The 139,287-nt window shown below is 43.0% G+C and overlaps 10 protein-coding genes and 1 long non-coding RNA gene across 19 annotated transcripts in view; 5 read left to right on the top strand and 6 right to left on the bottom strand.

Moving 5' to 3' along the window:
- Window positions 1–9,657, bottom strand: part of LOC117756655 (glycogenin-1-like) — a 24,036-nt gene extending 14,379 nt beyond the window's left edge. Inside the window, exons 1-8 of one of the 4 annotated variants that reach the window (XR_004612829.1) lie at window positions 9,514–9,657; window positions 6,487–6,625; window positions 6,219–6,393; window positions 5,838–6,000; window positions 5,222–5,348; window positions 4,889–5,126; window positions 2,547–2,719; window positions 2,263–2,413 (exon numbers count right to left, since the gene is read on the bottom strand). Coding sequence is in view for 3 of the 4 variants with exons in the window: in XM_034577281.1 (XP_034433172.1) it covers window positions 2,552–2,719; window positions 4,889–5,126; window positions 5,222–5,348; window positions 5,838–6,000; window positions 6,219–6,393; window positions 6,487–6,625; window positions 9,514–9,655 (1,152 nt within the window). In the remaining variant the exon portion in view is untranslated. Of the gene's footprint in view, window positions 1–2,262; window positions 2,414–2,481; window positions 2,720–4,888; window positions 5,127–5,221; window positions 5,349–5,837; window positions 6,001–6,218; window positions 6,394–6,486; window positions 6,626–9,513 lie in introns of those variants that run through there. The other 3 variants (XM_034577281.1, XM_034577284.1, XM_034577283.1) reach the window with 3 other exon arrangements.
- A 1,788-nt stretch (window positions 9,658–11,445) lies between these two features.
- Window positions 11,446–22,019, top strand: LOC117756653 (plastin-1-like). 3 transcript variants are annotated; one of them, XM_034577273.1, is made up of 17 exons: window positions 11,446–11,756; window positions 13,697–13,845; window positions 14,059–14,149; window positions 15,352–15,512; window positions 15,604–15,733; window positions 17,220–17,352; window positions 17,799–17,880; window positions 18,108–18,273; window positions 18,558–18,700; window positions 18,795–18,890; window positions 19,423–19,624; window positions 19,831–19,909; window positions 20,454–20,568; window positions 20,659–20,792; window positions 20,918–21,041; window positions 21,124–21,257; window positions 21,354–22,019. In XM_034577273.1, the coding sequence occupies exons 3-17, from the start codon at window positions 14,080–14,082 to the stop codon at window positions 21,490–21,492; spliced, it is 1,908 nt and encodes a 635-aa protein (XP_034433164.1). In that variant the 5' UTR covers window positions 11,446–11,756; window positions 13,697–13,845; window positions 14,059–14,079; the 3' UTR covers window positions 21,493–22,019. The 3 variants fall into 3 exon arrangements, with proteins under 3 accessions (XP_034433164.1, XP_034433162.1, XP_034433163.1); XM_034577271.1 differs by having other exon boundaries at window positions 13,583–13,845; XM_034577272.1 differs by having other exon boundaries at window positions 13,571–13,845.
- Window positions 22,020–23,017: 998 nt separating this feature from the next.
- atr (ATR serine/threonine kinase) lies at window positions 23,018–39,939 on the top strand. Of its 2 annotated transcripts, none has more exons than XM_034577265.1 (48): window positions 23,018–23,221; window positions 23,340–23,431; window positions 24,126–24,278; window positions 24,390–25,294; window positions 25,396–25,538; window positions 25,996–26,172; window positions 26,303–26,466; window positions 26,616–26,768; window positions 26,930–27,128; window positions 27,207–27,463; window positions 27,582–27,778; window positions 27,949–28,049; window positions 28,146–28,317; window positions 28,461–28,616; window positions 28,695–28,889; window positions 29,041–29,136; window positions 29,263–29,352; window positions 29,719–29,814; window positions 29,978–30,108; window positions 30,316–30,459; window positions 30,755–30,848; window positions 30,927–31,052; window positions 31,214–31,420; window positions 31,545–31,658; window positions 31,758–31,873; window positions 32,139–32,259; window positions 32,375–32,512; window positions 32,594–32,765; window positions 32,923–33,089; window positions 33,177–33,341; window positions 33,566–33,657; window positions 33,783–33,886; window positions 33,970–34,147; window positions 34,241–34,426; window positions 34,788–34,947; window positions 35,135–35,314; window positions 35,503–35,645; window positions 35,755–35,852; window positions 35,946–36,175; window positions 36,287–36,421; window positions 36,736–36,936; window positions 37,048–37,191; window positions 37,617–37,767; window positions 37,847–38,003; window positions 38,154–38,307; window positions 38,979–39,130; window positions 39,302–39,407; window positions 39,538–39,939. In XM_034577265.1, exons 1-48 carry the CDS (start codon window positions 23,169–23,171, stop codon window positions 39,709–39,711), a joined length of 7,839 nt encoding a protein of 2,612 aa, XP_034433156.1. In that variant the 5' UTR covers window positions 23,018–23,168; the 3' UTR covers window positions 39,712–39,939. The 2 variants fall into 2 exon arrangements, with proteins under 2 accessions (XP_034433156.1, XP_034433157.1); XM_034577266.1 differs by having other exon boundaries at window positions 23,169–23,221; window positions 33,783–33,874; window positions 39,538–39,711.
- A 1,107-nt stretch (window positions 39,940–41,046) lies between these two features.
- Window positions 41,047–61,581, top strand: LOC117756101 (endophilin-B1-like). 2 transcript variants are annotated; one of them, XM_034576437.1, is made up of 12 exons: window positions 41,047–41,507; window positions 42,348–42,489; window positions 43,665–43,793; window positions 43,906–44,039; window positions 44,149–44,241; window positions 44,330–44,413; window positions 44,507–44,530; window positions 44,800–44,889; window positions 45,089–45,189; window positions 45,498–46,181; window positions 58,478–58,484; window positions 61,571–61,581. In XM_034576437.1, exons 1-10 carry the CDS (start codon window positions 41,451–41,453, stop codon window positions 46,144–46,146), a joined length of 1,503 nt encoding a protein of 500 aa, XP_034432328.1. In that variant the 5' UTR covers window positions 41,047–41,450; the 3' UTR covers window positions 46,147–46,181; window positions 58,478–58,484; window positions 61,571–61,581. The 2 variants fall into 2 exon arrangements, with proteins under 2 accessions (XP_034432328.1, XP_034432327.1); XM_034576436.1 differs by lacking the exons at window positions 58,478–58,484; window positions 61,571–61,581 and having other exon boundaries at window positions 41,048–41,507; window positions 45,498–46,544.
- On the bottom strand, window positions 56,541–61,555 carry slc35g2a (solute carrier family 35 member G2a). The gene is made up of 2 exons (XM_034576438.1): window positions 61,134–61,555; window positions 56,541–58,143 (listed from the first exon to the last, which is right to left on the bottom strand). Exon 2 carries the CDS (start codon window positions 58,115–58,117, stop codon window positions 56,756–56,758), a length of 1,362 nt encoding a protein of 453 aa, XP_034432329.1. The 5' UTR covers window positions 58,118–58,143; window positions 61,134–61,555; the 3' UTR covers window positions 56,541–56,755.
- Window positions 61,582–70,374: 8,793 nt separating the features above from the next.
- stag1a (stromal antigen 1a) lies at window positions 70,375–110,818 on the top strand. Its single transcript, XM_034575543.1, has 32 exons — window positions 70,375–70,672; window positions 95,930–96,159; window positions 96,639–96,759; window positions 96,977–97,132; window positions 97,339–97,435; window positions 97,552–97,628; window positions 98,867–99,071; window positions 99,482–99,633; window positions 99,913–99,986; window positions 100,195–100,318; window positions 100,420–100,518; window positions 100,662–100,741; window positions 100,925–101,032; window positions 101,222–101,336; window positions 101,459–101,576; window positions 101,840–101,943; window positions 102,465–102,557; window positions 102,872–103,165; window positions 103,649–103,719; window positions 104,104–104,272; window positions 105,151–105,243; window positions 105,848–106,022; window positions 106,130–106,269; window positions 106,479–106,580; window positions 106,681–106,829; window positions 107,279–107,407; window positions 107,528–107,730; window positions 107,866–108,040; window positions 108,183–108,299; window positions 108,443–108,557; window positions 108,698–108,778; window positions 109,101–110,818. The coding sequence occupies exons 2-32, from the start codon at window positions 96,131–96,133 to the stop codon at window positions 109,122–109,124; spliced, it is 3,789 nt and encodes a 1,262-aa protein (XP_034431434.1). The 5' UTR covers window positions 70,375–70,672; window positions 95,930–96,130; the 3' UTR covers window positions 109,125–110,818.
- LOC117755615 lies at window positions 76,698–92,914 on the bottom strand. Of its 2 annotated transcripts, none has more exons than XR_004612630.1 (4): window positions 92,581–92,889; window positions 91,170–91,292; window positions 90,961–91,065; window positions 76,698–76,710 (listed from the first exon to the last, which is right to left on the bottom strand). It is a non-coding gene; the product is annotated as an uncharacterized LOC117755615 (long non-coding RNA). The 2 variants fall into 2 exon arrangements; XR_004612629.1 differs by lacking the exon at window positions 76,698–76,710 and adding an exon at window positions 88,299–88,448 and having other exon boundaries at window positions 90,865–90,985; window positions 92,581–92,914.
- A 1,288-nt stretch (window positions 110,819–112,106) lies between the features above and the next one.
- pccb (propionyl-CoA carboxylase subunit beta) lies at window positions 112,107–117,446 on the bottom strand. Its single transcript, XM_034575546.1, has 15 exons — window positions 117,172–117,446; window positions 116,353–116,472; window positions 116,191–116,259; window positions 116,042–116,098; window positions 115,771–115,884; window positions 115,478–115,588; window positions 115,096–115,204; window positions 114,685–114,805; window positions 114,500–114,581; window positions 114,280–114,403; window positions 114,027–114,134; window positions 113,611–113,711; window positions 113,311–113,409; window positions 113,119–113,218; window positions 112,107–113,042 (listed from the first exon to the last, which is right to left on the bottom strand). Exons 1-15 carry the CDS (start codon window positions 117,412–117,414, stop codon window positions 112,921–112,923), a joined length of 1,680 nt encoding a protein of 559 aa, XP_034431437.1. The 5' UTR covers window positions 117,415–117,446; the 3' UTR covers window positions 112,107–112,920.
- A 1,333-nt stretch (window positions 117,447–118,779) lies between these two features.
- msl2a (MSL complex subunit 2a) lies at window positions 118,780–124,748 on the top strand. Its single transcript, XM_034575545.1, has 3 exons — window positions 118,780–119,823; window positions 120,897–122,308; window positions 122,741–124,748. Exons 1-3 carry the CDS (start codon window positions 119,682–119,684, stop codon window positions 123,041–123,043), a joined length of 1,857 nt encoding a protein of 618 aa, XP_034431436.1. The 5' UTR covers window positions 118,780–119,681; the 3' UTR covers window positions 123,044–124,748.
- Window positions 124,749–125,563: 815 nt separating this feature from the next.
- LOC117756449 (tumor necrosis factor ligand superfamily member 10-like) lies at window positions 125,564–132,452 on the bottom strand. The gene is made up of 6 exons (XM_034576975.1): window positions 132,277–132,452; window positions 130,503–130,646; window positions 129,984–130,029; window positions 129,766–129,873; window positions 127,609–127,862; window positions 125,564–126,373 (listed from the first exon to the last, which is right to left on the bottom strand). The coding sequence occupies exons 1-6, from the start codon at window positions 132,388–132,390 to the stop codon at window positions 126,164–126,166; spliced, it is 876 nt and encodes a 291-aa protein (XP_034432866.1). The 5' UTR covers window positions 132,391–132,452; the 3' UTR covers window positions 125,564–126,163.
- Window positions 132,453–138,999: 6,547 nt separating this feature from the next.
- Window positions 139,000–139,287, bottom strand: part of nceh1a (neutral cholesterol ester hydrolase 1a) — a 3,103-nt gene continuing 2,815 nt past the window's right edge. Inside the window, exon 5 of the mRNA XM_034577109.1 lies at window positions 139,000–139,287. This exon is cut by the window's right edge and continues 601 nt beyond it. Coding sequence (XP_034433000.1) covers window positions 139,268–139,287 — 20 coding nt within the window. The 3' untranslated portion in view covers window positions 139,000–139,267.

Raw genomic sequence — 139,287 nt, 5'->3', positions numbered from 1 at the left:
CTTCCAGCAACAAAATCGGTTTATCTTTGAGTCCAAGTGAAAATTTCCCTCAGGGTTTCTTTAGCGTTCACAAGACCAAGAGTGTTTTTTAAAGTAGCTTTGACCTTGACCTTTGACCCACAAATTCTTATCAGTTCATCTGTGAGTCAAACTGAACGGTTCTATCCAAATTGTGAAGGATTCTCTGGAGGGTGTTCCTGAGATGTCGCGTTCACAAGATCAAAAAATGTTTGCACTGTCAGTGACTTTGACCACATTTAATTAGTTCATCCTCGAGTCCGAGTGAACGTTTGTACCAAACTTGAAATCGTGATGCTTAAAATGAAACATGACAGGAAGCGTGGAGTCAAGGTTTTTAACATTTCTTTATTAGCGCTTTAACAGGGATGGTCAGTAAACAGCTGGGGAACAGGACTACATCATGTTATACTTCCACCAGTGTGCTGGCCAGGATTTATCAAACAAGATAAATATGATCACATACGGACTTTAAATCTTGTCTGCATCGTGAAGGAAGGTGTATACAGAGGAGAAATGAGTGAATTTTCTTTATTGTTGGAGCAGATTTGTGAACGAGGACACGTGGAGTAAAGGAGGTGACAGGAAAGCCGGGCCTCAACAAAGTCCGTCTGTTGTGCTACTAGCAGCAGTAACAGTGAATGAGTACATGTAAACAGTGAGAGGCAATAAGGCAGCTGGTTATACGACACACAGGAAGTGATGAAACCCTGGTGATGGCACAAAGACACACGGAGGTGGGGGATGTAACATGCAGGAGACACAAACGCATAAATAAAACAACTGACGACATCACCGACCACGCTTTAAACACTGTGCCATGCAAACGCAACACAACAGGCCTAGAGAACCTAACACGATACCGGACGTTACGAAGCCGAGGTCACGGGGAGCTGGTGAGCGTCGAGAGGCACAGACGGGGATCTGTAACCTGGGGAGGTGAACGCTGTCGGACTGAAGTGAGATCTTTGTAACTGGCTGAGAAAAGAGGAGGGTGAGCCAGTTGCTGCATATTTCCTCCAAAGTGGTTCAGGTAGAGATTTATTACAGGAGTTGTGGTAAAAATCCAGAAACAAACTTATTGACAGACTTGGACCATTGCTGTTGTTCTGTTGTTGCTGGAAGTTTCCACAGGTTTGGAAGACTCGGGACTATGATTCCATCGGATGCACAAGAACACTTTAAAGGAAGAGTTTGACATTTTGGGGACTCTTTGATCGAGAGGATAAATTAAGTGACTGGAAACCGCTCTGTCCAAAGGCGACAAAATCCACCAACCAGCAACTATGAAGCTCACTTACAAGTTGTGTGTCGTTGGTTAAACCAAATTAAGTGTATCAATGAAAATTTGCCATTTAACAAGTGCTTATGTTGCATCTTATGGCCTCCGTCAGTTGTTATCAGTCACAGGAAGTTGCTGTGTACAGCCAAGAAACAGTTTAGTGCATAACCACACAGGAAACAGCAACTTGTCTTTTACACACTTTCAGTTTTTATACAAATTAAACCAAAAAATACAACAGCAGTTGTATCAGGGGTGTTTAGAAGAGCTGGTGGGTGTTACCTTTGCACAGAATCTGGATGTTTCCTTAATACCCAACTTTGTAATCTGGTCACGTGGCGTTTCCACAGGTTTTTACCTCCCTCAGCAGTAAAGTGCATCAACAAACGTATCGCCACGATCTCATAAATGTTTAATTTGCGCCTGGAGTTGCAACGAATGTCAGCCAGGGTCAAGAGCAACGTTCAAATTGAAAACTTGCTGCAGCTTCGGTCGATCGCAGCTCAGCAGAGAAGACGCACAGAGCCGAGATGTGCGGGGGATAGAAATATGTACTGGGTTTAATCATCGGTTTGGCCCCGTGGGAAAATGTTTGTCATTCTGAGCAGACAATAAACATCTGTGATTAGAAAACATGTGAGTACAGGAGGATGTCACCCACAGTCAGTTAATGTTAGAAATATGAAATTTGATTTGTTAAATTCAGGCTCACATATTGACCAAATCATAGAGTAATGCACAGTGCTGAGGTTTTCCTGGTTTCTGTCTTTATTCTAAGCTTCTTTCATATTTAACATGAAGAAATGTGGGTGGCATCATCTTTTTAAATTCATCTCTGTGCAAGAGCGCAAATTGAATAAGCGTGTTCTCCAAAATGTCAAACGTGTCTTTAAAGAGAAATAAATGAATGTTACAGAGTGCACGAGAAACTGTGTCACAGGTCAACTCTGTCATTCACACACACACACTGACAGGATGCAGAGAGTGAGGCCGAAAGTTCGTTCAGTCACTTGCTAGTCAAGCCTCTGCGACTGAGCTGAGCAGTGGTTATACCTCCGCCCCCCACAGAGCTTCTCTCTCTCTCTCTCTCTCTCTCTCTCTCTCTCTCTCTCTCTCTCTCTCTCTCTCTCTCTCTCTCTCTCTCTCTCTCTCTCTCTCTCTCTCTCTCTCTCTCTCTCTCTCTCTCTCTCTCTCTCTCTCTCTCTCTCTCTCTCTCTCTCTCTCTCTCTCTCTCTCTCTCACCCACGGCCGCTACTTCAAGAAGGAGTCCAGCTTCCGCTCTATGTTGGCGAAGGAGTCGTCGCCCATGTAGTCGATCTGGCCGGCTTCCCAGCGCTGCTTCCTCACCTCTGAGGAAACCTTCTGTGGAGGAGGAGCGGAGGCCACCGGCTGTGCGCTCACATCCTCCTGAAGCTTACCCTGTGTGACAGACAGACGGAAAGAGAGAGAGAGAGAGAATGAATGAATCCTTAAATAAAGCCAGAGCAATACTTTATAAGGACTGGTTTTTCCCCAGGTTCAGCCATGCTCGGCTTTCACTCAGCCACAGGTTCCTCACTGGGGGAATTTGCTCTTTTCTTCCCCTCGAGACACAAATGTTGTGTGCAGGTGTTTCATCAGAAGGGTCAAAGTGCAACCAGACTTTTTATGACACTCGCAGATGAGAGACGGTGAAGAGGACACGGACTCTGCAGGTGGCTCTCGAGAGCAAGAGAACAACAGTCGACTATAAAAGTTAAAATCCCCTCCTGACACATTATAAAAAGGTTCTGCTTGGAGTTTTAATTTACAATTACATCTACACTTTCTCCCTAACTGACAAATCCAGAATATATGAATTAAAAACCCATCTCAAAATGGTTAATATTAACTACTGGACATGTTGTCTCCAAATCCCATATATAGTCTATTCTCAGTGGATGTGAACAGAGGCTTCAAGCATCCAAATTACACTTGTGGTTTGTATTTTTGAACCATGGCTTTACAAGGACTTTAAACCTCAGTGACGTAAATTCTGCATAGACTCTAATTCTTCCCATTGAGAAAAGTGAAGCCACAATATTCTAAATACTTCATTTGGAGGAGCCTTCGAAGTGGGACAGTCTAGTCGCGCAGCTGTGACGCATTCGGTCTTCAAACGCAGCCTCTGAGGGACGTGACCCCTGAACTGAGACACAGCTAATGAAATTCTGAGGGGCTTTGGTGCATTTGCAGAACCTGGTCTGATTTGATAAATGTTACCTCCTGTCAGTAAACTTCAGACAGATGCTGCTGTGTAACTTCACCGACTTCCGGTTGCATCAGAGAGACGTCTTTGAACCAACCGACCCGAGAGAAATTTGGGGAAATTCGGTGTGTCATCGTTGTGTAACCGCCACAGTGATCACACAGTGATAACTCCACCTAGGCGGTTATGTTTTCAACTCTGTGGACCGGTTTGTCTGATTGTCAGGAGGATTACGCAAAAGAAACGGCTAAAGTTATTTCCAGGAAACGTGACGGGACCGGGAAAGAAACCGTTACATTTTGGCACGAGATTCAAACAAAGGGTGGATCCAGATTTCTCTAGTACTGCAAGCATTTACAGACAATTTCCCAGAAGAATCATTCGTGAGTAATCCTGATGAAACAAATGTTAAGGGAACTGCTATTTTGAGCGTAATTTGGTGCAGATCCAAATGTGGTTTGAAACTGTCGGGCCTTGGCAGAGGTATACACACCACCGAGTGCCATTCTACTTGGCACAGTGTCACAAGGGCCAGGTTGCACGTCTTCATCAACCAGTCAAGTCACAGTTTACAACCACACATCAGCTTTTCTATTTGACATTTGCTGTAGATTGTGATTGAGTGAGTGTTTTTTTTTAATTGTGTCCAAAACGGTGTTTTATGGAGGTCACAGTGACCTTTTACCAAAAATAAGTGAATGTTTGTGCCAAAGATGTTCCTGAGATGTCCTGTTCAGGAGAGTGGGACAGACGCACAACCTGAAAACACAACGTCACCTGTGTGGAGGCAGAAAAAGTCTCTCCACAAACACAGGGCGTCTGTATAAACATGTCAGTGTGACACAATGAGACACGGCCTTCAGGCAAATGCAGGTTTTGGGGACACAATCAATCTCTGTGTTTGACTCACTCGCAACTATTTCACCACAGTGTTGTTACCACAGTCAACATGGCAACTGCCCGCTACTGCGTTAAGTTCTGAACGGCTGTTGCCAGCCTGGCGTCCTTTGTGTTCCAGCGACGACAGGACTGCCGCGACTCTTTGGCAACCGACCGGTGCAGTGGAATGTGGAACCAATCAACTCTTACTTGTCGCTGTGACGACTGGAGCTCACCAGCATTTTAATCTGGAGCTCGAAAACGCTTAAAGCTTCAATATGTGGCACTGTCACAGCTCGGTAACCCCACACACCATGACAGATTCATGGTGAGATACCTGCCAGAGACAGGAGAGTTCACCGAGTGATTAGAGATTTCCACACACTCAGGACGATTACGCAATAAACACACACATTCGCTGGAATCCCTCATCACGCCTAAAACCGAACACTCTTCTTTTCACACCAGGAGCGACAACATACGTTCCCGCTCTCCTCTGTGAAGCCGCTGTTGAAGGGCGTGTCCCCGTAGGCCTGCTGCAGCACAGGCAGCACAGACTTGGAGTACAGCTGCCACCACAGGAGCAGGTAGTCAGGGTGCAGCTGGCACTGGTCAGCCGATAGGGCGTGGCCTCGGACCTCGCCCTTCTGAGCGTCAAAGGAGTAGTTCCACGGCTTCACCTTGCCCAGGAAGTGCACCACCTTCGCGTTACGCCCGTATCTGTCCAAAACAAAAAAAAGGTGGCAAGACTGTGAGATGACGAGAAGAGTGTGAGAAAGAAAAGAGAGAGGGAGCCCCAGTGTGTGTTTACTGACTCTTTAAAAGCTGGCAGGTAGGAGTAGATGGAGACACTGCTGAGGTTGTAGATGAAGGGGAGGTGTTTAGAAATATCTGCCGTCGCCCAGGTGTTAAAGAAACTGTTGAGAACCCCCTGATCTCCACCTGCGGACACACACACGGTAATCACGGTTCATTTAGAGCAAAACAATGCTGCAAGGAGTTGTGATTGTTTGGCTGTTTGAATCCAATGTGGCTCACTACATTACAAATCCAAATGTTCAACACACACACACCATTGTGTCGTTATCCGTGATCAGTGCTTCCTTTCACACACTGACAATCAGCATTGCTACGAGAGGCTGCAGCTTAAAGTAACTGATCAGTGGGTTGGTGGCTGCCATGTTTCAAAAGGTTCCTCCACAGACCGACTGTATGTTTGAGGTCCGACACACACACACACACACACACACACACACACACACACACACACACACACACACACACACACACACACACACACACACACACACACACACACACACACACACACACACACACACACACACACACACACACACACACACGTCCTTTCTTCTAATCCTCTGAAGACCTGTTAAAGAGAGAGAAAAAGAAAGATGTTCCGGGTCTCACCGTCGAAGCTGCCGTTTTCACCACAGAACGCGAGCAGCTTCTCGTGCGTCTCATTGGACGGTCTGAAGACAAAAACCCCGGAGTTGAAACAGTCCGGCCAACCGGGATCGGGTGCAGCAGAGAGCTCCTCCCTCTCGAAGAGTTCATCTATATTTGACAGCACCTGAACACATTCAAAGAACGATACTCACTTTCTGACATGAAGTTTCACTTGACAGTTTTTCCACTACAGTAATTTTCTGAGCATAAATTTGAGGCAGAAACATGTATCTAACACATTGAATCTAAACGTGGAGCTGAAATATCATGTCCCCGCACAGAGAGAGGACTTCTGGTCTAAAACCTGGAATCTTTTTCTCCTTTTCCAGGTTTGTGTCTCACCAGTGTGTCTGCGTCCATGAACACACACTTGCTGTAGTGTGTGAGAGTCCAGCAGTGCAGTTTGGTGAATGTCACTCCCAGGTCCGGACGCTTCATCAGGGCCAGGTGAGCCACATCACCCGAGTCCACGACGTCCACCACACACACCTCATCGAAAATGGAGCCAAGTGCGTCTCTACAACACAAAAACACACAAACACGCACACGGTTTACACGACTTTAAAAGTTGGATAAATGCGTCACTGGCGGCGTCACGGATGTGCGTTACCTGCAGGGTTCTGCAATGTGAGGCCCGATGAGTGCAACCAGTTTCTTGGTTGTGTTGTGCTTTCGTAACGACTGCCCGAGAACCATCGCTCCCTTGGCATAGCTGTCGTTCGTGGCTAATGTCACAAAAGCTTGGTCTGCTGGACACACACAGACACACGAGCATTAGCCATGACCTGATTGGGTAACATGCACCAATTGACATGTTAAAGTAAAGAAAGAAGCTATAAAAATGTTAAAATCGGTTAAAAATATAAAAATGTATTAACATACGAGGAATAGAGATAGTGTAGACAGCACTAAATGAAAGGGACAAATCCAAATAAAGGGGACACTGCACAGAACAAGTTACTGCACATATAAATAGAATATATATTGCACTTTTGAGTGGTGCAAATATATGATAAAAATATATTTAAATGGAGCAGTAACAATGATAAATCCAGTCCAGTACAGTCATTGTGATGCAGCCATGAGAGATTTTACATACATGTAAAATTTCGTCCAGAAAAACAATGTCACAAAATGCATTTCTTTACGAGTCCGAAGGCGCCAAATCATCATTAAACAGAAACAAACAATCAGTTACATTTCTGAGGTTTTTGGTGAAACTATGGGCTCGATCATGAAGGACAAAAAAACATTTACTCATTTATTTATTTCTACATTTATTTATTGTCCTTCATACTTGACACCAGACAAATTTACCCAAAATAACTTTTACTGAGTCAAACAGTGTCGGGGCCCGGTCGCCCACAATGAGAGTAGTTTACGAATAGCCAGATAACCCATAATTAGACTCTTAAGTTTGTACAGCCTCCTCCACAGATAAGGACGGTAACACAAAACCAAAGTTTGATGCACACTGCTGCTTGAATCATGAAACAACACACAAGCGTCAGACTCACTTCCTGTACTCCAGTGTAATAACGTCCGGTGATAACGTCAACAACAGTTAAATAAATACAACAGGTTCTTGTCATTTTCTCAAAAACCACAATGGTCCGTGCTCCTCACATGTGGCTGTGGCAGCTTTTTGAGCATTTTCATTTTACAGGGTTTGCTGTTAAAGTGAATAAACGTTAAGAAAAAGCTGAATATAGTGAACGTTCCAACATTAACGTCTCAATGTCTCTGGGGATTTTTTTCTTCTTTTCCTCTACAAAACAACAGATTCAAATCCTCACGTTTCCTTCCCGTCTACTGTAGAACCCACTGCACTTGACCCAGTTCATCGGCGAGGCCTTTTGTGTGGACTTCAGTGTCTGACGGGTCCCCATGCATATATTAACAGCAGGGGACACACACTGTGAAAAGTAGGCCCAGAGCCAGCAGATAGCATTCACCAGGCTGAATGCGTGTGTTGTCAGGGGGGGCTTCTGGGAAACCTACCCGGGAGTGGGAGTGTCGTACGGTCGCTGGGGTTCAATTGAAGGAAACTGGTTTATCAAAAGCTAGGTCTGCGTCGTGGTACAGGAAGCATGTGATGTGTTCTGTGGCTGCATGAAACCTAATGACTCCTGCACGTCTGGGTCTGACACGTTTCAATATTATGAGCAAAGATATCATTGAATAAAATATTTAAGTTTAAAATCAATCTCTGGAGCAAGTTTCATGATTTTGAAATAAAATGAAGTAAATCTTGAGCTACCTATACAGGCATTTTTATATATTCTAATTGAGTGTATATAAAATAAAATAACTTAAAGCTACACCATCACATATAAGCATAGTTTCCCAAAATACTTTTATGCTGTGACGCAAAGAGCCCTTTATGGCATGAGAAAAAAAAGGCCTCACACTGAAGTGCACGTCCACCACAGAGAAACTGTCAATTTGCTTCAACGACTCCACATTAACCCAGGAAGTCCATGATGAATTCTTTAAAAAATAAAAGCGCATGTGGGTCGGTCAAAATGGCCAAACAACAGGATCGACAAGCTTTTTTTGGGGTGGAGTTTGATTTCTGGAGCATTTTAAAATTTCGGCTGAATTCGCATTTTCTCTTTAACAAATGTGCCCCAAAACCATTACAGATGAAAAAGAGGCAGGTTTAAAAATGATAAATTAGAATTTAAAGCTGTATTTTGAACAGGCATCTTTTAAAAAATAATGTTTTTAAGATATAATCAGTCAATTTATTCTTATCACGTTTAAACTAACAAATATTGAAGTAAACGGCCTCAGAAATCCAGAAACATGTAAGTGCAGTAGCAGAGTGGGACAAACTGTGGAGGCAAAAATCCCTTTAAACCACCACTTTAGAAAGTAGAGCTACAACCATTGGTCATTTAATCAATGAGTCAACTGACAAGGAAACTCTATTTCGCAACAAATTTAACATTTTTAATTATTTTTAAGCAAATAAACCAAACGTTTGCTGGTTTCCGCCTCTAAAATGTGATGATTTGATGCTGTTCTTTGTTTTGAATGAAGTTAAACTGAGTTTTCTTTTTTTTTTTAGGGGGTTTTGGACACATCACAATTTTCTTAAATTTTTCAAACAAACCGAATCATAGTTTAACGTAGAACAAATGTTGGGGATAATCAATAAAGCTTGATTGTTGTCTGAATGTTATTTTATATTTATTTATATATATATATTAGTTATTTCTTACTGTATTTTAATCCGGTTCTTACACCTAGTGTGTTTCTCAGGAGTAATTGCATAGGAAACGGTTTAACTCTGAAAATGACAACCGGATGTGCTTTATTTTGTATTTATCACCCACTTTACTTTGGTCCAAACCGCTGCAGCGATTCATCAACTCACGCACATCGGACCCGAACCTGATTAAACCTGTAAATCCAGCACAGCAGGAAGTGGACCGTGTGAACGGGTCATCTGGTGTCAGACCACATGCAGCAGCAGCAGCAGCGGCACCAGGTTTCTGCGGCGTTCAGGAAATTCAGCTATATTTCCTGAGATGAGGACAGTTCGTGCAGCGCCGGTTCGCTCCGTGCAGCCTGGCCGTGTTCCGGTGTCGGTGCGGCTGTGAGTGTCGGCGGAGGCCCCGGTGTGTCTTACCCGACATGGTGCGCTGCGGAGAGTTCTCCCGGGGGTCGGGGGTCGCGATGCGGACGACGGAGGGTCTGGACTGCGAAGGACAGAAGCTCAGCAGCTGAGAGCAGTTCAACACGGGAATGAAGCCCCACATCTTCCGGGTCATGTGACCACTGACAGCTGACACGCCCCCTCCGATACGCCCCCTCGCCGAGTTCTCTCACTCACACACGCGCAGATGGATGGATGGATGGATAGATAGATAGATAGATAGATAGATAGATAGAAAGACGGATAGACAGATGGATAGATAGATAGATAGATAGATAGATAGATAGATAGATAGATAGATAGATAGATAGATAGATAGATATATGGATAGTCTTTCTTAATTCAGGCTTTTCACTGTAACACTGACAACAAGTACTTTTAACTAAACTTTTCCATCTATGTACATTTTGACAAAAAGTCAAGTTTCTTCTAACTAAGTATTTCACGACTTTTACTTTGAATGAAGTTACTGGGATCTGAAAACCACTGTTAGCGAGTACTTCCCAGACACGACCTGTTCTCTCCATCTTTGCGTCAGAGGATGAGCTTGTTTGAATGTGTCTGATTGTAGTCTGGGCTGTGTTCAGTTATTCAGGGATTTCCTCTGTTCTCCAGCAGCTGAGCAGCTTTGTGTCACACTCCAACTTGAGGCAGCTCTGCCTCTGAGTGGCCACGTCTTCACATTACAGCTGAGTCAAAAAGTACAGGGGAGTGTCGGGTGGAACCAGATGGATGTTACTACAATTACTATAAAGAGATAATGTACTGTATATATATATATATATGAGAACAATTTTTGTGTTTTTATTTAAAGGTTTAAGTTCAGATGAGGTGTTTAAGTTGATTTTAATTCTGCACTTGTACACTGGAAGAGTCCTGTAGCTCTTCCTCCTGTCCAAACTGTCTGTAAAGTCCTATATGTCCAAATGACAACATTGTCCCCAACTTAAAATAAACATGTCCCCTCCTACCAGGCCGCAGTCAGAGGAGTGAAAGTGGTGAATGCTGAAAATGTAGTTCAACCGTGGCACAAGTAGATAAGAGTCATAAAAGCATTACGTTTGTGAACCGGAGCAGGTAAAGCTGCCAAATCCCTCAGGGGTATTAAAATGGAGCAATGGTGCATTTTATTACCCATAATATGCTCTCAGCGTTTCTTTCATGAGAGGAACAGTGTGTCGTTCCAACGTTTAGAGGTCACAGACTCTCACTTTAGAGTTTAACACTGGAGTCACTCTTGGAAAAGGTTTTACATCCCGTCTGACCAAGAGGAACATTTACAGTAACCTACAACTCTTTCAACGTACCTGTAGAGATGTGAGTAGTGGTTAGACATTGTTATGAAAAATATTCTTTATTAATATCACATATGCAGGCGGTATGAATGGGAGGATTGACTATTGTGATCAAAAGCTGTTTCAGTTTGTGTATAATGTCTTTAAAAACCTCTATAATTGTAATATTTTGTCTATATCAGTAATATTTGTTGGATATAAGATTTCAAAAATACACAGTGAATTTGAATGTGTAGTTTATTTGTGTGCTTGTCTATTTTTGTCGGTGTTTTCACGTTGCTGCCCGTGAACAATGAAGGAGGCTTATGGGAAAGTTGCACTTTTACACTAACCACTGATCCCGGCTCAGGGTTCGGCAGCTAAAACTGTGGCCTCTACCATCAGCGGCTGGAGGTGGAGCGCTCTCTCCTGAGGCCGGTCGATTAGCAGGAGGGAGAAACCGGAGAGCACAGAGTCACAGAGTGAAACTGGGCTGATCAGGTATCTGAGAAAGAAAAGAGGTGACGTTGAAACAGGGGCTTGGAGTCTCCGGCCTGTGTGGAAGCTAACATGTAGATAGGTGACTTTGACTTTGCTGTGATGAGGTACGAAAATGTCTTCGGCGTGTTTTTTCTGAGCCAAGAAGGAAACGTATTGCATATTGTCTTGGACATTTGGTTTCACCTGATGATTTGGGGACTGTGCGTGTCTTTTTCAGCAGTGGAAGAGGTGATTGGAGAAGTTGACAGGTAGAAAAGGAGATCAGGGTTTAAAAAGGTGTGGAAGTAGAGAAAGAGAAGACGGGGGTTAATAATAAAACAGGGATATATAACGTAGAGGTTGGAAGAGGAGATAGAGGAAGAAAGGGACCCAAAGCTGATTCTCTCCTCTGGACTGGCCCTGCTTGGGACTCTAAGCCCTTCAGCCTGCCTGGGACTCAATGTAAGCTCCTTTTGTTCTTTTCCTCACATTATAGTTTTACTGTGTTATCAAAAGCAGGTGAACTTTTCTGTTTAATGCACAACTGATGTGACTCCAGAAAAAAAAAAAAATTCTCTAAATTTCTTGAACTAAAGAAGAAGTAGAGCACTGCGAGGGATGTTTTGGAGTTTTTAAGGAGATAAGGAAAGTGGAGAGAAAGAAGGAAACAACAGACGAGGCAGAGAAACGGAAAATGAACGGTCGCACAAGCTTTGTTGTGTGTTGGAGTAAAGAGCGAGCGCTGCAGTAAAGTGTCAGTGTTGTTGTGAAGCGAGGCAGTTTAATCCAAGCGATGAGGTTGGCTTGCTGCCTCGGGTTACAGGGCATTGTGTGGCACTGAGGCAACTGTGCAGGCAAACACGGGCCCTCATGTTTTAAACATGTCGGACAGAGATGCAGAGACGGTCAGTTTGAAATAAAAAAGTGCCAAAAAGCATCATGACCCCAGATATTATAAAGACAGTGCAGGGTTTGGAATTTAGTTTAATTATTAAGTTAATATTTATTCATTTAAATGCAAAACTTAACTGGTGAATATAGTCCGAACTGCAATGAGACGGACGGATCAAAATAGTATTTAACCAGCTTGTCACCTAGCAACAGAGCTGAAGTTGGACACAACAGGAAACTTTTAATGCCCCTTGGTTTTCTGTAACATGATTGTTAGCTGTTCCGTTGAATTGAAGCCTGATGCTTAAGCTTCAGACGTCTCGTCGCCTACCTCTTTGAAAAATGGTGAGTGACGGCAGCGCAATGAATCCTGGGATAGGTTGGCTTCACCCATTGGAGCCTTCATTTCTCCGGGATGTAAGAACGCATTTTTGGAGGGGTCTTCAAAATGGCACAGTCTAGTCGTGACGGTGTAACGCAGTCGGTCTTCAAATGCAGCCTCAGAAGGAGGCCCCCTCTGAATTTAGACACAGCTTAAGTCTGTGTACAGTCGCTAAATAAATATACCACCAATCTTACAGTTTATGAATAATTGATAATAATTGTCATTTTTTTTGCTTTTCAGTTCAGATAAACTGTGGTTGGTTTTAAAGGTCATTCATTGACGTGCTCAGCGGGTAGAGCGGTCATCCCTATTCCGCATGCCGAAGTGTCCTTGGGCAAGATACTGAACCCTAAGTTGTCCCTTCTCATAGAGAAAGTGCTGCACATAGATGCACTGTATGAATGTGTGTGTGAATGGGGTTTGAGTGGTTATCAAGACCGGAAAAGCTCCATATAAATACAAACCATTTATAATTGTGTAGTCAGATCTAAAATCTGTTTAATCTATAATTACTGATGGTGAGAGGTTGATGGTTGTTAGTTTGACCTTTGACCATTTGGTTGAGTTTGTATGAATTATATTTTTTGTTGCAGAAGGTTTTTAGTTTTGCACGACACGGATGTGAAACCATTAGTGTTAAACTATATCCGCATGACTGAGAGGATTCGTTAGTAAGCAGGTTCTCTCCTGAGGTAATAAGCTCAACAATTGACATGTTCTGTTTAATTGGTACAAAAACCAAAGTAAAAACAGGAAATTAAATGTTTTTGGTTTGTGCAGTGACTTTGGCAAACCAGAGACTCCGGTAAATCACTGCCTGAATAGACCGCGGCTAACTGTTTATCTCTAAAGCTAAACTAACCATCACCAGCTTCATATTTAACAAACAGATATGTGTTCGATCTTCTCGTCTAACTCACATTAAAAGAAGCGAATAAATATTTCTCCTGCCGGGTCAAACTATTGCTCTACAAGGTTTACATCTATTTTCATGGTTCAGTCTTGCACACAGCATGAGAGACAGTGTGTCTACCTGTGAGGAGAAGAAGCTTCCTGGAAAATAACATGATGAAACAGCTGAGGTGTTAAATGTTAACTGTCTGACTACGCCTGCCCCATGGTACAGGCAGGCCAAAGGTCCCCTCCATGCCTCTCCTGAGTGACTCCTCCTAGGAGAGATAATCAGCTCTGCAGCCTCTGCGGGATCCAGCTTCCTCTCTGCCCCGGGTCTAGAGGCTCGCGGAGATCCGGACCACTTGACAGGGAAACACACAGGTATGTCTGTGTCCTGGCGGCGTCACACAGTTTCCTTTCCAAAGTTGTCGGGTTAGGTAAATAATTAAAATGATGCTTTATTGTGAAATGCAAAGACCTGAGGGCTTTTATGTGGGACCTCTAAGTTGTTAAAACCTGCATGTTTGTGTATGTGAACAAATTCTCAGTCCTGCAGAAGCCAAAACTGTGAACGTGCGTGTGTTCATGTTTCAGGTACACAAAGCAGAAGCCGCTATGGAGAATCACGTCACCCAGATCTCCAGAGACAACCTGGAGGATCTCAGAGACGCCTTTAATAAAATTGGTCAGTTTCACAGCCACACCCACACTGACACACCAAACCTGACCCCACAGCCGAGGACAACAGCCACGACTCAATATAAACGCGGATGTTTTAAATGACAGTGAAGGTCAATAGTCTTTTTTAGTCTGATCAGTATCATCTGCATTGACTTATTACTCCAATGTCAAAATGGCTGCTGTGGAAAAAGGGTCTATTGTGGTCAAAGAAATATTTTTACAGCTCGACCATAAAGCATTATCTTATGTAAGAGATTTTTATTGCTGGGGATGTTAAGTGTGTGTACTTTGTGTGTGTGTGTGTGTGTGAGGTAGTTTTCCGAGATGGTGCCAGATTTGATCAGATAATCATCATAGTTGTGTAATTGGAAAAAGGTGCGATAAATAAATAATAGTAGAGACTCTTCCCAGTGTGACATGTTATTTTGTGTTACCATGTTGTGGGCAGGGTAAGTATGACACAGTTTATTTGTGCTCACGTGACGTCAGTAGAGTCACCAGGGACATTTTATGATATGATGATGTAGAAAGTCCATTTCTGCCAGTGAGAGGGGACATTTTTTGAAATTACAAGTCAAACTTTTGGGATATTATGTCATCAATTTGAGTTAGTAAATCACTATTTTGAGAAACTAACTTGTTAATTTAAATAGTAGGTCATTATTTTTGAATTTGAAGTCTTCACTTTGTGTTACTAAGTTCTTATTTAGAGATTTTATGTCAATATTTTGAGACACTAACTCATTATCATTATTTTGATTACCTTAGTTGTTATGTTTAAATAGCGAGTCATTATTTTGGAATATTATCTCAATATTTTGAGATAGCAACTCATTATTTTGAGATACTAAGTTGTTGTTTTCAGATACTAACTCATAATCGTTATCATAAGTCAATTTTTTTAGAAGGTTTCTCATTATAGTGACTAACAGGATTTGTCTTTAACAAATATTTGTTCTCTTAATAACATTTCCATATTAAATATAGTACCTGACCTGTTGGCCCCTTCTTTGTTCCTACTTTTATCATCCATCATTTTTATAAATAGTTATTTGACTCTTTAGTTCCAGATGGATATTTGTGAAGCTTCATTAACCTGTGTGTGTGTGTGTGTGTGTGTGTGTGTGTGTGTGTGTGTTAGTGTGTGTGTGTGTGTGTGTGTGTGTGTGTGTGTGTGTGTGTGTGTCTCTGTCTATTAAAATTCAGATATTGATAAGAGTGGCTTCGTGAGTGACTTCGAGCTTCAGGAGCTGTTCAGAGAGGCGGGTTTCTCCCTGCCGGGCTACAAGGTGCGAGAGATCATGGAGACCTTCATCGCCGGAGACACCAACAAGGACGAGAAGATCAGCTTCGAGGAGTTTGTTTCAGTAAGTTCTGACGCTGCGTGATATGCGAGCAAATATATGGACGAGTGCATGCAACCCCACGCACGGAGTAACACGGGCTGTTCACGCTCAGATCTATCAGGAGCTGAAGAGCAAAACGTTGAGCGAGACGTTCAGGAAAACCATCACGAGGAGGGACGGGATCCGATCCTTTGGGGGATTGTCAAAGATCTCCAGTGAGGGAACGCAGCACTCCTACTCTGGTGAGTGAGAGGATGCTGTGTGTGTGTGTGTGTGTGTGTGTGTGTGTGTGTGTGTGTGTGTGTGTGTGTGTGTGTGTGTGTGTGTGTGTGTGTGTGTGTGTGTGTGTGTGTGTGTGTGTGTGTGTGTGTGTGTGTGTGTGTGTGAAAGATTACTTGAAAACAACAGGATGGATTTCCATGAAACTTGGTGAAAGGATGAAGTATGGGTCAGGAAAGAACCCATTAAAATTTGGTGGGAATCTGGACTTTTTCCTTTTAATTTCTTTCAAAATAGCGTTTTTCAATATTTTCACTGTTTATCCCACGGACTAATTCATGGATGTCAGTGAAATATTTGGTGCAGCTTGATTGAAAGTAAGGGAACTGTTTGGCCCTGGTGGAGGAACTGTGTGCTCTACTGAGTGCCATCCTAGTTTCTACATTAAAACCCCAGGAAACTCTCGCAGCTGTTCTGCAGGTATTTCTAGAAACCTTAAAGATAAAAAGATTTTGGACCACGTTTTCTAAGTTGTTTATCTTTCTCTTAACCCTGTGATAATTAAATAATCTGTGACCCATCACACTCTGACCTGAGTTTTCCAGCTTTACGACTACGGCAAACATTTTTATCATACTTTATAGCTTTATAGTGACAACTGCTACCAGACCTGGAGCCTTCGTGGTATTTAAACAAGGTTAAACATTTTTGATAGCTGTGATTTCACTGATCCAAATGACCTCGCGGGTGTGTTTTAAAGAACCCACTGTTTTATGTGAGATATAATGCTGAGCTGAAATTGTTCAACAGGCATAAAGGTGCATTTGTGATCAGGTGAATGTTTAACTGTGTGAAAAATGTTGTGCACAATTCATGAATTGGGGCCATAATGATTGGTCTCCCTGTTTAGCAGTAGTTGTAAAAAAGTAAGTGTTGATGAACAAATTTAGTAACAACTCTCTCTCCTCCCTTGGGGAAAACTATACGTGTCACAGGAGAAACAATAATTTACAATTATGGGAACAAAATGTACATTAAAAACACTTAAAATGTCTTTTAACTGCATACAAAAAATATTTGGTGTGTTATGAACCATTTTATAAATGTTAAATGACTGAGTAAAATATTATGTGTAAAAAGGGTTAGGGTTAGGGTTAGGTATTAGGTATTAGGTATTAGGTATTAGGCATTAGGTATTAGGTATAAGTATTTTCTTTATCAGAAAGTAATAAAAAAACGTGTATTACTCTTGCCCAATAACCACAGTGGACTCTACACACTGCTTGTTTTGACCTTGCAATATTTTTGATCAATAATCTATAACCCATACACACAAAGAAGAGCAGAAAAAATGTCTACAGTGGAGAAGCTGGAATCAGTAATTGTTTTTAATGAATGTTTTAAAAGCGGAAATCTAATCAACTAATGTGACTGTGTGTGTGTGTGTGTGTGTGTGTGTGTGTGTGTGTGTGTGTGTGTGTGTGTGTGTGTGTGTGTGTGTGTGTTCAGATGAGGAGAAGGTGGCTTTCGTCAACTGGATCAACAAAGCTTTGGACAGAGATGCAGACTGTGAATATCTGCTGCCCATGAACCCAAACGATGAAAGTCTCTTCAACTCCGTCCGTGATGGAATCCTGCTCTGGTAAAACACACACACACACACACACACACACACACACACACACACACCTACTAACATTGCCATGACACTCTCCATACACTACATACAGTTATACAGTTAAATGGTTTTTAAATGGCCACTGGAGTCATTAACTGATTTCATATGAAGATGAAATACGGCTTCTGATGCAACTTATCTGATGACAGAAATCACTTGAATGAACCTTAATCGTTTGTTACATATTATATCGTCAATGTCAACTCTGCTACTAGAAAGCAAGCATGGGCTTTGATAACAGAGGTTAAAGCAGGAATGGTGTGATCCTGGTTTTATTGTAGTTTTATGGCAATGGAGTCATTCCTCCCTCCCTTCCTCATATCACACAGGGATTGTTCACCTCTGGAATTTGATCCAACAATCATCTCTCTTTATTTCACACATGCTCACTCTCTCTGTTCCCTATTCAGCAAAATGATCAACCTGTCTCAGCCGGACACGATTGACGAAAGAGTCATCAACACAAAGAAACTCACCACCTTCAAAATGACCGTGAGTGGCGGCTTTTTCGTACATTCACAGTAACCGTGACACAAACACGGCTAATTACAAAACAAAGCTGCTCATGCATCACGACAAACACGTAAAGAGTAAGACGAAAAAACAGTAAAAGCCGGATTATCAATTAAATAAAAAGTCATAAAGTAGTTCAAACTAATTCATTTTGCTGCTGTAAAGTTGAATGAACATGTCCGTGTATGATTGGATGGATTTTGCAGGAAAACCTGGTCCTGGCTCTGAACTCCGCGTCAGCGATCGGCTGCATGGTGGTGAGCATAGACGCCCTTGATCTGATGGCTGGGAAACCCCATCTGGTGATGGGCCTGCTCTGGCAGATTATCAAAGTTGGTCTGTTTGCTGATATAGAAGTCAGCAAGAACGAAGGTCAGCACGCACTAATAACTTTAATTTTAATCATTGATCAAAATTGTTGCAGGATAAATCCTACTGATCAGCTACTCATTGATTTGACCTATTATTCAGCTGTAACAGTGCTCATGCTTGAATTTAACAAATAAAGACGAACTGGACAATAAATAAGCCATGAATAAATGTGCCATTGTGTCCAAAAAAACATAAAACTGTGATACTTTTACTGTTCACTATCAATTTCCACTGAAAGTCTTGTGCTTTAATTTGAAACTAACTTCACTTCTCTGTGTTTCCAGCTCTAATCGGACTTCTGAAAGAGGGAGAACAACTGGACGAACTACTGTCTCTGTCCCCCGAGGACCTGCTGCTTCACTGGGTCAACCATCACCTCCGCAACGCAGAGACGCAAACAATCAGCAACTTCAGTGAAGACATCACGGTGCCCTGCGGAACACACACACACAAACACACACACATGCAGTTACACAAAGGGAGACATGAGTGTGACCCTCTCTTGTACTGCGACCGTGCAGGACTCTCGGGCCTACTTCCACCTGTTGGACCAGATCGCTTCCTGTGGAAAGCACGACTCTAAGATGAGGGTCAGAATCGACATGAGCGGCCTAAATGTAAGTCTGACTGTTTTCAGGTAATGGGAAATGTGAAGATAAAAACTGAAGCACACGCCAACAAATGCAATAGGGTGAGTATTTAGTTTGAAAGTCTAATTTTGATGTTACTGGATGGATTTCCAGGAAACGTGGTGAAAGGCTGGGACAAGGGAATTCTAAGAAACCTTTACATTTTGGTGTGGATCTGCTCAAACGGGCAGATCCAGGCTGGGTTTTTTTTTACTTTGTGAGTTGAGTCCAGTTTTTTTGGGGACATTTTCCACTGTTTTCCCAGAGAATAATTCATGGATCTCGTTGAAAGTTTGGTGCAGCTTGATTGCAATATGCCTTGTCAGGGGGTATTTTTTGGGGGTATATGTCGGGGGTATTTTATCTGTTATTTGTCCTTGTATCCCTCTCTGTTTCATCATCCTGCAGATATAGTGAATGTTATTGACAGTTAATGACGTGACCTTCCTATTGGCCTCTAGTGTGGTTGCCTGTGTTGTCTGTGCATTGACAGACGTTTCTGTTTCCTGTGTCTGTGTAGGAGTTTGATTTGGAGCAGAGGGCCGAGCTGATGCTGCAGCAGGCGGACCGGCTGGACTGCAGACAGTTCGTTTCCGCCTACGACGTCACATCTGGAAACAGCAAACTCAACTTGGCCTTTGTGGCCTACCTGTACAACATGCATCCCACTCTGGAGAGAAGTCAGATTCAAATCAACGGCATAGAGACCGCACACATAGTGGGTAAGATACACAAAACCAAGATTAAATACTGACTCTCCAGTCACTCAGTTCATTAGCCAATAAATAGTTGAAAATAATGGAGGTTTCAGGGTGGGACGGGTTACAGCAGCCATAAATCTATATCAACTGTATGTAGGCGATAGCTGACCTCAGCTGTATGAGAACAGCAGGTCAGAAACTTGATTATAGTCATTATGTCTTTACAGGTGAGTCCAAAGAAGAGAAAACATTTCGCAACTGGATGAACTCTCTGGGCGTCTCTCCTTATGTGAACCACCTGTACTGGTATGTCATCAGTTACACATCAGTGTGATCCACTTCATCTGAAGAGATGATGATACTTAACATTCCTGTTTGTTTTTACACCTCGACTGACCAGTATGACAGACGTGTGTTGGGACATTTGTTGTCTGGATAGTTTATAAATCTGGTGAACAACATTATAATGTCCTCTTTAAACACTCTGATGAATATGTTTGAATACAAATTCTTTTTATATATATCTACATGTTTGTTGCTTTCTTTGTTATTGTTTTGTTCTTGATTTCTATTTCTGAATTAGTTTTGAATGGTGTCATGTAAACAAAGAATTATATACAAATTATTTAATTATTATTACAGCAGTAATAGTAAGATTAGCAGTAGCACATAATTCTATTCAGACTTTTAACAGTGAGTTCAGTATCTTGGTGAAAGGTTAAAGCTGAATGTACTTTTACAGCTACACTTATCAACATCCAGTTTGAAGTGGTTATTGTAAATCTCACAGAATGCCTTGAGGGAATTTCTTCAAATTTGGTACAAATGTTTATTTGTTTGTCTTTTGCAGTGACCTGTGTGATGGTTTGGTGATTCTGCAGCTTTATGAGAAAGTTAATGTCCCTGTGAACTGGAAGAAAGTCAACAACCCTCCTTATCCAATCCTGGGTGCAAAAATGAAGAAGGTACAACAACCTTCAAACACACAAGAGCAACAAAACACATTAAAACACTTTTGTTGTTAAATAAAAAAAAAATGTCATACATGTTTGTAGCTGGAGAACTGTAACTATGCCGTTGACCTGGGCCGGAACGTGGCTCATTTCTCTCTGGTTGGTATCGGAGGAGAAAACATAAACGCGGGCAGCAGCATGCACACCCTGGCACTGGTCTGGCAGCTGATGAGGAGGTACGTGTGTCGTACGGAGTCGTGGGACATTGCACTGGCTGTAGAACGGGTGTTTTGGAAAGACGGATTGTCCATTTTCATCCTTTGTACAGTGTCAGTCATCACTCCTGCTTGTGATCCTTCAGGTACACAGTGCTGGTGTTGTCAGATTTGGGCGATGGAGAAAAGGTTGGAGATCAGATCATCCTCAGCTGGGTCAACACCACGCTGAGCCAGAAACAGAAGGACACACAGATCAGCAGCTTCAAGGTGTGTGTGTGTGTGTGTGTGGGAGAGTTTTATTATGTAAAAAATATGGCTGCTTTTAACCTCATTTCCCTGTTCTCTGCAGGACAAACTGATCAGCACCAGTATGCCAGTGATTGACCTGATCGATGCCATCGCTCCCGGCACAGTCAAGTGGGACATGGTGAAGAGAGGAGAGGAGAGAGCGCTGAAGAATGACGATAAACTCAACAACGCCAAGTAAAACAAAAGAAGAGTTGTAATTGTTGCCTTTTCTCGTTGTATTTTTCACTCAATCATTGTCTCCTAACTCCTCCCTCTTCCTGCTCTTCTCAGGTACGCCATCTCACTGGCCCGTAAGATCGGAGCGCGTGTTTATGCGCTGCCTGATGATTTGGTGGAGGTCAATCCCAAGATGGTGCTGACGCTGTTCGCCTGCCTCATGGGCCACAGTTTGAAAAAGGCCAACCGCTGAAAAACAAACAAAGAAGAAAGCAGACATGAACAAACCTGGGAACCAAATATCAATATGAGTCATGACAGCATTTCGTTTCCATTCGCTAGCTTTATTTTCTTCAAATCTTTGTCACGTCCATGTAATCCCTTTTTCTTTGACCTTTGACCTTGTTGAGATCACTCAACAGTTTATATTCTGCTCAAATTTGAAAATAATTTCGCACCAGCAAAAAAAAAACACTGCATTTGTTTATCTGTGATTAGGCTGCTAATTGTTCTTGGCTGTATCATATTTAATATGACGTAACATCTTCTTACTGCTGCAATACACATACATGACCCTCTTCTTTAAGTCTGTAAATGTTGTGCATTGAATGTTGCTATTTAATTATTAAAAAACGTAAAATGTTATGAGTATCATTGTATATGTGTGTTACTTGAACTTGTAGAGGTTTATAACAAATGTTAGTACATACAAATAGAACTAATGCCATGTGTCTGTAAAATTAGCCTATACAAATAATCTTTAAAATAGGAACAGTTCACTTGAAAATCTATTAAACTTACTAAAGTAAAAATCAAAAAACTAAAAACAGTGAATTCATATTTTGTTCTGCATCTTGATTAAATAGTATTTGTACTATTTTGTGTGAAAGTTGCCTGTTGATTTGGTCTGAATTGTATTTATTGCTGTAACCATAATACACATTTCAAGTAAATGACACTTTTACCTGTTTGAATAAAGAAGAAAACATTTACTCATGTCAATAAAAACAAATACTCAACTGCTTTTGGAAAGGTAGCACAAGGTGTGATCTTTGGTGTGGTGTACAAATAATATACAATACAAAATATATAATATATATCTCAGCAAAACAAATCAAGGCAAAAATGTAGCACACAATATTTTCTTGGCCGCCCGTTGTTGTTGTTGTTGTTGATGTTACAATATTTATTATCCATTTAATACTCACTCCTATCTGTGGAATTCAATGGCTAATGTGAAATGCATTCCACTGTATATATTCTGTTTTAATTATCTATATAATTTATATTATATTTCTATTTTATACTTCCTTGCTCTTCTATTGCATGTTTACTTATTTATTACTTTTACCATTGTCTATTTTTTGACTTTCCCTATTATAACTGCACCACAGCAAATCCCCCCATTGTGGGATCATTTTATCTTTTCTTAGTAGCAGTAATTGATGATCAAAATCATTGTATATACACAGTATACACAGTATACACAGTATAAGTACTTCGAGCTCCTCTGAACCTCAGATTACCGTAATCGACCATCAATTGCGCACTCGAAAACGAGAGGCAGCCCCGCGGCCCCCGCCCTCAGTCAGTATCTCATTATAATTAGATAGTAAGTCATGATAATAAGATAGTAATTCATAATAATAAGATAGTAAGTCAATATTTTGAGAAAGTCTTTCGTTATAAAGATTTACAGGATTCTTTAATTTTTTTCATCACAGTGGCGGAAATGGGCTTCCATAGTTTTGACCCTCGGAGGCTGCCGTACCAAAAACGTCATTTTGGAGCGAAAAGTATTTTTGAAACACTTGACAGGATCATGTCCGGGTGCACATGGACCTGCGGCGTCAAAGTTACCGGACGAATACTCCGTAGAATGTCTCGAAGAAGTCGCTAAAGCACCGACGGCCCGAGCTGCTTGAGAACATGGAGGGACTCGAGATGTCCGCGATGATTCCGGCTCTGCAGGAGCTCGCGAGGTCAGTGCCCGGCTCCGCTCCGCTAAGCTAAGCTGCTAACGACATGTCAGAGGGCTAATGGACGTGTTGTTGTCATTGTTGTTGTTGTTGTTGTTGTCATTGTTGTTGTCATCTGCAGCTCCGGTGCCGCAGAGTACGAGCAGGCGGTGCAGAAACCTCGACAGATCCTGTGTCAGTTCATTGACAGGATACTGACGGATGTGGATGTCGGTGAGTCCCAGCAACAGCAACAGACAGGGGGGGGGGGGGGGGGACACAGTGACAGGGACAGCTGAGATCTACTGTCTCACACCACTTCTGGTTACAGATGTAAAAGCTTCGGGTGGAAAACTTTAAACAATGTACTTTTTTTAAATGTCCTCGTGGGTTTTGTTTACTAATTCACTTCTGCTCAGGACATGTTTATGTCTAGATTTGTCTTCAAGATTCTTCAAGAGTCAGATCTAGCCATGCTCAAAGCTAAAATTAAATATATACAATTAAACTTAAAGTAATGAAATAAAATATACACCTAAATATAAATTATGAACTAAAATAAAGTAGCTTACTGAGTAGAATGAATGAATGAGAATCTAATACTGATTAGTGGTATAGTGCAAATGTTACGAGCTGCAATCTTATGGCAGTTTAGAGGAGTCTATAGTTAAATTGTGTGCTGTTTGTCCAGTTTAAATGTCCGGGGTTAGTTTTATTCATTTTATTTTATTTATTCATTTGATTGTTTTAGTCATGAATACCGTTGGTGGATAAATTACTTTGAGTGATTACCAGATATATATGTTTTTTTCTCTCATTCCAATTCTAATCTGGAAATCCAGCCTGTGACCCTTCAGATGTGTCTCGCAAACCATTGGGATTAGATCAACCAGTTTGATCATCTGATTGGATGTGTGTATTCTTCCAGTTGCTCTGGGGCTGAATAAAAAGTCCAGTTCGGAGCCAGCCTGTGTGATGCTTCTGGACTTTGTGCAGCATATAGTCAAATCCTCGTCTCTGATGTTCGCCAATCCTGCCTGCCAGCCTGCGGAGTATCCAGACACCACACAGAGCTGCAATGGTAGGACGTGGTTCTTAAAGAGCTGCAATGTTAAGATCAACATTTCTGAGGTCAAAATATATAAAAGTGTGGTTATTTGTGTTTTCTTTCTTTCTCTCCCCGTTGATTCAGACTTCAGTAAGTGGGTGGCCGTGCGTTTGCTTCGCGTGGCAGCAGCTCCCGACTGTGACGTCATCCACGGCCGCGTCTCTGCTGTGTTGTGCTCTTTGCTTCACACCCTGAGAGTCAGAGCACCGTTCATCTTCAGCCACATCACTCAGGAATTTGTCTATCTGGCCCAGGACCTCGGCAACATTCTGTACGCCCACGTCGTCACACTCGCCGGACAGGGACACTCTGTGGGTGTGCACACACAGAACCGATGGCCTGTCACACTCGAATGCTTCGGTATCTCCCCTGGTTGCGCCTCCTCGTACCTCACCCCTTCTCCTCTTGTGCTCTCCTCGCCTGCTGCGCTGGAGTCGCTGACTGCCGTCACGATCGGTATCATTACTGACGCCCTTAGGGGTGTGGTTTCCCGCCGTGACCTGAGTGCGGCCTGGGAGACGGCTTGCTCCGTCCTCGCCAACGGCAACACCAGGCTGAGAAAGCTCTCCATGGTGATGCTGAGGCGACTGGTGGAGCTGGGAGGGTTTCCTGAGAGGCAAGGCCCTGAGTTCTTCACAGCCTACCATCAGCTGCTGGAAACACACGCGACAGCAAACACCGGCTCAGATGAGAAACAACCCTATGACGGGGAGCTGCTACACCTGACTCGCCGTGTGTTTCAGTCGCCCGCTGCCTCTCACACACACTTTGAGCCCATCTATCTCTCGCAGATGTTTGAGTGTGTGTGCACTCTTGGAGGAACAGGCGTCCAGTTAGGGACAGAGGTGACTGAATCACTATGTCTGCTGTTCAGCTTCTTACTGTCTGTTGCCCCAGTTTATGAGGGTGCTGCGTCATTAAGGAGGCAGCGAGTCACGGAGGTCTGCAGGATGCTGGCACGCACCGTTGGGACAGAAAATCAAGCTGAGGCACGGTTTTGTTCTTTGAGTTTTATCTTTTGAAAATCTCTCACTGTTGTTTATTATCTGTCACAAGTCTTTACACGGTCTGTTTTTCACGTGCTCTGCAGTGCGCGGAGGGATTCCTCCGAGCCGCACTGAAGGCCGAGACAGCTCTGGTGATGCAGAAGTCAGGAGATGGAGAGTCCGCTGCCAAGAAATCCTGCAAATCAGCCATCAGCTCTGTCGGCAAAACACCGAAGACATCATCAGCGTAAGTTCAGGGGTCCAGCTTTTTATATAAGCTTGTTGCAAAAGATGCTATGGTGCACCATATCATATCGGACTATAAAATACAACACAGTGGATTATCCACAGGTGGTTTTGCCATCAGTTTCAATCATATGGGGAGTAAAAGAGGATGAGGCAAGACAACCTAACAAATTGTGCTCCTGTGTGGCATTTAGTTTTGTACTTAGAAAGAGGGATTTTCAATTAAACTTCTTTGATCATTTATCATCTCCTGATTCTTGTGATGAAGATGTGAAGAGGCCTGTTTGTGAACATAGTATATTACAGTTTTAACTATGGCATACATTTTAACCAATAAATATGTAATTAATAATTTTTTTCAGGCAAAAGCAAATGAAACGTGTATTTGCTCTCCTAGTGATTAGTCCGAATACACAAGTTCTCTTCATTTAAAACTTTATGTGTCTCCGTGTCCTAAGGGAGCTGGACATGCGTGTCCAGAGCGAGGTGTGGGCTGTGGTGAACAGTCGGCTGGAGGAGCTGCTGACGCTTCTGAACTCGGACTCTGCCGAACCTGAGACCCAGGAGACTCTCTGTGCTCTGGAGGGTCTCGCCCTCACCCTCCACCTGGCAGCCCTCTGCTCCTCGCCCACCAGGTAATGCACCAACGTTTACACACGCGGTCACTCTAGCGCACTTTTATTTTTATCTTTTGTCTCTTACACAGAAAATATCAACTTTCTCTTTTAAGTGGCTCATTCTTTCTGTCTCTTTCTCTGTCAACAGTTCCTCTCCTCCCCTCTGGGTGTCCTCTGAGACTCTGGGCAGAGCTCTGAAGAGCTGTCAGTCAGTGTTAGAAGGAGGCTCTCAACCCGTCACAAACCAGAACTACTTTCAGTCTGCTGTCCAGACGACTGTCGAGGTCCTGGACTCTATCGTGTTCCTTAAGAGTATGGACAAACACACATGCAAAACACATGTTGTTCTGGTTTTATGTCACAATAATAATAATAATTTCCGGTTATTTTTTACCAATAATATCCAATATTGATTTTACAAAGAAACTTTTCTCCACCCTCCTGTGTATGTGTGAGTATAGTGAGCGGTCAGAGTGAGGACGGACTCCAGCGGCGTGTGTGTGCTCTGTTGTCACTTCCCTGGGTGTGTGAGAACAAGTCGGTCTCCGCCTATAAGGGTTCAGGGTTCCCCTCCTGGCTTTCTGCCATGGCTCAGAGACTGAGCTTCTGTTACTGTGAGTATTTAACAATAAAACGTTTGATTAGTTTGTTGTCACCCGTAGCTGATGTCTCAAATCAATTTAACAATCACTCATTAACATCCAGATTTTAAATTATTTCAAAAAGCTATGATATCACTGTGAAAACCTGACGCCAAACTGGTTTGTCTCTCCAGCACCTGAGGTCCAGGTGGACTGTGTGTCGCTCCTGGCCGTCCTGCACCGTGGTGTGTGTGAGAAATGGCGCGTGTGTGTGTTTTCCAAGGCGCTGCAGAGTCCAGAGGAGGTGGTGAGAGCGGCGGCAGTCAGGGCCTTCCCGCTCCTGCTTCACCACCTGGGAAACACGCATCACAACCTCATCAGCAGTTCTCTGCTGTACGTAAACTCCCAAACTTTTCAGTGTGGAATTTACCTTTTGCAGTATGATTTATTTAATGTTATAAACTATTTCAGTTCCATGTTGGACGACAGTTCGGAGCAGGTGAGGACGGAGCTTGCCCGGATCATTGGTCAGCTGAGCTGCATCCAAACAGATCTCTCCCTGCTCAGTGACACTCAGGTGGCGTCCTCCTGTCTCCCCAAAAACCTTTGTCTTCGCCTCAGCCTCGCAGCAGAGCATGCTGGGAATGCTTGTCCATCCCTCAAAGCAACTTTTATCAGACCCTTTCTGCCATTGCTCAGAGAGCAAACTCCAAGTAGTGTCAAACAAGGTATTTCAAGTTTTTCCATTTGATATTTTTATGATTTGATTCAATATAATTATTCACAGCAGTACATAAGAAGCATCATAAGAAGCTTCATTTTTAATTATGCATTTCACTGTCCCAGCTTTCCTAGAAGCTCTGCCTCATCTCTGCCAACATGTGAATCTGATTGGTGGAGACAGCGACTCTGGTGCAGTTCTCTGTGCTCTGATTGGTCTGATGGAGGACAAGGATCCAGTGGTCAGAATACGCTTTAGCCAATCAGTGTGTTTCCTGCTGACAGAGAGCAGCAGAAACTCAGAGCAGAGCTCTCTGAATGAGGTGATTGACACTCAGTTGTTAACATTTAAAAACACATATTTCATTATAGATATATTATAATGAGAACAAAATATTCAGTATAATTTAACTTTTTGGGCTTTAACCTTGCTTTTTTTTATAATTAGCGAATGACAGTGAGGTTGATTGTTTGTATCTTCTGACGATCTCAGCTCCTGGTCGCTCGTCTTAAGGAAGCATTCAACAACGCGAAACTCAACAGAGATGATGACCTGCGCAACACTCTCATCCTGACCACTGGAGAGATTGGCAGGTAGAGATTTTATTATACAGTATTATCATCAAATACCACATTTCTGAAAAGACTGGTTAAATTGGTAGTTTTCCCGTCCCTCTCCTCTTCTGTCAGAGCCTCTCAGGGTAGTTTGGTGTCGTTCTCTCTGCTGCGGCTGCTTCACTGTCTGCTCTCCAAGTCGTCCCCGGTGTCTGTGGCCGCTTACGCTCAGATCAGAGCTCTGGCCACGGCCAAAGGCCTTAAACTGCAAACTCTCTTCAGTCAGTACAAGAACCCAATTTGCCAGGTATAAAATCAGCTCATATCCAAAGCAGAATTTACTATTGGAAAGATTTATAATACTACTGTGAATAATAAGTAAACAACAGCCAGAAGTCCAGAATGGAATCAACATCCTGCCATTAGTTGTCTGTTCTCCTCTGTTTGTAGTTCCTGGTGGAGTCGCTGCACTCGCGTCATGCAGCGGCCCTGCGGAGCACGCCTGACCAGGGCAGCGAGTCAGCCAATCAGAAAGAACTGGCCCTGGACATCCTGGCTCAGATCGCCCACGCTTTTGACTTCCCAGACCTCCACCGCTTCCTCACTGTATGTGCAGTCCACGCATATAAGCATTCCCACAGATACAGTTTGCCTGAATGTTTTTGTGCTTGTGTGTACTTGTAGCGGACGCTCCAGGTGCTGCTGCCCTACCTGGCAGCTAAGGCGAGCTCTACAGGCTCCGCCCTCATCCGTACATTGGCCAATGAGCTTAAGGCGAACAGGAGAGAGATCCTGATCAACAACTTCAAATACATCTTCAGTCATCTGGTGTGTTCCTGCACCAAGGAGGAGCTGGAGAGGGCCTTCCACTACCTAGAGGTATTAATAATACTCACTATTCTTCAATAAAGACTCAACTTCAAGCACCTCCAGGCTTATAAATAATGCAAATATTTTAGAATGGTTGTCCTCCATCGTAATTGATGTGATTGCCAGACTGATTTATATTTGTTTCCCAAATGTTCAACAGAGTGAGACAGAGATTGAACTGGGCTCTCTGCTCAGACAGGACTTCCAGGGTCTCCACAACGAGCTGCTGCTGCGTCTGGGAGAGCACTACCAGCAGGTCCATAAACGTTCCCCTACAAATTCAACATTTTTCAGTCTATATTCAAGCACATACATATCAGTGACAGGCTTTTAAAACTAAATATTGTTAACGCATATGTTTTGACATTTCTACGTACTGTAGGTATTCAATGGGCTGGCAATCCTGGCGTCCTTTGCAACCAACGAAGACCCGTACCAGGGTCCCCGAGACATCACTACCCCAGAACGCATGGTTGGTTCCCGCCTTATCTTTTGCTTTAACGTGAATATTTAATTTATTTTAATTCAATTTTAACAGACGTGGTCAAAATTAATTAAATTCTACTTTTCAACAAACAGCAGATTTTTAATGCATCATAGTAGTGTCACACAAAAAAAACACTCTAACATATTCACACTTTTGAAAAATCTCTCTGTTCTAACCTGTACATGCGCATAGTGTTTTATAGATAAGACAAATCTTTCGATAATCGATAGACACACAATTTGTTTACATTTCATTTTATTGTAAAAAGTAGGAAATGAATTACCAACTAATCAATAAATATACCTCAACTTTTTTACTATATTTTCCTCACTTGTCTGTTCTTTGTGGCAGGCGGATTACCTTCAGCCAAAGCTGCTGGGAATTCTTGCCTTTTTCAACATGCAGCTGCTCAGCTCCAGTGCAGGAGAGAAGGATCGCAAAAAGCTGGTGAGTCATCCGCTGCTGGGAACTAACTAAATAATGTAATGAGGCACTGATAGATTTGAATATATTTAGTGAAAATAAACCAAATCTTTGTATCCGAGAGGACAAACGTTTCTCTTTGAATGGTTCAAAAACAGCACTGACCTGTTTGCTGCTTTCTGTTCAGGCTTTGACGAGTGTGATGGCTCTAATGCGACTCATGGGCTCCAAACATATCAGCTCTGTCAGAGTGAAGATGATGACGACGCTCCGCACCAGCCTGCGATACAGAGAGGACTTCCCTCTGCTCTGCTGCCAGTCCGTGTACACACACACACACACACACACACACACACACACACACACACACACACACACACACACACACACACACACACACACACATTTACAGACAGACTTTTTAGAACTTATTACATAACAACTGACTCAATTGACCATATCTAAGCTGTGTTTTGTCACATGCTGTCCTTCATAAAACCTTGAACAAATCAACTATCTTCACAGGACGTGGGATTGTTTTGTGAGGAGTGTGGAGCCTGCACACCTGGGTCCTCTACTGAGTCATGTCATCGTTGCTCTCCTCCCACTGATTCCTCTGCAGCCCAAAGAAACGGCTGCTATTGTCCGCTTCCTCATCATGGAGCACAGGTAAGACGCACAAACATTTATTATCCCCTCTTTTAAAGGCTATTGATCACCATTTTATCAGTGCACACAGCTTTTGTCCGGAAATTATACAGTGACCTGTGTAGTGTGTCGTCCACTTTACAGAATAGTTCTGTATGAATGTGTGTATTAATGGGTGAATGTGACGTGTCCTGTAAAGTGTTGTGAGTGGTCAATAAGTCTGGGATAGTACTACATAAATACATTGCTTTAATATTCTAGAAAATACCTTACTTTTATCTAACAGCGGTGATTTAAGAGAGTCAATCTGTCACAGGGAAGAAGTCAACGACTACCTCCATGAGATTTACTTTCTACCAGATCACCCGGAGTTAAAGGACATCCACAGTGTGCTGCAGGATTACAAGAAGGTCAGCATGGACAGAAGGTCATGATAAATAGAATAAAGGCTGGTGCAACAAATGGTGAAATGTCATGTGTGCCTCCAGCTGACAGCCAGCAGCAGTGACCTGGTGGCAGCTCTGCAGCTCTCGATGAGAGCCGTCCAACATGAAAACGTTGACGTCAGGATTCATGCACTCACGAGTCTCCGGGATATGATGCACAGTGATCAGGTAAAAAAAAACTCACTGACGCACATCGTAAAACCATCTCAGCTCAGCAGCGTACGCTTGTTGGTTGTATACCACTTGCACGCCTATGTTGCCACAGTCCTGCAAACGTTAAATTAGCCGTACTGTGCAGTAAAAGCTTTTTGTGTGTGTGTGTGCTGCAGGAGTGGCTGCTGCGGCAGGTGTGTGCGAGTGAGGCGGTGGAGCCAGTCATCTCCAGCTTGGTGTCGGTGCTGCTGAAGGGCTGCCAGGACTCGTCCCCAGAGGCTCGGCTCCTCTGTGGGGAGTGTCTCGGGGAGCTGGGAGCGGTGGACCCGGGGCGTCTGGACCTGTCTCACACACACACTCATGGCGACCGCAACACATTTACGGTATTCTTCATTCTTCTCTACACCATAAATACACACACAAAGAGTTTATTTAAAGATTAGTAATTGCCTAAAAATGAAGTTCTTTAGGAAACCACACGTAAATATTTACTTTCCTCTGTTAAAGAGTGGAGTCGAGGATCTCAACTTTGCCCACGACCTGCTGACTGAACTCACCAGAACATTCCTGGCTTATGCTGATGATGTGAGAGCTCAGGACTCTGCTGCTTATGCAATTCAGGTACACACACACACACACGTGTACACTTACTTTAGAAATTCATTAGCTCTTATTTGTTTGTCAACTTTTCTGTCTCTTTTGCTTTCATGTGCACTTCAGGAGCTGCTGTCCATCTTTGAATGTCGTGAGGGACGGAGCGACTCTCCGGGTCGTCGCCTGTGGAGGAGATTCCCAGAGCAGATCCAAGAAATACTGGAGCCTCACCTCAACAGCAGGTATTCAAGTTTTCACACACACGGACGTCCAGTACATTTTCTCTGATCTTTTCTTCTAATGTTTCACATAATTCTGGAGATAAAATCCTTGAGTCAAAGTTATTGTTCTTCCTCTCGTATCTCCCCCCTCCCTGCCACCGTTTTACCTTCAATCCCTCCGTTAATCTCTATTGTAGTATATTTACACATCATTTATTATTCCACCGTCTCCTTTCCTCACTCCTTTCTTAATTTCCCACTCCATCTTGTCCCCCTCCACCTGCAGATATAAGAGCAGCCAGAAGGAAGTGAACTGGTCTAAACTGAAGAAACCAGTGTACTTAAGTAGCAGAGGCAGCAGGTTCTCTGATTGGTCGGCCACCTGGGCTGGATATCTCATCAGCAAGGTTAGCAGAGCTCGTTTTGCGCAGATCCAAACAAAATGGGTTCGTCTCAACAGCGACATGAACTGTTCCGTCAAGTCTGAGGTTTTAGGAGCTGGATTTGTGTGTTTTTTCCCAGGTGAGACATGAGCTGGCCGGAAAGGTGTTCACCTGCTGTAGCTTCATCATTAAGCACGACTACAAGGTCACAATCTACCTGCTGCCTCACGTTCTGCTCTACATGCTGCTGGGCTGCACACCTGCAGAGCAACTGGAGGTGAGCACACGTCACACACACACACACACACATGTACAAGAAATTAAGAAGTTGCCCCGACAATAACACCTCTTCATCCAGGTAACGGAGGAGATGCTGGCCGTACTGACGGAGGGTGATGGTCGAGGGAGGGTGTGTGTCCAGGAGACGGCCTCGAGCCTATCACAGCTCAGCATTCAGACTGTGTTCAGTATGTTGTCTCACCTCACTCAGTGGAGCCGCCACATCCTCTACTCCAAACCAAAACACAACGGTAAGACACACACTCGCACTGATCTCTAGTCTGTCAGGTTTTACTTTGAAATGATTAAACCCTTTTGTTTGTAGGACTGTTTTTACAACTGTATGTAAGTGAATCTCTCTGTTGTTCACTGAGCTCCTCCATCATTTGATAAAATGCATTTTCCCAGAGAGTGGGGATTATCAGCGTGTGGTGGCCTTCCTGAAGGGTATTCCACAGGACGTCCTGGCTAAGGCCTCTCTGCGATCCAAAGCATACACTCGTGCCCTCATGCACTTTGAAGCTTACATCCTGGAAAACAAAGAGAACATCCAGGACCATCTCACCTTCCTGCAGGTGAGTCACTAAAGATCTCACTTTTATTGTGAAAGTTTGAGCGAGTTCTGGTTGAAGTGAAGATGTTTTATTAATTTGCTGCTGCAGACGCTTTACGCTGCGATGCATGAGCCCGATGGAGTGAGGGGGGTCAACGCCCTGAGGAGGGAGGAGCCGTCGCTACGGGAACAGATACTGGAGCACGAGAGCATCGGGCTGCTCCGAGACGCCACCGCCTGCTACGACCGGGCTATACAACTGGAGTCGGATCAGGTATACACACACACACACACACACACACACACACACACACACACACACACACACACACACACACACACACACACACACACACACACACACACACACACACACACACACACACACACACACACACACACACACACACACACACACACACACACACACACACACACACGTTTGTATCTTTCTTGTCTTTCCCTGTTTGATCATTTTCATTCTGCCTCTGTGTAAAGATTGGTCACTATCACGGGGTGATGACCTCTATGCTCGGCCTGGGTCAGTTGTCCACAGTCATCACTCAGGTTAATGGAGTACTGGCCAACAAGTGAGGAACACACACACACACACACACACACACACACTTTAAAACAACCCAGCATATCAGTTATGGCCCAGATTCCATGTTTGTCATTAAACTCGCTGTGATGTAACTAACGTGTTCCCACTTAGGCACCAGTGGAAGTCGGAGCTGAACACTTACAGAGTGGAGGCAGCCTGGAAGCTCGGAAAATGGGACCTGCTGGAGGATTACTTACCTTCAAGTGAGAAAAAAGGTATTTGAGCTCTCATTGACTCTCATCTCGTTGACTTCTATTTGACACAAAGCAAGAAAAATGCCTACCTTTTGTGTCTGCAGACCGTCACTCCAGTACGTGGGGCGTCCGCCTCGGCCAGTTGCTGTTGTCGGCTAAGAAGCAGGACGCTGAGACTTTCTACGAGAAGCTGAAGGTTGTGAGGAAGGAACAGGTCGTCCCTCTGTCTGCAGCCAGCTATGAGTGTGGAACCTACCAGAGAGGATATGAGTATCTTGTCAGGTCTGTGTGTACATTTCTAGAATCCATAATATTAAATATTTAATTTGTCTTTGCAAAGATTTGTGTTTTTTTTAAACCTGTCTGTGTGTTTAGGCTCCACATGCTGAGCGAGTTGGAGCACAGTTTTACTGAGCTGCAGAAACAGAGGGAACACTCTGCCCCCAGTCTCAGCCAGCTGCCTCCCCATTGGTCAGATCGTCTGGAGATGACCCAGAATTCCTTTAGGGCCAAGGAGCCAATCCTGGCGTTCCGTCGTGCTTTGCTCAGCCTGGGATCAGAGTAAGGACACAGGAACCTCTGCAGGAACCCAGACACACATTATGACTTGAATCACATCTCTTACAGCTCGTGCAGCTCTGCCTGCTTTATGTGCCTCTGCACTTTTCTTTCTGAATTCAAGTTAAAAGATGTCTGAACAATGTGGCTCTCTATCTTGAACTTGTCCATTTATTTCATAAATAATTATTTAACTTGAAATATCTTTTTTCTTACCTGCAATGAAGTCAGCGAGACAAACACAACAATCATTTCCTTCTTGTGCATTATTTCAGACTCCTTTCTTTTTCTGTTGAGTTAAAGCTGCCAGCTATTCAAGTCCAGGCCACAAATCACAAACCCGGTCCTTGTGTTTGCTCTGCAGATCTGTGTGTAAGGAGCTGGTCGGCGAGTGCTGGCTTCAAAGTGCCCGAGTGGCCAGGAAGGCAGGACACCACCAGACGGCGTTCAACGCTCTTCTGAACGCAGAGAACACACATCTGGCCGAGCTGGTTACCGAGAAGGCCAAGTGGCTTTGGTCCAAGGTATTAACAACCTACAATATATATTCAACACCACATTTTGCATCTATCAGTATTTAGTGTGTCTAACTGACCCTGTTTTGCACCAGCGTTTAAACTTAAATGTCCATTTTCATCAGTTTAGTTGTTCTGTAAGTTGAATTACATTTCTACACACACAATAAACCATTCTGTGTTCGCCTGTCATCAGGGCGATGTGCACCAGGCTCTGATCGTCTTGCAAAAGGGTGTGGCCCAGTGTTTTCCCGAAGACGAGTCCCTCACAGACCCCCGCATCCTGCAGACCAAAGGCAAGGCCATGCTGCTGGTGGGACGCTTCATGGAGGAGACGGCCAACTTCGAGTCCAACGCCATCATGAAGGCGTATAAGGTAACAGTCCCACACAGGAAGTTGAAGGCTCTGCTATCGTGCATAAGAACAATTCATGTTCCGCTGAGTTTTGAGTCAAGCGTGAGTCGTACTTTACCCACAAACAGCCGAGGCAGTAAATATTACAGGCCATCGCTCATGTTAATTTTTTAACAAAAGATTTCAAGTTTGTCTTTTGTGTTTTTTAGGATGTGACAAACCTTCTGCCTGAGTGGGAGGATGGAAACTTCTACCTTGCCAAATACTACGACAAAGTGATGCCAATGGTGACTGACAATAAGCTGGAGAAACAGGGGAACCTGATCCGATACATTGTCACATACTTTGGAAAGTAGGGACAGATTCAATGTTAATTTATTGCGATAGAACCTGAGAAAATGCTGTTCTAACCTTATTCAACTCTTCATCACCCATTTCATTTGGATTATTCCCCTTTCCAGAGCTTTGCAGTTTGGAAACCAGTACATCTACCAGGCCATGCCCCGCATGTTGTCTCTCTGGTTGGACTTTGGAGCCAAAGTGTGTGAATGTGAGAAAGGTGGGTGTGATGCTTCCAGTCCTCGGCTAACTCACTTTAGCTTCTCTTTGGCTGTTAACGACGATATCCTCCCCACACATCTCTCCTCCTCAGCGGGCCGAGCAGACAGACAGATGCGCCAGGAGCTGAGTAAAATCAACGCAGCGGTGAGCGAGCACTGTGCCAACTTGGCGCCGTACCAATTCTTGACCGCCTTCTCCCAGCTCATTTCCCGGGTGTGTCACTCCAGTGACGAGGTCTTCACTGTCCTCATCGCGATCGTGGCCAAAGTCTTCCTGGCGTACCCCCAGCAGGCCATGTGGCTAATGACTGCTGTGTCCAAGGTGTGTGTGTGTGTGACATAAACTTACAAGACAACTAAATAGCTTTTCTGATAATTATTACATGAACACCTGACTGTGTGTGTGTGTGTTTGTATTTTTTTTTTCTTCCAGTCTTCCTACCCCATGCGTATGAACCGCTGTAATCAGATTCTTAAAAAAGCGATAAGTCTCAAGAAGTCGTTGGAGAAGTTCATTGGAGACGCCAACAGACTGACTGACAAGCTGTTGGAGCTCTGCAACAAGCCGGTATACACACACACACACACACACACACACACACACACACACACACACACACAAACACAAACACACACATGAGATATATGTTAAAATAACAGTTACAGTTACAAACTTAATCCTAACAAGAAAAACAGAAGTTTATTATAAAAGTATTGATATTTTCTACATTGCACATACTCAAGCCACAACAATATAAATATAGTTCACATAATTTGAAATCTCACTATAAAATCTATATGTGGAACAAAACATTTCATCGGTACAGACAATATTAGATCAGATTGGTTAAAAGTAGCTGGTTTTTGAACTGCGTCCTCCAGGTGGACGGTAACAGCACCACCCTCAGCATGGGCGTCCACTTCAAGCAGCTGAAACGTCTGGTGGAGGAGCCGACCTTCAGCCAGATTCTGATCCCACTGCAGTCGGTGCTCATCCCCACGCTGCCCTCGACGGGAGGAACCAACACGCAGCACGACGCCTTCCCCGGTCACTGGGCCTACCTGGACGGCTTTGAAGACACTGTAAGAGAAAGAGATGGCGACGGTGTTGGTTATTGTCATCGTGTATATATATATTTTGGTTGTAAATCCTCTTGACGTGGTATTTGCTGCATAACTCTGCTGTATGTGCAGGTGGAGATCTTGGCCTCCTTACAGAAGCCTAAGAAGATCAGCCTGAAGGGGTCGGACGGGCGCAGCTACACCATGATGTGTAAACCCAAAGACGATCTGAGGAAGGACTGCAGACTCATGGAGTTCAACTGCCTCATCAACAAGGTGCGTGTCAGATTTAGTATAAGTGTATACAAATAAATTAATCAAGAAAGAAAGAAAAACAAGAATTAACGAATAACTTCACCTGTAGTATTCAAGAAGAGATTCAATGGAAAAAAACTTTTCTGTCATATGTACTATTATATTTATTAGTATATCAATCTATACATACTTGAAAAAGAAAAATACAATAAACCAATAACATTTTCTGGTATTTAAAGAAGAAGAAAAGCTTCCCTGCTGCTTTTAAACATGATTATTCTGACAGAGGAACTCAGTGGTACAACTTTTAGTAGTTAACTTCACCTCCGGATTTGTATTTTGGAGTCAACACTTTTCTTGCGCGTTGAATAAAAACTGAACAATACTAGAGCGGTGTTTGTACAATGTGCACACGTTTTGTATTGAGTGTGTCCGTGTATGTGCAGTGCCTTCGCAAAGATGCTGAGTCGAGGCGGAGGGAGCTGCACATCTGTACCTACGCCGTGATTCCCCTCAATGAGGAGTGTGGCATCATCGAATGGGTCAACAACACCGCTGGACTTCGACACATTCTCACCAAACTGTATAAGGAGAGAGGTACATGGAGCCTAAAAGTCAGGGCACATGTAAACACACTGTCTGCTTTATAAATGTTGAATTCAATGTGTGTTTTTAGGTATCTACTTGTCAGGTAAAGAGCTCAGGAAGCTCATTCTGCCAAAGGCGGCTCCCTTTGAGGAGAAGCTCCGCATCCACAAGGAGGTACTGTGTGCTCGACACCCCCCTGTATTCCACGAGTGGTTTCTCAGGACCTTCCCGGACCCCACGTCATGGTACGACCCACTCAACATTTCGCCATTTTAAAAAAAAGCCATGTTTAAAATCTTGTGATGTCATGTTGCCGCTTTTGAGAGGGAGAGGTTTTAGTTGTGGAGCATTTGGATGTTTATAAATTTGATAAATCGCATTGCAATTGTTCACAGGTACAGCAGTCGCTCCGCGTACTGCCGCTCCACTGCTGTGATGTCAATGGTGGGATACATCCTGGGTCTGGGAGATCGCCACGGAGAAAATATCCTGTTTGACGCTTTCACTGGGGAATGTGTTCACGTCGACTTCAACTGCCTCTTTAACAAGGTTTGTCTTAGCTTCACTATTCCTTGAAGTGTTTGACTGAGTGTTTGCTGTTGTCTATATCTCCATTAGCACATACTTCTTTACAGTGAAAGCTTTGTAGTAGTTCTGGGGGGCGAGACTTTCATCTCACTGCAGATTATGTGTACTTATTCTTGACTTGTTATTCGTCTTATGCTCTTGTGGTTTGACTGTTTTGTGTGCTACTGGATGCCTAAATTTCCTTTGGGATCAATAAAGTATCTTTTTATTTATCTAGCTCTCTACCTTAACTATCTAACTGATATTTAGAAGTAATCTATGTTTCACATTTTGAATTATTCATTTCACTCCTCTTGGTTTGTTTGATTGTCAGCAAGATAACACAAAACCTATCTGACAGATAGGACCACAAAACCTGGTAGAAGAATGCGATATGGATCAGGGAAGAACCCATTAAAGTTTTGGAGCAGATCCGGCATTTTCCTTGATTTTTCATCGAATAATTCATGGATCTTGATGAAAAAAATCAGCCATATTTAGTTAACTGATATCTATGAGTGTGTGCAATTTGGTGCAGCTTGATTGATTTTAAGGCGACTGTTGGGCTTTTTATATATTATCATGTTCAACCATTCCCGTTGTCTCACCTCACTGCATTTCTCCATCATGCTCCTTCTCTCCCTCTCCACTAGGGGGAGACATTTGATGTGCCTGAGGTTGTTCCCTTCCGTCTGACCCAGAACATGGTCCACGCTATGGGACCCATGGGCACCGAAGGCCTCTTCAGACAAGCCTGCGAGGTCACACTGAGGCTGATGAGAGACCAGAGGGAGCCGCTCATGAGGTTTTCAGTCAAAGCATCAATTAGCAAACTAAATTTAGATTTAAGATCATATTGAAATCTGCGTTTTTCTCATTTACTTGACCCTTAATACTTGATTGTCTGTCACCCAGGTACTTATGTATCATCAAGATTTCTAAACTCCATATGTCTGTATTTATTTCTTCCTCTAAGTGTGCTCAAGACCTTCCTTCATGACCCGCTAGTGGAGTGGAGCAAACAAGCAAAAGGACTTTCCAAAGCTCAGGCCAACGAGACTGGAGAGATAGTTAATGAAAAGGTGTGCGCATCTGGAAGTGTATTTCTATGCATTCACAGCAGCACGCAGGTCCAACAGGATCCATAAATGTCAGGTTTTCGGTGTTATTCGCACTGAATTGGGTTTTATTTTCTCTCTCCTTCCGTGCCAGGCTAAAACCCACGTGTGTGACATCGAGCAGCGTCTGCAGGGGGTGATAAAGAGCAGGAACAAAGTGCTGGGTCTGCCTCTGTCCATAGAGGGACACGTCCACTACCTCATACAGGAAGCTACAGACGACAAACTGCTGTGTCAGATGTATCTGGGTTGGGGGCCCTACCTGTAAAACACACATCTACATTTACGAAATGTAAGAGCAGCATTTTGAAGACAGGCCGGGAGAATTAAGGATTCTTTTCTGTGACTAAATGCCTGCAAGTGCAAAGATGTATTTACACATATGTTTTGCAATAAGAGCTAAATATTCCCTACGTTAAAGTTTCCTGTTTTCTGGAAACACCATATTTTTGTTGCACTCCTGTACAGTCTCTTGTAATAAAATACATGTTTTCCTAATTTGGTTTTGGCAGACAACTGTGTGTTCTAATCTCTTAACCCTCCTTAGATTCACGGAAGCAGTCCGACTGTCAGACGAGTGTTTTAATCCCCTCTCTCTCTCTCTCTCTCTCTCTCTCTCTCTAAGTGTTGCTCTCTTGCACACTCACACTGGTCCAATCCGCTCACCTTTTTCACACAAGAACCAATTAGAGCCAAGTGTTTGCTCATGAAAGCCTTAAGAGGCTGAAGACGGCTGGACGCTGACACCAGTGTGAAGTAGAGGAAGTCTTAGCTACTTCGTGTGAGGGATGTTTTCGTCCTTCAGTCATGAGTTCAGACACTCAGAGGGTCGCTGTATTTTTCATCGTTATGTTTCTCCTTTTCGTCAACACTTGGCTTTTGTTGCAACTTGCTCTCGGATAGAGGCCTTCGACTCTGGTTTGAAATCAACCAGAGCGTTCCAGGCTAACACTGTGGACACTTGACTTTTTCTTGACTTCACATTCGGCTGCGGGATTGTCTTTTCGAGCTTCGCTATGGGGGGAAAACAACTGACCAGTGAACTCTACAAGGCTCTCTTTATTATCAGAATATCAACTCTATCGGCTGATAAATAAGATGCATTCAAATTCTACAACAGCTGTTATTACCACAGCAAATTGCACTGGACATTTAGTTTGGACTCTGCAGCTGATTTGCTTGTTTTTCCTGCACGTTTAGTCATTGAATTGCACAGGCATGTAGAGATTTTCCTTTTATTTGGAAAATGTTCTGGAAGTGAACGCTTACCTCCTCTGTCTCGAGGATTTGGGATTTTCTTTACAGTTTTCTATCTATCATGAGAGCTGACATTCATATTTATCCTTTTTAGATTGCTTCGGTTGACCTTCCTGACTGTTTTTTTTCTGCAGCAAGACCAAGAAGATGCAGTCAATGTTTTATTAGAGCTGTTATCCCCACACACAGTTTTCCTGAGTGATCAGTTGCATTCTGCCTCTGACTTGCTGTTTTTTTCTGCAGGTTTTAGTCGTTGAATTGCAGTGTGGAGATTATGCTTTTATTTTGAAAACCGGAAACGAAGGGGTTATCTTCTCTTTCCAGAGGGTTTTAGTTTGTTTTTGTTTTTTTTCACAGGATCTTATGAGCGCTGACGTCCATATTTAGCCTTTTATAGATTAATAACTAGCTGCAAAACATTTCTATTCTGGAAAACCAATCGTTTGAACCGGCAGTATATTATATTTCACATTATATTTAAGCTGTTCCCGCACCGGAAGAGAGAGGCTGTGAAGCAGTGAACACCGGGAGCTTGACGGAGGAAGCCGTCAGGAACATGGCTGCGGGATAAACCGTCAACAAGACGACAGAGCCGCGGTTGGAGAACCGTATCCCGGGCTGAGGGGTTGATGGAGGCTGGAGGGTTGAGGCCATGGTGACGCCTGTGGACCGTCGGACCGTCGGTGGTTGTTCACCGGGCTGTTGACGGCGCAGCACCGGGGAGGGACCGCGACCTTGGCGGACGTTGCCATGGATCTGACGCGGCTGGCGGCGGACGCTGGTCAGTTCATCAACAGAGCGATTCAGGTAAAGATCGAGTCCCGGTCAAGGGGATGTTGGTGTTTCTGTTGACTTTGAACTGAACTGTGATCTGTGGTTGTTTCACAGGGATGAAACGCGTTTGTATGAAGAATAACGATCGTGTTAATACATCAAAGCACTGTCAGTGTTTTATTAGGATCCTCGTTAGCTCATATAGTGATAAGAATAAGTCATAAACACTATTTATTTAGTATCTGTGTATACTTATTTAGTATATATCATCTATTGATACATCTATACTTATTGAGTAGCTATCCTTATTTAGTATCTATATATCTATCTATATATCTGTCTATCCTTATTTAGTATCTATATATCTATTTATCCTTATTTAGTATCTATCATCTATCTATCCTTATTTAGTATCTATCTATTTATCCTTATTTAGTATCATCTATCATCTATCTATCCTTATTTAGTATCTATCTATCTATCTATCTATCTATCTATCTATCCGAAATCAAACCCCAGCCTTCTGTGTATGTGTTTGTATTTATATGATATTTATGATATTTTGATATTTGTTTTTATTTAATTATTATTATTCATCCAGAGGTAAATTTTGTGTTAATAATGAATAATGTTAATAATGTAGGCTCTCATGTTTGAGGTAGGCTTGTATCATTAAGGGCCTTCCCTAAGGGCCACTAAAATGTATATATGTATTTATGCATCATGGGCTCTTAGGCAAGGCCCCAAATGCGGCCAGCCTACCTCAGACCTGAGAGAGTATATCAGTGTGTGTCTGACTGTTGCCTATTGCTCCACTCTCATCAATGAATAGGTTGGTTCAGGCTTTAATGTGGTTCTGTTGTTCCGCTCCAGTACACAGGGGAGACTATCGGCCAGGCGGACAAGACAGATCTGGACCCAGGTCTGGAGGAGCTGCTGTTACTGGCAGACGCCACCAAGACCTGCACGGACAAGATAATCTCCCAGACTGAGGTCGTGCTGCAGCCGAGCACCGGTGAGACGCCAGGGTTTATTTATATCGAGGTCGATCTTTGGGAGACGAAAAGAGACGCGCTGAAAATTCAACACTAAAAATTATTATTGCTGTTTTCTTCTATTTATTTAATACGAAGCACCCATTATTGCCTCTACACTGACCTATACAGAGTATTAGTTTTTTTTACATTGAGAAAATATTCTGGATAAACCTCTTATAATTAAAAATACTTTATACTAATCTTTCATAACTCTCTGCAGAGGAAAAACACAATAACTTGTATTTATGCAGAAGTAATTAAACGTGATTTTGGGTACTTTGATTTCAATAAGGATTCATATCATCTAATTAAAAACAAAATGAAACCTACTTATGATACTTGTGTACGAGATACTGTAAATATAGATAATCTCCTGCCCAATGTCACCTGTCACCGTCAAACCAGAGCCTGTCGTGGCCATCAAGTGAGCACTAGATCTGATGCTTCTCTCTCTGTGGTTAAACTGCTGACGCATGACCTTGAATCTTTTCATCTGGGACTCCATACTTCACATTTATTTGCTCTCCCACAATCCATCTCCCTCGTGCCCTTCTGTTTGCCATGACTGTTACTGTCCTGCTCAGATGAATAGGTCTGGTTTTTCTTTTGCCTCTTTGAATCCAATTACCTCAGCTAATGGAATTATGAGTGGACGTGACCTGTAATCTATCAAATGAGGAGAGTGTTCAGCTGCCAGAAAACAATAATCGTGCGCATGGTTTTGTTCTATCGACTGAGGGCTCTTAGTTCTTCTGCACAATCCTTTTTGTTTACTTTACATTTACCTATTATGCATGGGCTTATGGGAAGGACCGGCAATTTGCAGGCAGCTGTCTCCTGTTCTGCTCTTCATGTTCTGTCAGTTTGATTATAAAATAGGGGAAACTACTTTTAAATATTAAGTGTTAATTTGAGTATATTTAGATCAGTATAGAAAGGAATGTAAAAATAAAACCTGCTGGCTAAAATATAGGGCATTCCAGAGGTCATTGGACAGATAGAGTCAAACAAGTGAAACAAGTGTGGACTCTTAAAAGACTTGTTTACTTCTGAATTCTTTTAAAGAAATACAGAACACACAGAAGATACATTTGTTGGAGTTCAGAAATGAAAACCCTTAAACCTGAGTTGACCCCTGACCTCTGATGAACAGGAGCACGATTAGAGGACCGGCTCTATGAGCATCTTGAATGGAGCGCCCCACTTCGGCCTCGGGCCCTCGAGGTTCTGGGTAATGAAATGACCCAGGCCGGGCTGGAGATTGGGTCCAACACTCCCTATGGTGAGTGCAAATTCTTCTGAATATTGTTGTGGTGACAAATTGTGTCGTATTAGCAGTTTGTCTATGTACCTGAGTGTATTGCTTTTTAAACTGCAGTGTGTTGTGTATTTAGGAACGGCACTGCTGAGGTGTGGCGAGGTTCAGAAGCAGCTCAGTGAAGCAGAGAGAAAGTTTGTCCAAAGCACGAACATCCACTTTCTCACCCCTCTGAGGAGTTTCACTGAGGGGGAACACAGAACCATACAAGTAAATCACACTAGTGCACACACACCCATAGTCTGTACATCATGGCATTTATAAAAAATACTCTACATCTCTTTCCATGTTTGTTTCTGTTGTGTCTGTCTGGTGGTAGGATGAGCGCAGGATGTTGCTGAACAAGCGTCTGGACTTGGACATCGCTAAAAGTAGACTGAAGAAAGCCCACGAGGCCGATCAAGAGTCCCGAGTGAGTCTCAGCGGTTGATTTCAAAATGTAGCCTTCAAAGTACACATCAGTTTTCTTTAATACATTTTTTGCTCTTTCTTTTCCTCAGAACCTAAATGCAAACCCGCTGGACGATGCCTACATGTCTCACGTCTCCTACATGTTCAGCTTCCTGCGTGTTAAATGGCTGAAGGTCAGTGGCTGGATACAAGGAGACACAGACACGCCCTGAACTTGATGTTTGGTCACTGAGCACATTTCTCCTCTGTCTCTGTCCTCTACACAGGTGTGGGCACAGCAGATCACGCAGGTCAGTTCATGTTCATCTTTGTGTGCACACAGGATCCATAAATTGAATATGGGAGCGAAGGCATGGTGGTGCAGTGGCAAGTTAGGATGGAGAGCTGAATATGGTCCTGACGGCTGCAATAACATTTAGCTTTCTATTGTTTAGTTGATTGAGACCTTTTACGACTAATGGGAAATTTCCAGACACAAAGCTGCTAATATGTGGGTGTAATTGGAAAGATGATTAGTGTGTGTGTGTGTGTGTGTGTTTTTGTGTGTCTGTGTGTGTAGGCAGAGATGGAGCTGAAAATCTTTCAGAGTCTGTTCGATCGACAGTCAGAAATTACAAGGCAGCTTCTGGAAGGAATCAACAACACTCATGTACGTGCACACACACACACACACACACACACACACACACACACACACACACACACACACACACACCAGAGAGAGAGAGAGAGAGATAGATTGAAGATCTTTAAAATCGTTATTGTTTTTAAGTCCTTTTTCATTTTCGAGCTAAACTGACGTCGCACCATCTGCCTCGTGTTTTATGTGTCTTGCTTTGTTTTTTCAGACCAACCACATGCGGAGTCTGACGGACTTTGTGGAGGCTCAGGCCTGTTACTTCGACCAGTGCAACCAACATGCTCAGGGGCTGCAGAAACAGCTGGCGAGGTCTGTGTAGTCCGGTTTACTTCTCCTACAAATACATCTTCACACAACTCAAGTCTCTCGCAACTTATCACGGATTTCAATTAATGTTTTTTCCTCAATATGAAGATGTCAAACCAGGAAACAAGACTATTGGTTAATTATTTTAAAAACTAAATCAATAATGTTTATTTGTTTATTATTTAATTAACACGTGTGCTTAAGAACTTTAAAACAAAGCATGAAAATGAGTTAAATTTGGTAGAAAACATTTCAATCAACTAATAATTACTGACATTAACGACTAGTCATGATTTTGTTTCCTCTCGCAGCATCCCCGCGGTTCTCTGCTCCAATAACTGGGTCTCAGAAATAAGTAATCAGCCATCAACAAGTAACCATGTGGCCAACGAGCCCACTGGATCAAATCAGGTCACTCGGATTCCCGTAGTCCTCCAACAAATTCCAGACTTCGATCAGGACTCGTGGACTGAACGTCCTTCATCAGACACTGACAAAATGACAACAGGCTCATCTCTACACACTCAGCCACTGGACCCGAAAAATAACAACAAAAACAACAACAACAACAACCAGTCAAGTGACAGCCATGAGATCAGTAACCATGCAGCGGCCAATCAGGCATCTCTCAATGCCTGTGCTTCAGACTCAGACAATCACACAACAGCTCAGCTCTCAGCGGCCAACAGGACAGTCGGCGCCCACGCAACAACCGACGGGGCGACTGCTGAGTCTTCAGCTGCAGTGGCCGGTGGTGCAGGTCACGCAGCGACGACAACCTCCTCTCAACCTTCACAACCTCAGGCTGCAAATGCAGTGTCTCGTGAAACCATGACAACCAGCGCCGTGGCCGATGAGCCCCAAACAACTGATGAAATGGGTAATGATGAGCAGCCCGCCATTAATGGAGAAGACGTCCCGGAGTCGCCACCGTCTGCCAGTCAGGATGTGGTTGAGTAGAGGCTGAAGCTCGTCAGCTGGGAGTCACTGTAATGGAGGTTCAGCTGAATTTACACCAGTGGTTACTGACGTCGTAGAGCTGAGGATACAGACGGTATTAGAATGATGCAGATACTCGATTATTATCACGTGTGGTTGGAAAAAAGAAGCTTTAATTAATCCCATAGGGACGTTACTGCAAAGTGGTTGTAAAAGTGCTTATTCTCCTAGTGCCAGTAGGATCATTCATGTATTATTAATGTTGTACGAGCATAATGACTGTTGAGTGTCAGTCCTGTGTCGTCGTAGTAGAGGTAACTGGCCTCAGGCTGCAAGTCGAGGCCGGACTGAGTGTGTTACGTCTGCAGTGTGCGCCTGTAACACGCGGATTTCCGTCAATATCTAAAAATATGTTTCACACATTTAAATGAAGAAAGGAACAACTAATCTATCTCCGTGCCAAGTGTGTATATGTGTTTGTGTGAATACGTGAATTCATGTGTGTGTGTGTTCATGTCTGTCTGTGACCCGTGTGCAACCTGTCACTTGTGTTTACAGCTCAGCCCCAAACACGCAACACCTTTAGAAAGAAGTGTGTGTGACTTTGTACAAGTTGAAGTCATTTTCCATATGGAACGTGTGCCGTGTGTGTGTGTGTGTGTGTGTGTGTGTGTGTGTGTGTGTGTGTGTGTGTGTGTGTGTGTGTGTGTGTGTGTGTGTGTGTGTGTGTGTGTGTGTGTGTGTGTGTGTGTGTGTGTGTGTGTGTGTGTGTGTGTGTGTGTGTGTGTGTTGCGGAGCCCAGCGAGGCGACAAAACACCCGGAGTGAACAGGATCTTTATGCTTTTGCATGATGCAAAAATATTCCTCCTCGTTCCTACTCTGGGTGTGTCCCCCCACCCCATGCGCATGTCAAGTCACACTCTCACCTCCACCCCCCCTGTAAGCCCCCATTAGGTGAAATGGGTAGAAGTTTCCAAAACCAGATGTTGTTGATTTTCTCCGTGAGGGCAGCCCCTCTTTACCGTGGTGTGGATCCACTCTGGAGACCCTGGATGGAAACATGTTACTGTAGCATTGGCTCTTCTGACGTAATCACTGACTAAGCTCTGTGCTTTTTGTCCCAGTTTGCAAAGATGTGTGTGGGTTCCTGCGGAGCTTCAGTGCTGCTCTGTGCCAGTTTGAAACTGCGCGAACACGCAGTCGAAGTTTTGAATGTACGCATCTGAACATGTGCAAATAAATCTGCCAACTGTGACGTCAGGTCCATTGAAATCAAGTGTGGTATTTGTTTTCCAGCTGAGGTGTTTGTGTTATTTTTATCGTTTAAATCTCCTGCTTGTCGTTCCCTGATATATACACACACACACACACACACACACACACACACACACACACACACACAATATCCAGGTTCAGGCCAAGTGTTCACATATATCACATCTCAATAATTAACACCATCCCGACACTGTAAAGCTTGTGGTGAAGCTTGGCACGCTTCACTATTATAACCACACAACACTTTATGATGTCTGGTCGTGTACGATACACACCACAAGCCCTTCAGCTTATTCACACACATTGAAACACGACTCCGAAAACACTCGCAAAAAGTGTGTTTCTACCGTTTCCTGCTCCCACTTCCCCACCCCCCTCCAGTCCGAGGCTGTAAAGACTGATTAGATCGATAAAACCCAGGTTATGTGATATTGATCTCAGTAAAGTCCAGAGGCCCGTGCTTCAATAACATCATAAACTCTTATATTACAGCACTATATCAGCCCTACGTTCTCAGAGGGGGCCTCACAGGAGGTGCAGTCAGTGCTTAAAGACAGATTCAACTGGGTTTTTGTCCCCGCAGCTTTCCCCATGACTCAGCCAAACAAGAATAGATTCCCCTCGATGCTCATCGGGGTTCCTCTGCCACACTGATGGTTGCAAGTCCTCGACACAGTCCCAGCTTATTTTTTTGTATCATTTCCAGGAATCTGTCATCAAATGCAGCATCTCTCTCTGGTGCTCATGGGATCCAGGAAGGAAGGGCAAGCTGGAGTCGTGTTTTGCACACTGGTTGAGATGAGTGAGTTATGAGAGCTGATGAATGGAGCTGGGAGCCTTATAATTACATTTCTATACCTGAGGGGACACAGACAGATATTATATCTATACATAGATAGATGCAGTTTATTGTTTTATGTGATTATTTTAGTATTATTTGTTTCACGCCAAATCACAACATCAATTATCTCAAGACACAAGGTTGAGGAGACTTGCTCGAGACAGCAGAGTAAATTAAAACAATGACAATCACAGCTATAACTAACTTCTGTCTATAGGCTCATAAAACTTGTCTCGAATTCAAAATATCAGTTCACATTCCTTTTGCAAACTATTGCAAATGGCTGAAGGAGCAAATGTGGATGATTGTTGTTATCTCTACAAACTGTATATAGTCATAAATTAGGGTTAGACAGCAGATGTAGGCTAAGTATTGTGATCTTAGACTGATTGAAAGATAAAACAAAAATAAATGAACTCAAAGAGTAGTGTTAAAAGGCCCAGAATGGCTTTATAATAGCTTTATAAATAGTCTACATCAATGCTGGGGGTCTGTCACACTGCTCTCAAGCACAGCATACTATGTGCAAAGTACAGCTAAAGCCTGATGGGGCTGTCAATACATTTGAGGTATTTAGTCAAACAGTAAAGCAGTAGAGAAATAGAAATGCTGATCCCATGATGGCACGAGGCAAAAAGTTAGAAGATAAGTTAGTATTCGCTCCTTTTGCCTTAAAAATAAAAGCAGACCAAGCACAGAGCCTTGTGGAACTCCATTTAGTACAGTAATGCAGTTTAAGACGTGCGTACTGATTTCTACTGGTGACTACTGACCGTCAGCCTACTGATGAACCTTTGTATCAGCAAGCACCACACAATCAGAGGCCTTACTTAGCTGTTTTACCTAAGACATTGGTAATCGTTAAGAAAATCATCAGTTATACACCATTATGAATTCATATTTATAAATATATTTCTTACAATTATTTCATTGTTTGGCTGTTTGCTGTATTTTCATGTCTCCATAGTTTTTCTCTCCTATATTGGGGACAAAAAGGGAAACACCCTACAACACCACACAGCTCTGGTGAAGCTGGCCTGTGTCGGCTCACTTTATAGCATTAGTGTCAGTTTGGGGTTTGTTCATAAGTGAAGTGCTGTTGCTGTTTTAAAGCATCTGTTTTTTAGCCAGTGTAAAGTCGACTGACAACACCCACTGTCCCACTTTCCCCTAACATCTCTGGTTTCATCGGGACAACCCAGAATCCAGGAACTGTTCCCTCTCTGGACTGATTAAAATTAGTGGTGTACTTTCCATAACACCCAACTTTTATCACCTCTGTACCTCCGTCTTTTCCCTTCCTATCTTCTTTCTCTACTCGTTGTCTTCTTTTTCTGCTCTTCTCAAATCACTCCTCCCCCTCACTGTCAGCTGCGACTGGTTTTTTTGGGGGGACAGCCAAACTGTAGGTGTGGTGTGCAGGTTGGTTTGGTGAACAGCATCTGGCGGCTGCTGATAAATGTAGCTCCTCTGTCCTGCAGGAAATTGTGGATTTTGTTCCGTCTTCTTCAATTCCTTGAAAGATGCGATGGAAACTTGACTTCTAGGTTTGTGGGGAACCCAATTAAAGAGACGGGAGGTCATACAATTTAAATCAAATTTTATTTCTTGGGATATCAGAGAGATCAAATTTAACGTGTGAAGGGTACGCAGAATCAGAGATCTCATAATGGGGAGAATACCCGTGGCACACTGGGGCAGTTAGCATACGTGACTATACTAATTAATCCCAGTTCAGGGGCCATCACTTAGGAGGATGTGGTCTATCCAGCCCACAAAGGAGGCGGTCTTCATGGACCACATAGACTGTGAAGGTCAAACCGAAATGAGACGGTCTGGTCTACAAAGTATTTACCTGATCAGCATTACCAGTTCGTCCCGTGCTTATTGCTGTTGCTTAGCGACAAAGCTACAGTGGGACAAGACGAGAACGTTTTAATGCTCCTTGGTTTATTAACACGTGCACCTTATCCCATTACCTCTTTTTAAAAAATGGCTTGTCACTGAAACACAATGAATCCTGGGATAGGTTTGGCCTTGAAGGATCCACACGTTGGAGCCTTCATTTTATTTGTCCTGAATTGAGACACAATTTACTGCCTCCTCAACCAACCTTGAAAGATATCAGACCTTTAATGATCTGCAGGTCAGGATGTACCTCTGCTCTCTGATTAAAGGGATTATGTAACCAATAGGCCTTATTGAAAACATATTAGACCAGGTATTGATTACATGAACATCTTAGTTTCCTTCAACCAGTCACATATTGATCTAAATGTAAACAGAGAGAGAATAATAGGAGGAAAAATACGTGAGACGGACACCGAAGAGGAAAAGATGAGCTGTTTGTGACGTGCACCAGATTTTACACTCTATGCACCTTTAAGTTTTAACTCAAATGTACAGTTTTCCTGGAGGGATCCTAGTTACAGTCATTTTATGGAGCTAAGCCCTGGAGTTGCACACACACTCATGTCCACTGTGAGGTATTTTTAGTCCAGCGAGGAAAGGAAACTTTACGCAAATATCCTCTTTCCCTTGTGTATCCTTCAGTGTCAACAATCCACCTCCGTTTCCATCCGTTCTTCATCTCTTCCTCTGCAGGGTTCTCCCTTTTTTCCTGAGATAAACCTGCCAGCTCCTGCTTCAATTAGTCCCTGTGCTACGATTATAGGCCTGTCAGATGGACAACATCAGACATAGTTACTTGGCAGACATGCTGACATGTGCTGTTGGAGCTCAGTCTGGACGTCTGCAGAGAGAAGGAAGGTCAAGGCTTTTCCTCTGACCTTGACATGTCCTATTTCTGCTACTTAACCCCAACAACCTGTTCACCAGAGAAATGTTGTCTATGGAGAATGAGATCATTTGTCCTAAGTGAGACGAGGAAATCTGCTGAATCATCTCACTGAATGTCTAATCAACAGTGTAAACAGGCAGCAGAATACAAGGACAGCCAAAATTTGGCAACATTTTCCGTGTTGCTATAGCAACTGCATTTCATTTCAAGTGGTAAAAACATAGTCATTGCGAGTTTAAAATATGATCCTGACTCTGCAATGTTGCAACTTTTAGGTTGAGGGATTTGGTGTCGACCCCGCCGAGCAGGGAGTGACTCTGAGTCATCAGGGAAGAGGTTAAAAAAGGCCGCACTGAGCTAATAGTGCTGATTGAAATGTCCTGGAAACAATGTCAATATGAGTGGAGGTGACTCTGCATATAGAAAATGAAGGTCGGTACAATGGTATGTTTCCTGAAATGACAAAAGAAGTCCCATTTGTAGGGATTTCTAAAGAGAAGCTAGTTTTATAACACAACATTTGTGGTGGGCCTCTAAATATAGGCTTGTATCGTATATTAAATTTAATTGTTAATTCAAATTCTTTTCAGTGTTGCTTCTGCTGAAGAATTTGTACTTATTCTCATTCTCTATTTCTCATTTTCTTAATAGTTTTATTTATTTTTCTGGTATTTCTGCGTGTACAGCATGGGACTGCATTTTAATGTGTTATCCCGTCTTGTATCTAAAAAATTAAGCGAGCACCTTGAATTCATGGACAGCTCCGAAGCACAAAATCAAATTACATATAGAGTGAAAATACAAAAAAAGAGATTTAACTGAATAGAGATTTTTTTTCGTTTGTTCTGGTTGAGATTGCATGTCGTATATTTTGACCTCACACTGACAACTTGGCTACTTACAAGTCGAAGAATAATTCTGTGACCCTGAGTGAACGAGAGTGGAAAAGTAAAAGGTACGTATGTGCTCCTGTCGGTTTTTGTTAGTATTTAACATAAATTCAGAATTTCCTTTCGCCCCAGTTTCCCCCCCTACCCCTGTAATTCTCCCTCTTTCCTCACAATGCCCCTATTTCCCATTCAGCTTGACTTTTAACAAAGTGCCTCCACCGAAGCATTACTCACCCAACCTACACAACAGCCCCCCCACATCTGTCCCACCCTCCCTCCCTCACTCACCCTCCTTCTTCCCTCTTGCAGAGTTATAAGTCAGCACCCACACGTTGCTCAGTGTGAAGAGCTTTACATACAGTGAAGGAGGGTCAGAGAGGACTTTCCCGAAATTATTAACAGATTATTTTTGCGATATTCTTGCCAGCGACGCATTCAAAGCTTCGTCATGCATGTGTTCGGGATCTGTCACGTGCTGTGTGTGCTCGTGGCTGCGTCCTTATGTGTGAACGAGGTCGAGTATGAAGGGAACTACGCAGGACGACTATGACAATGAGGTCTCTCAGGACCAGCAGGGAGGGTGAGTTTCCTTTATTTCTCCTTTTGTCTGTTCTGTTTCCTGCTTGTTTGAACATATGCCTCATTGTGAAAAACAGCATCTCTGATTTCCCTGCCTGATTTAATCAAGCCGTATATTGTTTTCAATGTTTTGATTCAACATTCATTCAAAGTGCTTTGTTAGATTTGGATGGTAAACATTGGAGTCCCGCAAGGCTTTATTCTTGATCTACTTCCATTCTCTGTACAACAAAGATACAAACTCCCATTGTAATGTGCAATTTATTTGTGCAGATGAAACATCTTTAGAGCCCAGAAGGGGTTTACTTATATAAAAAAGATCTCTGCTCTCATATCAAACCAAACTACTAAAATTATACTGACTATTTGTGGGACATTAACGCAAAAAACAAAACAACCGAGGCTATGGGGAAAATTAGTTTTAAATAGTGTGTTTTTCCTAAATTGAATAAGTTACAAAAAGCTTTAAAATCACAAACCCTTTTTCTCTGTACAATTGAAGATTAAAATACTATCCTCAAGTATATTGAATGCAATATGTAATAGTTTTATTTAGTGTGAAACCACTGTATTGTGTATGTAAACTGTGTGTTGAGAGTTTCTGTCTTATTCCATGTGTATACTGCATGTTTATTCCAAAAATACTTAGATAAATACAGCTTGTGATTTACATTGTAACTGATGTATCAATCAACCAGCAATGAAATTATTTCCAGTTCTTATTTTTACTTACTTTATGTGTATAGACAGTGGAAGGAAACACGTCTATGGAGACTCTGCTGTTTTGTGTATTGAACCTTTTCCATCACTGTAAAGAATCTTCTTCATCTTGACTCATGCTGTCGTCAATCCATAAACGCTGGTGGGCTAAATCACTTCTAGTCACTGGGCCACCATTTAACTGGTCGTGTCAGTTTGTGGAGTCAATATTTGTACTCTATGAAGAAGTAGTGAGTAAATTAGTAAATAAGTAACGTACTATTCCAAGATTTGTGTACTTTGCTTTAATTTTCCATCACCAAAACTACTTTGCTGCTACTTTGAGTTCCGCTGTCTTTGCTTTGGAAATATTTGTTCTTTTATGACCTTATTGTAACCCCGGTTATGAAATACATTCGTACCATAATCTTTTATATCCCAATGCTGTATCCTTGGAAGATACATTTCTCATTTCCACTAAAATGTCACCCTATTATTCCGGTTGTCTTGCTTTCTTCCACTACATTTAAGTACCACAACCAGTAACTACACTGATAATATTTGGTTATAATTGGTTTATATAAATGTTAACAACCTTGTAGTCTATCCGACCTTTATAAGTGATGCGTCCCTGTGGTTGTTGTCTACAGCGAGTCTCAACCCGCACCATGCCCAGCCTGAAGGTTTCTCTCGCTGGGACAAGCTCTTCATCGCTCTGGAGGACTCACACATGAGGCAGCTCATGTTGCTGGCGTCTCTGGACCAGTGCCGTGGAGGAATGGTCTCTCTCGGGGCGCAGGTGGAGAAGATGGCCAGGGGGACGTGCCAGCAGTGTGTGCCCAGCGTGGAGTCGGCGTGCAGGGACCAAGCGGAGCAGGCGAGTCTCTGGGTCTCGTGCTTTTGCAGCGAGGTTTTGGTGGAGACTCAGGCAGGAGGAGGCAGCGAGGGAGATGGAGGTTGAACGCCACCATGCAGACGCTCCTGCACAGCAGACACGAGGAGAACGCCCGGCTGAGGCGGCCGGACGAGGGCAGAGGTCACAGAGCGGCGGTCATCAGGGCCGAACAGACACCAGGACCAGACACCAACCGACACCAAGACCCAGAGGTTTGGGGCAGTTCTCATCCCATCTGGCCTGAAGGAGCAGGAAGTAACTCCACCGCTGGACATGGCCACGATGGAACGGGCCCTGGTCGCCATAGCAACAGAGCTGCAGAGAGTTCACCTGCAGCTGATCACAGTGATAGAGCAAGCGGAAACGTCGAGGAAAAACAGAGGAGACACATGAATCCAGGAGAGGGGAAGAATAATGAAACCAAATTGACTGGGAAACACTGCAGTGATATCGATTTGCACATTCTCATTTTTACGTTGTTTTTTTTTTTGGCCTTTTTTAAGACAGTAAAATGAAATGTATTATAAATGTTGTGGGTTCATTACAATGAATAAAAACTGATTAAACCACCTAATCAGACGCATGGAAAGGTTTCCTCCCTCCTCCCACACACTCATCAACTGCATATTCTTACACGTGCTTGTCCACACTTTCGTTTGTGCTTCGCAGAGTTTACACCATCGCCTCAGTGTTTGTGGGGTTGTGTCTGCAAATAACTTCGACCACAAGTGAGTGTGTCAGGATTAGCACAGTGTTTAATTCTGGGCAGGTCTCACCCCCAACTCATTAGCTGTTTTAAGAGTCTGTATGTAAGAGACCACGACTCACAGGGCTCTGGGTGTTTATGATTTATGAAACCCTGCCAGAACTGCCGCCCGTCTCTCCTGTAGCTGTGCACGCACGCACACACACACACACACGTATACTGTAATAAACCACAACCTTGACCAGAATTACTTTCCATGTATTTTACAGTTTCTGTAAAACGTTGAGCTGGAGAGGAATGAAAAGACAGAGAGAGCATGAAAGAGAGAAAACAGAACGAAACCTGTGAAAGAATAAGAAGTAAACATGCTTTACTTAAAATAGAGTAAATATTCTCCATTACAAGTTTTATCAGTAAAAGTTACTTAAAGGTTTAAAGTCAAAATTCAGCAGGAAAAAAACCTGTCAATGACATGTTATATAATATTTTATATTTATTACTGGTCTCATACTGGGCACATAGGGGAGCTAATATCAAATGATTCATAAGTTTTTAGTTTACATAAATCATAACTCTATAAACTGGACCTAGTTTTTTTTATGTTAAATCTGTAGTGTGGGTCTAATAAGTTATTACAGCTGTTAAATAAATGTTGTAGTGTAAACTGTAAAAGTATAAATAATTTAAAACTCTAACCTTAAACCTATGAACAAGCTTCTTATATATCTGTATGTATGCCTGTATATGTTGGTGTGTGTGTGTGTCATACATACTATTAAAACATGGGCAGAATCCAATTACATGATAAAAAATACCTTAAAGATAAACATTTGCAGGTGAACTCTCTGTGTCAGCTGCACATGTACAAGAATCTTAAATCTGCACCGCAGTAAACTTACATTTCACCATTTTTAAACATATGTAGGTTTAATTGATTTTAATTGATTTTCTCCAGCGGATGACTCACATCTATGGTATTAATGTGTACTTGTTCCCATGCCAGTCAATACATGCACCTTTGGTTTTAAAACTACAGCTGGATGAAGATCTGAAGAGTTGTTTTTTATCCTCATCATAATATCATAGTATCCTCGGTGGAATGTCCAACTCGGGGGCATTTGTTTTCATTAGAAGTCTCCATCTGTGCAGCGTGCGAGAGAGGATTTTAATGAATGGGCGCTTTGTCGGGTGTTGCTCGTTCGTTTTAATGGAGAGACAAAGCAACAAAGGGTGAAAGCAGGAGGCAAATGATGAGGAGAATAGAGGAGGATAGAACCAGAAAGGAGAGTGTCAGAGCTGGTGTGTCAGACAGGTAGTTATTACACATAATGACAGCTCAGAGCATGGGTTTTTATCAGCCAGCTGCCCGGACACAGCACCACCCTCCCTTTCTGCTTCCCTTCCGTTCCGACCCCTCTCTTTCATCCCTGTTTCGTCATCGGCCATCACTCTCCTTCCCTCCCTGCTTCTTATCTGTATGCCAATGCCATCATCTGCTCGCTCTCTACCCCGATTTATCTGCCAACCAGCAGCCAAGCAGATAGCATCAATCCTCGGCCAAACCTCAGCTGGCTGCTAGACGTGACCCAACATCACAATCCGGTGAAATGTAGCCATGCACACACACACACACACACACACACCCACACACACACACACACACACACACACCCACACACACACACACACTCAGGATGAGATCTAGACTACAAGTGGCTTCAGGAATGCGTTGTGTTCATCAGAGAGATTTTAATGTCACATCACATCGTCACTATAACAGACAACACAATATTGGCACTTTCCCAAAAGCAAAAGAGGACGATACAAAATAGATAAAGCTCCGATCATGAGTTTAGCAGTCTCTTATGTACACTGGAAACGATCTGGTGAAGGATGGAATGAGCAGAGGAGAACGTGGACGTGTGAAGAGAAGAGAGATGGTGTTTATTTGATGGGCGAGTCCAGAATCTCTTCATATTCCTCCCGCTGGCGCCGCCCGCCCCCTCGGGAGGGGAGCAGCTTCATCACCACCAGCCAAACCACGCTGAGTATGATCATCACGCTCCCGACGACCTCAGGCGCAGTGGGAACCAATGGCAGCACGGCCAGATGCAGCAGCATGGCAACGGGTACCTCCAGGCTCTGAGAGGCGGACACCAGAGCCGGATGGAGGCGTGTGAGCGCGTGCGTCATCCCCAGGAAGGCTGCCACCGAGCAGGCTACCAGGCCCAGGACCAGGCCCCAGGCTGGGGCACTCACGGGCCAGGACCAGCCCTCCTGGAGCACAACCAAGCAGGCTGGGGCGAGCAGGCAGCCCGTCCAGCTTACTGTGAACAAGGCTGTGCCCACTCCCACCCTCTCCTTCAGGGAACGATACCCGACCAGCGCCAGCGCCATCCACAGTCCTGCGAGCGCAGAGAGAGACCAGCCAAAAGCACCTCTCCAGAACACGACCGGGTCAGTCGGTGAATCTGAGTTGCTCTCATCTACTGTGGGAAGTAACACAAGGCCCAAACCACACAGCCCTGCAGCTATGGTGATCCCATCAGGCAATCCCAGCCTCTCCTCCAGGAGCAGGAAGGCCAGCGTCGCCGACAGCGCCGTGGTCGCCAGGCGCCAGGTCGTCGTGGCATTTCCGGGAGAGACAAAGGTTAAGGATGAGTAGGCGCAGCAGAGGGAGAGCGAGTAGGCGATGCCGTAACAGAGCAGCCGTAGGCGGTAGCCCTCTGGTCCGAAGGGGTTCTCCCCCCTGTGCAGTGGTACAACCACAGCGAGGAGCTGGAAGATGGATCGAACTAAGAGCAGAAACAGGGGGCCGAGGCTGAAGCGTTCGGAGGCCAGGCGGGTCAGAACGATCAAACAGCCGTGAGCCAGCGCGGCGCAGAGCAGGCCCACCCAGGTGAGGCGAGACGCAGACACAGATGCCTCCCCAAAACTGGCCAGCTGTTCCCCTACCCCTTTCCCAGACCCCTTTGCTGCTTTGGCCACCACCTCGCTCCCATCTGCCCCCGCGGCAGCCTGAGGTTTGTGGGCCGTATCCTTGTCTTTGTCTCTGGAGCCAAACAGAGTCAGGGGCCACCTCTTGCTCTCCGTCAGCTGTTTCCTGTCTGACGTCTCCTCCAGGAAAGAGCCAAAGTCCTCAAAAGACGGGGCATCGTCGTAGCCTTCGTCCCCAGGTTGAGGGAAGTGTGTGTGCACCCCAGGCTGAGGGGAGTACGGGGCATGCGTGGCATATTTGGCTGTGACAGTGTGAGGGTGGATCTTTACTCTCTTCTTAGAGCTGCCCAGGAGGTGAGTGGACTCCATTTTGAAACGTCAGAGAAGACAGACACCTGCGAGGAAAAGAAAGAAACACTTTTTTAAGAGCGACATACGAGATATATTTGACTCATGCTCCCTCTGGCAGCGTGTCTCGCTGGAATGCTGCTTGGTATCTCATTCATCTTTAATATCCAAGATAAGAATAGCGGGAGCGGGAAATGTACACAAGCTCTGAGGAATCAAAACTGGTCTTTTCGGCTTAAAGTCAAATCAGGTCCACGTCAGCAGAAACATACGGAACCATTATTATAGATGAGCAACGCTATTATCCGGCCTTTCTGTCTTCTGGGATGCCAGAACCTTGGCGGGCGGCGTTAGAGACCGGCGTCAATGACAGTTACATAACCAGTGGCTTCCTGCCTAATTTGTCTTTTATCGCTCCCCGTCTCGTCTCGTCCCCTCCCCCTTTCTCGCTCCATACACTCAAGCAGGGAAAATAGAAAATACAAAGCCTCCGTGCACACGGGTCTGTCAAATTTAGATTTTCACGAAACAGGTACATCTCCCTCCTCCTTTCTCTCTCCAGCTCTCCAACTTTTGTCCTCAGGGTCGAGCCCCACGGATGAATAACTCATAACTGACGTAGTTTGAGCTCTGCAGCAGAACAATATGGCCGTGCAGGTGCTATAAGGCTTGTGCTGCATCAGAGGTTGTAAAACACTCAGCAGTTCACTGGTCACTGTGCAACTGGAGGATACTTTCACATGTCATGGAGTTCATTCACACTAAAGCACATGCAGCACAGTGCTCAGTTATTTCACTGGTGTTTCTAGGTATTACTCAACAGTCATTCACTTTTCCATCATTAATCTTATTGCGTTACGGAAGAATTATACATTTGGAACGGATATGCAAAAGACAATACTTTATTATCTTTTATCATAAGAAAATATATATTATTCTATGAATGAAAAATGTCCTCAAGTCTAGTTTATTAAGGATCTTGACTTTATTTATACATCACTCCTGCAGCTATTCGTTCAATTCGAGGCAACTCATTTAAAAATGTGATGTTTAGATAAATTATAAAGATCTAACAATAAATAAATACACCAAATAAAGTAGAAAACCGAGGCTGAAGATAAATCTATACCTACATTCGGCCCCAGCAATGCTTACACACATTTTAAATTGTGACAGCATCACATTTCAAAAATGACTGCTCCTTGGAAAATGCAAATTAATTTCCAATTCATACAAGATTTTCACATAATATTAAGCTTAAGATGTAACATGTGCAGGATAAACAGTTGAACATGGCTGAAAACATGTATTATTTCATGGTTTAGCTCATCACGTCACCTGCAGGCTTGACAATTATCCCACGTGTATGGAAAATGTGACTCATATCAGGTTATAAAAACATCATTTCAGTTTTGTAACAGTTTAAATGTCTGGGTGAACGATCTGACTGCGGCAGAATTAGCGGTGGACTGTGTCGCCTCTGCTCTCTCCAGAGATGTGAAGTATTCCCACTTTTAAAGCCTGAGTTGCGCCGTTGCAATTACAGCAGCGAGGAGGGTCACGGTGCGAGAGCTCTTTGCTGTGAGCTTCTCTCTGGTAAATGGCAGGTGCTCATAAATAATTTATCATCAAATGGGCTGTAAATACCTGGATTTAAAGATTTAGACTTTGAGGACATTATCTGTGGATGATTGAAATGCATGAGATGTGAGTCTGGATTGAATAAAATGATAAACTGCAGCTTTATGGTTTCACAACTTCACTTCACTCTCTCAAGGGAGCAGGGCAAAAGAGCCCGAGGCACAGGAAAACATTCGAGAGGATCTATTCATCTTCCTCTCACCAAAGATCAGACGAAATCTGACTGGCTCAAAACACAAAAGGGCAAAAAAATGGGATCAGGATGTTCCTGTCTGGCTCGTCTCGGTCGGTAAAATTTACTGTTGTGGCTGCCGCCTGCCTCTGCAATGCTGCTGCTGCCACTGCTGCTCCCCTCAAAAGCTTGTTTCCACACCTTGTGAGCCGTTAACACAGTGGACAACGTACATGACCATAAAGTATTTTATATTGACTATTAATATGAACGGTGCTGTTAATAATTGAACAGTCCGATCATTTTACAACTGTCAGCGATTGATCAGATGCTGCTGTGTTTTTATAGACGTGAAACCTGGGTGTTTATATTGCCAGAGTGATATTGCATGATATTATGTAAATTGAGATGTGTGTGTGTGTGTGTGTGTGTGTGTGTGTGTGTGTGTGTGTGATGTCATTCTCAAGGTTATCTAGGTTCCTCTGTGACGCCCCCCTGTGACGCAAAAGGGTTGCAAACACACACACACACACGTGCTGCATGTGCTGCCACATTTAGATTTAATCAAATAGTCGTTTTACATCATGGAACATCATATTGTATCATAAAGTATCGTATTGAATCATAACCTATTGTGTCATATTGTATCGAATATATCACATCGTATCAGGCTGTATGTTATCGTAAACTATTGTATCATATCGTGAACTATCCTAGTGTATCATATTGTATCGTATCATATCGTAACCTATCTCGCATTGTATCGTATTGTAACCTATCGTAACCAATCATATCATACAGTATGTCATCATATCTTCACCTCCTGAATCACATCGTATCGTATCGTATCGTATCGTATCGTATCGTATCGTATCGTATCGTATCGTATCGTATCGTAACCTACTGTATCGTATCTTATTGTATGTTATCGGAGGTTACATTAGCATCACTTAAGGGTGCGTGTATTATGTTGTAACCCGTGACCCGTGCCCGAGTCTTGAATGGAGGGAGGCGCGCACTCGCTCACCCTGGAGCCTTGCGCCAGGCATCTGAATCCAGACAGTTCCCCCAGTCAGTGCTGCGCGTAATGTCGTGTTTTTACATGTTATCCAATCAATAAACCACCAGCCGCGTTATTTATTGTACATGTTACACACACAGACACACACACGCACACACACACACGCGCACACACACACACACGCACACAGAGTCTCCTCTCACCTGCTTTACGCGCAGACCAGCCGATCCCACCGGGTTGAACCTCACTCTCTCCGTCAGCCTCAGTCATTTACCGAGCATCTCTCCGGCGCTCCATCGCCTCCTCTCGTCCATTTGTTCTCCTGCTCTCTCGTTCACCCTCTCCTCCTTTATTCCCCTCTCCTCCTCCTGCTGCTGCAGTCGGGAGTGTCCCTCCTCAAGGGCACGGCGGCGCGTCTCAGCCCGGCAAGTCAGACCCTCACCCTCTCTCAGCCTCTCTCAGCCTCTCTCAGCCTCTCTCTGCTGCTGCTGCTGCTGCTGCTGCTGCTGGAGGAGGAAGATGTGTTTCCACCGCCTCCTGTCACACTGAGCTCTGATACAGATGCTGAGCTGAGAGGGAGAGAGGGAGGGTGTGTGCGTGTGTGTGCGTCTGTGCGTGTGTGTGCGTAAGGGACTATAACTATAATAATAGGGTATGAGCATGCGTGGCAACCCCTGAACACCAGCACTTATCACTGCAGGTTACCTTCCTCTTATAGAATCAGCGCACATACACATTCCTACCTGACTGTCTGGACCACTATTCCTCAATTTGAAATAAAAACAAGACATAAATACTTATTACTTTTTGCAGCGTGTGCAAAATGTGCATCATAATTTTCTTTTAAGAGTGTGTCAAGAGGTGAGGTCTTGCACATTCTGCAGTGCCACACTGACGCACAAAGATTTCGTTAATGTCTTTTCACAAATGTACTGTTTAAATAGATACTGCGCTCTTAACTGTGTATTTCAAATTAAACGATATGACTGTTCTTTCATTGAAATACATTAACGGTGGTTTTAATGTTACATTTATTATCTCATAATGCCACCTATAGTGTTTCAAACTGTAAGGGCCAATTTTTACATCAACCTTTTGGGACGTCTCTACATCATGACATGTATATATACTGTATATATATATTTGAAAAGGTTAACATTGTCTAATCAAAGGTGGGTGGCCCACCAGCGACCGCTCGTGAGGTGGAATCTGGAAAGCTGCGTTCATTTTCCGGTCTGCGTTGAAATTAAATCCCTAAAACACAACTTTATGTCCCTAAACCACAACTTCATGTAGAGACGTCCCCCATCTTCTCCTGCCCCTCGGCTGTCACACGCCGTTTGAATCACCGGCCAAGACAGCCGTTTTAAGAGTTGTGCTTTGATTATATTCTATAAATAATCATGTGGTGTTGTACTCTTGGAGGAACGCAGATCTAGTTGGCGCAAAAGACCATTCTGAAGTTTAGTGGTTTGGGGTTTGCATCCCAATCAGTTCATTGTACTTTTAAGCGGCACATCCAAGGTGTGTTGGGGCGATAGTGATCAAAAGAGCAGGGGGTTATGCAATGGTTAATGAGCTGCATTTTTTATATATTATATATAATTCACGCAGCCATCAGGGGCAATCTAAGGTTGAGTGGTTGTCCGAACAACAGAGCTAGGATCCTGTAGGACTTCAAGTTCAAGTAAGCAGCTGCTGGATTACCAACCGAACAGAGCGGTGGTTGACGAGGAGATGAAGAGGAGAATATCGATAAGTACTAGAGGCTGAAAGAACACATGTGGAAGGCGAAATCCAAAATGGCTGTGACCCCCAAACTGCTGATTCCGGCTACAGCACGAGAAGTCTGTCCAGAGGAAGCAATCTGAGGAACACATATTTATATAGATGGTGAGAATGTCGAGAAGAGATGAACAATGCAGAGGCAGCTGTTCAAGAAGTTGCTCTCCCTCTTTGTCTCACAAACTCGGCACAAAACCTCACAAGCTTTCATCTCTCGACAGTAATTGCCTTGGCATTTCGCAGCCACCACGCCGGTGTGCTCTGCCCCATTTCCAGCTGTATTAACCTTTTGCCAGTTGCAGCTGCGTTCGCTGTTGTTCAGCTGGACCATCGCACCGTTTAATAACGCACATCCAGCTGCTGCTGCTGTGGTCGGGACAGGAGGCCGACTCCTCCGCTGGGACTCTGGGAGATGCACGGTGGTCAATAACAAGTACGAGCTCATGAGGATACGATGAAAAGCAAAAGATGTCTCTCCGTGTTCCCAAATCGCCCCACATATTTTGAATATATAAATAATACAGCCTATAAATATCCACAACACTCTCCTGGGTGATTTCCTTAATTGTCTTTTTTGTGAAGAGGATGTGCCAGACTAGATATCATCATAAACCAGGACATTAGACACTTGCAAACACTTTGTGTCCCTTTTTCACAGCAGATGTTTTGAGTGGTTAAATACAGGTGTTACTTACAACATAACAGATAACTCTATTCTCATCTAACAGCAGCAAGGACAATAACTGAGAGGAATATTTTTCTGAAAATAGAATCAAATTCAGTAACTTGCTCACCTCATTTATTTCAGAAAAATAAAACTGTGTGTTCACATGGGATTAAGCAACTTAAAAACGTTTAAACTCGCTCTCCTCTCATGTGTCACAGGAACTGAAGTCTTTGATTTAAGTGAAGAATAAAATTCACATTCATGGAACTTTTAGCTTTTTGTGGATTTAAAAGAATATCTTTGATACGGTCAGGAAAAGTATAGAATGTCTTTTTTTCAGTATTTGATGGTTTGGTAAGTTTGCAATAGTTTGTAATGGTAATTAAACAAAGCCATGAATTCAATAGGTTTGTGTGAGTTTTGCCATGAAACCATGTTGAAAACCATTGGTGCCCAGTTGAAACATGCTGGAATATATCAGGGACAGTTTGTGGGATGGAACTCAGTTTATTTCTCTCAGGAGATGTGTTCCACTTAAAAATCCTAATCAGCACTTTGATCATGTCAGACGTTGAACTTGTGCTGTTTAACACAACCAGGGTAATATTTACATGTAACTGTACCTGATATTTGGATGTTAAAGATGAGTTCAACATGAATGAATGGAGGACTGATAAGAAAAAGCTAGTTCATTCCTTCTATAATGGACCTGTCCCTGGGCTATTTTTGTGGTGGCCAGTTGTTCTTTCTTCTTTCTCTCCCCCCCCCCCCCCCCCCACCCCCCCCCCCCCCTCCATCTAATCCATATTTTTGCCAAGGGCCATTTCTCTAAAGATGAGGAGGAATATCTCGTGTTTCCATGGTTACAGCGAATACATCGGACCCAGCTATTTAGAACTCTGTTAAATTCCCATCCCCTGCTCTGCAGCCAGGTTTTGGGAGCACAGGTACATCTTATTTTTGGTGGAGTTGGTGCGTAGCTGTGATAAGAATATGCTGAGAGCAGCAGAGCTGAGCCGACTGCCGGGAGGACGAGAAGAAGAATGAGGGAGCCGACAGGAGTGTGAGGAGAGGCAGGGAGCGTTTTGATGAATTCAAGCACATGTGCGTCAGAATCAAGAAGCTTTCCGTACTTTCTGCCGCTCTCGCTCTCTCTCTGGTCGAGAAGAGATGAATTATAGAGTATGGTGAAGGACAGATTCGCAGCAGAGTCGACTTTGAGTGGAGTAAACTTGTGTTTCTTTCTTTCTCTACATTCTGCAGCCTCGTCTCTCTTGTCTTCCTCTGTCTCTCAAACACATCTTCTCTCAGTGTATTTCTCACTTATCCTCACATACACAAAGAAAATGCATTAGCACATGTGTGCGTCTGCCAATTTCACACTTGGATACATCACCATTTGCGGTCTGTCAGTTAGATATCACCATTCAGACACAGTGAATTCACAATTTTCACAGTTTATTTAACAGTTTATTGATTTACAGAGCAAATAATCAGGTCATATCCACTGATATTGGTTTCTTATCGGCATCAATCAATATTAGGGTCTGTGTACATGTGCCTGGTTTGGGGCGTTGGGTGTTTATGAAGTATTACTGGATGTCATTATTCAAAACTCTGGGTCCTCGGTTGTCTGAACGACTTGTTCTCATTACATTAGGAGCTGATGAGAGCAGAAATAAGTGAACCGCAGCTGCAGAGGGGACACATTCATCACCGGGTCTCCGTGGTGGAGGGGGGGTGAGGTGAGGGAGTCCAAAAAGGAAACATGGGGGAAAAACAACTCTACTGCTGAGATTAAGATGGGGTTCACGATGAAGGTCTTTAACAGGAAGTGGGAGCGTGGGCTGCATGGTGGTGTATGACACACACATGCACGTTGCGCTAAAAAAAACCTTGGCTGAGTGTCCACCTCCATCTCTGTGTGTGTGTGTGTGTGTGTGTGTGTGTGTGTGTGTGTGTGTGTGTGTGTGTGTGTGTGTGTGTGTGTGTGTGTTTTCCAGTGAGGGAGGCGGATGTGACGGACGATGACTGCTTCACATGTAAGCTTGCGATAGCCTCTAATAGGTTTCTTTTTTTCCAGCTAATAGGACCTCTCATACATTTTTCAATACCTCAGTGGTGGAGAGGAAGACAGGGGAGGGAGGAGGGAGAGCAGGAAGAGATGGGGGGGGGGGGGGGGGGGGGGGAGGCAAGAGAGAGATTGCAGAGAGGTGTCAGAGAGGTAGCCGGTTAAATCTAAAAGAGAAAGATCCTCTGGAGTGAAAACACAGCAAGCAAGGTCAGGGGAAATTAAAAATAGATCAGGCGCACAGACGTAAAACAGCCCCGTGAAGCCTCTGTGTTCGTCAACAGCCTCCGAGAGGAGAATGAATAAAAACATTTATTGCGTAACCGAGACGTCAAATGAGTGTGTTTCAGGCGAAATGAAAAAAAAAAAAAAAAGGTTTCATATGAGTCCATGTACCTGTCATCAAAGCTCCTGCGAAGCCCCCTGGGGCCGGTGTTTACCCACAGACTGAGACGTTTGACTGTAGCAGTGAAAACCTGTGATTACCTTGACTGTCTCAAAGTGTTCGCTCTGGCTGATGGCTTGCCAGACAGCCTCTGTTTCCATGGTTACAGCCCTGGGAAAAGTTGTTTTACACATTATGCTGGATGCTGCCGTCGAGCGGTGATGTGCGTGCAGCCAAGTGCGTCCTTGTCTGCGTATGTACGTACACAGTTTCACTGAAGGCCGCGTCAAACTCTAAATTGGGGCAATGGGAAAGCAAACAAGGATCCAGAAATTGTGATGCAGACGCCGTGGACGTCTGGTGGTTATGTAAGTCAGCACTGCACCACGCATACTTAAAGAGGAAGGTGTAGTCTCGGGGAAAACGCCTCTGTGAGCGTCAGTGCTGGGTAGAATTTAGAAGAGATTAACCTGGGCAAGTGTCTGCAGAAGGTGAGACTGTAACACCCTGAACGGACCTGTTTCAGGGCTCCATTGTGGAACAGCATAAATGTAAATGATGAGATGATGGAGCAATGTAAGAGGTTGGAAATGCAAAGTTATACAATTACATTATTCCCCCATATTATTTATCTACGGTGGCCTAGAGAGCTCAACGCACTGCAAATTAAGAAAACACATGCAAACAGAAAAGAACATGCTGGAAATAGCGACAACAACACAGGATATGTTTCCAGGGGACCTAAAAAAAGTGATGAACCTGGCCGTAGTTCAATGCTTTGTGAAGTTAATGAAGTTCGCTACCTGTCAGTGGTGATGGATCTATATGCAGCGTGTTTCTGTATTTGCATTTGTTGTGACTCTCTTGCAGCGTCCTAAATTTAGTTACATAAATAATTGAACGCACTCAAATCCCGAGAGGAGCCATGAAGTAAAATATACTTTTTATACATCTACAGTTTCATACAGGTCAGTAACCTGGGTATTGCTCTGGCTCAGCACAGACACGCTGTCACAGTAGTACATTTATTACTCTGATGTAAATAAATTATTGTTTGTGAAAGATTGCTGCAGAACACAGAGGATACAAAAACAACAAGATATTCTTCTATCCAATCAGTGATACTCTGACGTGCACCAGATCCTCCTATAGGAATATTATCTTTATATATATTCACTTTGTACGTGTTTTGAGGACAGAGACACAGACAAAGAGACACCTCTATATTCTTCATACTGCTCTGACCCAGTTCTTACATCTTTGACTAATGCAGGTGATCGACCTCAGCACACAATACCTTTCTGTTGTACTCACTGTAATTGGCTGATAAGCAAACTAAAAAGACCAGAAGATGGCACAGGCTTCTAATAAACACATCATCCAGGATGTTGACCTCTGACCTCCTGTATTGAGCTGTGTGAGAACGCTAAATTCCTGCTTTTTTTTTTTTCCAGAGTTGCTGTTCTGCGGCTGATCTCTGACCTCTCTGTGAAATAAAGGGTTTTCTTTGTGTGGATCACCAGTGAACCTCGAGTCGACAACACTATTCCTGGTGTTTGAATCTCCAGAGCAACTGATGCGGAGGTGTGGATGGGGACTGGAGTGCCACTATAGCAAGACACTTATGTACATGTATGACTCAAGAGGATTCTCATGTGAGAATGTGTCTTCTGTGTGTGTGTGTGTGTGTGTGTGTGTGTGTGTGTGTGTGTGTGTGTGTGTGTGCCTGTAGTGGTGTGTACACAGCAAAAACACAATAAGAACCAGGAACAACACAAAAATGATGATGATTATTATTCTCACGTTTTCTGAGTGTCACTTAAAGCATGTGTTGGGAAAAAAGACACAGGAAATGTGTTTGTTTTTTCAACAAAAAAATTTACCATAATATGTTGAAACATTTCCACATAATTAAAAATTTCACAAATAGTTTCTCTGAGGAACTATTTCAAAACAGTTATGAAACATTTGGGGTTCTTTATTGCTGTTTGGATTCAAATGGCACCTGCATCATTACACCAAACATTGGAGGATAATAACGTCTGAATGTGTGCGTGCGTTTGTGTGTTTGTGCATGTGTGTGTGTGTGTGTGTGTGTGTGCGTGCGTGCGTGTGTGTTTGTATGTGTGTGTGTGTTTGTGTGTTTGTGCAATAACCCTGAGGGGAGGATCTGGCAAATCTTTTATAGGCAACACGTGCTGTTGCTATGGCAAACAACAATGCGACCATCAGATAAAAACACCAACCGGTACATTCATGTGTGTGTGTGTGTGTGTGTGTGTGTGTGTGTGTGTGTGTGTGTGTGTGTGTGTGTGTGTGTGTGTGTGTGTGTGTGTGTGTGTGTGTGTGTGTGCATCGCTCTCGTATCTATTACAAAGATGCAGGAACCCACAAAATAATTTTTAATCATTCTTCTCACTCGTTCTCTCTCGCATACACACTCATGTCTAATGCAAGTATTTGATATCCACATAATGATGCTCAATCGGGACTAAAATAATTAACCAACGCTTCTCCTGCCCATCCCTCTCTCTCTTTCTGGCGTTATCAGGCCCCAGCGAGCAGGAGTAAGTAATCTGAGTACACATCCAGCCTCTATAATTGGGTTTATGCACCAACCCATTCCAGACCACGGCCTTCATGGAGATGAATGGCTCCGGAGTTCGTGCCCATGATGAGCACACACTCACTCTCTCTGTGTCTCGCTCTCTGTCTCAGGCAGAGGTGAAAAAAGAGGGGCTGATAGCTGGAGACAGCATCAAATAAAACCAGAAGGTCAAAGGTCATCACGTAGTTTCTTAGCTGATTTTGCTCAGTTGGCAGGTTTTGGAAATATGACTCGAAAATCCTGATTACAAAAACTTTAGTTATGACCAACATAAGCTTCATAAAAGTAGGATTTAATGCAGGATTGTTGTATTTGGTCAACATTACATCCTACACCACGTGGACCTATAGACTGGAAACTGAGTGTTAGCGTCATATTTATGCATCTTTCAATCTCCTGCTGTATTTTATAAGAACTTTGAGATGCATTTTAAATCATAAAGATTGCATTCGTGTGTTGTTTTGGAGATTTTTGCACAACAATAGATAGTCTCGCCAAAATAAGAGGTGATAAGGGATAAATATTAGGCCTGGACTGCTTTAGTTTTAGTTACATAGAAAACTTCAGAGTTATTCATCTTTAAATTTCCTGCAGCACAAATATAAGAACTTTATGATGCATTTTAACTGATAATGGTGGTAGTACTTTTGAATGCCTTGCTTTAAAGTGTGTATTAATCCAAAATGTAAGTATTCATGTACTATTTTGGAGATTTTACACCCTGCACAAATCTGTGAGAGCACTGTTTTTATACAGAATGAGATGGGGTAATGATTAAGTATTAGGCCTGGACTGCTTTAGTTATATCATATTTATACATCTTTTAATTTCCTGTGGTGTTATATGAGATTTGTGTGATGCATTTCAACTCATGCAGATTGCATTACTTTTGAATGTATTGCTGTAATATATATTTCCATCCAAAAGGTGAGTGTTTATGTGTTGTTTTAGGTAATTTACATCCTGCAAAAAGCTGTAAAATCACTGTTTAATCTCTTTAGTAATAGACAGTTAACTGACAGTATACCTATAGACTGGAATATGTCATATTAATGCATCTTTTCATTTCCTGTGGTGCTGTGTAATACGTTTTTGATGCATTTGAACTCATAATGGTTGAATTACATTTGAAAGTCTTACTGCAAAATGTGTATTGAATTAAAGGAAAGTATTGGCGTGTTGTTTTGGAGAATTTACATCCTGCACAATGCTGTAAAAGCTCTGTCTGTTGGACAGTTAATAGACAGTTAATAGACAGTTAACAGACAGTAAACCTATAGACAGCAATATGTCATATTAATGCATCTTTTAACTTCCTGAGGTGTTATATAATCCTGACATGCATTTCAACACAAAATGGATGCATTGCATTTGAAAGTGTTGCTGTAATGTGTGTATTGATCTAAAGGAAATTATTTGTGTGTTATTTTACAGAATTTACATCCTGCACATAGCTGTAAAAGTACTGTTCAGTCTATATAACAATGGACAGTTAATAGACAAGTACAGACAGGAATATGTCATATTTGTGTATATTGTAATTTCCTGAGGTGTTATATAATAAACTGTGATGCATTTGAACTCTTAATGGTTAACATTTGAATATCCTGCTGTAACATGTGTATAGATCTATATTATAGGAGTGTTATTGGAGGATTTACATCCTGCACGAAACTGTAAAAGTGCTGTTCAGTCTGTAGACAGCTAATAGACAATAAACCTATAGACAGGAATATGTCATATTAATTGATCTTTCAATTTCCTGAGGTGTTATATAATTCCCCTTCATAATGGAAGCATTGCATTTGAATCTCCTGCTGTAACATGTGTATTGATCCATATTATTGGTTTGTAATTGGAGGATTCACATCCTGCACGAAGCTGGGGTCTTGTCAAAATAAGAGGGGAGTCCCTCTGCTCTGGTGCGCGTCCCCGTGAGCGCTGTGCTGGCGGGCCCCTCCCCTTCCCCGTGCCCGAGGCGCGCGGCCGCCCGGGCCCGGTGTGTCCGCCAGGGGGCAGCTGTGTGTCGGTCTGAGGCTGCGCCGCTCCCGCTGCATCACAGAGACGGAAAAACCACCAGATGGCGGTTTAGGATTGCTGCTCTTCTCCGAAGGCGCGGTTCCGCTCGCTCGGCCAATTTTCAATATTAAAATACGCACGATATTATCACGAAAATCGATTAATCGTTGCGGAAGGCGCTAATCGATTCGGCGATGGTCGCTGAAGGTGAGTGTGTGGGGTTTTTGTCGTGTTTTGTGCGGCGGGCAGGGAGACGGGGCGCAGATTAAAGATGGTGGACGCAGACAGGGGAGGCTGGCTGGATGGGGGATGGGCGCTAGCGGCTAACGGGGGTGAATGTGCTTTCTCTCCCTTCGCTCAGTTACATTATAGCCTAGCCGGAGCCGTTAGCATGTAGCTAGCCCTCCTGGAAACAATCCGTGCGGGGCGACGCGCCGGAGGGGCGAGCGGCTGCCGCAGCGCCGGCCCCCGCGTTGCCCCGCACGTCCCCGCCCGGCGCCGGGAGTTGGGCTTGTCAACAAATAAAGAGCCATGCGGTGTGACGTGTTTTCTCGCTCTTTGCAGCCGAGGCATCCACAGCATCACCTTCCCTCTGCCCTGTTGTGATCAGCCCCGCTGATGGAGCTCTGTCACCTGCTCACACGATTATTTATTTTTTTGCCACGTTGCTGTTCCGACTTTTGTTGTTTTCTTCCAGCCTCTGGCACTTTCTCCTCTCCGAACATTGTTTGCTGCGATCGTGCCACTCTCTTCTTTTCTTTTTTTTTTTCTTTCTTTTTTTACTCCTCCCCCCCAATCATCCCATCTTCCCCTTCAAGTTTTTTGAACAGTGGTGGCGACTTTGCACGCGGCCAATGAGCCTGTTTGTGTAATGAACGACAGCACGTGGATGCATTTGTGAACGTGTTTGCAGGACGGACACCGTGCATGTTTTTCATAACATCATTATGGCGCTTCTCTCTCTCTCTATCCCCCCCCCCCTCTTTCCCGCCCCCTTCTGTGCGGGAAGCAGGCAACACTGAGCGGGGGAAACATGAGTCACATCGGTGGGTGGGGTGTGTGTGTGTGTGGGGGGGGATGGGCTCCACCAGCCAGCCAGCCAGCCCCACAGGTCCTGGCTCCCCTCCCGCCCTGACCTGTGTGTAGCTTGGGGGGGGGCAGCTGATTGTGGGTCAGTGCCTCCTGTCAGTGTGCAAATTGTTGCATAACTGCTTTGTTTACAGTCAGCCATGTGATTTCTCACCCGGGCTGTCTCTGGCGTGCTATCTGCAGCTCGCCTGCCTCCCATTACCATCCATCCTGCAGAACAAGTTGAGCAAGGCATGTTTAACATTGGGAGGATGAAGGAAAGCCCTGGTTCGGAGCTTCACACTGTGGAGGCTGTTCCTGCTCCTGTTGACATATATGGCTGCTGTAAATATAGTATGAACACATTTTATCTGCAAGTTCAAATCTTCGAGTAAAACGAACATCTCCACGAGCACGTGTGAAGTGTAGGTTGCATTGACGAGCTGCAGGTTTTTTTAAGGTGTCGATTTCTTGCAGCTGGATCTAACAGTCTCCTTCACATGTTCAAACCCAATCCTTAATCATTACGTCTTAACACGGTGCTGCTTTCTGTTTTTCTGTTGCTCCACACAAAGTGGCCTTGTGGGAACTCTTCATCTGCTCGAGTTTATTCGATCGCACCAATTAATCACGATTGTCTGTCTCTCTTGGTGAATCCAATAATTCAAAATCATTGATGGTTTGCACATTTACATTTTCTTGCACAATAAATCATCAAATTTACTCCCCTCCCCCCATTGCAACATATATTGAGTTTAAATTTCATGAAATGCCCGTCTGTCTTTATATTCTTATTCTACATGAAACATTTATATGGGAACAATCTCAAAAATGCTATCAATAATTACAGTTCTGCTACAGTCAGTCAAGTGCAGTGTGTCATCTACTATTGCATATGATGATGAACCAGTTGTCTTCATACCTAGAATCTTATTAAGGTACTTGAAACACAACCGGATGTGTGGTTTTATTGGGAAAAAATACCGGGATGGTGTAATCATGTATGTCTGTATAATCTCAAAAACTGTCATTGCCGATCAGATGTTAGATTTCAGTACATCTCCAAGAAATAAATTGCTAAAATGGAAAACAGATGAACAGAAAATATCTTCTCTTTTCTTTGCGTCATCGGGATCCTTTGGTTTGTAGTGTAGTGTAATTTGAGCTCCTCAGCCACTGCATGCAAAACACACACACACACACACACTATGACCTTTTGGCCCTCGTCCATGTGAAAAGTCACCACAGGCCTAATGTATTGATGCCAGGCTGCATAGTGGCCAGGTTGTACTGTAGAGGTTGGTCCAGTGAATAACCATATCCATTGCTATGGTGTTTTTAAAGTCACTAAAAACACATAATAACATTTCTAATCGGGGTTTCCACAGAGAAGTGTGCAGAGTTTTTACTTAAGCTTGTGGATGTTTCTGTAAACTGATGAATATTCATTCACACACCAGTCTGTCTTTGGTGTTTGAATCACACTCTTTAAAGCTGGTGACATTTCTTGCATAGCTTCTGTGTGGCTGGTGTGGAGAACATGTCACATTTCAAACCTTTAGTTGCCTGCTCCCTCCTCCTTCCTGCATCGTTACGATTGCTTGGCTCTCTGACCTTTCTCTCCCATATCAGCCTAGAGATCCACATAATGTTTCTCATTAGTGGTTTATACACGTAACATAGACTGCTGTCATTTTAAAGGTGTTCATTTGAAGCAATGAATATGTAATTATTTGTTTTGAGCTGAATTGGTTCAGTTAAGAAAAGCAAATGGCTTGTCAACATTTACTTCATAAATGCATCCTAATGATGCCGAGATGTTTGAATTATTCTAAAGTTCAAGGTTTAACTTGTAAAAGGCCGAGCAGACCTGCTTTCTGGATTATTAATTGTGCCATTTAATGGTTTCTAAGCCAGAGGCTCTAACCGCTCAATTGCTGTGTGCTTTGCCTTAGAGCCATATGCTTATAATGACACAGCTCAGGAGATTATGTAATGGCTTTGACATTTGTCATAGCCTATTACACGGTGACCTTGATTCAAGATGTGGGCTGTGGAGGGACCGTTTCCCGTGCATATTGTTGTCCAGCCTTTTCCGAGGGTTCAGCACAGCCGAAGGGAAGCCCAGAGAAAAAAAATATTACTGCAATCTGCCCTTATTAGTCTGTTTTGAATGTGAGAAAATAGAACGTCTTTAAGCATTAAAATACTCAGTATAAGATGAATCCACATGACAGTTTTCTCCATTATTGTGTCTATAAAAATGATAAAATCAGACAGAGGTGCATTTGCTCCAATGTGCTGAATGCATTTATCATACCAGAAATCCCAGGGGTATCCCATAATACATTATTAGTCCATATCCACGCATATAATTCATGTATGCTTAAATATGTTGTATTTCACACCTTGTTTTTCAAAGGAAATGATGGTGCTACTGTAGTGTTTAGTGTGTGTTTTTGTTTTGTTTTTTTTATAAGGAAAGCCCTCCAGTCTGTTCGTGTCTCTATGCAAACAAGACTGCATAACACTTTCTAGAAGAGTTTTGTCACCCCTGGCTGGTTTAAGGCTTTCATTGTAATGTGGTTTCCTGTTGTGTGAATCTGTTTACTCAACTGTAGACTCATGCCGGAGTAGATCTGAATGTTTCTGTGATGTACACTCACTGTGATTCTTCTAGAGAAGCAACCAGGGAAGGAAAATAATGAGGATAAAAGTGACATTAGAAGCATGATAAGCACATTAATAACTTAGAACGCCAACTTGACCTAAATAATCCTGTTACCCTGTTCTTTTTTTGGACTGGTTTGCTCTGACTTGTAGAAGCAAGTCAGTTCTTGCCATTTAAGGGATATCATGAAATGACAGGACTGTGGAGTCTCTGGTTGCTGTGGTTGGACCAGAGTTATTCGAGACAGTTTCGAAGCGTAGTGTTACCGCTCCGGGATGATATGTAGATTCACTGGTCATAAACTCACAACAGAAAATGAAAGTGCAGCCTTATTACAGACATTAAAGCTCTGTCAACTACCGGAATCAGGAACAACAGGAAACTTAAATGTTGGTTGTTTGGAAATGTCATGCAATAGGTAATGTTTAAGGAAGAGAAGCTGCTGGCCATATAGCAGTATCTGAAAATAATCATATGCAGTGCCAATAATGGTTCCACTGTAATTTCAGCAGCCAAACAGCTGTAAAGACAAAAGGCCCCATTCAGAATGAGTTGATATATGATGCAACATGCATGAGTTATTGTCACTCAGTTATCAGTGCTCAGCTCAGGAAGACAAGGTTACATATAACTGGCAAGTTTCCCCTTGTAGACCTTTACGCTCCTTTCAGACATACTTTATTACATTATCCAGCAGAGTTGTATGTGAGAAAGAAAATGTCCAAGTCAGAGGCTCTGGATAATCTCCCAAGTTTTTCCTGCCACCCCCCGAGTAAAAAACGTACATAATGTCCAAATGAGCCCATGTGGAAATACAGCATTAGATTATCTGGGGGATTCACTGCAAGTGGACGTGTTGATGATGTTTCATCATGCTATGGACACAAAATTGAAAAAACAAGCAATCTCAGGATGATAAAGAGATGCCCTACACACCAATGAAGATGTCAACTTGGAAAGAAGATGAGATTCGAGAGCTTTTGGATATTAATGGGCCAACGCTGGTGTCCATATGCTGTGAACAAAAACGTGATTTCTGCAGCGGAGTTTATACGTCACGTCCCGCCTCCTACATGCTCTACCTAGGTGCCACCCCCACCTGAACGCTATGGAGATTATCCTGTTGGTGTAAAGTGACTCTGACAATGTCCTGCTGTGTTCCTCATATGTGAAAGGCAAATTCCAGAAAATGTCAGGACCCAATTGTGCGGACGGACATTCATGACTGAAATTGAGTGAGCAAAATTGGATGTAATTATGCATGAGTTATCGTTAATCATGCACCAGTAAATATAAATTATCAAACTTTAGAATATTTGATCATTTATATTTACTTGAACTAAAATCCCAAAGCTCTATTTTCGCCTGGGAGAAGAGGTTATGTTGCACTGGAAAGTTTTCCCTTGTAGATATTTCTACACATTTGATTAATGAAACCGGATAAACCACATAGAGCCGGATGTTTTGTGTTTAAAACCACAATGCTAGCTTTGCTTTACAGTGATCATTAGCATGGCCTGTTTCATGTTTTACTTCATTTTGGAAAATCTCCAGACTAGTTGTAAAGGACAGTCTTGATTATCAAATAATGTGATGCCAACCAGTTCTAGTTGCAGCACCATGAGGGAGGTTTAATCTGCATTCAGAGGGTATTCGATAACGTGATGCTATTCAGCTGTCAGAGTGAGCGGTAATGAGACTAGGTGCGTCATGTCGTGCGTAGTGTGTGTTTTGGAGATGTGATTTCTCTCTGGTATTCCTACACGGCTCAGTGGTTGCTACGCTGAACAAGCAGCTTCTACCTGCAGCTGACGCACAAGTGTGTTTGCTGATGCAGGTTATTGACTGGCCGTGGCTATTACTAGTTCATTAGAGAGTCAAGAGTGTGAAGACGACACCAAGACTTTACTTTTCAAGACGCTTCTTTCTCATTGTCAGCCCTCTGCTGTAATGAAGAGTATCTTGGTCTCATCTTGGATCTGACAGGAACATACTTGAATTTTTATTACAAAAACAATTGATAATTTCTGTATCAAGAGCAGATCCTTTGTTTTCTTCCCTCCAGCATACAGTCATTGCTTTTTCATTAAATGGTGTTGTGAAAGACGGATTACTTGGCTTTATAGTGATCTCGCTGAAGAGGCTCTGTACTCAAGTAATTGTGTAAAATCAGAGATTTATTTCAGTGCATGTCAAGGGGAAATACTGTAGCTTTGACGTGACAGGATTTATTTGACAGCTGTAATAACTACTCCCATTGTACATGAAGGTTTTAGATTTGAAGCATGAGCTCATAAAATACGATGGAGTTTAAAGTAGCAGCAGTTTGTGGAACATGTAGATCTGCTACACCATAAACTTAACTGCCGACATCTTAAAACAAGTTAGAACTCTCCAAGGAACATTTTGTTACGTTATACCTAATACGCATTTTGCACACAAAGGGTTTCATCTGTTCCGACCTCTCATCCACACAAACGCCTTCCAAAGGGCAGATTTCCAAAAACTCTGGTTTCTGTGAATGCTTGTGTACACGTAAAAAGTGAGGATTTGGGAAACGATGTCACAGCTTACTTCGCACAATCTCACTGTTGTTCTTGGCATACGCTAGAAACGACAACAACAATGGCGGCTACATATTGGTTTCTCTACGTTTAGCACTGCTAGGTCTAACTACAGGTTTGCTGCTTAATCTTCTCTGATATTTGACAAATCGTTGATTTCGACTATCGCCACCTACTGGCCCGGATTGCTTGTTTGTGCTTTTTGTTGTTTTTTTGTTGTCGTCTTGAGATATTTTCTAAAGTAAATGTCATGTGGACAGGGTTTTTAAAAAAAAATTTAAATGGAGGGGAAAATATAGTGTAGATAAGGCCTTTTATGTTCAACCTTTGCTACTTCTTTCTCAGTAAATTACGTGAATACCTTGGCTACCATCGGCTGGATACATTTAGAACCCCATAATACATTATAAAATAATGTCTAACTCCAACTGTGGCATGTAAATCTAGGGAAACGCAACACACACAAAAGGAGTTGCCTTCATACTTGATGTTAACATAAGCTGTGATAATGAGTTAATTTGGTGTCTCTTCTCTTTGATCAGTCCAATTAAAATGCCAAACCTACAGTTTTGTTTGTATGGGCAAATGAGATCACTGCTACTACTGGCCCAGTTTATTATAGGATGTTTGGATGGATGTATTGGAGTGTGTCGTCTGCTTTCTACTGTGTGGACAGTGAGGAACTGCTGCTACCACCTGCTTTGGAATTGCCTGCTCTGTTGATACTGACAGCGGTTCATCTTTACACCCTTGCTGCAAAGCAGAGCGTTGTAGGCAGGAACACCTTATTAAAGACTGAGCCTCAGACAGACGGCTCAAAGAAAAGATCGCCACCAGCGCTTCACTCACGCTGAATCTAGGGCCAGAGTTTATGGTGGTATGAAGTAGCAGATGCATTAGGTCCCTGTGCATTCACATTTTTTTCAAGGATATTAAGCGGACATCAGAAAAACAGTTTTCAACCTCTCTTGTTTAGCACATATAAGATGATGGTTTTTACCACTGTACTGTAATGATAAACATACGTGTAACTCGTCCTGTGAGTAACCCTTAAGTGGATGCTGTTGTGAAAATAAATGCTGGATCGCAACATTAAAAAAATGGTGACAATATATAAAATATATCTCCCTATTACATTTTATAATTACAGAATATTAGTGTGCATTAGCAAATTATTAAACCTATATATGCTTACATCCAGATTATAGTGTGTTAAACCCATTACGTCAAATTTTGCATAGTGTTTGCATATTCTAAATGTTCGTTACCAAATTTAGATAAATACTTCACTTTTAAAACTGCATATTCAAACGATTAAACTTTTTTTCCACAGCACCTTACATAGATGTTAGTGTCTTTGCGCTGCTTTCAGAGTCCTGGGCAGCAATGACCTGGAGTAAGAAAACTAAAAGTTGTCTCACCAGATAGTGTACTTCTGTCGGTTTCTTGATTCTTAGGCGCAACGAATTTCTTTTGGGGGCATTGGCCAAGTTTATGGTAGTAAAGTAAAAGTCCTAGATTTGCATTCGCATTGATTGAGAGATTAATTTATATCCGTGTCCTGCAGGAGTGAAGACCGTCGTTTAGACAGGATATGATACATTATTGATCTCTTGGTGAGTTGCAAAGGCAGAGATGGATATCCTGCTCATAGAGGCTCCAAGGGTGGATGTTGGAGGGATAAGTTCAATTCCCGCCTTAGCTTGGGTGGGATTTGAGTGGTAATTTGGATTTTATGTATGTTCAGGGCTGCCAGATCTAAATTTGGCACGAGACCAGAACCGCAAATCCTTTAGGTGTCATTTATACAGGCGAGGTTAACAGCCTGCGCCGAGCAGCAGCAAGTAGCATCAGCTGTGGCAGCGGGTGTCTCAGCGGTCAGTGCTATTTGTACACACTCTTACTTAATATTGATTCGCTGCCCCGTGCCAAGTCAATTCTGTGGCTGCACAGAGCGGGAATGAAGTAGTATTAACTGGGTGGAAAGTTTGGCAAATGGGAGCTCACACACTTTGCCAAATCTTTATTAGCATTGGCAACAAATACCATGGAAATGTTTTTGCCATGAAATAAATTGATAGTCTCTCTGAACAGTCTCTAAAAGACGAGGTCTGGAAAAAATATTTTGTAGATCGTAAAAAAGTATTGGATTCGTGGTTAGATAGTTTAATGCTGGATATGGATACTTTCCATTTACATTTCCAGTTTGCATTGATCTCCTGGTGCGACAGGCGGGATTTACTGACGTTACATATGTTTAGGTCTTGTTCACTTCCCTGCATCGAGACATCAGTCGTTAATCCCATCTGCTCTCTTGGCCTGTGCACAGGGGATTAAAGGGTTTCCCTGCCCGCACCGCTTTACTGCGACAGATTATTTACCCATAATCCTCCCTCCTTATCTCCTACTGTCTGCACATTATCTTATCAGCATTATCCACAAAACCAAACAGCTCAACACAGTATCAGACAAACCCACTGCAATCTGCTTCCTTGAACTGTTCATTGTTGCAGTCGGTGTAAGAGGACAAAAGCCCTGTTTGAAATTTATAATTGGCTTGTTTACTACATTATCGTGAATTTATTTAAGTAGAGAAGACATGACCTCAATGTACCACAACCAATTTACCTGTTGAATGGAAGCTTCTATGGCCCTTTACATTTGAATGGTGGTACTTGTTGCCATTGTGTAGTTGTATTTAGTTTTAAATACAGTAGTTCAATATGACAATGTCCTGATTCTTAAGGAATTTATTTTGTAGTTTCTTAAATTTCATACAATATAATGCAAAGTTTAGTCATTATCATGGCACCAGGGGAAAAAAAGACAAATTCTGACAACACAAGGTGACATCGTGGAATGAGCAAAAGTCTGAAATTCAAAGTTATTTAATTTAAAACAAGAGAACAAACAAGAAATCATCACACCACAAAGATTTGGCACTTTTGCTTGATTAAACTGTCCATCTGTTAAGGGACTAATTGTTGATGGTAGCATTCGCATCTTTTGTCATTTATTTCCACGTGCCTTGCAGTAAATGTAAATTCCCCACTTTGGCTTTTTTGAATTACAATTACTGAGCGGTCATTCTCACAAACTGCCAAGAAGTTGTTTTCACAATGTAAATACCCCTAACTCTAGAGTGGGTCTTCAAATACTTACTTTCATTATCAATTAATCTGCTGATTATTTCTCAATTAATTGATTGAAGACTCTTCAAAAGTCTTTTTTCCATTCAACAGTCAACATAAATTCTTATTTTTTTTATTAATAACATAAATTACAAAGCTATTATCAAGTTGTAATCAATCACATGTTTCTGTAATTTGACTAATTGCTAAATGGAAATCGCCGCGTCACACTCAGAAGAAAGGCTCTGTTGTTGTGTCGTCTAAAGAACCGTAACCAGTCCCCAGTAGACAAAGCCATTGTGCATCCCTCAGCAGGATTGGTTCCTCTTGTGTAAACAGCTTTGAATGCCCCTCTCACTTTTTTTCTTTCTGATTCTTTGTCTTCTCTTTGTGGCGGACACCTTGCTGGGATCTGCATACAGCAGCTCTGTTTTAAATTAGCCATCTGCCTCAGTCAAAGCTCAACAGCCTCTTCTTCTGACTCCCTCAGCCTCAGTCTTTATCTGAGCAGTCGTTATTCCCCTCGGCGGCCTGTACTTTATGACTATAACGGCAGGCGCTTTTTTTTTTGCTTTGACATCTGCCTTCTCAGATTAGCAGGCCTCTCCCGCTCCACTAAAAATCTTCCACGTGCCACAAGATCATTAGGAAGTAATAATGGGTGTGAGGACTAATGGCCTCCGCGAGGGGTGTGTGTGTGTGTGTGTGTGTTTCTATGAGTGTGTGTGTGTGTGTGTGTGTGTGTGTGTGTGTGTGTGTGTCCTGCCCCGTCCTTCACCGTCCTCCCTCCCTCTGCTCCTCTATTAGAAGTGAATATGTGGCAGACTCAAGAATCTGGGCCAAGGTGAGAGAAGGAACACAGACAGATGAGAGAAGAACAAATGAGTCTTTTTCTCCTCCGCTCCCTCCCTCCCTCCCTCCCTCCCGCTCGCTCTCCTGCTGCCCTTTCCCCCCCACTCTGCTGCTGTCACACTTTCTCCCTCTCTCCCCCCTCCTCCTCCCATTTGCCCCTTGTTCCCACCTAAACACCCCCACCACCCCTCTCTTCTCCCCTCACTCTCGTCTCCATTTTGCGTCAGCTGCAGCCAAGCAGGCAGCCATTGCACAGAGAGGGGGGACATTGCCTACTCTCTGCTTTATCCTTTCCATAGCCTTGCCCTTTTCTTTTCTTATAATGTATTTATCCTGTATTCACAGAGGTAGTTCTCAGGAGATAGTGTAGAAAGAAATATATTTTTCAGCCGAGGTCTTATCAGATTGTGCAGTTCACACATCATCCTTCCCCGGTTCTCCTCTTTGCTGGGATCAGGCTTTGTGTGCTGACGAGAAGAAGTGTACAGTGGCAATAACAGATGGCTGTGCGTGTGTGTGTGTGTGTGTGTGTGTGTGTGTGTGTGCACAGGATACATGGCCGTGTCTGACTCCGACTTTTTTGTGTCGGATGGGTAATATCCCATGTGACATAATCATAATCTGTTTAAACCAGGCGGCCACAGTTGGCCTCAAGGCTGTTCCACATTACAAGGCTCTTTGGTCTCAGTATGTATGGAAGTTGGCAGCATGATAAAGTGCAATTATTGTAGTGGAGGCTCAGTTCGTTGCGGTGGCCCAGAGGAAGGGTTTGTGGTTCAAGTTCACAAGTCCTGCTCTGGTTGGTCTTCGACGTGGAGTCATTTTTAAAGGCCTCTTTTTGTTCTTTCTTTGTTGTCATTTCATTAAAGAAACAGTTTCATGAGATTCTTGCTGTTTTTTGACTGTGAGTTTAAGCCCCTCCCAGCTTTGCAGAGGTTTTTTTGCATCTTTCATCTGATTGTTTCAGTTTCACTGCTTCAAATTGAACTGTGCCAATAGGTTATTGACATTGATCAGAGCACTCGCCAAAAGCCCAGTAACAATAAGATATTTGCCTTGTTTTCTCATGAATGTTTTCAATAATTATTCATAGTTGTAGTATAAAATTATTATTATTAAACATTAAATCTGTATTCGAAACAACATGCCATACTGACACCTGCAAATGCATATGACATGACGCCACATACACAGGATATGACGTAGCTTTATAATATGCAGAATTTAAATGCAACTGTTGCAAAAACTACGAGGTCAGCAACTCTTGTATTTTGTTATATTTTGGTCTCACCAGTGATAGTCGAGGTTAATGCCGTTTGTTTCGCTTTTTTTATTATGGTCACAATACATTGTGATTTATAAAACCCAATCAAAAGCAAACGTAGACACCAGTGGCATTTTTTCCAAAAGTCTCAGTAGTGGCAAAAGTTAAAGATAGAGTTTTAAAACTAAACAGCAGACTGACACAGTTTAGTAGCTGAGGAGTTGGTGGAGGCCAAAACAGAGTTAAAATAACAGTATGTATATTCCTAATATAGTGATTCGGTGATAGTAAATCAATTTTTTCACTAGGTGTAGTTTCTCCAGACCTAAAAAATCTAACAAAACTAAAATATTGTTGCTAAAAATTTGACTTAGATGAATCGGGTACAATCCCTGCCAATGAATTTACTATTGATAAAACTGTCTAGTAGCAAACAGGTAAGGGCTAAAAATGCTTCTTTTACAGGAGGGTTCTTTTTCGCACCTTTTGTCAAGGGAGGAAAAACATGTGGAACTAATGACATTAACACGACAGCACTGTTGTCCCAGTGAGTCATGCATGTGAAGGTGAGCTCTAATGCACGACACCAGGAATCCAGGATATTATTTACAAACGTTATTTTTCCACTGGGGCATGTTGAAATCACTCTTCAGTCGGAATTCAGTGGTATCATGAGATCAGATCCAAAGGGTTTCAGAGAAATGCAGCTCTGCACATGTTTGTGGGGCTTTTAAGTGGTCACACATCTCTCATGAGAGCTCAGACACTTGAAGATAATGTAAGTAATGACACAGTTCCCACTTCAGGCTTCCAGCATCTGCTCATAAACAGATTCAGTGTTTCATTTTTGCTTGCGTTAAGAAGAGGAAGCAGTCGAGGCCACAGGATCATTGCAGGAGCAGAAAATACTGTTTTTATGTGTTAACTCTCTTGTCAACTGAGCTTAACATCTTTTAGTAATGTGGCTGAGGTCGGGATTGTGGTGATTAATGAAGTGTGCATAATAGAATGTAAAGGAATATAGACGATTAACCCATGGCTGACATAACACTACACCCCTGAACTTGCTTTGAGTCAGTTTGAACTATTCCTTTTTGAATTGTGCAGAACTGCAGGACATGCATTTCAATTATTTTTTGTCTCGGGTTGCAAAGGCATTGATGTCACTTTATTGCCATTTTCATTGGAGCTGGCAGGTGCAAGATTGAATACATTATCAGACCAAGTTGGAGCTGTACCTCCTCGGCCTTTCTGCACTTGCCAAGAGAGAGTGTCACGTATAACCCTATTTATAACCCCTAAATCACATCATGCACTTTGCGGTAAACCGCCAAACTGCAGTAGTATGTTGCTTAATTACTGCCTGAGGAAAGATACATATACAGCCCTAGCATACAGTATGCTTGACTTTCTTACCCCTCACAAAACAAAGATATATGGTTGGTGTTACCGGTGTTACATGGTGTTCAGGTACATCGCGATTACACAACTTGTTAACTGGCTCCATCCGCTGTTTAATTGTTTTATAGACATAAAGCTTGTGTATTTATGGTAGTACCCACGTTCATCAATTGAAAAACTCTTGTCCGATGCTGCAAAGTGAAAGTATCTGCACCATACAGCAGCAGAGTGACATCACAGTAGCAGGTTTTTATCACATGACAAGACGAGAGTTGATTGACAAGGAGAGGGTATTGGTGTCAAAGGACAGTAAAAACCCTGTTCACCGACTGACCAACAGAAGGGTCAATGGTTTTATGCACAGACATCTTTTATGTTATTATGAGAAAAAGCTTTAAGATCATTATGACACTGTGTCGGGACAAATTAGGCTCTTGCAGACCCCCTCAGTCTAATTGGGCTAATTATTGAGAAACTCTGCACACACCTTCAAGTAATCTGTTGCAGACCAAAGTAAGATACTGAGCAAACACACGTCTTGTCAAATATCTGGCGTCACAAGTTAACTACCCGATGGAAGCATTTCCGCACCATGGCATCCATACTCAAAGGTGAACACTTACCTTTCATTCAAAGGAAATGAGCTGCATTTTTCTACCTAACTTTAACACCCTGTGTGTTTCTCTGGTTTTCCTCCGAGTGTCAAAGCCTCTAAAACCACATCTGAAAGATACTCTTACTTTCCCCCTCTGCATTTGTCCCGCTTTATGATTTTTTTCCCCCCGCTTCATTTCTGATGTATTTTGCAGATCTGAACTGTGTCTGTTTCAATCAGATACCAGCGTGTAGCGTGAGCGCTGTTCTATCTGATGCAGCAGGACTCCTGGCTGAAGTGTTTTCAGCACAGATGTTGCAAGTGCTCAGTGTAACAAGGCAGAAAAGGTCCGAGATGACTGAAATATTTAAAGTTGACATGTTTTACTAATCATAGGATTGGCTGGACCTCACTGCCACTGCAGCTCAAGAATGTTAAAACCGAGCAGCTTGTTCAGAGTTGAGCTGTTGACTGGATGTTGGCCCCTCGCCAGAGAGTTTGAGAGAACAGCAACATCCTCTGATTTATTTTCTCCAGTGGTTTGTGATCACTGGCAGTGCTACTGTTATATTTGATCGTAGATGTAAATCATATGTAAGTTAGAACCAATCACCACAAGCCCGATCCATTCCTGTGAGTGCTTCTCTCAATTATTTTTGTGTATAATGTACTTACAGCTTCTCACTTAGTCTTACAGTCATAATGGATATGACTTTAATGAAACTCATTATATTTTTGTTCTTGCCGTGTACGGCATACTAAGATGTTAAAGCTTTTATGATGATAATCAAAGATTTTTCTTAGCAGAAAGTTGGTCATTATAATAACAATAAAAGTATAATCATTATTATTGTTGATTAATCTGATCATTATTTTCTCGGCTGGTCTGGTAAACCAAACATATCTAAGGTGACATCTAAAATCCAAAGAGAGGTTTGTTCTGCCTTGATCACAGCCTGTGTGTCTTACTTTCAGCTTCTGTGGTGAACTTTATTACACTTGTACTGTAGATGCCTGCAGCGCTGCATGAAATCTAACCAGGTGTTGCACACAATTACTCATATCCTGTTATATATTGTCAGCTCTCCGTTGTGTCATTTGTAGGAAACGACTAATTCCATTCTGACAGATATCATCAATCTTTTTTTATTTTAAAACACCTTTTTGTGCACATTTTGGTTAAGAATTGTTTTCCCTTAAAACTCAGCAACACTTTAACAATCATTACATATGCATTCCCTCATGGAGGCAAAGCACAGTCTCAGGTATCTGTTGAGTTGAGTCGGTGCATTCAGGATATTCTTGTCAGTTCGACCTGGCGTCTAGAGGATTGACCCCCTCATTTTCCATTCATGGGATGATCCCTCAAGTCAGCAGGTCCACCAAATTTTAAGTCTATCTATTTAAATTCATCTTGCTGAACCGGTCCACTGCCTTCGGGCGCCCTGTGTTCACCTCTGACATCTGAGCAGTACGATTCAGGAACAAACCACAGATTAGTGCAGAGAAGAGACACCTTTCTCTGCCTCTTCCTCCTTTACTTAAACAAGGTGAAGTGGTAAAAGTAAACTGTTGCCGTCAGTTTAGGAACACGCTAAAACTGTTAGAACCAATCCACTCATACTAAAGTTAACTTTTTGTTAAAACTGTGTTTAAAGATGTTCTGATTAAACTTATTGATCACTCAGCTTTATTCTTAGTTAAGCCTGATCCATATTATTACATCTTCATTTTAAAATAGTGTTTCAAAACTAAACCAATCTCTGTCCAAACGAGCGTTTCACTTCTGAATCAGTCATATCAGTAATTCACTGTGAATGTGTGTGTTACTTTGAAAAGAGGAAGTAATAAGTATGAAGAACAAGGAGAGAGTGAAAAAAGGAAGAGCCGAGATTTCTTTTCTTGGAATGATGACATGGTGGAACTGCTACCGACAGTAAGTGTTGACAGCGGTTCACCACTGGTAGTCAAGTCATGACTGATAAGAACCAGTCAGGGAGCCAGTGTGGGTGGCTGCGTCATCGTTACCAGTTTTTGCTTCTGTTCAAACAACAATGCAGCCCCAGAGATTTCTAACTAAAATGAGGCCAGCAGCATTTTCTCAACTTCTCTGTTTTAGGGCGCTCGAAAAAGGCATAAACATAACAGCAGTGATGCATTTTAAAACTAAGGCGTAGTAGTGTGGATGTCTTCTGGGTCTACTTATTAAATTGACAACTGAATGACCACAATCTGTTCGGGGAAGAGAGGAAATAAGCAGCATGGTTTACGCTAACGGATAACGACTGAGGCTGATGGAGTCAGATTCTTTACAAGCTAAAAACCTCATTGTGTATATATATATATATTTTTTTAAATATAATAATAATAGAGGTAAACATCCATTAAGCAGCAAATGGCTTTATTTGACATCTGTATGGGGTATGTTGCTAAGGAAACTAGCCTTGTAAAGACCGGTGTTCTCCAGGAGTTAACATCTGTTTGTGCAGACAGCACCTTTAATCACTTTTTGAATAACTGACCTTCCACTCATTAATATACAGACCAGTTGTGAATGCACAGATCAAGAAAAAAAAAAAAAGGTTGTTAAAAGTTAAGCCACTTCAGCCTGAACTCGATGTAACATCAGCTCAGCAAGTCGGCGGCTGTAGCCTGCAGAAACAAAGTTAAGCAGCTTTAGCTTGAGCCAGTGAGTTCGAGCTCTGCAATGGTTCATTTGCTGAGCCTGTGGCTGTAGTTTAAAGACAGAAGAATACGTCTGCAGTTTGTGCCAGTCGCCTCTACTATGCACTGCCTTATTGCCTTGCTTTAATTATGGACTTGTCAAGAGCTCATTAAGAGAGAGGGTCTTTTTCCCTTGAGTGGCTTTGCCAAACCTTTTATTTACTTCATAGCCAGCAATATAATTTTAATACTGAATATTAGTCTAGAGCTACGTCTAGAGTCTGCCTATGTAACTTATTAATGTCGGAGTGAGTACACCCTCTCATTTTAACAGTTAGGGAGAAATGCTTCTTAGCTGAACAGAAAATGTTTCATACTAAATTAAAAGTTTGCAGCTGGCAATAGTCTGCACTCATTCTCCCAGCCTCCTTCGAAGACTCTTGAAGTTACTTCTGTAGAACTAAATTGTTCTTAAATGGCTCAAGTAGGAATCATCTTCACGTAATTATTAGTTATAATTTTGGCTCTAAAAGCCATTGCGCATATTCCTGGGGGAACATTGGAGAGCACTCGCATCTGACCTCGCTTCCCTCAAGCTTTGGGAAGCTTTAAGATCATTTTTTGGAATTTAATCGAATATTCATGTTGAGCAAGCAGAGATTTAGTGATAACATTTGTCCAAAGAGCGTGAAGCAAGTCAGCTGGACAGAAACAAAACATGGCACTTGAGTCCTCTTGACGTTCCTTGTTGAGTTTGATTCTCTCCCAAGCTTTCGCCTCGGGCTGGGCCAAAAACACTATCAATAATTATCACAATATAATAGTTATGACATAACTGATCAACCTCTGATTTGTAAAATATTTAGCTGTTTATAGAGTTTTTGTGATTTTTCTGCCCATATAGACGAGGTTAAAACCAGAAATTAAACCCACCCAGGAAGAAATAATAATGTGGCATTAATCACATCGATTTTCCATATGAATTTTTTTATCTCAATATATTTTTTGTCCATATCGCCCAGACTTTCTTTCACCAGCAGCTCACTTTGATGCTCAGCTTTGTGCCAGACACCTACCTGCTAACTGGCTCCACAAACACTGGATAAACCGGCTCATTATGTACTGCAGCTCAATTAGCATCACAGTAAAGCTATTGACTTGCAAACAGCCGGTAACCGGTAGACAGAACGAGCCCTAAAACAGCTGTTTTGTTCAACCTCCACACACCAGCACAATCACAATGATTTATATTAATAATGCATAGTGGGCTTTAGAACATTGGGCAGTCGTTCATCTCTATCAGGTCTTAGAGAGCTGTTTGTATTTCGAAGCTTACAGGTAATTTCCATGTAGAAGAGCAATAAATATATGATTTTTTTTTTGTTTAGTTCCCAGATCTCATTCTTTCTGTTTTTCTGTCTTTTTTCTGCTTACTTTTTTCTGTCCCAATACCACTTCTACATTTACATATTCCTCTCATACGTGGCCACAGTGGGACGTGTTAAAACCCAGCGTTACCCACAAGCATCAGACCACCGACTCATATCATATAATATTGACTGCAGACACAAATAGCACGGAGATCTCGTCTGGATTCATTAAATGCAACACATAGGACATGTACAGTTCATGGGTAACCACCCCTTATTATATTCATTGCTTTTTCCCACCTGGTGTTATTAGTTGTGCATCCAGTCTTGTGTTGTTCTGTCTCGGAGGCTGAACAGTTGTAGCCCTCAGCGCTGGAAACGGGGGCCGACTACACTCGAGTCTCTGGAGATTGTGGCCAATTATAGCAGATGCATTACAGGTTACAGTTGTAAGAAGAATCAGAGAATCGGCCAGCAGGGACCGCGACAGCAGGGAAGGTGTGTGTGTGTGTGTGAGGGAGAGAAAGAAAGAAAGAGAGAGAGATTTAATATTTGCAGAGAAAAAGACTGAGCACAATGCAGGTGAAGGCAAATGTCAACTTTTTTTAATCAGCTGTTAAATCCTCTGTTGCTTTAAGCAAGTGAACGGAAAAAGTGTTGAGAACCAAGTGCAACTCTGCATTAGAGAGGTGCTTCAGATGTCGTTTGTTAGTGCTGCAAACCCCCATTTATTTTGTACATTTCACTAATATCTGCCATGTGGAGATGTTTCTCTGCTGAAGAACTGGTGACGCTGAATCATTACCAGCAGCAGGGACACGCTCTCATCTCCCTGAGGAAGAGGAAGAGGAAGAGGAGGGATTTGATGGTCGTAACATGTATGTGAGCATCTTCTATAGAGCGTAACATTGACCGGCCACTTTTAGAGCAGCTCTGGTTCCAGAAGTAAGTTTCCCATTCGTTCTCTCAGTTATTGATGTTCCAGAAAGTCCTTATAAAAACAGTTTTAAGGTTGGAACCAGGCCGACAAGAAGAATCATGACTATAAAACATTTGACTCGGATTTTGCAAACAGAAAATGGCAAAAACAAGACTGTACAGAAATATTTGAAAATTGAAGAAACTGGACATCCCAGAAATCATTGAGAATCATCCCTTTTAACGACTTCTGCCACTTCTGCTGTTAATATAGTGTTTCATTATATTGTAGTTTGGGTCATTTATGTATATATAGTTTCATACAGTGTGTAGTATAGTAACCTGGTGTAACGTTTCTATCACACCTGAGGGTTGTGGGTAGTGTAGTACTTCTTCACCATGCGAATAAAACACTGAGTAAATCAAAAGCAGTGGATATCATACAGACTTGTCTCTTCTACACTTTCACAATCTTGTGGTAACCTTTGGATATATATGTACAATATTGTGGCTGATAATCAGAATCTCTTTTCAGAAAATTAATGGGATTTTTCTCTATGCTGTTGAGCTCTGTTGTTCCCATTGATAGTTTGATGTAATCGTATTCTTTACAAAAGTGTCACTTTCAGAATTGACACATTTTCTAGCGGAAAATTTCTGTTTCTGCCTTGAGACGGGAGGAGTTTTTTTAAATGTCATATCTGTGAGAAATGAGAAAGAAAGAAGCTTAAAAAGATGATGATCTGTTATCTTTAGCCCTGAGATTCTCTCCTATAGTCGTACAGTACGAGGTGATCATGAAAGACATTAGTTTGGGTGAGAGGTGGTGATGGGAACTCGATTTATGATTTTCTATCAAGGTGTTTTGTCTGTGTCGCCACTAAAGCCTCTGGCATTGGAACTGATTTATTACTTTGCACACGATTGCATCCATTAACCGTTGCAGCACCACTGCATCACCTGGATACGTCACATTATCATGTTGTGTATGCATTCATTAATTATTACCAGTTCTGTTTATAGCACCGTGATGTAACCGTGTGATAGAGTTTAGACTTTGGAACTTGTTTCGCTCTCTAGAACACAAGTTATAAATGTGTATAAAAGGAGTCTTTCGTCATGCAGTTACTCTTTACGCCTTGTAATCACATTTCTGTCTGTAATGGTGAAGAGCACGTGCACTGGAAGTGACCATAAAATTGTGTTAATGAAATAAAAATTACTGAGCCTTTTTACTTGCTCCCTGTTTTCTCTATCAGTTACCGTTGCCAGGGCTGCACATTAGAGTAATGGATAATGAGTTTGAATACTTGTCTGATGCCAAAACACTGCACAAAAGGATTTTACAACTCCAGAAGATTTTATGTTTCACCGTTTTTCTGTTAGATATATAGATTGATTTAATTCTAATTAGGAATTTGTAAATGACAAATAAGAGATGTTTTGATATCGACACCAGAATCCATTTCTACCGAAAATGCCTGGTCGGGCATTAGCGAGTACGCAAATCAATGTACCGATTCGATACCGTGCCAAGTATATTAGTTTCACCCAAATAAAACAGCAAATCACTTCTTATTGGTCGCTACATGACGGCAGTTGCGCTTGTGTTGCTGTTTTTACAGCCTTGGAAGCAAAGAAGAGTTTTCCGAAGTGTAACGTTAGCCAGAGCTAGCTGGAATGCCAGCAAATGGTCAATATTTCAGTTTAAAGGGGTTTGTTGCCAGTTACAAAACAAAACATCGCAAAGCATTTGAGAATTCTGTTTATTTGTTTTTAAAAGGTTTAACCTGAGTCAGACCAGACAACAATGATGGCAATCATCACTTATAGGTTACTTTTTTTTTGTTACTGTTTATGAGCATGTTGATCTAAGTAGGCAGCATTGAGGGACTTTATACCTTCATGCTTGAGTGTTTGGCTCTATTGGTGAGGTTACAACATCTTTGTGAGGTCAGGATTTCTTGTAACATTTTTTCATTGCCATGGAAGGAAACCCCACAAAGCTCATCTGATGTACGTCTGTGAGGAGAATCCAGACGGATGGATTAGGGAGGATGATGATGCTGAATCTGAAAACTTTCCCCGGCGTTACAGGGGTCCTGTAAGAGTGTGCAAGTCAGATTTCATGATTAGATCTGTTACTGTCCCCCCCCCACCTCGTAGTCCCTCCTGTCTCCACTCAGCCAATCAAATATGCCGTCACCGCCGGGCTTATGACCCACACCAGTTGCTATAGCAACGTGGGCCTGCCTCCTAGAGAACATGTCATGCATGTTAAGTGGTTTTCAGATGCTCACTCGTTGTCTCTCGTCGTCTTGCGCTCTCTCTTAAGAAGACATACACACACACATACACTTGCACTCACACGCACACTGTGGATGAAGTGACGTGGCAGACCACTGATAGTTAACATGAGGGTTTGTCTCAATGCCTCTGATGCAGCACTCGTAACGACATGGCCTTGACTCTGGAGTGCCTGTCTCTTTAAATAGAGTGGCTACAGTTATATATTGAATGTCTTATCACTAAATACATTTTTTTTTTACCAGCTCGAAAATAAAGTTTTGTGGTTGTACCTTGGATTAAACTTAAACCCAGGCCATGTAACAGCTCAGACAACGATGTGTTGTCCTGTCTTTTAAATCGGTCCTGTTTCTTATTGTCGTACTCAAATATGCGTTTTCCTTCCCTGGTAATTATCTAAGATTGCTCCGCTGTACATGTCCGGCAGCCGTCATGACCTGTGTTTCCACCTTCAACCCCGTCATGCCCTCACTCGGCCTGAAATTTGATCTTGTGTTCAGTTTTTAAACTGTCTGGATGAAGTCACAAAGGTTAACAACCTGCACACAGCATCATGTGCTGCAAACAGAGAAGTTGGTACGTGTTACAACTTATATGCCTACTTATTCATAATGTTCCCCATGAATCAGACCGTTTCAGTTTGACAAGTTAGTCTGCGTAATTGGCCTAATTACATTTTTATTCTAACTAGGCTGTGAGTCAGTTTTATATATTTTTGAATTATTAGATTCGTTGTAAGCCCAGTTGAAGTTTTCAATCATTTGGATTAGAGATCGAGTTCTCCTGATACTGTTTGATGTCTTGTCAGAAGAAATATACACAGGTACAGAGTCTTGCGGCAACTTCTACAATGTCTGGCCCGATGTTTTGAAATGAAGTCGGGCAGCCACCCTCCAAGCAGCCACCAGATGGGGAAACACCAGAATTAAACCCCTCTGTTGACTGAGTTGATATGTGTTTGTAAAGCACACACAGAAGTCAGGACATTTTCCTGAAATTTGGAGGGGCAGGCTTTATGTGAGAAAGCAAAATCACCTGCTTCAGACTTTTCTCTGAATGTTTCCTGCTAGCTCCCAAAGTAAAATATCCAATTGAGCCAACGTGAGATTACAGGGGACGAAAACTAACGGGACGAAAACTAATATATATCTGGATTTAACGCGATTCTCCTCAATCACAATAAACTCAATAAATTTGGGATCTCCACACCACTGTATCAGCTCCTCGCCAGCTGCAGTGGCTGCTTTTCTCCTCTGCAATAATGAAAACTGGTCCACTTGCAAAAATGAAGAGCTGAAAAAGGCACTTACTGTTTGTAGTGGATCAGGAGTGAATCAGAAAACATGCAACTGTCATCTGTGAGATTAGAGTAACATGGTCTCAGCTCAACTTACTGGTTCTGGCATCTCCACTGTGAATCGCGTGCTTCTCTGATAGTAACTGCAATGCCTTTGGGTCTTTGGCAGCTAGGTAAACAAAGCATGATATTTGCATTAGCATTTCCTCTTAAACCTGCATGAGCACACATGCTCAGCGGTTTACAGTGACGACACAGCTCAGCTCTCATGCACAACCGTGCTATCATTGTACTCTGCTGAAATTCAGACGTTCACAGTTCATAAAACCAGTGTATCAAAGTGAGGGCAAACAAGAAAAGACGACATGTATAATTCATTGTTCTGCTGTTATAAAATTGATATTTATTTTATGGGGACAGTTTATTTTCATTCTTGCCGTTAGAGTAAATGGAAGTGGAGTGAGGAAGGGACGAGAGAGGTGCAAAGTAAATGCAGTTGGCAGCTTCTTTCCTCCAAAACTGAGGAAGAGTTCAGGAGAGTCGCTGCAAATTATTCATAGCCTCCTGTTTTGCGTGTGCGTGTGTGTGTGAGAGAGCCAGTGTGTTGAGAAAATGAGGAAAGTCAATGTGTGTTGGGGATAAATTTAGTTGTGGGTCAGTAATAGGTCAGGCAGGCCACACACACACACACCCTTTTCCTGTTCCTCTTCTGCCTAGTTCAAGACTGAGAAAAACATCACAATCTGTCAATGAACGGAACATAGATGCATGTTGGGTCGAAAATAAGTTGAGATATCACAATGTAGAAAGTCCAGAGGGACGATGGTGGTGGAGGTGGTGGACGTTGTGGAGATGGCGTCTCCAGAAGTGGTTGACCATACTTTCAGCGTTCAGTGGCCACTGAGAGTTGCACCAGCATCTTTGATCTTTGTCAACTTTAAACTACATTCACAGTTTTTCACGTCCCAACATCTCGTGTTTTCCTTGTGGTTTGTTTTTGACACTATTTCTGTTCAGACCCTCGGGCATTTCCCACGTGGCCCCGTCTCCACATTGTTTACCTTCACTGTCTTTAATTTTTTATTTTTTTTTGTCTGTTTGTTTATTTGTTCAGAGCACATCCCCGTGTCCCAGTTCAATTCCTCCACTTTTTATAGTACTGTGTCTTTGCCCCTGAGCTCAGTGGATAGGCTCTGTAGTGAGGATATTATTCTCCCTATGTACTTTATGAACTGCGAGAAAAAATAGTACTTCACAAAACCAAAAGTACTTCTTTTGTTTTACATTCTTAAAAAGTTTTTAAAAGTTACGTTACTATTGTCTTCTTTCATTTCAAGTCTTTCAACATCTTAAATCTCATTAAGTGCTGCTTAACAGCCGGCATGGAAGATGTTATTCACACACTCTTTATTTATAGCCTGCATTTGCATGTACTCGAACACATGGTATAATTATATAGCATTAAAATAGTTTACTTTTTCCCATATCCCAGCATCTAAAGTTGTTGTATATTAGATTTTTGACATTAGTTTTTACTCTTGTCTAAAGCGACTTACTAAAGCATCCATTAGGGGGGGTTCAGCATCTTGCCCAAGTATACTTCAGCATGGGCTGGGATTCGAGCCGCCAACCTTCTGGTTGGAGGACAACTGCTCTACCCCCTTAGCCACAGCTGCACAGTTTGTGCTGTTTTACCCAGTTTTTCAGATGACATCCCTGCTCCCATTGTATTTCTGACACCCACCTTATGCATGAAGAAAATCACCTTAAGGTTGAATGAAATTGCTTTGAGACGTAGGTGAAGCAATGGTCCACCTTTTTGCTGTTTTAAGCCTGGTCAGCATTTTATTTCCAAAACCATTCGTACAACATGTGCAGCTACGTCTGCAGAGTCCGGCCTCTCTGTGCTTTTGTAGGTTTTATGTCTGTGCATTGATATCAAGTGTCGATACTGATCAGAGGCTTAGCTGCGTGCAGGCAGGTGAAGTCCCTGCTGTTTACACCTGTTCAGCCCGTTCAGCCCGTTCTGTGGGCTCAGCTTTCTCACTGTGGAGCTTCGGAAAAGGGCAACTTCTGATTTGATCTAATATCACTACAATAACCTAAATATCACACAGGATTACAGACGTTGAAAAGAAACTCTGTGCTTGTAATGACTGAAAAGCCTGAGTTCACTTTTTTCCCCCCCAACAGTCCTTTCATGATTTCAAATGATGGGCTGGCTGTCTGAGAGCAGTGTGTGTATATGTATATGTGTGCGTGTGTGTGTGTGAGAGAGAGCATTGTGTGTGTATGCCCCTGCTACTCCTCAGTACAAACACTGTTGAAGACAGTATTTAAATACACACTCTCTTAGCCTGCCCCCTACTGTTGCCCAGACCTACTTTCAAACACACACGAATACACTCACACACACTCTTGGGAAAATAAAGCCCTGAAACACTCGTGAAGTGAACAGAACTGGACTGGAACTGAGCGGTGACTTTAATGAGTGTTAGTTAGATTTTTCTAATCCCACTCATCCCAGTTAAAACCCAATTAAGCAGTCTGGAGATAGACTTTGGGCAGAGGACTTTGTGGATCATACTGCCTCTTGTGGTCAAGAGCGGCATTGCTCCACCTCTGCTCTGCTCTCATTAGCACATGAGTGGCTCAATAAGTGTTATAATTATCTTTGCTGCCAGTTGTCTGAAAAATTAATTGTCCACATTTTCAGCTCTGGCAACAAGGCATTGTGGGATTTTTTCAAAATGTTTTTTTGCATCATTCCTTGCACCTGGGATTTGTTTCCACTTTGGGTCATATTTTGCCGGGAATCCTGTTTATGTCTATCGTCAAATAAATACTTTTTCTCTTTTTAACCAGTGGGCAATTTGATTAATTCACAGCACGTCTCAAAATTTGTATCTACATGTCTCTACTTTTGCAAAAATTCAAATTGTACAATGGACACTAGAAATAAAAATGTCACAATTTGAAGTTTTGAGTAAAAGTGCATGAACTTGATTTTGCTTACGATACATTTCTAAATTTGAGTGTTTTTGACATAATTTGTCAAACAACTCTCCAGTGAGCCAATCCTCTATATTTTAGCTGTTGTAGTTCTCCAAGCGACCAGTTGGTGTCCTCCTCTCCCCACTTTGACCCCCACAGACTGATCCATCACAGTGAAAGATTGAGCCTCCTCTCTCTGCTTTTTGAGACATTTTACGAATGTGACACTGATTTTAATACAAACTTTAAAGTGTGTATTAATGTGTAAAGCATGCAGAGCAATTATTTGTCTTTTTTAAATTGTGAAATCATCGGTTTTAAATATAATCTTCTTATGCTCTTTTTTTTTTTGTGTGTCTTTCCCTCAGGAGCTGAAGAGAGTTAAGTGCCAGTACGCTAAGTGTCGTCCGTCCTGGAGTCTCTCCTCCCTGCCATTCCAGACCTTCCCCCCCACCCCCCCTCAACTGATCTGCCATCTCGCACGTCCATCTTTGGACTGGAAACGCACTCAGTCCTGAGTACGCACACAACCACAGTAACACACCTCACCACCTCCCCGCCAGGCCAGGATGATCACCTCGGAGCTCCCCGTCCTACAGTGAGTGAAACACATGGTCTCGTACTGGGCAAGTGTCGACTGTAATTTGTCATTTTTCATTGGATAATCCCTGTATCCGTTTCCTGCCTCTGCCCATATGGTACTCATTTGATTAATCATATCATCATATGTTACAAATATATAATAAGTATAAACAGTTATAGGTGATGACTATGAATTAAAGTCCATGAGGTATTAGAAAGGTCTTAAGTTGTAGATTCATGGAGAATAAGTAGGAAAATCGTAACTTCTCTGTGGCCTTTATTGAAGCTTTTATTATAACCAAAACCTTTGCTTTAGCTTTTGAATGATTCTCAGATGTGTCAGTGGTCAAGTCTCAAAACAATATCTTTGGCACAATGTGTGACACATGTGTCTGAAGCTAATCATCGGCCAATTTGGAGCTGATTATCTCATTTGTTCTGTGGATGAATAAAAGCTTTGATCTCACATGAGTCGTTCGTGTTTTGCTCTTCCAGGGACTCGTCCAACGAGTCTGGGGCCACAGACACAGTGGGCTTGAGTATGAGCATGAGCGAGTTGGAGGATCCAGAGGTGAAAGGGAAGAAGAAAAGAGGGAGGCCTGGAAAACAAGCCGCGGTATGAGTCTGTGTCATAGGAGTGTGTGTTCGGAAAAAAGTGTGTGTTGCCATGTGTGTATTGGAAGAAGCAAGGAAACAAGCTCTTACAGCCCTAGTTTTTATGTCTGTATTTGTGTATACTGTTTGTTTTTGTATATTGTAATTTCATTGTGAACACAAGTGTTTTCGTTTTTCATTCCTTAGTGTGTAATTGGCATTTCTCCCCCCCCTAACAGACATCCAATAAGAAGCCTCGAAAGACGCCAGCGGACAAGACAGTTGGACCAGCGCGAGGGCGAGGGAAAGCCAATGGTGTGGCTCAACATAATGGAGACAGCGGAGACCCCATTACTCTGTTTGAAGTGGTCAAACTGGGAAAGAGTGCCATGCAGGTGGGTGAACGTGGTCCTGTTTTTATTTCCAGAAACGTCCAAACGCCAAAAGTTTGTCCTGACAGTGGATGTTTGTGTTCGTACCTGATTGAAGTCAGTTTTCTCTCCAGTGTAGCAGGTTAGAGTTTGTGAAAAAGTTTTCCAGCGGAGAAGGAAACCTTTAAAATTCTCACTGTGTGTGTGTGTGTGCGTGTGCGTGTGTGCAGTCTGTGGTGGACGAGTGGATCGAATCGTACAAACAGGACAGAGACCTCGCGCTGTTAGACCTCATCAATTTCTTCATCCAGTGTTCGGGGTGCAAAGGTACGACGACATCAACTTCTGTAAACTCCGTGTAACTACAACAGTACTTCGCTGTGAGCCATCTCTCTTTGTGCACGAATAACAAATCTGAGTCTGACGTGTTGCTGTGTAACCAGGCACTGTGAGGATCGAGATGTTCAGGAACATGCAGAACGCTGAGATCATCCGCAAGATGACTGAGGAGTTTGACGAGGTAAACGTCTGCCTCGGCCACAGAGAATCAGAAACATTCCAGTGGAACTAATGTCAGGTTTTGGAGGAGGTCTGAGGGAAGGACCACCTGCTCCGCTGACATCTCGGACCCACTACAGTTTCACAATCATTCAAACGTATTATTTCACTTCTCACTGCCCACCATCACAACGTCAACACTCAGCCCCACATAATGATATGAAATTATACTTTTCTTAAATAAAGTTAAGTATAAAGTAAAATCTCTCTTCACAGCAAAGCCGCACAAGATTTATTCATCTCCTCCTGACTCCTCTGTACGCTACCTTTCTCTCAGGCTCACGCACGCATGCACGCACACACAGTGACATCGGACACATCTGTAAACTCAAACTGAGTAAAAACAACATGAGTGACACACTTGTTTATTTGCATATAGAGCAAGGTAATTAGATCCTATTACAAGTCAGGACACATTTTAATACCAGGTCTGAGCCCACGTACTTAACGTTGTCCACTGGTGATCAGATGTCTCAGGGTGGATGTTAATAACAGGTCTGGACAGGCCTGTTCTGTCCTCAGGTTCTGCTCACAGCAAGAATAGATCCTCTCCAGGCTTCTTCAAATGAGTTCAATACTCCTCTGACTATTTCAGACATGCAGCTATAATCAGTTGGTTAATACATCCAAAGTCCGGACAGAAAACATGTGAAAAAAAAAAGGATATTCAATAATTAATTCAAATGACTCTCATATGAGTTTTGATTCTGCACGTTTTTTCACCAGCTTTCCACCACATGACACATTCCAGGCATTACGCTAATGTACAAAAAAAAAGCACAAAGAATACCAAACAACTAGCAGCGGTTGGGGAGATGAAAGGGGCTCTAGTCTCCTTCATTGGGAACAAATGTGATCTCAAGCCCAAATGGAAAATTGTAACAAGCGGCCACAATGAGCAACAGTGTCCATGTTACTGAAAACATTGTCCCTACTGGTGAGCATCTGTGCCTCTGAGAGGATCTTCATTTCATGGTTTAATGGCAGCAAATTATCAAACAGTCTGAAGACTAATCTGATTAGGTCACTTGTAAATCCGAATCTGAACCTTTTTAAAGTTTGAATTTCTTCATAGCAACTTTGACACTGAAGTAAACAATGGAAAAAACATTTTGTTTTGGCCCAAAACACTTCAGCAGGATGAGGAACCAGATGAAGGAATAAACTGTCTCTCTGACCCTTTCTGTTTTTCGTCAACAGGACAGTGGGGATTATCCTCTCACCATGCCCGGGCCTTTGTGGAAGAAGTTCCGCTACAATTTCTGCGAGTTTATCAGCGTTTTGATTCGTCAGTGTCAGTACAGCATCATCTACGACGAGTACATGATGGACACCGTGATCTCCCTCCTCACGGGGCTCTCTGACTCTCAAGTGCGAGCCTTCAGACACACCTCCACGTTAGCAGGTAACGACACCAGCTCTTATCAATCCACTCTTATCATCAACAACAAGACATTTATTGTTAGATGGTTTTATTTCACAATTGTTGGGGCGGTGGACAGCTCACCTGGCAGAGCCCCAATGAGGCAAGGCCTCACAGGCGAGGCCCGGGTTCGATTCCTACCCGCGGCCATGTATGCATGTTCCCCCCCCCCCCCCCCCCCCCCCCACTCTCTCTCTATCCCCCTTTCACAAGCTCACTCTGTCCTTTCCATTAAAGGTGATTTAAAAAACCTCAAAAACACATTTATTTCACAATTGTTAAAATGAAACCACTACATCTTATTATTATTATATTGTGATTTCACCAACACCTTATTTCCCATTTGTCCCCAAGTCTGAAGCGTGTGTGTGTTTCTTTTTTTTCTAATGTAGCGATGAAGCTGATGACAGCACTGGTGAATGTGGCGCTGAACCTCAGCATTCACCAAGACAACACGCAGAGACAGTACGAGGCGGAGAGGAACAAGATAGCCGGCAAACGAGCCAACGAGAAGCTGGAACTGCTGCTACAGAAGAGGAAAGAGGTCGGATAATGTTGGATGTGACTTTTCTTCAGATTTGATTATTTAACAAAGGGTGTTTTACAAGTGTGGTGAAGAAACTGCAGTATTCTCAAAGTAATCGTATGTAACCCCCCCATGAGTTTGGTGACAAACGCTTAAATTCCCCAACAAAATTAAATGCTAATATTGTGGTTTAACAGTTGTGATCATTTATTTAGCCTGAATCTTGTAGCTCTGCTTTGCTTTGTATCAAAAACTTTTTGCAAGATTTTCTGAAGCTTTTTTGTTTCCTCTTTTCAGCTTCAGGAAAACCAAGATGAAATAGAAAACATGATGAACTCCATCTTCAAGGGAATCTTTGTGCACCGCTACAGGTTCGTTCATTATTGATGTTGCACTTTCTGAAAGTTGTGCTCTTGCTTTGGATGGAGGTAGTGATGCTTCACAGCCGCCTGCTGTTTCACACTGTGCCAACTATTCTCTTTGATCTTGTATCTTATGGTGAATAAAATAAAAGCTAGTAGTCAAACATGGCTGAATGTTTCTAATGACGATGGTGGTTGCGCTTTTCTTTCTTCCCAGGGATGCGATTGCAGAGATCAGAGCCATCTGTATTGAAGAGATTGGAGTGTGGATGAAGATGTACAGCGACGCTTTTCTTAATGATAGTTACCTGAAATATGTTGGTTGGACACTACACGATAGGGTGAGTCACACAACCACACAATCTCAGAACACAAGGTCTCTTATCCCACCTGGGTCTGCTTCGGTTTGACATGTTTTTAAATGTGTCTCTGGCATTTACAGCAAGGAGAGGTGCGTCTCAAGTGCCTGAAGGCTCTGCAGAACCTGTACACAAACCGAGAGCTGTTCCCCAAGCTAGAGCTTTTCACCAACCGCTTCAAGGTAACACCTGCCGCAATGAAAATATGATTCATGATGCATTTGAGAAATTAAACAGAAGGACTGAGTTATTATTTGATTTAATCTTTTCTTATTAAGCCCATTACTCAGTTTCTTAGTCTGAACACTTGTGTCTGTTTTGACAGGATCGCATAGTTTCAATGACGCTGGATAAAGAGTATGATGTGGCTGTGGAGGCCATCCGACTGGTCACACTCATTCTGCAGTGAGTAACTCTTTTCACATGGAAACACATGGAGCTCTGGAGTATTACACTACTCGTATTGATTGAAGAGAGAAAGTGCACGTTTATGGTCAATCGTCGATATTTTGGTCATCAGACGGGTTCTGACCTTTTAATGATGCGCTGCCTCGGCTGCATGTAACTCGTATCGATCACCTGTTTCAGGGGCAGTGAAGACGCCTTGTCCAATGAGGACTGCGAGAACGTGTACCACCTGGTCTACTCTGCCCACCGGCCTGTGGCTGTGGCTGCCGGAGAGTTCCTGCACAGGAAGTGAGTCCAACAGGACGTCTCCTTGTCCTTGAAATGTTGAGAGCTTTACTTTGAGTTGAATCCATATTCATATTTATCGAGATGTTAAACAGACGAGGTTTCATGGTGAAACTATTCTCTGTTGTTTAATTCATGTGTCTCTCTCCTCCTTTCCGTCTCGCTCTTTCAACCTCTCCGTCCCTCTGTCAGGTTGTTCAGTCGTCACGACCCGCTGGCAGAAGAAGCGCTGGCGAAGCGCAGAGGGAGGAGCAGTCCCAACGGAAATCTCATCCGCATGCTGGTGCTCTTCTTTTTGGAGAGCGAGGTAACACTCACACTTTACTATCCACACGTGATCCAGACTGGCTCAGCTCTAACCTTTCTCACAATTCCCACAAAAACGCAAATAAACACAATATGGGTGTGTCTTTCTGTGTGTGCGTTTAGCTCCATGAGCACGCAGCCTACCTTGTGGACTCGCTGTGGGAAAGCTCTCAGGAGCTGCTGAAAGACTGGGAGTGTATGACTGAACTTCTGTTGGAGGAGCCGGTGCAGGGAGAGGAGTGTAAGACACACACACACACACACACACACACACACACACACACACACACACACACACACACACACACACACACACACACCCTGCGATCTTGGCTTTGGGCTTCCTTCATGTCAAAACACCACTTCACAGCTGAAACTCCAGCTATAAGAGATGATGTAATACAATCTTGTTTCTTGAAACTCTGCCGGCCTGTTTCTGACCTCTCGCTGTTCTCTTTGTATCCTTCTCACACTCTCCCGCCTCTCTTCTGTCCGTCCTCGCAGTGTTGTCGGACCGACAGGAGAGTGCGCTGATAGAGCTCACCGTGTGCACCATCCGACAAGCGGCAGAGGCACACCCACCTGTTGGCAGGGGCACCGGCAAACGGGTAGGTCAACCTAACACACATCATACACCGTAAACTGCAGTTATGTGTTTATAGAATATGAGACACTTGGTGAATATAAACCTGCCAGCAGAGGCCTGGAGCAATACCGCACACTTCCTGTTCACATGTCACTCACATGAGTGCCAAACCGGTTTATAGCACAACCATATTATTACCATTGATCCAGGTGAAGAAGGGGCCAAGATGTGAACGTGTGAATATGACATCCATGACTCTTTGCATGACTTTAACATCTGTTCTGACTTAAACACAAGCCAAGGAGATAAAAACGACATCCTGTTTATTCATGGCAAGGTGTCAAATCCCAAAATACATAAAAGACTCAAGGACAATCTTCAAGCTTTGTCTCTGATAAAATATCATAAGGAGAAATTTCTTAAACATGAATAAACTAAATGGACATTTTCCATTCACACAATCTGTTTTATGTCCTTCCCTCCTTCCTATTTCCTTACATCCCAGCAACATTTGACCTCAGCTGTTGTGTGTGTTTTGTCCAGGTGCTGACAGCAAAGGAGAGGAAGACCCAGATAGACGATAAGAACAAACTGACAGAGCACTTCATCATGGCTCTGCCCATGCTCTTGTCCAAGGTAAGACTTTCCCAATCTCCAGCCTGCAGCCGGCACGGGGCCAGAAACAGGCGCTGATAGATGAGTGCGACTGAGCTGTTTGTCGAAAATAATTGATCCAAGTATAACTTATGTAGTGTAATTGAATATCTGTCACTCTGGACAACTGTGTTGGCTAAATACTTAAAATGCAATTGACCATTTCACTAACTGAGAAACGGAAACAAAGCTTCTGGTGTTGATTGATGAGTCTCTTCTTCTCTTTACTGCCTCTGTTCGTCCGCTTGTGACTATTTTTCCTCATGTCTTCTTTGTCTCTGTCCCCTTGCCCACAGTATCAGGCAGACTCGGAGAAGGTAGCCAACCTGCTGCAGATCCCCCAGTTCTTCGACCTGGACGTGTACAGCGCCGGGCGCATGGAGAAGCACCTGGACGCTCTGCTGAAGCAGATCCGTCTGGTGGTGGAGAAGCACATCGAGGCCGACGTGCTCGAGGCCTGCAGTAAGACCTACAGCATCCTCTGCTCCGAAGAATACACCATCATGAACCGCGTGGACATCGCCCGCTCGCAGCTCATCGACGAGATGACTGACCGGTTTGCACACTCGGTGGAAGGGCTGCTGCAGGAGGTACGATGGTGTGGGAAAAGGGTTCGAGCCTTTTTGATGACGATAAAGGTGGCATGCTGAGGAGAATCCCACTCGAGCTAAATAATACAAATAAAAACACAAGACACTTACATTTAACCACAACATCCCAGGTTAGATTTCAAACAAAGCCATACTCCTTTATTTCCATTTGTCCTTTTTCACTACTTTTTATTTAAAAGAAGACAAAATACCCAAAAATATTATTATCATTTAAACAAGGTTTAAGCAACACACCTCCAGTTCTCCACATACTGTTAGACATCTGATAACCGCATGTGAAAGCTGTCAGGCCAAAAAATAGACATAAAAACATAAATTTATAAAGAAACCTCTAGAAATGGGTAAAATCTGGAAAATGGAATTGAACAGGTTGTGTGGCTGTGTTTGTTTTGGAGTTGTTGTTTATTGCACTTCAGTGTTGGTCCAGTCTTTATGCACTAACTGGTGTTTGTGACACTGCAGGCTGAGGAGGCAGATGACGATGACATCTACAACGTTTTATCTACTCTAAAGAGACTCACGGCTTTTCACAAGTAAGACTCACCTTACTTTTTGCTCTCCGTTTGTTCAGGGATGAAAATAAAGATTTAAATTTTGACCAGACATCTTATTTAGTCTTCGTCTGGCCCAAGGTGGTGTCCCTCCTGAACTCAAAGATCTTCAGACAAAGAAAATCAGCAAATGTCCACAGTTGTGAAGCTGAGACGACACAATGTCGATTCAGCTGTACTTCTCAAACAATATGCCAATAGAATAAAAGATATGATAAACATAAACCTATGTGTAGCACTTGAGTTACATCCTGTCTGAAGGTGCTATAAAGCTGAAAGCACTGGATATTCCACTAAATACGATGGATGGATGGTTTAACTAACTCCGTGAACTCTAATGTGTTTTCCACTTGTTTCCCGTCTCAGTGCCCATGACCTGACGCGGTGGGATTTATTCGGGAGCTGTTACCGGCTGCTGAAGGCGGGCATCGAGCAGGGCTCCATGCCAGAGCAGATCGCCGTCCAGGCCCTGCAGTGCTCCCACTACTCAATCCTGTGGCAGCTGGTCAAGATCACAGAGGGCGCCCCCGGCAAGGTGCGGTACTCCCTCACTGACGGAGCGTTTACTCTCAGACCCCAGGTTTATCTTTGGTCGGGGGCTCACAGTTAAGGCTGCCATGTCTGAGCATCAGTGGCCCAGAGGGACTGAAGCTTATCTGTATTTCTGCAGCTTAGGTGTAAAAAATCCACTCTGCTATCGGATGATGATGCCTACACCTGATCCGGGGGCTTAGCTCCAGTCTATCTCGTTCCACTGAGGCCTAAACGTCCAAGACCCATCAGAGTGTTTGCCCATTTCCCACAGTGAGGAGTTTTAAATCAAGAAGCTCAAGATCAGGGGTTCTGCATTCTGACCTACAATCTGCACCCACTGTATTTTCATTATCAATCGACTTACTAATATTTTCTAAATTGATCTATAAATGCTTTACTTTCCTATAAATGCTGGGTTTTATGTACGTATATGTAGAAATCCAGCTCATTACTTGTTTATATTATACAACAAATATTCCTATTTGAGAAGCTTAGACCTGTGAATCTTTTTTTGCTTTGGAAAGTGACTTCCATGAATGATCTGTTGTCAATTTTCAGCCACACTTTAACACAGATTCATGTTGTGATTACATCCTATGTAATGAAATCAATTAGTCCACTTGCTGGGAATCACATCAATCACATAGTAGCATTTGTAGGATATTGATGATTAATATTTCAAGTATGCAGATTGATTTGAAATACAATCCTCTGTCCTGACAACGTGAGAAGAATAAAATAAGAAACCAAACACAATCATCAATAGTTGATGAGTCTCAAATGTCTCGCTGTGCTCTCCGACCTGCTGCAACTCAAGAGTATTGATTCTTATGCTTCAATAAAGGTAGTAGATGATGTAATGTGTGTGTGTGTCTGCAGGATGACCTGGTGGCTCTCAGGAGAGTGGTGAAGTCTTTTCTGGCGGTGTGCCAGCAGTGCCTGTCCAACGTCAACACGCCAGTCAAAGAACAGGTAACAACACACACCTGATGTGACCTGCTCCCACCTTCACTGGCAAATACATTCGGCCGATTGTGTCGACTTTACATTACATTTAGCTGACGCTTTTATCCAGTTAGTGCATTCAGCATCTTGCCCAAGGACACTTCGGCATGGGCTAGGATTCGAGCCGCCGACCTTCTGGTTGGAGGACAGCTGCTCTACCCCCTCAGCCACATTTTTGCACATGTTTTGATGAAAAGTAGAAACTGTTTGATTTATTTCCTGAGCCACAGCTGCTGACATCTGTTGTTTAGAAGAGTAAGCTTCAGCTAAAGGGGGATTATGGACTTGTCAATTTGAGTTTATTTAAAAGGGGCAGTTTTTAATAATTAGCAGAAGAGAAAAATAACCGAAAACAGCCAGACCTAGGAGCACACTTTTGTTTGTTTTATCAGCATCCAAGAAATGGACTAAAACATCATTGATGTAAACATTTGCCAATAAACAACCAGTACAGTATTTCACTTTCAACACCAGCTAACTTCTCAGACCACAAGAGTTATCTTGACACCGTGCAGAGTTTATTAAAATGTCCTCTCGTCACTGAAAAGTTAAAACCTTCTGTCTCCTTCAGGCGTTCATGCTTCTTTGTGACCTGCTGATGATCTTCAGTCACCAGCTGGTTTCCGGCGGCAGGGAGGGCCTCCAGCCGCTGGTCTTCAACCCAGACAGCACTCTGCAGAACGAGCTTCTCAACTTCGTCCTGGACCATGTCTTCATCGACCAGGACGACGAGAGCCAGAGCATGGGTGAGACAGACGGACAGAGAATCAACTTTTGTTTTGCACATGGGATAAATGCCGCCATTTGTTAAATTGAATCCTACTCTTCTACACCTCTGCCCATGCACCTGCAGAGGGAGACGAGGAGGATGAAGCCAACAAGATTGAGGCTCTTCACAAGAGGAGAAATCTGCTCGCAGCTTTCTGCAAACTCATCATCTACGACATCGTGGACATGCCCGCTGCTGCCGACATCTTCAAACACTACATGAAGGTGTGTGACAAAAACACTGAACTGTCAGCGGGTAATGGGGTTAATGAGGATTTAAAAAGATCTTTTATGTTATGAGAAGTGTGGAAAATCTTGTAGAATCACTACGAAACTGCTGTAGGATAAATTGGACGATGGCAGGCTGCCACAGTCGAGGTAATTAATGAGATTGAATGTGCTGAACTGTGTCGTGTTTTCTTTCTCCGCCTCAGTATTATAATGATTACGGAGACATCATCAAGGAGACTCTCAGTAAAACCAGACAGACGGACAAGATTCTCTGTGCCAAGACACTCATCCTCAGTCTGCAGCAGGTGAGAGAGCAACACACGCCACATACCACAAGCCTTCTACATGTGCACGCCTACAAACACTCACTGTCCATGTGCGATCCCGTGTGTGTGTTTGTTTCAGTTGTTCAACGAGCTGCTGCAGGATCAGGGTCCCAACCTGGACCGAACATCGTCTCACGTGAGCGGCATCAAGGAGCTGGCCCGTCGCTTCGCTCTCACCTTCGGCCTGGACCAGATCAAGACCAGGGAGGCTGTGGCCACGCTGCACAAGTAAGAACCATGACGACTCTGATCTCTTAGTGAGGCCGAGCTAACAGCTGGAGTGAAGATAGCAAGGAGGTTAAAGACGCCGACTTATATCAGGTCAAATCCAATGTCTAGTATTATTATGTAGCAGTTGTACATGTATATCTTAGGATAGATTTTAACTTTACTTAATTGGTAACCTTTAAAAGGGTCAAGAAAGACTTTCACAAACAAAAACTTTATGTTGCTTTATATTTATTCAAGATTTAGTTCAGAGTAAAAAATAAACATTTTACAATTGTGACTACTCTGTGAAACACCATAAATGTAAATTACAATAAATGAATAAGGTTAGCAATGTAACCTTTGGTGTTTATTATACTCAAGGTTGATCTGTTTCTGTTTTATAATTTCCTTCTTCTCACTGTCATATATCTCTCTCTCTCTCTCTCTGTCTCTTCTTTGTGTATCAGGGACGGAATAGAGTTTGCATTTAAGTACCAGAATCCTCGAGGACCAGAGTTCCCTCCCAACAACTTGGCCTTCCTGGAAGTCCTGAGCGAATTCTCGTCCAAACTAATACGCCAAGACAAAAAGACGGTGTAAGTACCCGGTCATGTAATCCCACTGTATTGTTCACATTCATCTACTCCTCTCTTGTCATTGAAAGATGTTTATGAAAGAATGGAACAAGTATTTTTCGATGCTCGGTGCCTCCGCAGCCACAACTATCTGGAGAAGTTCATGTCGGAGTCCATGTCGGAGCGTCGGGAGGACGTGTGGCTGCCGCTGATCTCCTACAGGAACAGCCTGCTGACGGGAGGAGACGAGGACCACATGTCCGTCACGTCAGGCTCCAGCAGCAAGACCGGCTCAGTCCGCAGCAAGAAGGGACGGCTGCCAGTTCACAAGAAACGTATCGAGGGTGAGCGGACTGTACAGAAATAACAGAGACCCAGTACAGAGGGTTACTGGGTTTGTTTAGCTCTAATACTGAGAGAAGAGACGTGTACATGGTTACCTAACGTCATGTTGCTGAAAATGTGAATCTTCTCTGTAGGTCCAGAGGAGAGCAGTGTGGAGGGCTCGTGGCTGTTGCGTAATGACACTCTACAGACACCGGGGGCGCTGCAGACTCCTCAGCTCACCTCAACAGTCCTCAGAGAGAACAGACCGGCGGAACACATGCCAGACCCGGACTCAGAACCTGGATCAGAGAACGACTTCGTACACAAGTGAGTTCATTGACATTCTCACTGTACATATGCATCTACTGAAATACTTGTCTGTGGTAATTCTGTCTTTTTGTAATGCACAACAGAATAGTTGTATGTTGACATGGAGCACGTTGACCTCTGACCCTCTTTGTGTCTCCAGTCCTCAGATGCAGATGTCGTGGCTCGGACAGCAGAAGATGGAGGAGGTGAACAGGAAGGACCGGACGGGCATGAACTACATCAAGTCACGCAGCAATCAGGGCGTCCGGCAGACTGTGTAAGTGTGTTTCACTTTTCATCCTGCAGCAACAGGCCTGTGACGAAAACTGGCTCAGAAACGTAATCGCTCTTCGTTTTAACCTGAATTAGTAACCAACTAAAAGCACTAAACTTTATTTTGGTTGTCCCTCCTCTCTTTAGACGCGGGTTAATGGAGGATGACGCAGAGCCGATCTTTGAGGACGTGATGATGTCATCGCGAGGTCAGCTGGAGGACATGAATGAGGAGTTCGAGGACACTATGGTGATCGACCTGGTCAGTAATGTTACTTCCTGTTGAACTGTTCTTTTCCACAGGGGCACTGAAGGTTCAGGAGCCAGTTCATCGTGTGTGGTTTTTTAAATATTTTAAGATTCTTCTTTGTTAATCGTTTTTTATGTGGGGTTTCCTTCCAGCCGCCATCAAGGAACAGACGTGAAAGAGCAGAATTAAGACCAGACTTCTTTGACTCTGCAGCAATGATTGAGGACGAGTCGGTAAGTTAAATAGTCACTTAGTTGATTTATATAAGTAGAAGTAAAACCATGAGTTCACTTATTGGTGAGTCAGGTTACAAAATTTCAGTTTCTCATCAAATTTTAGGACGTTTTTTATATTTATTTTGTGCTTTACAATCTGCAGATTAATCTACAATCATCAGTTACAGCTTCGACAGTCAATCTCAGTACTGATGTTACTTGAAAGTGACTGAAACTAAACTTTCACCTGACATTTTAAACTTGGCTTTATGTGTCTAGTGTTAAACTCTTTGCAGCGGAGACATTTCTTCCTGACATTGTCTCCTCTCTGTCATTCCAGGGATTCACCATGCCCATGTTCTGATCGAGAAAGAGGCAAAGATCCTGAGACCAGGATCCAAATCAAGAGTAAACAGATGAGGGAGGGGGGGTGTTTGGACGTCTGATCACCTGCCAACCAAACTCTTTAAGAAGAAGAAGAAAAAAACACATTGTTGAAGTACTTTTCTCTTTCTGTAAGACGTGATGGAAGGACGTTTTGTCGACTGACGGATCCCACGTCGGCTGGATCTCACCTGGAAGCATTGAGCGAGCCGCCGCTCTGTTTTTATCAGACGGGCCGGAGGATCCAGAACCTCGTTGGCTCGTCGCCCTGCTCTTATTCTTCCTCCTCTTCCTCTCCATCCTGTCGGTCCAGCTCTTCTCAGCGGTCACTCTGGCCACGTAATCCTGCAGCCCGCCGATATGAGCACCTGCGGGTTTTTTTCCGGTTCTCTGTCAAACAGACGTACAGTTGTTTGTTTCGCGATCAGCGGCACAGAGCGACATAACACTCTGTACAGCCCCGCCCCCTTCTTTTGGCGTCCCAATTCAATTCGTCTGGTTAAATCTGACATGGGGAGGGTGTCAATACTAAATGTTCTGTATCTTTGCTCTTACTACCACCCAATGACCCCCCCCCCTCCTCTCTCTGTTCGCCATCTGAGTCCCGTGTGTGTGTGTGTGTGTGTGTGTGTGTGTGTGGTGGTGCTGGTGGTGTGGTGGTGACGTGCGTGCGCGTGTGTGTGTGTGTAGTGTTGGTGACGATGGTGACGAGAAGCCGCACGTGCACACGCAGAGGTCAACAGGCGTAGTCCGACCTGCAGGAAGTGATGTAACTTGTCCTTATGTGTGATGTCGAGGCGAGTGTTGTCATTTGACGGCGAAGCCACGCCCCGCTGACCGACCTCAGACAGAAGCCCCGCCCCCCCTCTCCGATCTCAGAAACGTTCACATGCACACACCTACTCACACATTCTGAATAATGGCTTTTTGAAGTAAAAAAAAGTTTTTAAAAAAAAGACAATAAACATATTTTGAATTCTGTAGCTTTAGTACTAAAGTTTTAAATCAAGTGTGTTTTTGTTTTTGTCCGATGTTTGTACAGCTTTTTCTTCGATATGTATCTTGTTCGTTGCCAAATTGTGGCCTACATATTTACAGTATATTCCAGCCCCTCCCCCCTCCACCTGTAAGTCATATCTAACGGTTACCAAGCGCTGAGTGTTGCCGTGGGACACCAGCTTTTAAAGCGCTGTATGGTCTGATTGTAGTTGTTTCACGGTTCAGTATTACAGCAGATTTATCTGTTCGTTCATCTTCCAGGTCAAATCGAGTTACTTCAAGTTGGTTGTTTTCACACCTGCACACAGCAGCGTTACCTGATTGAGATTGGTTGTTATCATTGTTCATATCCAGTGCAGTGATGGATCTTTTGTGTCTGACAGATTAGTTTGAATGTGTTTTTGAATGTGTCCAGCCATATTTTCATTCGCCGCCGCTGTCGAGTTAATCAATCATTCACGTTTCCTCATTGGCTCGTCAGTCGTTCATTGGTCGGCTCGTCAGTCGTTCATTGGTCGGCTCGTCAGTCCTCCTGTGAGTATCAGAGACAATTGGATCTTTTCTGCAGTGCAGTTGACGTCAGTTGCCCTAAAATGCTCTAAAAGCCCGTTTTTTTTTTTTTTCTGTGAACCTAAATTCTTTTTAATAAAATAAAATCTGTAATCGATTTATGGACCAGTGGTTTGTGTTGTGTTCCAAACAGCTGCATCTCTGTTGAGTACAAATTTCAACTTTGTCAGAGATTTCAAAGATTTGAACTTGGAGCTTGAATCGTTTATTCTTTCAGCTGGACTCAAAATCCACTTACTCCCACAGATGGACTAGTGAACAGAACGGCTGGGTACAGATCCAGGGGCCCAAGAGGACCAGGGGCCCCTTGTTTTCACCACCAATGCAACGACAGAGAATCAAAAATGACAAGAAGAAGACCCTGATCTCAAGTGGAAGCAAAACAAGAGACACGTTTTTGTTTTTATACTTTGAACAAATTTCTGAAACTACACTTCTTAATGAATGAACAGGTTCCTGCAGGGTCTAAAAAAGTCTTAAATACATTCAAATGTTATGTACTTATATACGTTAAGATAGCTCTGAATTTTGTTTAAGTTCTTTTAACGCTACTTCCATAGCACTTTAGTTTTTCTAAGAGGTTTATGTGACTTGCATAGTTTTTAATGTCTGTGTTTTCGTTTTAGTTCTTTCTCAATGATACAGATATTAGGAAGCTGTAATTAAACTAAAAACATGACCAATGTGAAACTGATAACCGAGACATCAAACTCCTCTGGCAGAGTTAAAAGTGTTGAATTTTACTTAGTGAAACCTGCAGGAACCCTGAATTAAATATAACATGTTGATTAACTTAAGGAGCTGGAAGGCAGATTTTAACTTTGTACAAAGTCGGGCTTCCTGTTCTCCAGTTTCCATATTTTATAAGGAAAATAGTTGCAGTTACCACAAGTGAAGTTTTAACAATGATGGCTTTAATTACATAATGTCATCTCTTGACGTCTTTGTCTTCTACATGTCACCACTTCATCAATCTGAGATATTTCTTTTTTTCAATATTTGTGTCTGTTGCCTATTAGAAGCTTCATCAACCCCCCCACTTGCTCACGTTGAGTCCAGCCTGGGATCTCCTGCTCTGTTCTCACGCTGAATTCTTACTTTCTACAGACTCTACTAGGAGGCCAGGCACAGCTCTGCGTGACAGAAAACAGCTCATCGTGCATAGAGTGACAGCAGCTTTATTTCTACTGCACCACATTTGCAATTCATTATAACTGCTTAAACATTTAAGACCGTGGCTACCTTCAAATCTTCACACACACACTGGAGAAAGCAGTCGTCCACTTTCAAACCATTTTATTTTAGTCTTAAAATCAATTTTCATTTATAGTTCGTTTTAAAACCTCGGCCGCCGACGTAAAATGCTGCGTTAGAGGTAAATAAAACGCACATGGTGGTGATTTCATGGTTTATTTTACACATGGCAGAACAAAGTCTGCCGGAGAGAAAAGGCACAGTTCCAGGGCGTGAGAGCGACTCTTTCTGGACCTAAACAGACGACGTCTAACACAAGGGATTGCAGCTGAAAGTGCAAACTACAGTTCAACCTAGAAGAAAAACTTAAAACGGCACATCAACAGGGTTTGGAAATACTATAAATGACAACGGACCATTTTCTGCTTAAACTCTCATGATGATAGTTGCCTGCATTTTCTCAGATGCTCAGCAACATGTAATCTGCTCTTTCATATGCAGCCTTCTTCTAATAATATCAGTTAACACCATCAATAGTGACCAATATGGTCACTACTGTCACGACAATCTTGTAAATCGTGTATTCGGGGTGCTGTAAAATGTGTTAATTGTCAATAACATCTTGAATATAGATGTTAATACACTGCACTCCTCCTGATTTTGTTCAAACTCCAAAAACATTTTCCCACAGCTCGAGGTTGATGCTTTTTACAAATAAGCGGTGGGCTTGGAGGAAATTGGATTAGGGAATCTGGAGCCACTTTTAAAGCATGAACAAAATCAGGGAGTGCGTCTCTGTGTGCTGCTTTTAGTGGAGTGGAAACTGACAGTTTTAAAATCAACAGCAATGGGAAACAGTCCGAAGTGACGACTAACATCTGCTTGGCGGGCCACCAGAGTCGTCATCACGGGGAATCGCTGCAGTTTATGTGCACATTGACTCGACACACAGGAAGAATCCCACAGCGAGTGCCTTTAATAGTGTCGATGTGGAAATGTGTCCGGGTGTGTTTTCACAGAGGAATGTTGGCGTGTTTCTTCCAGGGGTTGACTTGCTTCTTGCTGGCCAACACGTCCAGGTCTCTGCAGATCTTCCTGCGAGTGGTCGACGGCTCGATGATGTCATCGACGAACCCTAAAACAAACATTTTGGATGGTTGAAGCGTGAAATCAGATTTTTGGGAAAGCTGTGGAGACATCGGGAGGTTTACCTCTAACGGCAGCTGGGAAGGGGTTGGCGAACTTGTCCACGTATTCGGCCTCGGCCTCCGCCTGGTTCTCCTTCCCTCTGAAGATGATCTGAACGGCACCCTGGGAAAAAACACAACAGAGAAACGGTTCTCACACAGTGTCAGATCAAACAAAGGGAGAAAGACACCGACAAACAACAGAAGAGTTTGTACCTTTGCACCCATGACGGCAACCTCAGCTGTGGGCCAGGCGTAGTTCACGTCTCCTCTCAGGTGTTTGGAGCTCATCACATCATAGGCTCCTCCATACGCCTGATATACACACACACACACCAAAACCTTAACCACAACCAATTCATGCCAAACCCTAACAGTAACCACAGTTCATATCTTAACCAGGACCTCAGACCGTTTAGCCTCATTAGGACTGGGCTTTGGTCCACATGAGGTCTACTGGTCCTGACAAAAATGTTTTGTTTTTTTTTTAAAACCAGCATACACACAAAAACGCACCTTTCTGGTAATGATGGTTATCTTTGGGACGGTGGCCTCTGCAAAAGCAAAGAGCAGTTTGGCTCCGTGTCTAATGATGCCTCCGTACTCCTGAGCAGTTCCTGTTGACCATCATCAGAGGGAGATCATATCAGTCACATTGGACAGTGTGTTTCAATGGAAAGAATTTCTGCTCCACACACTGTAGAAATGATTATTTCTGTATGTAGGAGCATCTTGTTTATTTTCCCTGAGTTTACGGCTCAATCTTTTCCTACTTTTTGTGCAGGTGCATCGATCCTGCTGTTTATTAATAAGTGCACAGAGAGAGTCAGAGGGCAACAGCTTCACCTGACTCAGATGTAAGTTAGAGTATGACTCCTTTGTGAATGTAAAGGCAGCCAGTGTACATGCACAGTGTGATTTTGGGGGGATACCTGGCAGGAAGCCTGGAACATCCACAAAAGTGATGATGGGAATATTGAAGGCGTCACAGAAGCGTACGAAGCGGGCGCCTTTCACCGAGGAGTTGATGTCCAAACACCCTGATGCACAAGACAGAAATGAACCGACATTAAAATACAACAGAATAGTAAAAAGCGACCAGAATGTGATATGATCACCAAAAAAAAAACACACATTTTAATGCCAGTAGAATATGTTGTGTTACTTTTTTTTTTTTAAACTCACCAGAAGCCACTTTGGGCTGGTTACCCACGATGCCCACAGTGCGTCCGTTCATACGGGCGAACCCCACCACGATGTTCTTGGCATAGTTGGGCATGATCTCGAAGAAGTCTCTCTCATCCACGATCTGAACAGAGGCAATGAGGTCAAATATTTCTACTTGCAGAAATGACATGGGATGTAGTTGCACAGTGTGTGTGTGTGTGTGTGTGTGTGTACGTACTGACTGAATGATGTCCAGCATGTCATAGGCTTTGGTTGACTCAAACGGGACGATGGTGTCCAGTGAAGCTACCAGACGATCGCTGAAAAAAACGACAGAGGTATCAGACACGTTGGAAATAAAAAGATATTCTCTGACGTTGATTGGTTGTTTGGTAAAAGCAGAGGTGAGGACGATTGGTTCACCTGGGGTCGTGGCATTCCCTGATGGGGGCGGGGTCCTGGTTGCTGAGAGGCAGGAAGTTGAAGAACTCTCGCAGGTTGAGGAGGGCTTCAACGTCGTTCTCAAACGCGTGATGAGCGACGCCTGAGGAAGAAATAGACAAGATGCTTTTTTTTGACGATTCCTAACCCCCCGTGTGTTTGGGTCGAAGAGAAGGGGGCACAGATGAGCCACTGCGAGATTTACATGGATCAGCTTTCGTTCACTTTTCCAGAATACGGCCACTGGAACATGACTGGGTCCCCGGTAATGAGATCCAGCTGCTGCTACAGCTGAGTATTTACATAACAGCAGCCAGACACCGATTTTGGATGTGAAAATATAGCAACAGAACAAACTGAGGAGAGATAAAAAGCTTGTACGTGCAAACTAACCAGAAACAGAGGTGTGTGTCTTGGCTCCACCGAGCTCCTCTTGAGTCACATCCTCGTTGGTGACAGACTTCACAACATCAGGTCCCGTGATGAACAGGTACGATGTGTCCTAAACACACACACACACACACACACACACACACACACACACACACACACACACACACACACACACACACACACACACACACACACACACACACACACACACACACACACACACACACACACACACACACACACACACACACACACACACACAAACAAAACCGGCATATTGGAAATACTTAAAAACATTGTCTTCTGTTGCTAAGATCAAATGAAATGTTTATTGGATAAAAAAGCAGAACAGCTGGGGATTATTTGTTGCGCGCTTTAATACCTTAACCATGAAAGTGAAATCTGTCAGAGCAGGGGAGTAGACAGCTCCTCCTGCACAGGGACCCATGACGAGGGAGATCTGAGGGACGACTCCAGAGGCCAACACATTCCTCTGGAAAAAGAAAAGTCAGAAACAGCCCATGAAGCTCCAGATATGAGCTTTTCAAAATGTTTTAAATGCAAGGTGCCGATTGTGGCAACTGCTTGAATCACAGAGTAGAGACTCAGATGTTAAGTGTGATTTTAGATATTGAGTTTTCAGTGAGGTGTAAGGATTCTGCAAAATGACCACACCAGGAATATATCTGCATATCCAGCCAGAGACTCCACCCCTTCCTGGATCCGAGCTCCTCCAGAGTCGTTCAGCCCGATGACCGGAGCTCCCACCATCATGGCCTGGTCCATGATCTGAGAGCAGAACGTGAATGTGAGGAACCACTGACGAAATGATACAGTCTCAGAGCGCAGAAGGACGGCTCACAAGTTTAATGCTGCAGATGCCTCACACCCAAGTAAAATATGAAATATATGAAATTAAATATTTCTGACGGTTACACAAACCTACCTTACAGATCTTTTGTGCGTGAGCTCCAGACAGACTGCCACCAAACACTGTGAAGTCCTGAGAGAAACAGAAAAAGAGAAAATAAAAATTACACCAGTGAAACAGCTGTTTAATATTTAATATTCCTACAATATAATTATTTATTGCACCTGACTGAACACATAGACCAGTCGGCCGTTGATCCGTCCTCGGCCTGTCACCACGCTGTCGCCTGGGAACTAAGACAGAGAGAGAGAGAAATGGCTCAAATCAAAAAAGGCATGAACTGCTACGAACTTTTTACGTGGACAACGTATGACACGTGCCGTCACCTTGTTTCTGTCCTGCTCCATGCCGAAGTCGGAGCAGCGATGCTCCACAAACATGTCCGTCTCCACAAAGGACTCGGGGTCCAGCAGCAGCGCCACACGCTCCCTGGCTGTCAGCTTCCCCTGAAACACACACACAGTTAGTACGGATTTACCTGAAAGAACACAACACTGCATTCATGCAACATAACACAAAATATGAAATTTGTATCAAAGCCATTGTAGTCAGGGCAGTTTCTTGGCAATTATTACTGAAGCAACACTTTCTCTTGTTGTTTTCTGGAATTTTCTGAATGAGGCCTGTATATTTAAATACTTTATATTTACATCAGTAGCGGGTCCTCTCTGTGGAGGCAGCCATGTTTTTTACAGGAGCCCAGACTGGACAAACTAAAGACCTTTTGACAATTGAAGGTTACCACAGGTTCTCTCTCATGTTTGGAAGGGGAGGGTGAGGTGAGGGGTGTTCAGCTGCAGCATGCAACTTCACCACTAGATGTCACTGAATTCTACACACTCAACCTTTAAACCTGCAATCTACAGCTTTAACTTGTAACTTTAACTAGCAGAGGATCGGTGCCTTGCTCGAGGGCACTGACAGCTGGATTGTGTATCTCATAACATCCCATGAGCAACTCTAGAAAGTTGGTGAAGGTCACTTTTACGTGTGTTTCAAGGAAGAAGTGACACTCCAGCAGCAACCCCTGACGCAAAGCCTTTGAGCCAGGCATTTCACCTGTCAACCACTCCAGCTGCCACAGTTACTACAGCAGATAAATAATAACTTATTAATGAATGAAAGTCAGTGTTGGTTTGTTTTACCCTCTTGTGCTGAGCATCTATTCTCCCCTGACCTCCACCGACCAGCGCCGCCTCCCGTTTCTGCTCGATCCGCTCCCTCACGGAGGGGTGGCCGGCCGAGTACCAGCGTCTGTCGGGCCGCAGGCGGGTCTGCTGCACCGAGGCTGCGGCTGCGCCATGTTTCACCTGCGCCAAACCCCGGAAAGACGTCCGCAGCCCGTTCAACAGTCCGCAGCTGCTCCGAGCCACAGTGAAGGCCGCCATCTTTGCTGCTGCTGCTGCTCGTATCGGCCGACAGGAGACCATGAGGATGACAGGCAGACGTTTGAGCCAATAGCGAAAGGGGGGCGAGTTCTCTCAGCCAATCAGGGAGAAGGGATTTTCTATCCCCAGGGCTGAGGGGCGGGGCCTGGAGGGGAACAGGTTTCCAGTGGTTCACTGAGGCCGCTCGTCTGAAAGTCACGGGGTGTCTCTGCCCTGGATTTGGTTTGTCAGGTGCAGCTGCTCCCAGACAGGCACTGGACCCTGCTGATCCTCCGGACTTTCTCCGGAGGGGCTGTACGTATGAACGCAAATGTCCGAGTGAGAGCCTCCGGACTTTCTCCTGACTTTCTCCAGCCAATTCCCTAGTGAAATATTTAGGTGTCAGGTGTTAGGTGCAGGAGATCCTCCCCAGGACTCACCGCTTTTTCACTGGGAGACATTTGTTTTCTATTTGATTGATTTTTTGATTTCATTTTTTAATTAGAAGCGTCGTCATTATAGTTAATGTTGTGGTGTTGGGTAACAGGAGGTAAGGGCTGCCTGACAGGATGTTTAACAAGAGTAAATGTTAATAATGACACAAGCACACATGTATAGGTGAGGTTTACAGTTCAGACAGAAATTCTAACCTATGTGAGTGACATAGTTTATAGATCATAGAACCTGACTGATCAGCCGATATGAGCCTTTCACAGACTTATCAGTGTGGTGTTTTGTGTGCTAATATTATTTTACAGAATAAACAATGAAGCAAAGTGCATTTATGTTTACATTTTAGGTGAAAGTATATATGTTACACATTTTCTTAATTTATTAGTTATATAGTTGGTTGTATTTGTGTTTTCTTTTCATTTAAAGTTATTTATTATAACTATTATTATGTTACTATTATTATGGTTAAACTGTAAAATATCAAGTCTCAATTACATTTCATTTCTTTGCTGTAAGGTTTTGATGATGACATCTTAGGAATAGTAATATATATATAATATAATAATATATATATATTATTATTTATACTTATTTGTATTCACTAGTTATTATTGTTGATGGTGAAGATGGTGATGATGTTGTTGATGATGATAATAATGATGAAGATGAAGATGACGAGGATGAGGATGAGGTTGATGTTGTTGATGACGATGATGATGATGGTGAAGATGATAATTATGATGATAATGATAATGATGGTGATGGTGAAGATGAAGATGAAGACTTATATTTCTCAGACTCAGGGTTCAGATAAAACATAGTTTAACACAGATTGAAATAAAATAGTAATTTAGTGAAGGAAGTGATCGCGGGCACGAGCCGACGCCGTGGAGCCCTCGCGCACTACAGTAACCAGGGTAACTGGGGGGGGAAGTCTCGCGTGGTTATCGTGCTCGTCGAGAGGGGTTGACGCGAGGAAAAGTGGAGGATCGAGTGTTTGATGCATTTGTTAAACGACCAGTTCGCCATGTTCCGGTCACCTCTCGTTAAGTTTTACAGCAAAACGTACCAGAACCGAAGGATTTCACTTTGCCGCATCCGCTTCCGTCCCGCGTGCGACGCATAAGGCGGCCCATTGATATGCTTGATTCTTCGCTCGCTAATTTTGGCTAGCCATGCTAGCGCTAGCCGCTTAGCTTTGTTTACATCAAGTGCGCGCCTGTGATCTGTTAGCTAATTGCTAACCAAACACATTTGCGATCTTAGCAGCGGCTCGTCGCCCAGTTTGTCACCGACGAGGCTGCGGCCGTGTTGGGGGTAGTTCACCGGCCCTATGGCCAACATCCACCCTCTCTGTGCCACAACGTTTGGCTGATGCCGTGAGCTAACGCTAGCTACATAATGCTAACCCTTTTTTGAAACCATGGGTCGTGTGATCGTTTGACTCGCCGCAGGCTGTTGGGCACCGCGGGGGTATAATGTGAGTGATTACAACCCGGGGTCCGAATTCACTTAAACTTTATTCGTGATCTGGTGCATAAGAGCGTCCGCGAACCGGCGATGCTATCTGTGGTTAGCCGCTAGCCGGGGCTACCAGTGTGCGCGTTTACCGCTTCACCATGTCCGCTGTGTGTTATTGTGTGTGTTGTTGATTCGCATGTGTAAAATGACACACTGGAGCGGGTGATCGCTGCAGCGGCAGGTTCGGTTTCTGTTTCCTCCATCCGCCCCTGACACCTCGGCTCTCTCTAGCTGCACCGGAGCCAGTGGCTGGATTATCGTTTCCCCCCCCCCCTCTCCCGGGCCGCGGTTCCCCGCGGCCGGAGTGCACCGCTATGAACCCGGTCAATGCAACCGCTCTGTACGTGTCCGCCAGCCGGGCCGTGCTGCAGTGTGACCCGCGGCAGCCTCACACCTTCGCAGAGATGTACACGCTCCTGCCCTTCTTCCGACAGTCCCTCGCATGCCTGGTCTGTGGTAAGCATCCTGCAAACATCAGTTTGTGTGTGTTTGTGTGTGTTTGTGTGTGTGTGTGTGTGTGTGTGTGTGTGTGTGTGTGTGTGTGTGTGTGTGTGTGTGTGTGTGTGTGTGTGTGTGTGTGTGGCAGCAACACGTAGCACCTGCTCCGATGCTGCGCTGTGTCGCAACACGGCTACCATCGCTCTCCCCACTGCACTCATCTGAATTCATCGCTTTACTATTCACATGGACTTGGAGTGTGCGTGGGCGCGCGTGCGTGTGTGTGTGTGCGCGTGCTCGCAGCGGTGGACACGATCTGTCGTGCGCACCACCGCCGTCTCCCGTGGCAACCGAGGACGAGCCCCAGTCATCTGTCCTCTCGTCAAGACAGATGACTCCTCTGTTGTTGTGCCTGCTGCAGAGCCATGTGTTTCCTATTCACTAAGCCGCTCGGCCCAGGAGCAGCATCCCCCCCACCAACACCTGAAGGGCAGGATCACGTCGCTTGTATAATTGTGTTTATTTTTTTTAATTCTTGTGCTTTTTGACAATATTTAAGCGGCACTACAGGTTGGATGATGTAAGCAGGTGAAATCAAGACAGTGAGAACATTAATTCAGCAGGTTTCCAATGAAGTAGGACAGTCGGGTTCCAAAACGCACCAGCATCTAACTTAATAGATTTAAAATCAATCTGGATGATTGATTAATGTTGTTTATCAGTCACTTCACAGAAAAGTCTCTGTCATTTTTCAAGCAATCACTCCGACAGTTATCTGGTTGCTGAATCTCCTTTTGTGAGCATTTGCTTCCTACCTGTGAGCATCATATCTTTTTTATTTCTGATATTTGAATAAATCACTTGAAGCTCTGGTAAAGCATTTGTCATTGTTTGAGGAAATAGCGGGGGGGGGGGGGGGGGGGGGGGGATTTGAGGTAATTAAAACAGTTTCTAGAGAGGCATGGTGGGGAATGGAAATGGCCTTAAATGACTCTAGTCCAGCGACATTATTGATCGTTTCACATTTGCTTTGCATAAGTGCGAGGTGGATAAACAAGTGGATTAACACCTCCCTCTTGTTTTTGTCTCAGGTAAACTTCTCCAGGATCCCGTTTCCCCAACACATGCAGAGTGTCAGCATTACGTGTGCCTGGGCTGTAAAGGACAGCAGATGCACATCCGGCCGTCGTGCAGCCGCTGTAAGGACTATTCCTGCTTCCAGGAGAACAAGCAGCTCACCTTGCTGGTTCAGTGCTACAGGAAGCTTTGCCTATATGTAACTCATTCACCGTTGCTGCAGTTGGTCAGCAGCCATGTGGAAGGATCTCCAGAGGTTATGGCCTTGTTAGAGGAAGTGCTTATGTCACACGAAGAGGATATAGAAACAGAGGACCCAAGCCTGGCGCAGGCAGACGTGAATCCTTCTGCGCCTGAGTCACTTACCCCCACTGAGGCGCCACCTGTTCCTGCAGAGCTCTCGGCTGTACCACAGAGCTCCTTCTCTGACCCTCCCTGTTCCAATGGACCGCAGGAATGCAACGGAGAAGTGCTGGAGGATCTAGATCCCTCTTCTCCTGAGCTGGAGGTATGTGAGCTGGTAGAGGAACAGCCACAGGGAGGCATACCTGTCTCCAGTACTGGTTGTGGTGGTCTGGAACTGAGTCTGACCACTGGACCTTTAGCTCCAAGTCCAGGCACCGTGTGCTCTCTCAGGGATGGGCAATCAAGCAGCAGAGAGCTGGAGGAGGGGGAGGTGTTGCTGCTCAGCGTGGAGGAGGTCTTACAGACTTTGGATCCCCTTCAGCCGAGTCGAGATCCCACTCACACACTTCCAGACAGGACGCACACTCATTCACACATAGCCACGGACAGAACGCACACTCAAATGTACATACAGCTCGATGCTGCTCATAACTACACACAGATTCAAACAGACAGGACTAACACTGTGGCGAGCCATGGTGCTCATATACTCACACCCTCCTACAATCCTCCTCCAGCCGCAAAGCCCCCGCCTGTCCGCCTTAACCGCAAACGCTCTCGTTCAGAGAGTGACAGGGAAAAGGTGAATCCCCTCCCCATCACCTCCATCCTACAGGGCTCGTCCTCACATTTACACACTCCAAACCCCTCTCATCCACCGCACACACAACCACCCCCGCCCTCTTTAACTGTACCAGCACACACGTACTCATCCGTTCCCAACGGGGCGCCTCCAAAGCCCAGCCGACCTGCCCCCATCCACAGTAAAGGTGCCAGGAAGCATGTCGATCCCGCCCATAAGAAGCCGCACGCCAAGGCCCGCAGCGGCGGGGGCTCCAAGACCAAGGACCGGAGCAAAGACCAGCGGTTGATGTCAGGCTGCCTGGTGCCCCCCGCTCCTGCCAGGCCTCCATACAAGAAGCCAGTGGAGAAGAAGGGCTGCAAGTGTGGCAGGGCCACTCAGAACCCCTCTGTGTTGACCTGCAGGGGGCAACGCTGTCCCTGTTACTCAAACCGCAAGGTGAAACAATGATCACAGACTGTATCAAATTATTTAATGGTTTTTATTGACAGCTAATTTAGTCTATTTAATCAGCCCTTCAAAAATGCAAGGCAATATTATGAGATTGAATATAGATTATTGATGTAATCATTTTATGTAGTGTGAGTAAACACTATGATATTTTTAGTATGAACCTCCATAAGAGAATTTGTTGCCAAGATAACTCACAAATAAACATACTAGAAATTATAAGACTATTAACTGACCCGTCTTTAAGCTTTTATTTAAGTTAAATGTGTCTAAAGGCTTTTTTATTTTGATTGGGAAAAGAGACATGTATCTAAATTCCTCATTTGTCTGGACTACATTCTTTAAGATGCTTCCTTGCAGCTTTCATGTGACATTGGTGTGATGCACATCTCCTCATCTATTCCCTGTCATCTCTCTCAGGCATGCTTGGATTGTATCTGCAGAGGTTGCCAGAACTCCTACATGGCCAACGGTGAGAAGAAGCTCGAGGCCTTCGCCGTGCCGGAAAAAGCACTGGAACAGACGCGGCTCACGCTCGGCATCAACCTCACCAGCATCACGGCGGCCGCGGCACTCCGCAACCCGCCGACCTCCAGCATACGAGCGAACACCCTCCTCAACGTGGCCACGGCGACGGGAACCCCTGTGACCACGGCCTTCCTGTCCCCGAGCCCCCCACAAGAGCCCAACTACGAGGACAGCCTGGAGCTGCTGATCGGATGAGAGGCTGGGACTCCAGAAACGGACAGCTCTGTGCTGAATGAATGTGACGGCTGAACTTTGTGTCTGACAGACAACCCCGTACCTCCCACCCTCCGCAGGGGAGGCAATCTAAGGCAGCTATGGGTCTGTCCTGTCCTGTAACCTGCTCTTCTTCTGTGTTGGAAAATGCTGAGTAGTAAGACTAGCATGGGTGTGCCAAAGCCTCCTGTATTGTGCCTGTTTGCCGGTGTGTGTTGTTGCCTGTCTGTAGTTTAACACTTATACTCGGTTCCACGGCTGTTCTGTACTTCAGAGGTGCTTTTTTTTTTTGTTTGTTTATGTATCACAGACATACTGTAAGAGGCAATAGGAACCCATACCAGGTTTTGTGTTTTCTGTGTGTGCGTGCATGCATGAGTGCGTGTTTTGGTGCGTACTGGCATCAAAGCCTGCATCATCATATCTCAGTTACTTGTCACAGCATTTTTCCACGAGTATTACTCTGTGTATGTTTTAAAGAAATGCATCTTTGGCATCAGGACGGCCTTTACTAATCCTCAACCATGTGCGTGTTCACACTTTAAGCGGTGAATGATTCTTGTGACTAATCAATGGAGAACTTCTCACATAAGACTGTATGCCTTTTTCTATCTCATCAACCTACTCGATCCAAGTACTGTTGGCTGTTTAATGAAATTGTCTTAATGAACTTGACTGATGCAGGCGTTGTACGGGCAGCGAGATAATGTCAAAGCACTTGGCTGGCTCCATGGTTTCTCTGTATGTTTGTATGAGTGTGTTTGTTTGTGTGTATGCTCCTGCTGAGATTTACTGTAACGTCAGTGAGGGTTGCGGATGGTCGGCTGTGAGCACTTAGTCTAATTGATTGGCACGATTACAACTAAAACCATTCTTGGTTACCATAGCAATAGGGGCACCAATAAGGAGTCTCCGGGCTCTCCTGTAAACATGCAGTCGTTTACAGTATCGCCATTAGTCGACTATAACTGTCTTCTAAAAAATATTACACCGTCATGTGTTGATTGTGTGTGTGTGTGTGTTTAGATAAACTGAAGCCATAGGTTGTCATTAACAACACAAAATATAATCAGCGTATCCATTTTGCCCCACAGTTGTATGTGTCATGACTGATAAGAGACCAACTCAGAGACTATTTTTGATACCAAGTGTTTGAGATTTGGTACCACTGTCTGTGTATGTGTGTGTGTGTGTATATGTATGTATGTATGTATGTATGTATGTGTGTGCGTTTTGGTTAAAGCACCTTGAAGCCCTCCTATAACCCACGAGGCTGTGTGTCATCTGTGTTTGTGTTTACAGTCTCAGCTGTAAGTACCACATGTTGTTCAGTTCAGTCATGGCGACCAAAAACAGACTGAAGGAGAGAGAGACAGAGAGAGGGGACTCAGGCTGACCAAACTAACACCTTGGTTCTCCGCTCACGGAACAGGAAGTAGCAGGTGGATTACAGTGTGATCGGCTAATATGATCTATCTTCCTGCAGCGTGTGTGTATGTTTCAAAATGTATTTCTTTTGGGCATTACTTGAACCCTGATTAGTTTTTGGTATTGTTTTTTTTTTTTTTTTTTTTAATTTAAAAACTCTTGTTTGAGGAGTGACTCTTATTATTGCTGAAACATTCACTGCCATAATATGGAAACATGTAATACAACATGGATTAAATGATAGTTTTTTACTTTTTCAGTTTTGTGTCGTTATTTGTGTAGAGGGGGAATCTGACTTTGACTTAACTTAATGAACGTGAGTGTGTTTGATTGTGTAAGAGTAAGAACTGCAGTGGTACCTTACACTTAAAAATATAAAAACTTTGAAACATTAAGTTTAAATCTCTACAGGAAGCTTGAGTAAAACAGTTGAATATAGATGTTTAGTTTTTTTTAGGTAAAATACATTAGTGGAGAAATTTCTGATTAAAAGTTTGCAAGAAAATTATATTTTACACAACATGATGTGAGGCTGACGGGGGCGCTACAGGCCAAGTCTGGGGAGGATAAAAGTTATATGAATGTACATGTTTTCATGGCAGAACATCCAGTAGTTGTTGAGATATCGACATTATATTCAATCTGTATAGCAGCCAATTGTAATTGAAACTAAAACTACAAAAGAGTTTCTGTGGAGGAGAGTTATCTATTTTTCCTTTTGCATTTAAAAAAAGAACTGAAAAGGTTGAAAAATAAAGTCCAAACGTTGAGAATCAAGTCAAACAATCATTTTATTTGTATAGTCGATATTCACAAATCACAATTTACCTCTCGGGGCTTAAAAAGGTGGGACATCCTCTGGCCTGAACCCTCGACTATAGAGTTGAGGAAAAACTACCCCAAAAAAAAACCTTTTAACAGGATTTAATCAAACTAAACCCGAGGATTTTGGTTTAGCATTTTGAGGTTAAAGGGGACGTGGTGTGAATAAAGTCGACTCCTCTGCTCCATCAAATCAAGTCAGAGGATCAACAGTTTTCTGCTCACACTGTTAAAAGAGAGAATTTCCTCGTAATCAAACAACAGTTTTAATACTTCACATTCTTTGTCACACCACAGATTTATTCAAGAATGTTGTACAAAGAGAAAATTTAAAGATCCTTTAACATCTTGTGGCATTTATTCACTTTTAATAAAAACTCCACTAAGTGTTATTTAGTCCACACGGCTCTCTTCTCCCAGCTGCTCACACACCAGAGCACAACATTTAATCTGCATCTATTGTCCTCCTCCAAATCCCCGGTGACCTGAATGCACCGCACAATCTGTTTGCTGTGCGTTCTGCTCGCCGCAGTCTTACAAACAGAATAAATATCTTGTGTGTGGTTTAGCTGTTATCAATTAACTGGTCACTGCTGGAGTAAACACACACCAAATGGTTCCACTTCCCACGTCGTACTGGGCCGCTGTTGGTGTGTCTGGTTTGATTACGTGCCTGCAGCTCCAGTGCCACTCCCCTGGCTGTCTGTCCGTCTCCATCCCTGCATCCCCAGGCAGCTTCCTCACATTCACCAGAGCAAACCCTGACATTTGGGTCAACCTCTGTCAGTGTCTACAAAAAACAAAGTCATCCCAGTGCTGGACTCCTCCGTCCAGGCCTCTCTCTCTCTCTCATTAGCCCACCAGGAAGGCCCCGAAGTAGCTCGCCCTGCCGTCCATCTCCATGGCGCTGGCGTTGCTGACCGTGACGAAGAGGCGGTCAGCGGGCTTGAGAAAGGCAGTGCCGGCCTGGTGCAGGGAGAAGAGGCCGGGCTCCTGACCCCGGGGCCAGCACGTGCTGCGGGACGACTTCATCAGCAGGATGGGCACCTTGTAGGAACTCATCTGAGGAACACATCACAACTTTGTAAATCATATGAGATAGATTTTTTTCTTTTTATTCTGACACAATCGGAAATCAATAACTTTATGAATCAACTGTGGTGCATTCAAGGCCACACTGACATTTGAGGGTAAAGAGTTCTCTTGGCACAGCTGCGTGTCATCAGAAACTTCATTGCCCTCAGTGGCAATTCTGAGTCACCATGTCCAGTCCTGACATTGTGTTCGTATTAGCTCATTTCTGTTTTGGCCGGGGAAGTTTTGTTTTGTGTTGCCCTGACCAATCAGTAATGAGTCACACACTTTTTCCCCCGGTGGTAGGGAACACTGGGAAAGACACTTCCTCCCCCACTGCTCTTGAACGTAGCCTGTGGTTGGTTCACTGGCACTTCCCCTCTCTTCACAGGTAAGTTTCCTTCAGGTAGAAGCTGCATCGTGATCAGGTCGATAACTGTGGGTGCTGCTGTACTTTCTTTACCCAGATCTTCCATTGGTGCTTCCTGTTTGTAACTCTGTTCATATGGAGCTAAGCAGGGCCTGGACACCTGTTGTTGTGTTGTTCATGCACATCGAGGATATTTCTTCTTACTCCTGTGTTACTTTGTACGTCTTCGCCTGCTGCTTCTTTTGCTTCTTTTGTTTCGTTTTTAATTTAAGTGCCTACCAATCATGTGTTTTAAGGTTTTAACATTAGACACTGCTTTTTAGGAACTGACTGTCCAGCACTTTGACGAATGACCATCTTAATTAACGTTGTTTGTAGTTCCCACTTCCTTTTTTCAGAATTAAAGTGCTGCTATAGAATTTGTTTATGGTTTAGGTTGATTTTGTTCATTTTGTTTGATTCGCTTTCACTAAGTATTCATTGTTTAATTTGTATGGGCACCTCTAACCCAGGCTGACAGTACACAGAATAAAGTCAGAGGATTATTATTCAAAAACACCTCATATTTCTGTTATGATAAAGAATAATAGAGTCCGACTTCTTTCTATTGCAGTATTCATAGGGCCCAAGGTTTAGTTAGAGCATTCAGGCGAGGGGGTGACGTCTTGGTGCACACAGGACATGACGTTTAAATTTAGGCGGAGAACTGGGCACTTGGCACAGAAAGGCCCCGACCAGGTTTGAACCCACAACCTTTTTGCTGTGAGGCGACAATGCACATGTTGCCCCCCCCCATCCAGATAAATGATCTTTCAATTCCAAGTATTGTCCTTTAAAGCACACAAAGCCTCACCTTCTTGTAGATATACTGCCCAAGCTGCGCTCCTTCCTCCTCCTTTGTGTCCCCCGTCTCCTCCTTTGCCTCCCCCTCCGTCTCCCCCGTCGAGGGCAGCCTGAAGTAGGTCTGTGCGTAGATGTAGTAGAGGCCAGCTGTGGGCACCAGGAGCTCGCCACCCCTCAGCTCCATGTTCTGCAGGAAGGACAGACCCCTGTGGCCCTCCCACCCTCTGATACGCTGCCCCAGGAACCCCCTGCTGCTCCCTGAGCCTGCAATCACACACGCACACGCAGAAACACACACATGCTCAATGTTTGAGGCCGTTCCCTATGATGCAAGAGCTTTTTCAGATTGCCGTTTGGAGTGTTGCTGAGTTTAAACAGTCACTGCCATTCAAATGAGAAACAAATGTCTAAAGAGTCTGTGTGTAAATAGTGCTCACAGATGTGCCCACAGAGCAGCGGCAGCCCAACAACTGCTCCGCTAATGGACTATAATAAACTCAGCTATGTGATGCTTTTAAAAAAATGTCTTGTTTTCTTTCTGCCATGTTTTTTCTAATTTTTCCAGTCCAGCGACGACAGCCACATGTTTAAAAAAAGCAGCAGAAGTGGCCGATGAACTCCTTCCTCCAGAAAAGGAAAAGATAACAGGTCTTTTTTTAGATTTAGATTTAGAAATTGGATCCTTATGGACAAGATCCTTGAAGCCAAAGCTAAATAAGTATATTTACCAGAGATATAAAAAGTATCAGAGCTATTTACGCTGCCAACAACCCCCCCCCCCCCCCCCCCCCCCCCCGGAACAAACATAACAGAGAACAACATTGTTCAGCTCATTCATCAATTTAAAGCCTGAGCCAGATTTAATTAGGACTGTCTAACTTTATCAAACTGTAAAATGTGCACCATCAGAAGTTTGTCCAGTTTCCAGCAGCTAAAAAAAGAATAAATCCCATTGTGACAGAATTAGTGACTGACTCCACAAAATCTAAATAAAACTTCACTGATCTTATCGTCCAAACTTTTGAAAATTGTGCTGGAAAAAATCCTGTGATTCAGAAATGAATTGGAGAAAACATCACCCGTATCACAAATGAAATCAAATGGCATTGGTTCAACATGAATATTAGGTTAAGTTCATAATAGTATTGTTATCTGCAATTTGAAGGGGCTACGCTTAAGTTTGTCAGTAGGTGAGATTCCGTGTCTAGGACTTGTCACCAGGCAAAGAGCCATTATAAAGGGTTGTCCACTAACCATTAAGTCGGTGGTTCGATCCCTGGTTCCTCCTGTTCTCCTTGGGTCAGACACTGAACCCTAAATTGCCCCTGTATATATATATTTTTGTTACTTTAAGTCTATGTTAATCTTTAGTCTCTATGGAAAACATTGTATTCTTTGGTTTTGTCCCTCATACTCTTCTACATATGTAGTTCTACTAACTCTGCGGTGGATCGAACTATTTTAAAGAAGGAAGCGACTCAGGTCACTGTATTGTCCATTGTAACTGTGGCGATGTTAAATAGTTGAAGTGGCTCTCAGGTCAGTTATAGAGCAACTTAGAAGAATTTTGCTCAAGGCCCCGGATGAGGTCAGGACCCTCCCTGGGCACATTGGGACAAATCGTGGTGGGCTGCTGGATTGCTGGGCCGATGAACTGTCAAAAAAAAGAACTCCTCAAAAAGCTTTTTTACGGGCCTGTCTGTGTGTTTACTGCCCTTGTGGACCTGTCATCTGGGGTGCATGTGAGCCCATGTTGCCTGTGTGGTCCAGGAATGGGCCGGTGCCAAAAGTGGCCCGCGCTCGTTTGCTGGACAGAAATTAATTAAGACAGTGACTCATCCTGTGCAGAGAAACTGCAGGACGCTGCAGGTTACGCAGAAGCAGCTGCACATCTGCAGGTCCTGACAGACGTGTAGGGAGACGTTATTGAACCTGAAAGCAGCCTGGGAAGCCTCGAAGCACATTCCTCACCTCTTGCACTGGGAAGGTGCAGGTGAGCCAACCCAAGCCTCATCATTACACCCTTGTCTATACTCATAACATCCCTATTATTTTGTTTTTTAGATTTACAATCCCGCAGATGTCCTTTTAATCTACTTTCCATGACCACGTTCACCTCGTAAAAGAATCGACTCCAGGCAGTTTTGCATCTGACTCGTGCACTCACCCTCTGCTATGGGAGAGTCTGTGGAGGAGACTACACCCGTCACATGGGCCGCGACTTTAGGAAGAGGGACCCCGGGGCTCAGGATGGGCAGCGCTCCCGTCAGCTTATCTGCGAAAACACGAGCAGATAAGAAACACTCTCTGGACATTTCTAGTGGGAAAAGTCATACTTTAAGCCCATTAGCAGTAATTGGCTGTCAATGGAGGCATTGTTCTTACTTCTCATAGTGGAGGATATCTCTTTCTGGAATCTGTCCGCCATTGTCTGAAAGGAAAACACAAAGAGAAACAGAAAAAGGGACGAGGGGAGGACGGAGGGAGAGAGAACGGGTCAGTCGGTTAATATATCTTGTCTTTTACAGTTGTTCTGACTTTTTTTTACGTATCTTTTAAATCTAAATTAGAAACATTCAGTAATCTATCAGGAACCCTGTCACCCTGCATATCCAGTCACTCCCACTCACCCTGGGTCTACACAGTTCATGTGTGGACATGTAATAGCGGTTTTCCCCTTTTGGCTGAGTCAGTGTTGGATCATTTTTCCAATTTTAGCCGGTGACGTCTGAGTAACTGCATGTGGAGCACGAGAGGATCCCTGATTACTGTTAAAAGAAAAATTGGCCTCTGGTGTCTTGTGTTTTTTTTCTTAAACACCAAATGAACCTTGCACCAGATCTGGGTTTGTTTTCTTTTCCACACAGACATATGCAAATCGGGACAAAGAGAATAAATCAAAACCTTCTCTATGTGGTAGTGGAGCTGTTGCGTGACTTGCCAGCAGGGATTGCGTTTTCTGTCCTCGGCCGTCGACTCTTCGAACTCCGAGTGCAGGTTTGCGTTTATCAGACAGGAAACGCTGCTGCGGGAGAAACTCTCCTGCATCTGTTGGGATGAAAAGATGAAAACAAAATGATAAATCGCAGAAACTAAATAATCCAATGGTCTTATCTGCCGATCGTTTTCTTTATAAAGTGAGGGTAAATCTTCTGGCTTATTCAAATCATTGAAACTGACTGCAGAGCTTCACATTTGAGACGAATATTTGCAGATATTTGTCTGCAAGGAAAAACGATTTTAAATATATAAATTGATTATCAAGTTAGTTGCAGATTATTAATAACTCACCTGTGACTGTGATTTGTGAACTCTCTGTAGCCAATAACGGTCCTAATGTACAAACATTCAATTTTTACTTATCTAACATTCATACTGTGCATATCTTTCTCTCGTGTTTATATTTTTTATATACTGTATATTTATGTATTGTATGAGTAAACCCTGACTCTGAGAAAAATACATACATAGATACAAAAATAATCATCACCATAATGAAATCAAAATCCATATTTGTATCCATTTATTTAATCTGGGTCTATTTAAATACTACAAAATATGCTTTCTCAAAGTAAAATAGTTCCCTGGTTACTTTGCTAAATATCAATTATGATATGTATATTTATCAATATGTGAATAAAGTTCAATTAGTTCATATTTCCATTCTTCTGGACTTCTTATTCATGGACACTTAAAAAGAGAAGCTCAAAATTTATTCTGCTTTTAGAAAAACAATTTATTTTGTAATAATGCTGTAATAATAATTATCGTTAAAAGTAAGCAGAGCACATTTTACTTTGTATGAAAAACATCTGTCAAGTCTATTATCAACATTTGATAATAAAATCTAAATTCAAATTTTAATACATATATGTAACCTGGATTAATTTGAATTATGCTTCCGTAAAGTAAAACAGTCCCTTGGTTACTTATAGTGTATTATTGGTATTATTGGAAGTGGTTAACAATTAATGTGTTGATGTGATTACAGGAACTCACAGGTAAGCGCCGGGTGTTTCCTGCTCCTCAGCCAATCAGAGGTCAGGAACAGGTCTATCAGCTTTTATAAACATGTTTTATTAGTTTTTATTGAACAGGTTTGTTTGGTCTCACGGACTCATTTATAACTATAGTGCAAAGTCCTGTCATTGTTTTTAAAACTGTCTCCTCTCTCGTTGTCCAGCAGAAGGGAAATTCCTGCACCATTTATGAAGGACACCTTTTTTTTCTAAAATATTTCAAATCTATTTTTGTATAATATGACATTGACGGTCCTAATTTATAAAAGAGAAATGAATGATGTGCCCAGCAGTGTATAAAGTAGTTAAAATGGTACTTTAATGATACTTTAACAGTATTTTAAAGAGGATTACCACATCTGACAACTCTGCAGCGTTACATCTCTGTAGGAACAGAATGTCTGTAACTACTCAAAGGATGTGATCATTTTATTTCAAAGTAAAGTTAATCTTAAATAAACTTTTACTATAGCTGCGTAGTTTTCAGTACAGGATATTGTTTCAATGTTGTCCCAGTCCTGTATCCATACAGAGTCTATTGTAAAATTAGGTCAAAGGTCTTGTATTTCTCTAAACTGAATGTTAGATCACTATGAAATTATGACAAAGAGAGTATGTCATCATTTAAAATGTCCCCTGTTAGATGTCAGTTAACTCACTGTGCTCAGGACTTTGTTGAAGTAGATGAAACTGATGGCCACGGCGATGGTCTGGAGGAGGACGGCCGCGAGTACGATGAGGCCCAGACTCTGCAGGGAGATAGAGATGGCCATGTCCCAGCGGTGCGAGAAGAGCACCCAAATAAAGTCCAGAAGAGAGAGTGGAGAAAAGGCTTCCAGCAGGCAGGACAAGTCAGATCAGGCTCTGCCGCATTTCTGCTCTGGAGAGGGGGAGAGAGAGAGAGAGAGAGAGAGAGAGAGAGGAGGAGGAGGAGGCCGGAAACCAGAGCAGCAGTTTGTAGGTGGAGCAGAGAGGAGGTGTGGAGGATTACAACAGCCTCAAGATGTCACTGTTATTAGACAGAAATAAGCAGGAAGATTGAATGCAACTCCCAGGGCCCTCAGGGGCCGTCGAAAATAGGGAAAACTTCGAGGTGCTGAAGCCAAATATATCTATATATACATCATATATATATGATCTTTGCATTTTTGATATTTAGCTGTAACTTGATGCAAAGATGGTGCAGAGTTTTATTAAGATATCTAGCAGGTTATTTTCTTATTTTCCCTAATAACACACTTCAAGGTCAATTTATTGGCTTTTCTGGAGCTTTTGATCATCACACATAGGCTTCATCAGCAGGTGGAGATGTTCAGGTTTAAATTCTTCTCAACTTCTTGTCCCTGTTCACTCAAAGGGTTAATAATAATAATAATAATAATAATAATAATAATAATAATAATAATCTAAGGAGAGAAATAACAGAGACACACGTAACAATAGCAAAAAGAAAGAAAATCAAGTAATCTGTTCCAGAGGGTCGGGGCCCCGACAACAAAGGCCCTGTGATCTTTGGTCTTCAGTCAAGAACTTCTTATCTTATCCTGATAGTATTAATGAGTTAAACAAAATCGTATGTGATGATAGTGGAATGATCATCTAAAGGCCGCAAAGCATATTTTACTTTCTATGAAAAACATGTGTGATGACAGGACTTTGAAAAGGGAACATAACTGTGGCCTTATCATTTTATGAGACCCTTATAGTTACTGTGCAGCAGGTGGGTAAAGGTGCAACTGTCTTTTGGTCTCCGACGCCGTCTCCTCCTTTCTGCAGTTCAAAGTAGCTTTGGTGACATTTTAAATCCCGATTTCCAAGCATCAGCCATATTTTTTTTTTTTACGGGCTCTATTTCTTTATTACTTCCAGCCAGGAGCACTTCAAAAGCTTCACAAATGGTTTTCACGACTTCCAGTCTCCGAAATGAGGAGCGAGTGAAGGCAGCATTAGATAACTGTTGGCTGGACGAGGCTTTTAAGAAGAGCACAGAGCCTCTGGAAACAATAAATCTCTGGCAGTTTAACACCGATGAAGATATTTGACCTTTTTCCTGGAATTTAATTCTATTTTCACATTTTTTTTTCAGCTTCTCTTTTATATCAGTAAAACACCTGTAGATGACGTTAATATATTAATAAATTGTATCTATATAGCACTTTTCAAGCTTATGCATAAAGAGTAGCATGAATTAAAATATGAATTAAAATAAACCAATGAAAGCCCTCTTGTAGAATATAACAGTCTAACATGACAGCATATATATAGATATATATATCCACCAAGGCCCGTGCGTAGATAAATGGATATAATATAATAAAATATTAAATATTAAATGGAGCTTAAAATATGGAAATGAGATAAGATGTGGCTATAACTAAACATGCTCCATTAAGTTAGGTGAAATAAAAATAAAGGAAGTGGAAATATATATAATGCAATCTCATTGAGTGATTATATACTGTATATAAATTGAAAAACACAATCTAATACTGTGTTTTTGTATATATGTTTGCATTTGCAGATGGGAGTACCCCCCCCAAAAAAAGATGTCACATTGTCATATATCCATGCAATGATTTACAGGAGTGGAGGTCACTAAAGCTGTGGCTCAGGAGGTAGAGGGGGTTGTCCACTATCCAGAAGGTTGGTGGATCAATATCCCTGGCCCCTTGGGCAAGATACTGAACCCTGACAGTGTATGAATGGTGTTATAGACAAAGTTCTGTGTGTAGAAGCGATGGGGTGAATGTGACTTGAGCTCTGAGTGGTCGATATGACTGGAAACGCTCTAAACAGACCGTTTACCACGAACGCAGCATCACTGCATGAAAACGTGAAAGTCAGATAAAAAAACTGCTTTTTTTTCCTCTCTTCTCTTTCCTGCTATTGTGAAATGATCTGAGAGAATGCTCGCAGATTAGTGCCAAGTGACCCGCCATTGTTAGTGCTGCAGCGTAGCACTGAGCGGGATCTGTCACAGGGGAGTCATTCAATCTGCACGACTTAACCTTGAGTGATTCCTGTACTTTCATTCCTTCACCTCTCACCCCGGCTCCATTGTCAGTGTGAGGAAGTGGGACGACCCTCCCAACTACCAGAACCAGCGTGCACGCAATCAACAGAGTCATGCATGTGCAACCGTAAATTCCACAGCAGCTCTCACCGCGAAGACGTGCGTATGCAAATGTGGTCGTAATTGCGAGCGGCCCACGTCTCGAGGAAAAGAAGTATTTACTTTGTTTCCCCCTCAGTGATTAAAATGCGGAAGAGAAAGCGATAAGCGTTTCCTGCGTTCCCCTGAAGTGAATCAATTCCCAGGCTCGCAGAGAGGGAGGTGGAGAAGGTGAGTGATATATTGAGACTGTCTGGCCTCAGGCGGGGAAGATGACACCCTGAGAGAGATGCCTGTCTACAATCCCATGGCAAGCAGGCAGAGAGAGAGAGACCATGTGTGAACATGTGTCTGGGGAGTAATTGTGCGAGTGGAAATGCATCAGTGTTTTTTAGCTATTTCCTTAATATCGGGCCACTTGTGTTTCTGTTATTTCTTCAGTCCAGTCAGTTGTTGACCTTTGACCTCTGGCAGACGTGTCCACATGCAACAGGTTTTAATCCCAGATGTGTAGATGTTGCTGCCATAAAACTGTAAATAACAGATCTAAATCTTTATCGGATTACAAAAAAATTTACAAATAAAACTTTGTATACTTTTATATATATACGACTGTATATATACACAGCTGTGTGGTGTTTGCACGTTCTCCCTGTATTTGCGTACTCCAGCTTCATCCCACAGTCCATAGATCGGGGTTCGGTTAATAAGAGACCACTAATGTCAGCTGAGATCGGCTCCAGCGCCCCTTTGTGACCCTCAAAGGATAATCGATATCAGTAATGGTTTGATCTGTATTATATATAAACCTCATATGCATTATGAATACAAGGGAATTCAGTGTAGATCTGACGGGGGGAGGGTGCATCTGACATCTGAAAAATATGAATATATTTTTACTACATTAGGAAAGTGAGCGCAGCTAAAGAGCCGACAACTTGAGACAACTTCAAAATTGCAAAGATTGGAGAGAGGGGCCTCCTCATTACGCAGAGTGCAGTAATGCGGGAAAACACCAGGAGGCAGAAACTTCGTGACTTCGCAGTCGGCATAAAAAGAAAATCCACTGAAAACGTTGTATTTTCCAAACTCCCCCTCAATGACTGATCTTTATTTACTCTGCACTTTTACAGAAGAGCAACACCCAGGTCACATTCCTGAGGGTGGGGGGGTGTTTTCATTGTGACATCACAATTCCCCACTCATTTTAGGCAAGTTGACACTTAATGGTTATTGCCGAAAAATGCAAAAGGATCGAAAACTCAATTCATGTATAACTTTTGTAAAGCCCCAAAACCTTCAGAATCTCGTGTCCCTGTGTGGAACATGTGCAGAGTTCAGCTACTGAAGCTTTTATACACAGTGACTCAAAACGTTAAGTATTTTCCCAACCAGCCCTGACGCTGAAGAACAATTGGAAACAGGAAAGCCTGAGGAGTGCTGCTGCTGCTGTGCTGCTGCTGCTGCTGCTTCTTCTTCTTCTCTGGAAAGGAAAGCTGCTGCCCTGTGAAGCAAAGTGCTTGATTTATACCCAGAAGACAGAAAATGGCTTTAGAGGATGGATCACACTCCGTTCACCTTCCTCGGCCTTCCACTCCTCTTTTCTCTCCCTCAAGGCTTCTCCTCCCAGCGTTCCTCCCGCTAAAGTCATGGAATCTCCCTAAATTCCCGTCTGAGTTTTACAGCTGCTCATTGTCTCCTTTATAAAACAGACTGGTGCTGAAAAATGCTGCTGCAGCACAAAGCACACAGACTGTCACCAATGACTGGGCCTGACACTGGGCGGGTATTTCCCCCGACAGGAAACTACACAGTGTGTGAATGTGGGAGGAAATAAAAGATGTTTTAATCCTCAATCATTTCTATCAAACTTAAGAGTTTCTTTAAGATTTAAAGTTAAAAATTAAATCAGCACCAGGTTTTCATTTAGGGTAATCATGAAATTGAATATCACATTTATGTGTTCATATAGTGTATATCGCATTTTTTCTATATTTAGAATTATAATATCATATGGAAAAGAAGCCAAAATATCCCGAATACAGGGGCCGCCATCTTGTGCTGGTGACGTCATTCGGAGCCAGATCCTGCGTAGTAGTGGAGCTGTGCTGTCAATCATTACGTCTCAAACAACTAATTAAAACCAAACTTATAAGAAAAATTTACAGAAATACATAAACCAACATGTTTGGCACTTCCTGAAATGACTAACAATTTTCAGGATAAATTAGTTTTTCGTGTAGTTTTCATTTTCTTTTCAGTTTGGCCCATATATATATATATATAAAAATACACGAGGTTGCAATGCTGCAGCCAACCACCAGGGGGTGATCCAGATCTTTTAGGATGCTTCTCTTTTGTGAGCTGTCTTCATGTACAGACATTGAGTTAAAGTTGTAATGAAATGATAAGTCCTTGCATATACTTTCAATTGGATGGATGCATATAGCAGCAAACATATCACAGTATATGAGATATAGAAAATAAAACAAAAACTGTGCAAAGTATAAAGAATGAAAATATAAAGAATGCACATATTATATGGATTTATAGAGTGAAATGTACACTTAGAGACTTCAAAAGTAAAAGTACAAAAGTAAAAGCATTTGTCATGCAGACAAATGGGACCTTTAAGTATTTCATGACCATGTTTTATTATTGCATTTCTAATGTTTTAATACATAAGTAGTATGTTGCTGCTGCGGCTGGTTTAGGTGAAGCTCTCAATTCTAACGGATGTCTATACATTTTGTTTGTTTAGTCTATATAAAATATGTCATATTTTATAAGCTGGTCGTATATTTAGTGTGTAAAAGCAAAATCATTCAAAACAACTGGAAACTTTAACTGTCACATCAGTGTTTGGAAGGTTCACATACAATTGAAAATAGTCACGTCAAGTACTAGTACTTCACAACCATACTTGAGTACTGCTGTTACCAAACCACTAGAGGACGCTGCTGTATTGGTTTTTGGTGCTTCTGGGTTTAGTGACCCAGGAATTCACTAACCCCTCAGGTGAGAGAACAGAAAATGATCTGATCATAAACATGACTGATGCACCTCTGAGCGTTTGTTCTCTTAAGCAATAATTACACAGTAATTATGTATTTAGCAGCTGCGTCATCTAAACCACAGTGTTCTCCCTTCCCTTCTTGTGTAGAAATATATGTGTTTTATTAGTAGGTGTGTTGGATACCACTAAATATTTGTGATTAGCACAAAAAAAGCAATTAGCAACCCATAAGTATTTTTATGCATTTATACCTAAACCTTCAAACTAAAGGTGACATATGATAATGGGTTAAACGATGTATTTGGATGAAGTGTCCTGAATAGAATCCCTAATTGTAATTATTGACACCTTTATTTAAATAAAAATGTTCTCCATTTGAATTCTTTGTACACATTACAATTTTACCAGCAATCTTATCAGTTGCTCTCTTTTTTTAATGCATGATGAGCATGTCTAGAAAATACCAATGTCCCAAATGAGACGGGTTCAGAAAAAAGTTGAGTCACTGAAAATCAAATTGGAGACATCTGGTTCGTCATCACGATTGGTGGTTCAATCCCCTGTCCGCATGCCGAAGTGTCCTTGGGCAAGAAACTGAACCGGTCAGAGTAAAGGATAGTGTAATAGAAAATGCAGAATGTGAGTGTAACTTTATAAAGTGCTTTGAGTTTGTCGATAAGACTTTATAAACAGTCCGTATACTGGTGGTGCTTTTAAAACAGTGAATGTAATTCGAGCGATGAGTTCAACTTCCACAGTTTTCCCTGTGGAGTCATTTAAGTAGCAAGGCATTTTATTGATAGCAGCCTCGGGGCCTGTTCAGAAACCTGAAGTACATCCTGTAATACAACACAATGTGAATCATGAATGGAATCAAGCTGTCGAGCTTTTGCTTTGTGACTTTCAAGTGGCATCATTTGTCAGGGAAGACGTCACTTTACTGCCGTGCAGGGAGCAGAAGAAGAACAAATACTGTCTATAAGAAAATGTAATGACTTCCTTTTTTGAGAATACAATTTATTGAAAAGACAGAATATCATGATCTGAATTATTTACTTATAAAGTTTTCTTGTTTGTTGTGGTCATCATGGTTTAACCCTGTTGTACGCTGTGACTTGTTTTATAATTGTGTTATTTGTATATAACCTTAACTTCCATAAATACAATATTATTATTAATATCACAAAAAGAAAATGATCTGTCCTGTGTTTGATGTGAACATTGTTTTCAAAACATGAACCTTTGATTTTGGGAGTTTATCGTACCTTTATAAAATCATTTCCAACCCTTGACACACACTTGTCTAAATGTATGAATGAGTGAAGTGCTGATGTGGAGCCATCTTGTTATTTTATCCTTCAGTGGAAAGCTTGTGGCTGTGATGTTGGACGCCCATGACGGCCCTGAGCTTAAAATCATATGTTTCAGCACAAAGAATCTACGTAAAAATCCCTTCAGCAAATCTAAAGTCTCAAAGAATCAGACATGCACACACTCATTACTCATTTGCACACACACACTCTCACAAGTTGTTCTGCAGCC

Source organism: Hippoglossus hippoglossus, chromosome 22, assembly GCF_009819705.1.
Source record: "Hippoglossus hippoglossus isolate fHipHip1 chromosome 22, fHipHip1.pri, whole genome shotgun sequence".
NCBI classification, from domain to species: domain Eukaryota; kingdom Metazoa; phylum Chordata; class Actinopteri; order Pleuronectiformes; family Pleuronectidae; genus Hippoglossus; species Hippoglossus hippoglossus.
This window is presented reverse-complemented; position numbering and strand designations above follow the sequence as displayed.

Excerpts from the sequence above, each read along its gene's own strand:
- LOC117756653 (XM_034577273.1), top strand. The coding sequence starts at position 14,080 with ATGGAGAATCACGTCACCCAGATCTCCAGAGACAACCTGGAGGATCTC. Across the intron at positions 14,150-15,351 it reads AGACGCCTTTAATAAAATTG|ATATTGATAAGAGTGGCTTC; the intron begins GTCAGTTTCACA and ends ATTAAAATTCAG. Across the intron at positions 15,734-17,219 it reads AACGCAGCACTCCTACTCTG|ATGAGGAGAAGGTGGCTTTC; the intron begins GTGAGTGAGAGG and ends GTGTGTGTTCAG.
- atr (XM_034577265.1), top strand. The coding sequence starts at position 23,169 with ATGGAGGGACTCGAGATGTCCGCGATGATTCCGGCTCTGCAGGAGCTC. Across the intron at positions 26,467-26,615 it reads CTCTATCGTGTTCCTTAAGA|TGAGCGGTCAGAGTGAGGAC; the intron begins GTATGGACAAAC and ends GTGTGAGTATAG. Across the intron at positions 36,176-36,286 it reads TAATGACTGCTGTGTCCAAG|TCTTCCTACCCCATGCGTAT; the intron begins GTGTGTGTGTGT and ends TTTTTCTTCCAG.
- LOC117756101 (XM_034576437.1), top strand. The coding sequence starts at position 41,451 with ATGGATCTGACGCGGCTGGCGGCGGACGCTGGTCAGTTCATCAACAGA. Across the intron at positions 41,508-42,347 it reads TCATCAACAGAGCGATTCAG|TACACAGGGGAGACTATCGG; the intron begins GTAAAGATCGAG and ends GTTCCGCTCCAG. Across the intron at positions 43,794-43,905 it reads TGGGTCCAACACTCCCTATG|GAACGGCACTGCTGAGGTGT; the intron begins GTGAGTGCAAAT and ends TTGTGTATTTAG.
- slc35g2a (XM_034576438.1), bottom strand. The coding sequence starts at position 58,117 with ATGGAGTCCACTCACCTCCTGGGCAGCTCTAAGAAGAGAGTAAAGATC.
- stag1a (XM_034575543.1), top strand. The coding sequence starts at position 96,131 with ATGATCACCTCGGAGCTCCCCGTCCTACA. Across the intron at positions 100,319-100,419 it reads GTTGGACACTACACGATAGG|CAAGGAGAGGTGCGTCTCAA; the intron begins GTGAGTCACACA and ends TGGCATTTACAG. Across the intron at positions 107,731-107,865 it reads TCACAAGAAACGTATCGAGG|GTCCAGAGGAGAGCAGTGTG; the intron begins GTGAGCGGACTG and ends TCTTCTCTGTAG.
- pccb (XM_034575546.1), bottom strand. The coding sequence starts at position 117,414 with ATGGCGGCCTTCACTGTGGCTCGGAGCAGCTGCGGACTGTTGAACGGG. Across the intron at positions 114,404-114,499 it reads TGCTGGACATCATTCAGTCA|ATCGTGGATGAGAGAGACTT; the intron begins GTACGTACACAC and ends GCCTCTGTTCAG. Across the intron at positions 113,043-113,118 it reads CTTCCCAGCTGCCGTTAGAG|GGTTCGTCGATGACATCATC; the intron begins GTAAACCTCCCG and ends TGTTTGTTTTAG.
- msl2a (XM_034575545.1), top strand. The coding sequence starts at position 119,682 with ATGAACCCGGTCAATGCAACCGCTCTGTACGTGTCCGCCAGCCGGGCC. Across the intron at positions 119,824-120,896 it reads CCTCGCATGCCTGGTCTGTG|GTAAACTTCTCCAGGATCCC; the intron begins GTAAGCATCCTG and ends TTTTTGTCTCAG. Across the intron at positions 122,309-122,740 it reads CCTGTTACTCAAACCGCAAG|GCATGCTTGGATTGTATCTG; the intron begins GTGAAACAATGA and ends CATCTCTCTCAG.
- LOC117756449 (XM_034576975.1), bottom strand. The coding sequence starts at position 132,390 with ATGGCCATCTCTATCTCCCTGCAGAGTCTGGGCCTCATCGTACTCGCG. Across the intron at positions 129,874-129,983 it reads GATATCCTCCACTATGAGAA|ATAAGCTGACGGGAGCGCTG; the intron begins GTAAGAACAATG and ends GTGTTTTCGCAG. Across the intron at positions 127,863-129,765 it reads AGACTCTCCCATAGCAGAGG|GCTCAGGGAGCAGCAGGGGG; the intron begins GTGAGTGCACGA and ends GTGTGATTGCAG.